This window comes from Hemitrygon akajei, unplaced genomic scaffold (assembly GCF_048418815.1).
Source record: "Hemitrygon akajei unplaced genomic scaffold, sHemAka1.3 Scf000045, whole genome shotgun sequence".
Classification (NCBI taxonomy): domain Eukaryota; kingdom Metazoa; phylum Chordata; class Chondrichthyes; order Myliobatiformes; family Dasyatidae; genus Hemitrygon; species Hemitrygon akajei.
The window spans coordinates 5,969,108-6,113,286 of NW_027331931.1; the positions used below are offsets into that span (position 1 = coordinate 5,969,108).

Consider the following 144,179-nt stretch of genomic DNA (forward strand, 5'->3'; position numbering starts at 1 on the left):
CATTTATTAGCACTCGGTTCACAGCCGACTGTATCTCGGCAGTTTCAATGCTCATCAGGATTATTCCCTGGACCACGTCTTGAATGACGGATCAACATGAAGTACTAGCCAGTTCTCCCGGAGTTTGCTTGTGGCTAGACCGGACACAAGTATATTGGTCAAGGCCCCAGCAATCTCTTCACTTGCCTCTCTCTGTAACTTGGGGTATATCCCATCAGGGCCTGGAGACCGATACGCCTTAATGCACTTTAAGATACCCAACACTCTCTCCTTCTTGATTTCAAATGCCCGAGCATACTCCGCATTGATCACTCTCTCCTCCATGTCTTTCTCCTTGCGAGGCCCCTTGGGTAAGAGTGACCATAATATGGTGGAATTCTTCATTAAGATGGGGAGTGGCATAGTTAATTCAAAAACAAAGGTTATGAACTTAAAGAAGGGTAACTTTGAAGGTATGAGACGTGAATTAGCTAGGATAGACTGGCAAATGATACTTAAAGGGTTGACGGTGGATATGCAATGGCAAGCAATTAAATATCGCATGGATGAACTACAACAATTGTTCATCCCAGTTTGGCAAAAGAATAAATCAGCGAAGGTAGTGCACCCGTGGCTGACAAGGGAAATTTGGGATAGTACCAATTCCAAGGAAGAAAAATACAACTCAGCCTGAAAAAGCGGCACACCTGAGGACTGGGAGAAATTCAGAGTCCAGCAGAGGAGGACAAAGGGCTTAATTAGGAAAGGGAAAAAAAGATTGAGAGAAAGCTGGCGGGGAACATAACTGACTGTAAAATCTTTTATAGATTTGAGAAAAGAAAAAGATTGGTTAAGACAAATGTAGGTTCCTTACAGTCAGAAGCAGGTGAATTGATCATAGGGAACAAGAACATGGCAGACCAATTGAATAACTACTTTGGTTCTGTCTTCACTAAGGACATAAATAATATTCCGGAAATAGTAGGGGACCGAGGGTCTAGTGAGATGGAGGAACTGCGGGAAATACATGTTAGTAGGGAAGTGGTGTTAGGTAAATTGAAGGGATTAGAGACAGATAAAACCCCAGGGCCAGATGCTCTGCATCCCACAGTGCTTAAGGAAGTAGCCCAATAAATAGTAGATGCATTAGTGATAACTTTTTCAAAACTCTTTAGATTCTCGATTAGTTCCTGAGGATTGGAGGGTGGCTAATGTAACTCCACTTTTTTTTAAAAAAAGGAGGGAGAGGGAAACCGGGGAGTTATAGACCGGTTAGCCTGACATCGGTGGTGGGGAAAATGCAAGAGTCAATTATCAAACATGGGATAACAGAACACATTTGGAAAGCGGTAAGATCATCGGACAAAGTCAGCATGGATTTGTGAAAGGAAAATCATGTCTGACGAATCTTATAGAATTTTTTTGAGGATGTAAGTAGTAGAGTGGATAGGGGAGAACCAGTGGATGTGGTATATTTGGATTTTCAAAAGGCTTTTGACAAGGTCCCACACAGGAGATTAGTGTGCAAACTTAAACACACGGTATTGGGGGTATGGTATTGATGGGGACAGAGAATTGGCTGGCAGACAGGAAGCAAAGGGTGGGAATAAACGGGACCTCTTCAGAATGGCATGCCGTCACTAGTGGGGTACCGCAAGGCTCAGTGCTGGGACCCCAGTTGTTTACAATATATATTAGTGATTTAGACGAGGGAATTAAATGCAGCATCTCCAAGTTTGCATATGACACGAAGCTGGGCGGCAGTGTTAGCTATAAGGAGGATGCTAAGAGGATGCAAAGTGATTTGGATAGGTTAGGTGAGTGGGCAAATTCATGACAGATGCAATTTAATGTGGATACATATGAGGTTATCCACTTCGGTGACGAACAGGAAAGCAGATTATTACCTGAACGGTGCCCGATTAGGAAATGGGACGTGCAACGAGACCTGGGTATCATTGTACACCAGTCATTGAAGGTGGGCATGCAGGTACAGCAGGCGGTGAAAATGGCAAATGGTATGTTTGCATTCATAGCAAAAGGATTTGATTACAGGAGCAGGGAGGTTCTAGTGCTGTTGTACAAGCCCTTGGTGAGACCGGACCTAGAATATTGTGTGCAGTTTTGGTCCCCTAATCTGAGGAAAGACATTTTTGCCATAAAGGGAGCACAGAGAAGGTTCACCAGATTGATTCCTGTCATATGAAGAAAGACTGGATTGTCTAGGCTTATACTCAAAGGAATTTAGAAGATTGAGGGGGGAAAATATTGAAACCTATAAAATTCTAAAGGGATTGAGCAGGCTAGATGCAGGAAGATTGTTTCCGATGCTGGGGGAGTCCAGAACGAGGGGTGACAGTTTAAAGATAAAGGGAAGCCTTTTAGGGTCGAAATGAGGAAAACTTCTTCACACAGAGAGTGATGAATCTGTGGAGTTCTCTGCCACAGGAAACAGTTGAGGCCGGTTCATTGACGATACTTAAGAGGAAGTTAGATGTGGCCCTTGTGGCTAAAGGGATCAGGGGGTATGGAGAAAAATCTGGTACAGGGTTCTGAGTTGGATGATCAGCCATGATCATAGTGAATGGCGGTGCAGGCTCAAAGGGCCGAATGGCCTGCACCTATTTTCTATGTCTCTATGTTTCTAAATACTGATGTAAGTTACTCATTAAGGACATCACACACACATCATCAAGGGCTCTGTTTGATTCGACCTTCCTAAGCTTTACATACTTCTCATTTTCCTGCTTGACTAAATTCATCACTTCTCTCCACATTTCAGGTTCTCTTACGCTGCCAATCCCGTCATTTCTTCGTACAGAAACGTACCCGTCCTATACTCCGTGCAGATGGACTATTAACACCTTCCACATATCAGATGTGGACTTGCCAAAACCAGTTGTTTCCCATTAACTCTCCATAGTTCTTGCTTAGTGAATTTGTAATTTACCCTGATCCAATTCGATAGTCTCCCGCAAAGTCTACACTTTCCTTCTCTATATCTCTCTTAAATTTAAGGAGTCCTGCCCTAACCATTCACCCACCAAATGGTCGGGTATCTAGCTAGCATAATTACCCAACACCAGGTCCAGTACAGCTCCTGCTTTTTTTCGAATATCTACATACTTTTATGAAGGATGAACAGCTCTGATGGGCAGAAAGGTGCAGAGTTGCCCATTCTCCACCCCCCGCCCCCCCCCCCCACCCGGGAGAATTGCAAACTGCTACTGTTACCTCGCTGCTAATGAGAGAGAAAGCGAGACAAAGGGAAAACATACTGGGACTGGAACATTTGCTTCAGACAAGGGAGAGATAACACCGGGGGACAGAGACTTGTTGACCCACCATATTATGACTCCTGAAATACTTATGGCTCCGGAGAGGGCTGTTTACTTGGTACCATTCTGTTCATTAAAATTCCTCAGTGGACAGCCGGAGTGGGCTGGTTTGATGGACAGAGCCATTCAAAACTGATTGACACCTGAGACCCCGTGAGTGGGGATAAAAGTTAGGTCTGGGGAGACGCCCCTCAGACTAACCAGGTGACACACTAGTGAGCACTGCTTAAGTGTTGGAACCCACGAGAAGGTGTGGGGCATCGGGGACCGAACAAACGATCGATCAGTTTAACTCAGTGTTTATAGCAGGGCCAGTGGGGGCTTGTGCGTGTGTCCGCCCTTGCCTGGGTGACGAGTTCACCACAGAAGAACGGTCTAGCTAAAAGACAGAGGGGTCATAACTGAATGGCCACAACACATCGACGGATCAAGAACGAAAAGGAAGGTTTGACTGACTGTAGCTGTCACTGTTTGCTCTCTCTCTCTCTCTCTCTCTCTCTCTCTCTCTCTCTCTCTCTCTCTCTCTCTCTCTCTCTCTCTCTCTCTCTCTCTCACAACCGATTAAAACACAAGAACCAACAACTACCTCATCCCGTATGAACAGAACTGAACTTCATATTCACATATGACAATTCATTATCCCCTCGACATCGACAGAGCTTGTTTATTATTGATTATTATTATACCAACTCTTTTAGGTTTAGTATTGCTAACGTGTATTATCTATATATTTGCATTGTTGTTATTGATTTGTATATTTTACTAATCAACACTGTTTGAAAATAGTACCACCAGACTCCAACGGATTCTTCTATCTTTGCTGGTCAGTCACCCAGTTACGGGGTACGTAACAATACTGATTTAAGATATTATCCTAGTTAGCAAAAATAGTTGAAGTTAGAGAATCAGGGAGTTTTTAATAGTCAAAAGAAGACAATTAAAAAAGGAAAAAGCAGTGAAAAGGTGAAATATGAAGGCAAGTTAGCTAATAATATAAAATAAAATACCAAAATAAAGTATCATAATGAAGCACAGTAATGTATCAAATTCAATCGTGATTAATATGCATAGAATCTAACATGGTCCGGTCTCCAACGTTCCCACTAATTACTATTTTTGCCGTTGCGTGGATCAACCATTGCTCCGAGCCGGAAATTTCCACACGATCTGAAAAAAGCGCCGCATCTCAGATATGTTCTTCTCTGTAACGTGCATCATGGCTAATCCAGTTTACTACCTCATCATGAAAGACAAGACCCCGAACCTTCTCGAGCATCCTCTCATACGGAACCTTTCAAATTCATTGTTGAATTTCCTGTAGACGGCATCCACTGCCTTGCCTGCAACACCATTCCTGGTAACTACCTCGAAAAGCTCTGTGAGAGTGGTTAGACATGACCTACTACGCACTGGCCCATACTGACTACCGCTGATGTTCCTGTTTGTCCAGATACTTTCCTTCATACCCCATGACCAGCGTAGTCCTAACACCGAGGACAATTCCTCATTATGTAATTCTTGAGTTTCTTCCTAGTCAAGCTATCGATATCAAACAGCGGCCGGCGTTGATATTTATAGCCGATTGTTAAATTCTCCTGCAGTATTGTCAGCCGTATTGAGAGTAGTCTGGAAAAGGAAGGCGCTGTAGCTTTAAATAATTAATCGACTGCACTTAAATAGCATGATACGGTACACTAGATAGAGCATAGAGCAGTGCGGATTTCATTCTGTATCTGTCAGTCTCTGCTACAGTGTGAGAGTGTGGGTTTCATTCTGTATCTGTCAGTCTCTGCTACAGTGTGAGAGTGTGGGTTTGATTCTGTGTCTGTCAGTCTCTGCTACAGTGTGAGAGTATGGGTTTCATTCTGTATCTGTCAGTCTCTGTTACAGTGTGAGAGTGTGGGTTTCATTCTGTATCTGTCAGTCTCTGTTACAGTGTGAGAGTGTGGGTTTCATTCTGTATCTGTCAGTCTCTGTTACAGTGTGAGAGTGTGGGTTTCATTCTGTATCTGTCAGTCTCTGTTACAGTGTGAGAGTGTGGGTTTCATTCTGTATCTGTCAGTCTCTGTTACAGTGTGAGAGTATGGGTTTCATTCTGTATCTGTCAGTCTCTGTTACAGTGTGAGAGTGTGGGTTTCATTCTGTATCTGTCAGTCTCTGTTACAGTGTGAGAGTATGGGTTTCATTCTGTATCTGTCAGTCTCTGTTACAGTGTGAGAGTGTGGGTTTCATTCTGTATCTGTCAGTCTCTGTTACAGTGTGAGAGTGTGGGTTTCATTCTGTATCTGTCAGTCTCTGTTACAGTGTGAGAGTATGGGTTTCATTCTGTGTCTGTCAGCGTGGGTTCTGATCTGTACCTGTCTGTCTGTTTTACTTTGTGAGAGTGTGGGCTTTCAGTGTGGGTTCCGATCTGTATCTGTCTGTGTCTTTTACTATGTGAGAGACTGAGCTTCATTCTTTATTTGTCTGCTGCCGCTCAAATGTTAAGTGTGTCAATTCAGTCCTCCACCTGTGAGACTCTGATTCAGTGTGGGCGAGTGTATTTTTTTCTCCTTCTTTCCCGCTGTTCCTCAAACCCAGTAAATGTTCTTAAAATAGATTCTGCATTCCCTGAGCTATTTTTAGAACAAGAGTCTCCTGCAGTTGGTTTATGTTAAAATTATGGGATTGTCAGTGCGCTGATGAATGATGACGGTTGCATCGAGCAGGACATTCAGCGTCGTGGATTCTTATTTCAAACGGATCATTCTGTCCGACTTCATTTGCCATGATATTCGTTACTCAACCACTCCGAGACAACTGAGCAGCACGTGATTCTGTAATTTTCTGTGGTTTGGCAAAACAACTTCTTAAATGTCGAATGAAAATAATCTGATTAAATAAATTCATTAGTTTATACAAATACGTGCGAAATTATATTAATAGTTTGTTCGAAATATGACCAACCGAGGCAGAGCGTTTCATGTTCCAGCATCATTTATATGAACGCATTTCCTCTCAGCAAATCTAAGTCGCTTTCTTCCCCGTGTATCTGCTCTGTTATGTTTTTCAATTCTGTCACATATTCGTCAATGTGCATTGGACCATGAATCTACTCGAGTTATGTCCCACTCATAAATCATTCAATATTCATTTCGTGCTTCTTATTAAAAAATAACATAGAAAAGCTCCAGCACAATAGAGATCCTTCGGCGCACAAAGTTGGACCAAACATGTCCATAAATTAGAAATTTATAGGTTTATACGTAGCTCTGTTTTTCTAAGCTCCACGTACTTATCCAAAACTCGCTTAAAAAACACTATCATAACCACCTCCACCATCGTTGCCGGCAGTCTATTCCACGCATTCACCATTCTCTGAGTGAAAAAAAAACTTATGATAGCTTCAGACTTGTCTGCAATACGCCTTGCATTTTGCATTGATAAAATTGTGTCTACGTTGTTCTGTGCAGCACTGAGAAAGTTTGTGAATAGCACTGCGAGGGAAGGTCCAGTGTCAGTGGAATAATCCAAATTTCCAATTTGCAGCATTCAGATCATTGATGAACTCCTGAGAATTTGAAGTCACTGGTTACGTCACAGCTCAGCCGGGAATGTTCGGCATGTCAGAGACATGGTGGATGGAACAGTTTGCTCCTGTTATATTTAAGCTGCTATGTTTAACTGACAGTGTTAATCCTCTACATACTTTATCGCTGTGTTGCAACACGCCGTGTCATATATTTCACCCATCTGTGCCGAAGAACGAGATGAATGGAGGAGAATGGACAGCGGATGATTAATAGATCGATATTACAATATGAACACGTCGGCTGGAGATGTTGGGATCCTGGGAACAGTAGAAACAGGAACAAGCCATTTGACTCCCTACTTCTGCGCCAAACAAGATACCGCATGAGATTAAACATGACCGTTTCCCTTCATTCACATACTCATGTGCTTTGACTGAATATTTACCGTTATGGGAAGCTAAGGCTATATCTCAAAAGATGGCAATCCAGTACCATCAGCTCCCATGTTGAAGTAAATATTTGAGAAGGTAAGTGGAAACACTTATGGATTAAACAAAAAATGAAAGCTCAGTTACAGACTTCCCGGGAAGGGAGCAGGAAGGCTGGTGAGTTCGCCAAACCAGAATCAATCTGGGTGGTGAAAGGGAATCCAGATGTAAAGGTAGGGATGACAGCGAAACCAGAAAACAGTACACATATAGACATAGTCATGACTCATTAGCAGGATCAGGAATTAGCAAAGCTACAAAGAGGCGAGGAATCTGAAGTGTTTGGAAAATATCGAGGTATACAGTCACGGAATCCGATTGTAGTTAATAATGGTAAATTTTCGGTGCCAGAATGGGGGAAACCACAGGTGATGTATTGACACCATGACATTTGTGGGCATCAAGGATCAGAGAGAGCTATGGAACAGTTGAAGAATCTGTATTGGTGGCCGAAATTGCGATGAGATGTACAACATTATTCTAAGAATTGTTTGATTTGTGCCCAGTGATAACCCAGATGAATCGGCTAGAGAAGCAGTTTTAAGATACACCCCGTAGAAGGACCACGTGATAATTTGCAGGTTTATTTTGCAGCTTCTTCACCTCCATCCCCTGGAGGACTGAAATATATCCTCGGGATAGTGGATGTGGTCACCAAGTGGATAGAGGTTTCCACAACTAGACAACGAAAACCGCTGATGTTACAGCCAAGATTTTGTCCGAGAGAGTTTTTCCCCGTTGGGGATTGCCCAGGACACTGGAATCAGATCATGATCCCCGCTGCACCGCAGAGGTGACACGAAATCTAATGAAACTGTTTGGGGTGAAACGGAGGTTCCATATGCCCTATCGAGCACAATACGGCACGATTGTTGAACGGATGAAAGAACTTTAAAGACGATGTTGTCTAAAACGGCTAAACGGCTCCTGGGTCACTGTCTTACACTATGTTCTTATGATAGTCCTCGCCACAGAAGCATCCTCTCCTGCGTTTACACGTTTTAAGTTGACGATCGGGAGAAAAACTAAAGGGTTAGTATTCCTGCTTGGCTACATTTATCACAGACCGAGTATAATACATTGGAAAGGACATTTGCAAGCAGAAATTAATTGACTGCATTAAGGAAGTCCATAATGATGCCGTCCATAATATGCGACGAAAGAAACGGCAGAGCGAAGATTGTTTCGAGGTGCGAGCAAAACCGCGGGCGTTGAAAATAGGACAGAAGGTTATGATGTCATTGCATCAGCCGAGCCCCTTTACACCTTCCAGATTTGTCGACACAGAGCCAGTCCATCAGTATATCGAATCCAGACCGCTCCAAACAAGTTGGGTTAGTATCATGTTAACCAACTCAAACCCCTTGGAGATAGTCAATGTCCTCTAGTAGCTGAGTTCCAGAAAACCTATTGTCAATGGGATGCTCTGCTCCGAGATGAGATTATCCTGTTAGATTTACGTTTCAGGCAATCGACGGTGATGTGGATGATGGAGCAGTTGCCCCCTCAGTGAGTTGGGCGACTACTTCAATTTTTACCCGGAGGATCGAGACAGTTCACATCTCTGCACTCGCCCGAGCCAAAGCGGAGACACTGGAAGAGAGAAACAGAAGGGAGAACGTGTTTGTTGCGTGGTCTTTTGGAAATAAAGTGGGCGATAATTTAACTGATATGAATGGATATTAGCAGGGCTTAAATTTATCCATGGTAGGACTATTCATAATATCAGAAGGTTTGGTATCCAGGGAAAGTTGGCTGATGGATTCTGACCTGACGCCCACAGAAGACAGAGGATAGTTGTGGCTGGAGCGTTTTCTCCCTGGATTTTGGTGACAGGTGTCCTGCAGAGATCTGTTCTGAGACCGCCAGCTTTTTGTGTTTTATGAACGATTTGGATGAGGAGGTGGTAGGGTGTTTTATTGTGTTTTCAAGGATGTGGAGGTTTGTGGAATTTTGGATAGTATAGAAGGTTGTCACAGATTACAACAGGACAGTGACAGGACGCAGAGCAGCGCTGAGAAGTTACAGATGGAGTTCAACCCGGAACGTTACGGAGTGATTCACTTAGGAAGGATGAATCTGAAGGCAGAGAGGTGATACTTTCTCGAGTCAACCGAGGGTCGCACATTAGTACGAGTTCCACAATGGAAACAGAGTGGTGAGACTTTCCCCAATAAGCCGAGGGCCGCTCATCGGTACGAAAACCACAATAGGCTCGGAGCGGTGCATTGCAAGAGCAGAAGGAAGTGTGATTGACAGCTGAGCATGAAACGCATCCTGTGTTCTGCACATTCATATAGTGACGCACGAAAGGCAATATACCTGACAGTAAATCAGGAGGAAGAAAATGAAACCTTAAGGAGTACATTCAGATTGGATGGTTGTGACTAGTGGTATCCCACAAGGATCAGATCCTGGACCTCTACTTTTTGTGATTTTTATTAACGACCTGGATGTGGGGGTAGAAGGTTGGGATGGTAAGTTTGCAGACGACACAAAGGTTGGTGGTGTTGTAGATTGTGTAGAGGATTGTCGAAGATTGCAGGGAGACATTGATAGGATGCAGAAGTGGGCTCAGTAGTGGCAGATGGAGTTCAACCCGGAGAAGTGTGAGGTGGTACACTTTGGAAGGACAAACTCCAAGGCAGAGTACAAAGTAAATGGCAGGATACTCGGTAGTGTGGAAGAGCAGAGGGATCCAGAGGTACATGTCCACAGATTCCTGAAAGTTGCCTCACAGGTAGATGGGGTAGTTAAGAAAGCTTATGGGTTGTTAGCTTTCATAAGTCGAGGGATAGAATTTAAGAGACGCGATGTAATGACGCAGCTCTATAAAACTCGAGTTAGGCCACACTTCGAGTACTGTGTCCAGTGCTGGTCGCCTCAGTATAGGAAGAATGTGGAAGCATTGGAAATGGTACAGAGGAGATCTACTAGGATGATGCCTGGTTAAGAGAGTATGGATGATCATCAGAGATTAAGGGAGCTAGGGCTTTACTCTTTAGAGAGAAGGAGGATGAGAGGAGACACGATAGAGGTGTTCAAGATATTAAGAGGAATAGATAGAGTGGACGGCCAGCGCCTCTTCCCCAGAGCACCACTGCTCAGTACAAGAGGACATGGCTTTAAAGTAAGGGGAGGGAAGTTCAAGGGGGTTATTAGAGGATGGTTTTTCACTGAGAGAGTGTTTGGTGCGTGGAATGCACTGCCTGAGTCACTGGTGGAGGCAGATGCACTAGTGAAGTTTAAGAGATTACTAGACAGGTCTATGGAGGAATTTAAGGTGGGGGGTTATATGGGAGGCAGGGATTGAGGGTTGGCAGAACATTGTGGGCCGAAGGGCCTGTGATGTGCTGTACTATTCTATGTTCTATGTAATGGCAAATAATATCACAGTCTGGAAACCTGCAGATTGTTCACAGATTTCACTTGTTACATTTGTTCAAAGACAGAATGGATGGAAAAATAGTGATAGTATTGTGGCAGGTTCGAGAATATCTCTAAAGTTAAACAGACTACATCGCACGTCACGGATATGAGGTGGTCAAGTCATTCACTGAGAGAGGGCAGGTTCCTGCCAAACGGCCCATGTGTGCGTTGGAAAACATTGTTCTTCAAACTCTCCACAGCCCTCGCTAATTTCCCGAGGACACGTTCCATTTTCGTTCACAGGTCTCTGGAATATCGCTGGGGATCTTTTAAAGTGTTTGGAGGAATATGGGCAGTGTATTTTATTGTAACACATGTCAGCTGTCACTGTGATTTCCATCGCTCAAACCCCCGGAATGACTGGAACGAATGAAACCAAAGAATGAACGAATAAGAAGTGTTTTATACCCTTTAATAAAGAAGTGTTCTCCATTTCACCGACCAGAACAAACTTCTTCCCTCAATTTCAGAAGCGAATGTGCACGATCAAATATTACAAGATGAATGCCTGTTTTAAAGCAACAATGATATAAAATTATGCTACTTAAATAGCTGAAGCCGGGCATCATGGAAAATAACATGGAAATCCACATCATGTGTTCTTTTAATATAAATGGATTGCAATATCCCTTGAGGAGTCAACCTCGGGATACGGCAGCAGTGAGTAAAAATAGTTTAACGTAAGTGTTTGTGCAGTTGGTTGTCACTAATGTCCCTGACGTGATGGCCACGCTAATTGCCTCAGTGGAATTGCTCTCACCTCAATAAAAGTCTGCTAAACCGATCACCAGTCCATCTGAGCAGCTGAAACGTTCCGTACAACTGAACGCTGCTTCTGACGGAATATGAGATATCCGGCGATTTACTACATCGCGGCCGTTTTCTATCCCACACTTGTAGCGGTTGGTGACCCGGTAAGATGCCGGAGCTGGTTACTTTATGTATGGTGCCGTCGTTACTCTGCTGCGGTATTCGCACTGTTACTGAGCACAGATGCTGCCATCGGCTGAAACGTGTTTCCGGAATGGAGGATTCAGGCATCTAATAGTTTTATTTTCATTTTCGTACTTTTTTCGAAGTGTTTATTCTTTTGTCAATTACGTATATGCCGATATTGACATTGTTTCATAATTTCACCTCGCTAGGCTTTCTGAAGTGATGCTGGTCTCTGCTTTTCTAGGTCCGAGTTTCTATCAGTGCAGACACTTCGAGCTTAAAACAACGTGGCAGCTTATTTAAATGACTGTCCAGTCTATTTCCGACACGCGGGTCTGTAAATGATAAATTGTGGTTTGTATCTTTTGATTCCACTTTGTCACGGCTGCAAACAATCCCTTCAGCTCTTTCACCTCTAGTAATGGAAATGGTGTTGTTTACTGGGACGATCGTCCGTTCACCGGTACGTGAGCCATGGAACTCAGATTCTTTGCTCGAACCTGCCCAGCCGGAGTGCAGCGACACAGACTCCCGCTTTCCACTTCCAAGACCCAACCCTGCATACCATCGGTAGAATGGGGGCATACAGGGAGATGACCATATCTCTAATCTCTTTTCAAATTTCTTGCAGTTAATTTAACGGCGATGGTGATCCTCTCTCGGGGAAAATGCGGACTCTCCAAATGCATCACCCGTTACCTGGTTGGAATTGCAACAGCGGATCTGATGGTGGTTATCGTTGCTGCTTTAATGGAACAGACCAACAATATCTACATTTATTCTAGAACCCTGCTCATCACTCCTGTGTGCGCACTGACACTTGTATTTCGGGTTGTAACGTCGGACTGTTCTGTTTGGTTCACGGTCAGTTTTACCTTCGATCGCTTCATCGCAATATGTTGCCGAAAGCTGCGGGAGCGATACTGCACCGAGAGAACAGCAACGGTGGTTATGGTGACGGTGGTTATAGTGAGCTGCGGGAGATATGTCCCGTTTTACTTTGCCCTTGAACCTTACGTCATCATTGACAACACGCCGTGGCGGTGCACCACCACATATGAATACGCTACTTCACCCGTGTGGAAAGGATACGAATTACTGGACCGTATTGTAACACCATTGATACCAATTGGCTTAATCCTGGTCTTTAACGGGTTAACCGTAAGACATATCGTTGTGGCAAATAGAGTCCGCAGAAAGCTTCGGCACAGCGGCGACAATCAGAAAGATGCCGAGGTGGAAAAACGCAGAAAATCGATGATTTTGATGTTTTCTATATCAGCTAATTTCATATTATTGTGGATGCCCTATGTAGCCCGTTCTCTAAAATGGCAAGCGCAAAACTATTTTTACGAGGACAGATATTTGAGTTCCCCGGTATATATCCTCCAACAATTTGGGTTAATGTTGCAAATGCTCAGCGTGTGCACCAATACTTGTATCTATACACTGACACAGAGGAAATTCAGAGAGGAGCTGAGGAATGGAATGAAGTATGTGTTTACAGTAAATGGCCATCTGTGTAGATAACGTCCGCCTCCAATGGCAATTCAGCGGAGTTTTAAAATAAAGCCGTTTTACAATGAACAGGCTTGGCAAATATGTCATAAATTCAACCATTCATATGCCTGGTCATCCGGAAATTGGAGAATTGGCGGAAGATTGCTGACGTGATACAGTTCAGGTAGGTAGCTAAACAAACGCTCAATGCTGCTACCGTGATTGTTAGATTGGTTGAATTATGTTATAATCTATCACAGACACTCGCCTGTCTGTGAAAGGTACATGAGATTCGCTTATGTACATAGACTAATTTTACGTACTTAAATAAACGCTAGTTGCGCGAACATCTGAACATGATATGTGTCTGACAGGAAATTATAAATTGACAATGTCAATGGCCACTGAAATGTGTCAGCAGGGCAGGGATGGCTTCAGGGCTTTCCGGGTTTTAGATGTTTCAAAATGGACAGCGTCGGGTATCAGAGTGTAAAGGGAGTGCGATGGGAAACCAGGGATAGTATCGCAGCTGCAGAAAGGGAGGACAATGTGGAGCGTTCGTTTGTTGATGGACTGTGAGACGAACACAGAAACATGAAGGACGCGATCTCTCCGTTTGGATTATTCTATACAGCCGCCCACAAGTTGAACAAAAATAAAAACGGCGACTGAAACAGGGAGGTACCGATCGGGAAGCGGAACTTGGACATGTGTCATGTTATTGGCAAGGGCAACTGAAAGTTCCCTAATATTCTTTGGCACATCCCCAGGGTAAAAGGTTTGGTTATGACAGAAATCCTCAGTTGTGTGCTGGAAGGATTCATGTCACTATATGAAGACAGGCGGACTTGCGAACAGTCCATACGGTATCTAATATTAGATAACGAAACGGATCAGGTGACAGATCTCTCCGCGGGTCAGCATTTCAGAACGACAGGGAGAACTCCCGGACATCCACCCTGCACGGGGATAGGACCAGAGAGCATGGAATTATTTAATTGCGATATATCGGGCTACCTGGCAGGAACTTGGGAAGGTAAATAGGGAAATGATGTACTCAGGGAAATGCACAACACATATGTGGAGATTGTTCAGTAAAAGCTTGTCTCATTGAGGCAGGGAAAGGACGATAGCGGAAAGTAACCCTTGCTGACAAGAAATTGGAACAGCTTGTCAAGAGGAAGAAAGAAAGATACTTAAGGTTCAGGAAGAAAGGATCAGATTGGCTTAGGGCGAGTAACAATGTAGATAGAAAATGAATTTAACAATGGACTTCAAAGTTAGAAGGGGAGTAGAGATGCACTAAGATAAGTGAAGAACAGAAAGATGACTAGAGAGGGTGTGGGCAGATCAGAGGTAAAAGAGGAAAACTTGTGTCTGGAGTCCAAGGAGGCGGTGAAGCTCCTCACTGAATACATAGGTTAATGTGAACACAGCGTCAAAATGCAGAAATGCCAAACCTGCCGACGCTGAGAAAGAGGATGCGCTGGAAACTTGGAAAACATTATGATAGATGATTCCCCGGTGCCGAAAGGGATATAGTCCAGGTAATTTTGGAAGGCGAGCAAAGATATTGCTGCACTTTTGGACAGGATATTTGTGTCTTAGCTGGCCACGGAGGTAGAACTAGATGATTGGAGAGTGGAAAATGTTATTCATTTGTTGACGAAAGATGATACGGATATTTCCTGTAATTATAAGCAGGCAGTTTTACATCAGTAGTGGGTAAACTACAGGAGAGGATAATTGAAGAAGGAATTTATGTGTATTTGGAGAAACGTAGTCTGGTTAAGGAGAAACAACATGGCATGTTGTCCTTTATTAGCCCGATTGAGTTATTTGAAAAAAGTGAAAATCAATCAAATAGAGGAATTTGAACAGTCGATGTGGGTGCATTAATTATGCTCAGGCTTTTCATCAGCTCCCCAAAGTGGACTCATTCAGAAGGTCAGAAGGCATGGGATCGAGGGGAACCTGACTGCGTTGATTCAGAATTGGCTTCCTAGCCGAAAGCAGATGATGTGGTAGACAGAGTGAATTCTGGCTGGAAGACAAAGGGCAGCCGTGTTCCGCACGGAGAGTCGAAACTTCGGTACACTTTGCAACTCTATTGCGAGTCCGCAGTTACAGTGCTCCAAGAAATAGGGCTGAGGAAATAATCGATTTAATCTGATCACACAGCAACACCTGGATAATTAATGAAATTAGGACTCACGATGTAAACAAATCGCTGAGTGATTGACTGCACCTGCGCGTTTTCTAAACTGACCTGTCATTTACATATTACAGGGCAAATGCTGCAATGACTTTACAACCTGATTTCCAGTGAAGCCCTAGAACTTAAAACCAACATTTCAAAGTGTTCAGCAGCAGCTTCTGGTGCTTATTAAAAGAACCAGCCTTCCAAAATGTCAATTCCAAATTCCCAATTCAGGTACACACCAATTTATCTGAATGCCAATTTACCTCTGAAGCGTGGTTTTATCGTATCGGGTGTAGGTACGCTCATATTTCGATCGATTTAACCCTGAATCCACATGGCCGGTGTGGAATCCGTGTCTCCCTCTGAAATCAATAATAAATGAAACATACAAATCTACACAAACTGAAAACGCAGCGAAGGCAAAGCAAATATCCGGGCTCACACTTGTCTTCCTTGAAAACCATCGCAGGCAATTGGGGAATACAAAATAAAAAATTTCCAAAGCTTCCATCTTCTCATGCTATAAACATTCAAGAACAGTATCAACGTCTTTATAGATTGGTCGGTGCTGCGACACACTGAAGTTCTAACCCAGACATACAGTCAGACACCGATAGGGATCCACTGCACAGAAACAGGGTCTTCAACCCGTCAGGCCACTGAGGAATTACTTAAACTGCCTACTGCCATCGACTGAACCCGGACCGTGGCCATCCATATCCCAGTACTTATCCAATCATTTCGTAAACATTGGCATCGGAATCTCAATCACTGTTTGCGTTAGCGACACTGTCTACCCTCTGACCACCCTCTGGGTGAAGAAGTTTCCCCTCATGTTTCCATTAAACTTTTCACGTTTCACCATTCGCCCATGATTTCTAGTTGTATTCTCACCGAACATCAGTGGAGAAAGCCCGCTGGCATTTACACTCTCCATCCGCCTCATAGTGTTGTACACCTCTGTGAAATCTCCCCTCGGTCCCTACCCGCTCGGGAATAAAGTGCTTACATATGTAACCTTTCTTTTTAATTAAAAACATTCAGTCCCGGCAATAGCCGCGTAATTTTTTCTGCATTCTTTCAGCCCTTCTAGTCCATGCCGACCGGTTTTTGTTGTTACTGCCTGGTTCCAGCTACCTGCACCAGAGCCTCCATACACCTCCCATCCACGTCCTCACCCAAATTCCTCTTTAGTGTCTAAATCAAACCCACATCCTCCACTTCCTCTGGCAGCTCATTCCACACTCTCACCAACCTCTGAGTGAAGAATTCCCCTTCATGTTCCCCGAAAATAATTCACTTTCACCCTGAACGTATGTCCAATGTCAGGGTGAGAGGGAGGACGGAGCAGAGAGGGAAGAAAGTAATGGGGTGTGGGTGGTCGAGTGCGGAGTGGGAAACAAAGCGGGGAGGTTATACTTAATATCTTTCAGAAAAACTAATTGTTTCAAATTGCGGCAAACATACTCTCCATACCCTGTACATTCGCAACCAAATTATTGATCTAGATGACAAGTAGCAATGGTTGATATTCAAAGTACATGTTATTATCAGAGTACATATATGTCACTACATGAAACCCTGAGATTGTTTTTCCTACAGGAACACTTAGGAAATCTATAGAATAGTAACAGGATCAATGACAGATCAAGAGGAGCATAGAATTCAACAAACTGTGCAAATGGAAATATCATTAAATATCAATGAATAATGAGAGCAATGGGGAGTAATCCTGGGGAACCTCACTAGGCCCCCACAGCCTAAAAAGCCTCCCACCATCACTCTCTGCTTCCTACCATCAAGACAACTGTGCATCCAGTGAGCCAGCTCTCCCTGGATCCCGTGTGATCTGACTTTCCACAGCAACTTACCATGTGAACCTTATCAAAGGCCTCACTAATGCCCATATCGGCCCCGATCCTGGGACAGAGGTGTCACCGATCAGAGGGCATGGATTTAAGCAGAGGGTGAAGAGGTTTAGAGGGATCTGAGGAGGAGATTTGTCACTCAGAGGGTAGCTGAAATCTGGAGCTCAATGCTCGAGGTGGCGGTGGAGGCAGGTCCCTTCACAACATTTACGAAATGGATGGGAATTGAAACTGCCGAGATAGAGTCGGCTGTGAACCACGTGCTGATAAATGGGACCAGTGTAGACAGTGAGTGGATGGTCAGAACAGGTATGGCTGGCCAAAGGCCTGTTTCCGTCAAGTGTGACCCACACCTCTGGACATGCTAAATTAACGATAGGAATTCAAGGCATTGATTTCAAAACTCCACACCCCACTCCAACCTGAATTAAACCAGACTGCACCCCTTTGTCACCATTGCGAATATCTGTTTCTGTCAAAGTAATATACAAATTGATCACTTCTGCTAAACAACTGGCAATTGATGAAGTTCCTGTGTCTTCTTCCATTAATGTTGCCGGCTTACAGCAAAACTAACCCTCTCACCGTGTCAGAATCAGTGATTAAATCCGGCCCCAAACACTGCGATTTCATCCCAGCACATTGTAACTTGAAGCATTTCACTGAGGGTCTGATGGAGACACAACCCGTGCCCTCTGCACATGTGATCACATCTCCCCTGCTTCTGACATTTCAAATACTCTCGGAATGGTTTTCTGATTCAGTCTTAAAGTTATTGTATATTCAGCTCGTCGTCAGACCTGACAAACCGTGTCCTCCCACAGCTGGTTCCACCTGTTGTTGTGTCCTCTTTCCTCCACCTCCAGGGAAGCTGCATCTCCACACAAACTCCTCACTTGAGACGACTGTCTGTACCCGTAGCACAGGAAATCACATCTCTCTCACTCTCCTGATACCGTGTCTGACCTGCTCACCTCCGGGTATCCTCCCTCAAGAAGTCTCTTCCTCAGTCACCGTCTGTGAGATTATATAAAAATACAATTACTGTAAAACGATCTATCAGGCAGCCCCTGTACCCCTCCACCCCAGAGCATGTTTCGCTGGTTAAAACTCTCTCTCCTTACCCCTTCCCTGTTCCATTCGCCTTTGCAAACTCCAGATATGCCAGCTGATCCGAATCCACTGTGAGGACATTTATATCTCACAGGAGGATGTAGAAACCCGTGTTGTTCTCTGATACAGAGGTCACTGACACCCCACCGCCATCCCAATCTGCACCAACAGCCCATGACGTTGACAGCTCTTCCAGACACTGGGGCTTTGTAACAAACACAATGTTAACAGCAAAATTAAACAGTAATTCATTTGAAGAGAGAATTGCTGCTTCCTGAAAGGACAGTCGAACGTCCGACACATCGGAGCAGATCCTCCCCTGTTTTTCAATTGTATTCGACCCGGGTCACGGAACGTCCGATCATCCCACAACAGCAACCCTACCCACCCCCCTCCCCGACGACGGTCCCACACCGTTCCCTCCACTCACCCCACACCCACAGTCCACCGTACCCTCTACCCACACACACACAGACAGATCCCCTTCACCTGAAACTCCTCCGAGCCTGGGAACCACAACTAACTGATCCCACAGCCCGGGCTCGGGCGCAAAGCTAAACCGGGGCTGCGGGACCGGAGAGCCCGGAGCCTCCAGCCGTCCGGCAGAGCTCGTTCCCGGCACTTTTCATAGAAACATAGAAAACCTACAGCACGATACAGGCCCTTCGGCCCACAAAGTTGTGCTTCCACGCCAACCGGCCCCTGGTTTCCACAAACCCGAGATCAGACCCTTCTTCACAGACGCCTGAACAGAATAATAGCTACGGTCAGCACTGCGCCTGCGTTTAGCAGGAGGTTCTGGGCTGCACCAGCCGTGGCCGGGGGTCCCTACAGAGCGACCAGTGACCGGAGGCGGGAGGGACAACGGAGAGGTAAATCACAAACACGACAAAGTCTGCAGATGCTGGAAATCCAAAGCCCAACAAACAAAACGCTGGCGGAACTCAGCCGGCCGGGCAGCATCTATCAGAGAGGAAAATCACACTCCCACTCCACCCCCCGCATAAAACAATGCAATCAGAGGTTTATGATCATTTTCAACATCAATAGATTCCCCAGTGGGAATCGGAATGAAAATGTTTGGACACCAGGAAGTCCCGCTCGGAGCGGATAGTTCAAAGTTTAATTTATTATCAAAGCAGGTATCCGTAAACAATTCTTGAGCTTTTCTTCTCCAGAAAACCACGAAACAAAGAGAGAGCATGAAAGTCGTTCAGAGAGAAAAATCAAACTCCCACCTCAACCCCCGCATCAAAAAGGACGGCATCCCGATCATCAAACCCCCAAAACACACCCCTCCCACACAAAAGGGAATAATATCATCGACCGCCCCCCCAAAAAAACACTCCTACCCCTCCAACTGCGGAGGAGCCGCTGTCACCAGTGTTTAGGCGGCCGCATCGGGAGCAGCGGATACAAGAGGCGACCCCGGAAGATTCACAGGTGAAGTGTCGCCCCACCTGGAAGGATGTTTGGACAACGGAGTGAGTTCGGCCGTCCGGCCCTTTCACTGTGACACCCCGAACTCCACATCAAATCCGTCCAAACGAATCTGGGTGAACTTTAATGACCAATAAATATAATTCCTCTCAGCGATCAGCTGTATGAGTGATTCCCTGACTCTGAGAGGAAGGGGTATCTATGGTCCACACTGTCAGGGTGTTGAGTTTACCAGGAGACAAAGACTGCAGGGACGAGAGGTTTTCTGTTGACTAATACACTGTGTGTGGACCCCGCTGGCAATTCTGGTGTTGTGACCCGAATCGAGACTAACACCACACTGCCCACTCCACCAGCAACACGGCACAGCCGGACACATAACAGGGGACTTTACATCCCACAACACTGGATTCAGTGATGAAACCCGTGATTAATGTTGTTGTCCCACTGAAAAGTCCATTAAGGTGCTTTTCAATGCGAGCGCTCTCCCTCAGGTGACGTCACACAGCTCCACCCCACGCGCCTGACGTCACACATGGGCTCCCCACACTGGGATCTGCCCTCACGTGCGCGGTGTCGTACGTCACCCACGCGCTGCTGTTCTCGAGCTTTATCGGTTTAACGGCTGGGCTGATAATCACGTGATCAGACCCTCCCCCACCGCTGTCAACACAGGATTCGGGAGCTGCGCTATTCCCATTGGTGCGAAGCGATGTCAATCACTCGTTACAACCAGTCGCGGAGGCGGACAAGCCGAGTGGGCGTTACCCCGCTGATTCCGTCTCCCGCTCAAGCGCCGACCGCCTCCTCAGAGCGGAGAAAACCTCAAAATAAATGTCCGCTTTCTGATTTATTTCCATTCCCCTCCGAGGGAAGTTGGGGCGTTTGTGAAGCGTCTCCTGAGGCTGGAGTCTGATGTATCGCTGAGAGGTAGGAGGAGACGGCTCGGCCCGTCGGTTTGATGCCGGCTCCCCGGGGAGGGGGGATTTTATTGAAAGGGTAAAGATGGTGAGAGAGGGGGCGGACAGGATGTTTGTCCTGGCGGGGACAGGAGGGGCTCATCTGTGGAAATGTCTGAGCCCACGGTGGTGTCGAGCAGAGGGATTCACCACATTGGGGGGCAAACACGGCAGACTGTTGCCCTGCAAGCGGGGTCAATGGTCCGGGCAATGTGACAATTATTTGGGCTTGTTGAGATTGTACCTGGAATATGGTGTAAAATCCCGCTCCCCATACTAACACGGGTTATACAGACCAGAGAACAAACTGCCGGAGGAACTCAGTGGGTCGGGCAGCATCTGTGGAGGGAAACGGACCGTCAACATTTCGGGCTGAGACCCTCCCTCTGGACTGAGATTCGACGCGAGATAGTCAGATAAAAGAGGTGAGGGGTGCGAATGGGGCAAGAGCTTGGGACTGAGAGGTGGATCTAGGCGAGGGAGGAGGTGGATAGATGGAAATTGTGACAGGAGTGAGAGGTGAGTGTTTGGGGCAACACGGGGCTGCAGAAGTTGGAAATTAATTCCATGATCGAGGAAATGGGGATCGGGCAGAAACATGTGTCTGAGATGGGAGAGCTGTGAATGTGAAATAATGTGGGAAATGAGGCCGATGTGTCGGGCAGCGTGTGAGGGGCGAGGAACAGTCACCGGGTCACGTGGGAGACACTCCAACGTCACGTGATCCCGTTTTACCGCAGATCGGCGGCATCTGCGGGTTTGTCTCCGAGGCCCCGCCCCCTCCCTGATGACTTAATAAGCACTGCGCATGCTCACATTCCCGGGACGGCCAGTGATTATTTTTCTTTGTATTTGCTGAAGCGGGTCCGGAACGGTGAATTGTCGGCGGGATCCGGATCGGGAGAGGGGCCTCGCCCCCTCGGGCGGGGGGGTCGGATCATTCTCTGCGGAGCGAGACCGACAAGATCCATGCGGTGAGTTCTGAGTCCGGTCCGGAGCGATGATGGGCAGTGAGTCCCGGTAACTTCCCCGAACTCGCGGTCGCACCCCATTTCCTGGACAATACCTACCGGGGTCTGTCCGGGTTGTGAGATCTTCACTCCAAACCTGGAGATACCCACCGTGTGTTAATAAAAGTTGGTTCAGGGAGAAGGGTAAATGCCAAAGTTCCTGTTGCTCTATCTTTGTCATTTTAGTACATAGCAGTATGTACTGTTAATTCAGTGTCTGTGCATTGCTGAAGCACCATCAGTAATCGTCCTTGATCCCTTCTCCCACCCATTTCATCTGCTTAATCCCTGCCCATCTTGTTCAATCTCTGCCCACCCGACATCCCACCACCTCGATGATAAATATCGACAATCTCTCTTCTACCGTTGCCTTCATTGTGAAGTATTTTGCCTCATGGAATTATTTCTGAAATCCGTGTTTGTTACCTGAACTCCCAGAGGATTTATCTAATGCAGAATGTGGAAGGATAAAGACAGTCACCACAATTTTAGTTTCAAAGTTACCAAATGGCCGCTGTGTTAATCTTTGTCAGACGGAGACTCAGTGTTTAAAGTTGAGTCTGTTATTTCCTGTGTTGGTCATGTTTGGAGAGGCAATTTTCCTGTTGCCAGGAGCAGCCGCAGGATCTGCAGGGAGTGGTGCACATTTTTATCTCTCTGGTCACTTCCTCTCATTGAGAGTTAGTGGCCTCGGGAGCAGATGGAACAGACTGATAGTGGGGTGGGGAGGATGTTGTGAGCATTCACTGTATCGACTGTATTAACCCTGTGTTGGAATGAGGAGAAAACTAATGAATGTGGGACTTACATTTGTGCAACTTTGTTCAGGCCGTCACAAACATCTTGTGATCAGTCAATAGTTGTGCATCATTTAAAGTAAAAAGAGAAAATGCTGGAACCGTTCAGCAGATCGGGCAGCATCAGTTCTGATACTGAGTCTTCCACAGTTTCTCTTTCCACAGATCCAGTCTGATGTACCGAGTTTCCAGCATTTAATTTCAATCTGAAATGAAAAGCCTGTTATTCCTGTTAGCCCACAGGAAATGCGACGGCCAATTGTGCTGAGCAAAATCTCATTTAACTATAAGATAATGATAAAATGCTTTCAGTTTAGCTGCTGGAGACAATCTGAAACGTGATCCACGCCCAGGTTTTCCAGCCCAATATCTGGCCCAGTCAGAGGTTTATCAGGTTCCCATTCTGCCATAGATTGATGTAGGAGTGTTAGTTTTTGAACTCTGAATGACCGACACACTGCAGCATGATGCCGGCAGCAAGAGAGTCCTGGGAAAATTGGTGCTTGTACTATAATCCTGGGATGCAGACTCCGGGAATATGGAACTCTCAGTATTTGGGATTTGACCAGGACAGTACTTCTGTAGATGGGGCTGAATGTTCCTCCCCCCACAATGAATCATAAGTCTGGGGTTGTTGGACATTGGTTGTGGGGGAATCCCTGATGTGGGGACGATGTGTGAGGATTCTGGGGTCGGTAAGTGTCACGTTCAGCTGTGCGACCCTGTCACAGATTTTGACCCTGGTGAAATGGAGCTGGGGATCGAGCTGCTCAGGCTCATGAGGTGTTGAGCGAGTGTTTCTGGTCTGGTCTCGGTTGTTTGCTTCTGGAGTTCCTTTGGAGGCAGTGAGTGCTGATCTGAGGAGAGAATGAGTTCCTATACCATCCCTCACATGGAGAGGAGGTCATTAAATGTTTGCAGCAGTAGAATTGGACCCAGGGGTTCAGTGTTCAAAGCGTGTTTGGACATTTTCCCTCACTGTCATCTGTCTGTTAGGCAATTGTCCTGGACCTGTGCTCACTGGAGTTCAGAAGGACAGTGGGAGTGGTGGTTGTGCTTGTTTAAGGAAACCTAACGAATGCTGAAAAGCCTGGATACAATGGACATGGAGAGGATGTTTCCATTAGACGGAGAGTCTGGGATCTGAGAACACAGTCCCAGAATAAAGAAGCTTCTCTTTAAAATTGAGATGAGGAGAATATCAAGTAAAGGGTGACTGATCTGTGGAATTTGTTGCCACAGAGGGTGGATGAAGCTGTTATGGGGGTATATTTATGGCAGAAGTTAATATATTTGTGTTTGTTCCTAGTAGCTTCAGGGTTACAGGAGGAAGGCAGGAATATGGTGTTGGAATGAAATCAGCCATGGTTGAATGCCGAGGCAGACCAGATGTATCAAATCACCTAATTCGCTTCCTGACTGAATGATGGCTCCTTCTTATCCCATATCGTTTTGTGATGTGTGAAACAATTACAGATTTGTTCACTCAGATCATTATATTTGTCTTCAATGTTTAAATTTCAGTGAGTTTTATTTTCAGGAACATTGAGCAGTAATGTTTTGTTCTCCTTTGTGTTGTTAACGTGCTTCATTATTTTTCATGTTAAAGCTAAATCTGCGGTGAGAGATTTACTGGAAGAAAAGCCCACAACTGGAAGCAAACCACAACTGAGGTCGAGGGAAGATCAACAAGTGAACCAGCCCGAGGACTGAGAGCATCAACTGGACAGAACTCTTCTGACTCAGGGTTTCCATTGATTCAGTCAGGAGAAAGTTTGGTGAGTCTCATTTACTCAAACACTGGTCCTTTAGACATTACAAACCTACACAAAGAAAGGTAGGAAATAGTTGGGGTGAGACGGAATGTGCCCAAAAGTACCAGTTATGCCTCTGTCAGACCCAGTTACAATCAGTTCAGCTCTGGAAATGTTCTGTCAGTATCCCAGCTCTTTAAGGTCACTCACATTCCCTCAGTATTTGGTCATTTCAAGGTCTTGCGTCTTGTGAAGCAGCTTTTCGTCACTTCTGAGTGGGGAGATGGAAACAAAGTGGAGAGTTTATACTTAATATCTTTCAAAAAAAGTAATTCTTTAAACTTACCTGCTAGAAACTTGCTTGGCCTTTTCTCCTTGGAGTGATGGAGAATGAGAGGTGACCTGATAGAGGTGTGTAAAATGATGAGAGGTATTGACCATGTGGATAGCCAGAGGCTTTTTTTTCCCAGGGCTGAAATGACTGACATGAGGGGGTATAGTTTTAAGATGCTTGGCGGAAGGTAGAGGGGGGATGTCAGGGGAATTTCTCCACACAGAGTGGTGGGTCTGGAAGGCATTGCTGGCGATGGTGGTGGAGGCAGATACAATAAGGTATTTTAAAAGACTCTTAGATAGGTACATGGAGCTCAGAAAAATAGTGTTATGCAGTTGGGTAATTCTAGTCAGTTTCTAGAGCAGGTTACATGGTTGGCAGAACATTGTGAGCCAAAGGGCCTGTAATGTGCTGTTGGTTTCTATGTTCCATGTTCAAACTTACTAACTATACCCTATATATTCCCAACCAAATGATTGATATAGATGACAAGTAACAATAGGTATAACCATGGAGAACATCACGAAGCACTGGCCTGGAGCCCAATAAACAGCCCTTCCCCATTACCCTCTGCGTCCTGCCATTTAGCTGTTCCCAGACACTGGGGTTCTGCCACAAACACAACGTTCAGGAAGATTAGTCAGGAAACCAGAGGATACTGCATTGACTGACCCACCCCACACCAGATCACCCTGGAAAGTTTTCCCCAGAAGCATTTGGGGTTTTGTGACCCAGTTCGAGAAAAGGACCACGATGCCCACTCCATCAACAACATGGCAAAGCCGGACACATAGCAGGAGACTTAATTTGATACAATACAAGATTCAGTGATGAAGCCTGTTAAATTTCCTTCATTGTCCCCCTGAAATCATTAAAAACGTCAATTGAACAGCTTTTGAAAACAAGTTCTCACCCACACGTGACATCACTGTGCACCCCCACATGCCTGATGACACGTACCGGGATCTGACTTCACTCTGTACCCCTTCATGCCTGATGACACGTGTGGGTTTCCCACACAAGGATCTGACATCACGTGTGCAATTCCTTATGTCACATAGACGCTGAGACGGTTGAACTTCACCGGCTGAGTTAAAAATTACCTGACCCACCCACACACCCCACCCCATAGTCAACAGAGAAGTTACGCTCTTCCCATTGGAGTGAAGTGATGTCAATCACTGGTTACATCCAATAGCAGAGGCAGACCAGCTGAGAAGGCGTTACCCCCACTGAATTCATCTCTTGCTCCCGCTTTGAACTTCCCGTCACAGCGGAACAAATTCCAAAGTAGATGTCCAGCTTTTTGAATTTTTATACAGAGTGGTGGGTTCCTTTAATGTGCTGCCTGGTGTGATGGTAGCGGCAGATACATGGGGACTTTTAAGAGATGTTTAGATAGACAGGTGAACGTGAGGGAAAATTCTGTAGGCATTAGGGATTAGTTTAGTTGGCAATGTAATTAATTGAATAGTTTGAGCACAACATTTTGGGCCACAGGGCCTGTTCCTGTGTTGTACTGTTCTGTGTTCTGTGTCTCTTGTCAAAAGGTTTCAGGGTTATGGAGGCAAAGCAGGTGAGTGGGAACAACAGGTCAGCTGGACCCCAATGTGGGAAAAGTGAGATCACCCACTTCTGTAGGACAAATTGAAATTCTGAGTGTGATTCAATGGAGATGGACTGAGGTGCAGAGGGTAGGGAGGGAGGTCCAAGGTACATTGTATTTATTGCAAGAGTTATTGGTATAAGAATGAAAATCATTTTATCAATTATTTGGGTTTTGTGGAGATTGTACCAGGAATATGGTGTAAAATCCCGCTCCCCGTACTAGCACGGGTTATTCAGACCAAAGAACAAACTGCCGGAGGAATTCAGTGAGTCGGGCAGCATCTGTGTTTGAGAAGGGACTATCAATATTTCAGGCCGAGACCCTCCCTCTGGACTGAGAGTAGACGGGAAATAGTCAGAGAAAAGAGGTGAGGGGTGGGGATGGGGCAAAAGCTGGGGAGTGAGAGGTGGATCCAGGTGAGGGGGAGGTGGGAAGGTGGAAATAGTGACGGGGCTGAGAGGTGAGTGGTTGGGGCAACACGGGACTGCAGAAGATGGAATTTAATTCCATAGAGGATTAACAAAGAGGTTAGAGAGTATTTGTTATAGAGAGTGCAATGAAGGTTCACCAGACTGATCCCTGGAGTGGTGGGGTCATAATATGAAGAAAGATCAAATGCGATATCGCTTTCATTTAGAGAATTGAGGACTGAGAGATGAACACATTGAAATGCACAACATCATTACTGATTGAACCAGAGATCCCAGTCTCTGAAAAAGGTGGTGGACTGTCCGGGACTGAGATGAGGGGAAATGTCTCCACTCCGAAGGTGGTGAATGTTTGTAAATCCCCACCACAGAGGCGGTGAAGACTCAATGATGACCCTCACTGCATAAAGAGGCTGGGAGATGGGTGGAGACTGAAGGGATCGAGGCAATGAGATTTGGGAAGAAACGTGGCTGAGATGGGACAACTGCTATCATGTCATTGGTTGGAGGGGCTGAATGTCCTTCTCCTGCTGTTTCTCACTTGATGTTTCAGTGTTCCTGTCCAGTGAACCCAGAGGATGTGAGTAGAAATTAGTGCTTGTAAACATAGAAGTGATTTGAATGAAACCTACACAAGTCCTTTTTGGGTTTAATTCATCTGTTAGACAGTAATGGGAAACAAACCCATATTTCTGTGACCTAGGGGGTACAGGGATGGGATGGGAATGATACAGAGAGAAAAATTAAAAATGTAGCTGGTGTAAATTTGAAATGTAGAAAATGTGGCAGGTGAATCAGGCAGCGTGTGAGGAGCAAGGAACAGAGTCACTGGTTTAAATGAGAGACCCTGCACCATCACACCATCCTGTTTCCTGCTCCCTTTTTACCACAGATATGCCGTATCTGCAGGTTTCTTTCTGACGACCTGCTCCCGCTCTATGACGCAGGTGAGAGTAAGCGTCGGCACGGACTAGAAGGGCCGAGATGGCCTGTTTCATTGCTGTAATTGTTATATGGTTATGTGATCACATTGTACATGCTCTGTCCCAGGATGGGCAGTGAATTTTTGTGGATGGATACGGCGGATCATATGTGGGGCTGAGATCAGGAGAGTGACCTCGCCTCCTGGGGCGGGCAGTCGGGTGATAGATCATTCTCTGTGAGCGAGACCAATCAGATCCCATAGGTGAGAATTGAGGTAGGTCCCAAGTGTTGGGCAGTGATCCCCGTTATTTCCCTGAACCTGCTGGGTGTGTCCGGGTTGTGGGACCTTCACACCGAACCTTGTAAGATGAGCTGCCGTTCAGCCCAAGGTGCTGTGGTCCAAGGAGCCGGATGAGGTGGTGAGGCCGGGACTGAACCCATCCATTGAGGTGTATCCCGGAAACTTTACCTCCATCACTTGGCCCAGTAGCGGATCCAAGATTCACCTGGATCGATACCTGGGTTCAATAATTGTTTCCATGTATTTGGGCTCCTAAAAGAATTTCTACACTTCACTTCACTTCACTGAGAGAATATTTCTTCCGTTCAGATCAGGGAGTGAGATCCGTATATGTCACGTTCACTCATTGTAGGTGGACATTTTTCTTTCCTTGCCTCCATTCCTCTGTTACAGATTGCCGAAGTGCAGCAAATGTTTCCAGGTACATAACCCTATTAATGAAAGAAGGAAGCCTTTCCATTATTTCGGGCTTCTCAAACATTTGTACACTTCAGTGGATTCTTCACCCAGAATTTCCTGAGGAGAAGCTCAGTCTGTCTAATATTTCCACACAATTAAAGTGGGGACTCGTTTATTATTTTCATGTCCCGAGGTACAGTGAAAATCCTGTCATGCAAACATTCCAGCTGGAGAGGGTGCAGAACAGATTGCTGAAGACACTGGCTGGATTCGAAACAGAACGTCGACTGTACTCTTTTCCATAGATGCTGCCTGGCCTGCTGAGTTTCTCCAGCTTTGTGTGTGTTCCTTTATATCCCCTGTCCGGTTTTATAAAATGTGTAGGACAGTTACAGATTTCATCACTCGGATCATTATATTTATGTTCAAGATGTAAATTTCAAAGAGTTATATTTTCAAGAACATTCAACAGAAATGTTCTGTTCTTCTTTGTATTGTTAATGTGCTTCATTACCTCTCTGATCAACGTTAGATCTGCGCTGAGAGATTTGTTGGAAGAGAAACCGACAACTGGAAACAAAGAACAACTGAAGACGAGGGAACAGCAATAATTGAACGACCTGAGGACTGAGAGCACCAACTGGAGAGAACCCTTCTGGCTCAGAGTTTCCCATCATTCATTCGGCAGCAAGTTTGGTGAGTCTCATTTACTCAAACACTGGTCCTTTAGACATTACATACCTGTACGAAGGAAAGTAGGAAATACTTGGAGTGAGACTGAATGTGCCCAGAAGTACCAGTTATACATCTGACACACCCAGTTGCAATCACTCCAGGTCTTGTAATGTGCTGTCTGTAATCGCTGTTCTTTAAAGCCACTTCCATTCCCTCAGTGTTTTGTTCATTTCAAGCTCTTGCATCTTCTAAAATAGATTTAGATCACTTCTGATATTTCCTTGCCTGGCTGTGTTAGTTCACAATCATCTCAAAATGCTTTGACAATTTGCTCCCTTTATGAGATGCCGCAATTTCATCTGGCTGTTGCAAGCTGCAATGATATACTAGCCCTTCAGTATATGGTTGTGCAAGCCTTTGCTAAGAACCAACCATCTGATGTCAAATGTCCCAGCACAATACAGTATTTCATTCAGTCCCAGAGGGCAAAAAACAATCGATTATTTACATTTATATACCCTTTCATCATCAAATACTTATCTACTAATAAATTGTCAGAACCCACGACCCTGTGATTAAACAGAAATAGGTTTTACAACGAAGTTATGTTCCAATTTGACCCGGTACCAAAGGGACGGGTTATACCTGTAGTGGAGATGAACGAATCTCATGGAGCTGACGGGGTCGGTTCAAACTCAGTCGTTGCAGGACGGTAAACAAAGTGTTACGGCAGATGATGGAGCAGTTGGTATTAAGGTAGATGCAATGTTCAGAGAAACTGTGGAAGGATAGGTTGTGGACAGGGCATCATGTAGTCAGTTGGATGTGTTGAAAAGTGTTTCCTTCAATACAATATTAAGAGTAAGAGTAACTTAAACATGGAAGGCACGTGTTATCACGGTTACCCAGACTTGACTGTTGAAAGAGCAGAGCTGGCTGTTTGATGTTCCGGGATTTAGTTGTTTCGGAATGCAATTGCGAGAGGTGAAAGAGGGACAACTATCATTGCTAATCACAGTTACAGGAACGGAGGACATCATGGAGGGACCATCGACAGACTCCGTGTGGGTGAAAGTCAGAAACGGGAAGGGAGCTATCATTCCGTATGATATAGGACTCCCCCAAAGCCACTTGGTTAATGAGGAGCAGATAACTTGGAAGTTTTTGGAATGGCTGACCAAGGTCAATACTTTGACCTCAACCTTCCTGATATTGATTCCCACCTCCTTATTTCAAAATGTGTCAAAGGACAGAATGCGTTGTGAAGGATTCCTGACATAGTATGTGGATCGGACAACTGGAGGAGAAGTAATACTGTATCTAGTATGAGGCAATGATGCTGGTCATGTTGCAGACGTCACGATAGGTGACCTTTTTGAGATAGTGACCACAACACCTCAACTATTATCATGGTCATGGACAAGGATCGTAGCAGGCGATAGGAGACAGTATTTAATTATTGGATGGATAGTTGCAATGGCATTTGTAGCAACTTGGAAGCCTAAATTGGGAAAACATTTTCACAGACAAATGTACATTGGGACTGTGAACGTCGTTTCAGAAACATTTGTACTTGTCCCCCAGAGAGGGGAAGAAGGTTCAGTGAAATGAATCGTGTTTCACAAGAAATGGGAACGTTTAGACAAGTGGTAAAAGGAAGCATTATTAAGGTTTAGGAAGCAACATTTAAGCAAGGCTCTCGAAAATTATAAGGTAGCCAGCAAGAATCTTAAAAATGGACTTAGAGATCGAAGGGAACTTGAGAAGTCCTTGGCAAGTAGAATGAAGGAAAACCCCAAGGCATTCTACACATGGGTGACGAAGAAGAGGGTGAATAGATTGAGGGTAGAACTACTCAGGAGCAAAGATGGAAACGTGCCTGGAGGATGAGGTGATAGGTGAAGTCCTTAACGAATTCTTTGCTTTAGAGTTACCAAGGGGATGGACAGTGACTCTGACAATAGCATAGGAGCGTGGCAATCTTAAGAAAGAGGTGTTGTTGAAGCTTCCAATATACACTACGTTATGACAGGAAGTGAGGGAGGAGTTTAGAAGGGCATTGCCAATGATCTTTGTGCCATCTCTGGCCACAGGCGTAGTAATACAGGATGAGAAGATGGCATATGTTGTTCTGTAATTCATAAAAAGTAATATATATAATCCATGGAATTATAGACCAGTGAGTGTTACAGCGGTGCTGGGCTAACTCTTGGAACGGATACTTGGGAACAGGAATTAGAGCATTTGGAGAAACATTAACTTACTACGGGTTGCCACTTCAGCGTTTTGATGGTGAGTGGACAAAAGTGTAGCGGAGGTACCAGAGATAATTTTCCACCATCTGTGACAGCCATGCAATGACATTCGGATCAACAGAATCCGATAAAGAGGCACCATGGCATTGTGCATGGAAAGTTGTGTTCAACATGACTTAAGTTTTTTGAAGAGGAGTGTCAATGAGGGTGCGGGGATGGATGTTGTACATTAAACTACAGTAAAGCCGTTGAAAAGGTGCCACATGAAAGCTCGGTCTGGAAGATAAGTTCACATGCGGTCCAGGGAGAGAAAGTTAGATGGATTCAAGATTGCCTTGAAGGTAGTAAGCAAAGAGGGGTGGTTGAAGGTTTTTCCTTGAAAAGAGGCCGTAAGTTGGGACATTTGATATTCGTTATTTCATAGCAATGATCTGAATGCGAGTGCACAAGGCTTGACTAGTAAGTTCACTGATGACACAAAATTATTAGATGGTACCCATGGTGAAGATGATCGTAGCTTATAGGGGATCTAAATGGGTAGAGGAGTGATAAATAGATAGCAAAACCTACACGAGCAACAAAAGTTTCACACTGAGGTTGGTGATGATGTGAAGGGACCTGTCAGAGGAAGTGGATGAGGCTGCACAATTGTATAATTCCAGAAGCAGTGGCGATGTGTAGATGGCGTGAAGAGGCCAGGAGAGAAATGGGCTCAAAACAGGAAATTAGGACCATTTCTGTGGGCACTGTGGTTAACATTTTCTGATTGGGCTGTACAGTCTGTATCTGCCTCTGTAATTCTTTCCTGAGTATGCGTCAGATATCACTGGACAGACATGGAGTGGGAATTGATGGAAACAGGGAATACTTGGTCCCTAAGCCAACAGCTGTTCTCATACAGGGGTTATAGGTTCCGTCATATTTAAAAAGTAATTGTACTCTCTGACTCACTGTCTGCTTGTGTGTAATTCAGAACATCACCAGCAGGTAGAGCTTTTCTGCACCGGGACCAAAGTGTAAACAAGAAAACAACAACCAGGAATCGTCAGTCAGAATCAGAATGGCTACAGGTATGATCACTGGGATCTTTATAATTAAACTTTCGTCGCGTTTGTGCACAATAGATCAGATGAATTAACTTACACAGATGCTAACGTGCACAGAAACGTTTCATCAAACAGGGTCCTTGATTCCCTAGGTAAAGAGGTCTTAAGTAATCGATCAATCCAGCAGTTCCAGTGCAGGGACCTGACACCGGTAATGGTCGAATCACTCAGGTCACAGTGTAAAGCTTCACCTGAGTGAAAACAACAGGGAGTCCTGAATTAGGTGAATTAGAGTGAAACACAGACAGGAATGTGTTGTTTGTTATGTAAAAGTCCAGGTTTGGAGATTGTTGCAAATCAGGGCCTGTTTAGAGGTGAAAGACATCTCAAACTTTTATTTATAAAATTCAGAGCAAGATGATGGGAGCATTTCCGAGATTTCAGGGACTGTGTGATAACACAGCATTTCAGGTTTTGGTCGGGTAGCTATCAACTCCCCCCTTGGTTTTCTTGACTGCTGCACAAAGGAGATGAAGGGAGTTTCGAAATATGTTTTCTGCAAAAGAGCCAAGAACATTGCCAACGTTTATAATTGCTGAGGTTCAAAAAGGCAGCTCATTGTAGGTAAATTTGTTGTGTGTTTCGGTGTTTTAATGCCACAATGAATGTCTAGGCTGTGGACAAATGGCGATAGTGATTTTCTCCAAAGACGTTTAAGGAGCTTCTATGCTGATATAGCACAGGAAATATAAAAGCAGCTGGAGACAAACAGAATCAAAGAAGGCGACTGGGACAACGTGATGTCATTGGTGAATACGATTAAAGTGAATCCCACGACATTTCCGGAGAGGAACTAGGGTGGAGAACACACAAAATTATAAAGAACCTCAGCAGGTCAGGTAGCATTTTCAATCTGCAATCTCTCAGGCACTAATACATCCTTACTGTAGTATTGGTACCAGAACTGTACAGTCCATTCCAACTGGTCCAACCAACAGTTTATAACCTTGTCACAAGATCTCTCTGCGCTTGTATACTGCTCTGCAACTAATGATGGCAAAACTGCTAAATGTCGACTCCACACATTGTCTCCTGTAATCCAGTGGATGAACGGTGTGTGACACTGTGGACTGGACAGTGTGCACATCTAGGTAATGGTCAGTATGTGACACAGGGGACCGGAAAATTTGACACAGCAGACGGAGAGTATGTGATCTTGGGGATCTGGCAGTGTGTAATCCGGTGGTTTATCCGTGTGTTTAAAGAGCAAACACGAGGAAATCTGCAGATGCTGGAAATTCAAACAACAACACACACAAAATGCTGTTGGAGCACAGCAGGCCAAGGCAGCATCTATAAGGAGAAGCACTGTCGACGTTTCGGGCCGAGACCCTTCGTCAGGACTAACTGAAGGGAAAGATAGTAAGAGTATTGAAAGTAGTGGGGGGAGTGGGAAATGCGAAATGATAGGAGAAGACCAGAGGCTCTTTCCAGCCCTTAGCTTCATGCACTCCCTGCGGTCTTCTCCTATCATTTAACATTTTCCCCTCCCCCCCACCCAACTTTCAATACTCTTACTATCTTTCCTTTCAGTTAGTCCTGACGAAGGGTCTCGGCCAGAAACGTCGACAGTTCTTCTCCTTATAGATGTTGCCTGGTCTGCTGTGTTCCACGAGAATTTTGTGTGTGTTGTTATCCGTGTGTGACGCTGCTGACTGAACAGTCTGTAACCTAGGGAGGTTTTTGCTTGTGAAGAATAATCTCAGTGATATTTTCCGGTATCACTTGACACCATTCCATTAAGAATCCCTGGTTATCAGTGTGTTTAACTACTGCATAGCCAGTGCTCAGTACTATTGTGTCTATCCTGTTCTGTATCTGGGAGTGGATGTGTCCACTCACTGGCTTATCAGGATGGTCACCTGGCAGGAAGTGTGGTTCACATTCACCAGCAGAGTTCCACTCCAAATCCGGTCAGCCAGAGTCTCGGCTCCATTGTTTGATGGCTCTGTGTCTGTTCTCGCTGGAATTTAGAAAGATGAGGGAGGGGAGATATCATTGTACCCTTTCGAATGTTGAAAGGCTTAGACAGAATAGATGTTGAAAGATGGTTCTAGTGGTGGGGAAGTCCAGGATAAGAGGGCACAGCCTCAGAATAAAGGATCATCCTTTGAAACAGAAATTTACTTAGCCAGAGGGTGGTGAAAGTGTGGAATTTGCTACCACAAGCAGTTGTGCAGGCCGGGTCATTGAGTGTATTTATGGCAGAGACCTGTAGGTTATTGATTGGAGACGGCATCAAATGTTAGGGTAAGAAGGCCGAGAAATGGAGTTGAGGAGGGGAAAAAAAGATCAGCTATGTTTGAATGGCGGAGCAGATTCGATGGGCCAAATGTCCTAATTCTGTATCTATGACTTATGATCTTATTGTAGCCACCCATTGTGATTTCTTGTTTTGCTGAGATCTAAATCACTCTAGTATAACTTGTATTTCGTCATTTATTTCAGGTGGAATATTTAATCGGGTACGGAAAGTTTTCAAGAGGTATTCACTAGATGGTGCATCGAGTGAAGATGGTCGGCACACCGGTAACAATGCGCCAAAGCAGAGTCAGATTGAGAGTAATGTCCCAATAAAGAGAAGTCCGGCCGCAGAGGAGGAGGAGCAAAGACAGTCCAGAGGCAGTGACGTCAGAGACACCGATAAGGACACTGGAACCAGTACAAGAGAAGCGACTGCCTGTGAACTCGGAAGCTCATCAAACATGGAATTATCATGTCCCCAACAAGGAGTGGGTGAGCGAAATATGAGAGTGATGTGTTTGCAGAATGTGGCAGGGAGGAGGGTAAATGGGAGACTTTGTTGGAGCGTTAGAAAGATAGGGATTGATCAGAGGAGAGGGAAAATGTGTAGGTGTGGTACATGTGGTAGTTGGGCACCTGTGACTCTAATACAGGAAATGTACTACCTGTTTAAAGGATTTCCAGTATGTGTATCAGAGGAAATGCAGCTGCCCAGATGAAGAGAGCATTTCTGGGATATGATTTAAGTGAAATGTATTCGTCAGGATAGAGAGAACATCTGTGGGAAGCGACTCTTATTGAAAGTCCCAGCATTTATTCCCATCCTAAATTGAAATGGTTGAGTGGGTGGGGTGGGACTGGTTCATTTCGGGCAAAGCGGTCCTTCTGGTAAAGTAATTCCCAGAGCATTGCTGGGTAGGTTTTGAGGGCAGTCTTGGGGAAGGGACATACGTGTAAACATGGCCGATCCCACTGTGTTTGCTTGTGGAATGTCACTAGTCGAAGATCGCCAGCCAGGTTAAGCCTCAATACCATCTGTCTGCTATGGGGAAGACAACTATGAATCCAAAAGTCTAATTCATCATCGTGCTCAAGCATGTTAATTTTCTTTATGAGACTCCTAAGTCGGACCCAGTTAAACACCCGCCTAATATCCAGGTAGGCAATGTCCACTGTGTAATCTTTGTCACTTCCCGGAAGAACTCAATCAAGTTAGCAAGATTCTACTTCTCCCGCCCAAAGCCTTGGTGCTGAACCCCAAACCACCTCAAACATTCTGTCTTTCATACTCCCATGGGGCAGAAGGTATAAAAGGCTTAATGTCTGTACCACCAGCCTCAAGGATAGTTTTAATTCTGCATTTACAGGACGGTTGGTTGTAATCAGCTGTTATAATTGACTATTAATAATAATAAGACAATTTTATATATAAAATTATAACATCGGGCATCTCGCAACTAATAAATAACCAGAATATACTTACAGAAAAGCAAACAGAATACTGTTAGGGTATGAAGGGATTTAAGGAACCATTAATAATAGAAGATGTAATTCTATATCAAGCTCGGAGGGAAAGGAGAAATCTTTAATGCTTTTATATTGACAATCAAAAACATTTGATTCTGTTTGACTCGTAGTTAATAAAACTTCCTAATATATACACCCAATACTTGTGAAATATATACAACATCTGACGAAGCATTGGCGTACAATTGTCACATATCAGCAACCACAAAGGAACAACTACTGTTGTCAAGCGCAAAACCCACTACGGTTTTGTCTGGCTTTTGTCTGTCTAATTTGCTGAATTGGGCAAAATTCAGGAAACAAATCAGGAAAAACGTAACAAATGAATTATACCTTGATTCACCTGCTGTACAGAATGATTTGAAAATATTCGCTTTTGCGTCTGTAAAGCTAATGCGATTAATTAAAATAATGGAACGAATTTCCAAAGATATAAACATGAGCTTTAGTCTAGAACAGTGCAGAACATTGAACATTACAAATGGTGCAGTAGAGCTTGTACTGTATGGCAGAGCAACAGGAATCAATACAACACATAGATGGATATGAAACATAAGTATATTTAGGATATCAACAGGCAAAGAAAATTGATCACCATGTGAAAAAGAGAAATCATTCAACAGTATTTACTTCAGGGCTAAAGAGAATCTGCCAAACAGAGCTGAATAATAACAATATAACAAAGGCAATAAACACGTTCGCTGTACGTACATCGACGTGTTTCTTTGGCATGACATCTCAGTCTGAAACGGAACATGAAAACTTATAAATAAAAATAAGAACTGAAATAAGAAATTTAGAAAACACCATGTGGACAAGAGCGCACTTAGATTAACACAACCCAGGATATCATGAGGAAGAGGAACAAAGGACATAAAGAATTACACAACAGTCCGATAAAACTTCTCAGAATCACAAACAGGTTTAATACCACCGACAGATGTTGCATAATCTATTAACATTTATGCATATAATTATATATATATAGAGAGAGAGAGAGAGAGAGAGAGAGAGAGAGAGAGCAATATTTCCCCTTTCCTCTTGACAAAACTGCTCAAGACCCCGGAGACAGTTTGAGACATCGTTCAGTTATGGTCAGATACAAAATGTAGGAAGAGAATTAGCTGATTCAGTCCATCGATGCTGCTCCACCATTTAACCATGATTTTTAATCCAACACCATATTCCTGCCTACATCCTGTAACCTTGAAGCTACTGAACAATCACAAACATTTTAAAATCTGCTATAGATATAGGCAAAGGGCAGCCCCCACCACCCTCTGCAGCAGCAATTTCCACACAGAGCAGACATCCTTTGGCTGAAGGGATTTTTTTAAAAAATCTCAGTTTTAAAGAGTTAAGAATCGGCAACTTAACTTCCTGAATTTTGAATGGAATATCTTCACTAATAAAGGCAAGCATGTCATTTGCCTTCTTAACCACCCCGTCAATCTGTGTAGCCACTTTGAAGGAGCGATGAACTTGGGACTCTAAGATCCTTCTGCTCATCGACACAGTTAAGGGTCTTGCATTTAGGTGTATTATCTCTATATAATTGAGCTACAAATGTGCCAAGATAATCATCACGGATCTAATCTCACTGAGTTTTCTCACGTACTGTTGAATTTATGTCAAGTGCGCATTTATGGGAAAGTACAGGGACAGAGAAATACTGACTTGTGGCAGCATCACAGGCAAGTACATTCAGATAACTCACGGAACACAAATTATACAATTCTGTATCATTATCAATATAGAAATACATGTTTTATGTCATAACCATCATATAAATATATATGTTGTGCCAATAATCATAAATACAACTTTTGTGTCATTAACAATATACACAATATACACATTTATTTCAAGGGCTGACTTGGAAATGTTGATTTGGTCCCTCAGCCAAGTTGCTGACACAGTTTGGGAACAACTGGGCTCCAAGCACTCGACCCTAAAACACTCACAGGGACTTCCTTCAGGCCCAAGAAGGGTGTGGCTATTCTTTTCTTTAAACACACAGCCAACATGAACAGGAGCAGGCCATTCAGCCCGTCCAGTCTCTCCTGTCATTCTATAAGACCCAACATTGTTCCATCCTTGCCCCACAATACCACTCTATCTCATTTTACCCTGACCATTGACCCCACTTGCAGCTCAATAGTTTTTGACCCGCAAGGTGATGAATATCTCTACTCGACACCGCTGAGGGCTCAGACGTTTCCACAGACGAGCCCCTCATGTCCCTTCCCCACTGTTAATAGAATCTACTGAGCAATCACGAACATATTTCAATCTGCTATCAATATACGCAAATGGCAGTCACCACCACTCTCCTCTGCAACAATTTCCACACAGCAGCCATCCTTCGGCTGAAGAGATTTTTCTCATCTCATTTTTAAAGGGAAGCATCTTTACTCTGAGACTGTGCGCTCAGATTGCAGACTCTCCATGTCCACTGTATCCAGGCTTTTCAGCCTTCAGTAGGTCTACTTCACCTCCCCCCACCACCATCCCGTCTGAACTACATTGAGCACAGGTCCAGCCCCATCAAATCCTCCTCATAAATAAAGCCGATCTTTCCTAAGATTATTCATGTTGTTAGCAACAACTGTACTGAACACATTTCCAGGAATAAGAGGCAAATTGGTACCAGGATAAATTAGTGGGAACAGTTGTGGTTCCTTTTCAGTTCTAATATCACAGAATGAGCCATCTCCATTCCAAGGTTAAATCAGGTCCATTTCAGGACATTTAAACTATTCCAGGGTGAATGTAATAAAAAGAAACTGGAATTACCAGGAACACTCAGCAGTTAAGGAACAGCTTTGTGGAGAGGAACAAATATGATGATTCAGGTTCACACCGTTCGTCAGAATGACTTCAAATATTTTCAGTTTTTTTTACAGCTCGGAGTAGATAAATCTCCAGGACCTGACAGGGTATCCCTCAGACCTTAGAAGAGACAAGTGTTGAAATTGTAGGGGCCCTGGCAGATATATTTAAAATGTCGGTATCTAGGGGTGAGGTGCCGGAGGATTGGAGGATAGCTTATGTTGTTCCGTTGTTTAAAAAAGGCTCTAAATGTAATCCAGGAAATTATACGCCGGTAAATTTGACGTCAGTAGTAGGTAAAATATTGGAAAGGATCTACAAGTATTTGGATAGACAGGAACTTATCAGGGAGCGTGGACATGACTTTGTACGTGGTACGTGGTCCAATCTATTAGAGTTTTCCGAGGAGTTTACCAGGGAAGTGGATGAAGGGAAGGCAGTGGATTTTGTCTACATTGAGTTCAGTAAGGCCTTTGGGATGTTAGTTAGGAAGATTCAGTCTCTAGTGTTACGTACCCGTAACTGGGTTACCAAACCAGCAGAAATGGAATGATACGTTGGTCTAGTGGTACTGTAACTAAAGGTGTTTATGAGTAAACTAAGTAATACAGTATCTATCAAAAATGCAAATATACACATAAAACAGGTTAGCAATGCTAAATACAGAAGTGTAGAAATAAGAATCAAAACCAAGCTCTATAGTAGTCTAGGGGTAAATGAATAGTCTTAAGATAATGCAGTGTTCAGTTCAGTTCAGTTTGTGTTGAGGTAGTTGCTGTTGTGACGTTGGAGAGTGAGAGAGAGAGAGAGAGAGAGAGAGAGAGAGAGAGAGAGAGAGAGAGTGAGCGAGAGATGAGCAGCTGCAGCAGGCAAACCTTCTGTCGTCTTGTTCCGTTGTACTGATGTGGTCATTCGGTTATGACCCCTTCATTCTCGGCTAGACATTACTTCCGTGCTAGACTCGTCACTCTGGCATGAGTGGACATACACACAAGCTCTCACCGGTCCTGCCGTCACACTGTGAGCTTTGTGACCAATTTCCCGATTCGGTCCTCCAAGCTCCTACCTTCCTGTGGGTGCACAACACTCTTGCAGTGTCTCATGGCGTGTCTGCCTGTGTCTCAGCAGACCCGTCTTTTTTCTCCCCTGGCGGGGTATCAGCCATCCATCAACTGACCATATCCATCGAACTGGCCACTCCGTACTCTCTCAGAAGGCACCTGGCATCACTCTGCTGTGTCAGTTGGGATCCACACAAACAGGCCAAACGCCCTTGGCGTTAAAGTCAACAATTAGTGAAGAAGCCATAATACTAAATCATCCATTTTAATCCTTTTCTCACTCTCCCATCTGCAACAGGATGCCTACCCCCTCTTCATCTCTCTCTCTCGTTAGCAGCATAGTTCACATGCGGGTCAACTCTGGACCCCATCTCCAACTGGTTTTCGCATCACACATAACACTAGTTATACATGGTGAGGTAGTAAATTGGGTTAGACATTGGCTCAATGGAAGAAGCCAGAGACTGGTAGTGGAGGATTGCTACTCTGAGTGGAGGCCTGTGACTAGTGGTGTGCCACAGGGATCAGTGCTGGGTCCATTGTTATTTGTCATCTATAGATAGATAGATAGATAGATAGATACTTTATTCATCCCCATGGGGAAATTCAATTTTTTTCCAATGTCCCATACACTTGTTGTAGCAAAACTAATTACATACAATACTTAACTCAGTAAAAAAAAATATGATATGCATCTAAATCACCATCTCAAAAAGCATTAATAATAGCTTTAAAAAGTTCTTAAGTCCTGGCGTTAGAATTGTAAAGCCTAATGGCATTGGGGAGTATTGACCTCTTCATCCTGTCTGAGGAGCATTGCATCGATAGTAACCTGTCGCTGAAACTGCTTCTCTGTCTCTGGATGGTGCTATGTAGAGGATGTTCAGAGTTATCCATAATTGACCGTAGCCTACTCAGCGCCCTTCGCTCAGCTACCGATGTTAAACTCTCCAGTACTTTGCCCACGACAGAGCCCGCCTTCCTTACCAGCTTATTAAGACGTGAGGCGTCCCTCTTCTTAATGCTTCCTCCCCAACACGCCACCACAAAGAAGAGGGCGCTCTCCACAACTGACCTATAGAACATCTTCAGCATCTCACTACAGACATTGAATGACGCCAACCTTCTTAGGAAGTACATTCGACTCTGTGCCTTCCTGCACAAGGCATCTGTGTTGGCAGTCCAGTCTAGCTTCTCGTCTAACTGTACTCCCAGATACTTGTAGGTCTTAACCTGCTCCACACATTCTCCATTAATGATCACTGGCTCCATATGAGGCCTAGATCTCCTAAAGTCCACCACCATCTCCTTGGTCTTGGTGATATTGAGACGCAGGTAGTTTGAGTTGCACCATATCACAAAGTCCTGTATCAGTTTCCTATACTCCTCCTCCTGTCCATTCTTGACACACCCCACTATGGCCATGTCATCAGCGAACTTCTGCACATGGCAGGACTCTGAGTTATATTGGAAGTCTGATGTGTACAGGGTGAACAGGACCGAAGAGAGTACGGTTCCCTGCGGCGCCCCTGTGCTGCTGACCACCGTGTCAGACCTACAGTCTCCCCACCGCACATACTGAGGTCTATCTGTCAAGTAGTCCACTATCCAATCCACCATGTGAGAGTCTACTCCCATCTCCGTTAGTTTGTGCCTTAAGATCTTGGGCTGGATGGTGTTAAAGGCACTAGAGAAGTCAAGGAATGTAATCCTCACGGCACAACTGACCCTCTCTAGGTGAGAGAGTGATTTGTGCAGCAAATACGTGATATCAATATCAATGCATATCAATGATCTGGATGATTATGTGGTAAATTGGATCAGCAAATTTGCTGGCGATACCAAAATTGGTGGTGCAGTGGACAGTGTGGAAGGTTTTCATTGCTTGCAGAGGGATTTGGATCAGCTGGAACAATGGGCTAAAAAGTGGCAGATGGAGTTTAATTCAGGCAAGTGTGAATTATTGCAATTTGGAATGACAAACCAAGGTACGACATACAAGGGAAATGTTAGGACACTGAGGTATGTAGTAGAACTCAGGGATATGGGAATACAGATACAAAATTCCCTAAACGTGGCGTCATAGTTAGATAGGGTCGTAAAGAGCGCTTTTTGTACATTGGCCTTTATAAATCAAAGTATTGAATCTAAGAGTTGGAATGTTATAGATAGATAGATAGATAGATAGATAGATAGATAGATAGATAGATAGATAGATAGATAGATAGATACTTTATTCATCCCCATGGGGAAATTCAACATTTTTTCCAATGTCCCATACACTTGTTGTAGCAAAAACTCATTACATACAATACTTAACTCAGTAATAATATGATATGCATCTAAATCACTGTATAAGGCATTTGGAGTATTGTCTGCAGTTTTGATCACCAAATTACAGGAATGGTTTTTTAATAAATTTGGAAGAGTGCTGAGAAGGTTTACAAGGATATTGCCGGGACTTGAGAAACATAGTTACAGAGAAAGGTTGAATAGGTTAGGACTTTATTCCTTGGAGCGTAGAAGAATGAGGGGAGATTTGATAGAGGTGTATAAAATTATGATGGGTATAGATAGTTTGAATGCAAGCAGGTTTTTTCCACTAAGGCTAGGGGAGAAAAAAAAAACAAGAGGAAATGGGTTAGGGGTAAAGGGGGGAAAGTTTAAAGGGAACATTGTGGGGGGTGGGGCTTCTTCACACAGAGAGTTGTGTGAGTGTGGAATGAGCTGCCAGATGAAGTGGTGAATGCGGACTCACTTTTGATATTAATGAAAAACTTGGACAGGTACGTGGATGAGTTATAGAGGTTTATGTTCCAGGTGCAGGTCAATGGGACTGGGCAGAAAAATAGTTCGGCACAGTCAAGAAGGGGTAAAACGCCTGTTTCTGTGCTATAATATTCTACGGTTCTATGGTTCTAATAACCCAATGAATGTCCAGGCTGTGAACAAATGGTGAACATGATTTTCTCAAACGACGTTTAAGGAGCTTCAATGCTGATACTCTGATATAGCACAGGGAATATAAAAACAGCAGGAGACAAGCAGAAAATCAAATAAGTCGACTGGGACAATGGAATGACATTGGTGAATAGGATTAAAGTGAATCCCACGGCATTTCCGGAGAGGAACTAGGGTGGAGAACACACAAAATGTTATAGGAACTCAGTAGGTCAGGTAGCATTTATGTTGGGTAATGAGTATAGCTGAGTCAGAAAATGTTCTCATCCGATTCAATCTTTTGTAAGTAGAATATTCAATCTGCAATCTCTCAGGTACAGATACATCCTTCCTGTAGTATTGGTACCAGAACTCTACATGCCATTCCAACTGGTCCAACCAACAATTTATAACCTCGTCACAAGATCTCTCTGCCGCTGTATTCTGCTCTACAACTAATGATGGCAAAACTGCTAAATGTCGACCCACTCATTGTCTCTTGTAATCCGGTGGCTGATCTGTGTGTGACCCTGTGGACGGGACAGTCTGCACATCTAGGTAATGGTCAGTCTGTGACTCAGGGGACCGGACTGTTTGTGACTCAAAGAAATAGTCAGTTTCTGACCCAGGACACCGGACACTTTCACACAGTTGACGGAGGGTATGTGATTTAGGGGATCCAGCAGTGTGTAATTCCGTGGCTGATCTGTCTGTGACACAGGTGACTGAACAGTTTGTGACCTTGGGAGATTTTTGCTTGTGGAAAATAATCTCAGTGATCCCTCCTGGTGTCACCTGACACCATTCCATTAAGAATCCCTGGTTATCAGTGTGTTCAACTACTGCAGAGCCAGTGCTCAGTACTATTGTGTCCATCCTGCTCTGTACCTGGGAGTGGATGTGTCTGGTCACTGGCTTATCGGGATGGTCACCTGGCAGGCAGTGCGGCTCACATTCACCAGCAAGTTCCACTCCACATGGGGTCAGCCAGTGTCTCGGCTCCATTGTTTGATGGCTCTGGGTCTGTTCTCGCTGGAATTTAGAAAGATGAGGGCGGGGAGATCACACTGAACCCTTTAGAATGTTGAAAGGCTTAGACAGAATAGATGTTGAAAGATGTTTCCAGTGGTCGGGAAGTCCAGGATAAGAGGGCACAGCCTCAGGATAGAGGAACATCCATTGAGTCAGAAATTTATTCAGCCAGCGGGTGGTGAACGTGTGGAATTTGTTACCACAAGCAGTTGTGGAGGCCGGAGCACTGGGTGTATTTAAGGCAGAGACCTGTAGATTATTGATTGAACACAGCATCTAAGTTTACGGGAAGAATGCCGAGAAATGGGGTTGAAGAGGGGCAAAAAGGAACAGCCATGATTGAATGGTGGAGAAGATTCGATAGCCAAATGGCCTAATTCTGTATCTATGTCTTATGATCTTATTGTATCCACCCATTGTGAATACTTGTTTTGCTGAGCTCTAAATCACTCTAGTATAACTTGTAATTTGTCATTTATTTCAGGTGAGAAATTAAATCGGGTATGGAAAATACTCAAGAGCTTTTTACCAGGCGGCCAACCGACTGAGGATGATCGGGACACCGGAAACAATGGTCCAAAGCAGGGTCAGATGGACAGCAATGTCCCATTTGTAAGCGGTCCGGCCGCAGAAGAGGGAGAGCAAATTCAGCCCAGAGACAGTGGTGTCAGAGACACAGATCAGGACCCTGGAACCAGCACAAGTGAGGCGACTGTCTGTCATCCCAGAGACAGTGACGTCAGAGACACCGATCAGGAGCCTGGATCCAGCACAAGTGAGGCGACTGTCTGTCAGCCCAGAGACAGTGACGTCAGAGACACTGATCAGGACGTTGCAACCAGCACAAGTGAGGCGCCTGCCTGTCAGCCCAGAGACAGTGACGTCAGAGACACTGGTCAGGACCCTGGAACTGGCACAAGTGAGGCGACTGTCTGTCAGCCCAGAGACAGTGACGTCAGAGACACAGATCAGGACCCTGGAACCAGCACAAGTGAGGCGACTGTCTGTCAGCTAGGAAGCTCATCAAACATAGAATTGTCAAGTCCCCAACAAGTAGCAGGTGAGTGAAATATGAGGGTGGTGTGTTCACAGAATGTGGTACAGAGAACGGTAAATGTGAGGCTATGTTGGAGGGTTAGAAACATAGGGATTGCTGACAGCAGTGGGGAAATGTGTGGATGTGGTACATGTGGTAGTGGGGCGCCCGTTTCCCCACTACAGGAAATGTACTACCTGATTTCAAGGATTTCCAGGATGTGTATCGGAGGAAATGTAGCTTTCCAGATGAAATGCATTTCTGGGATTTGAATTAAGGGAAATATATTTGCCAGGATGCTGAGAGGATTTCTGGGAAGCGACCCTCACTGACAGTCCCAACTTTTATTCCCATCCTAAATTGAAATAGGTGAGTGAGCGGGATGGGAGTGATTCGTTTCTGACAAAGTGGTTCTTCTGGTAAAGTAATTCTAAGAGCATTGTTGGGTAGGATTTGAGACCCGTTTTGGGGAAAAGGACATATGTGTGTACATGGCCGATCCCAGTGTGGCTCCTTGTGGAACATGACTGGTCAAGGATCGCCAGCCAGGTTAAACCTCAATACCATATGTATGCTATGGGGAAGATATCGATGAATCCAAAGGCCAATTCACCACAGCTCCCAAGCATGTTAATGTTCTGTATGAGACTCCCATGTGGGACCTTGTCAAACACCTGACTAATATCCAAGTAGGCAAGATCCACTGTGTAACTTCATCCATCAGCTTTGTCACTTCCTGGAAGAACGCAATCGAGTTCGCAAGACTCTACTTTCCCCGCCCAAAGCCTCGCTGCTGAACCCTAACCCACTGCAAGCATTCTGTCCTTCATACTCCCATGTGGCAGAAGACATAAAAGGCTGACGTTATGTACCACCGGCCTCAAGGACAACTTTAATTCTGCATTTATAAGACTATTGATGGTCACCAATTTTGTTATTAATAATAATGAGACAATTTTATACATAAAATTATAACATCGTGCATCTCGCAACAATAGCCAGTCACAGAGATAACAAGAATATACTTACAGAAGGGCAGAAAGGATACTGTTAGGGTATGAAGGGATTTAAGAATTAACTGATAATAGAAGATGTAATTCTATATCAAGCCTGGAGGAAGAGCAGAAATCTTTTATGCTTTTATATTGACTATCAAAAAACATTTGAACATTTGATTCTGTCCCTGACTCGTGGTTAATAAAATATATATATACACACCTAATACTTGTGAAACATCTACAACATCTGACGAAGCATTGGCGTCAAATAATAACCTACTAATAGCCGCAAAGGAACAACAATTGTTATCAAAATAAATGTACACATTTTCCAGAACGAAACGCTGAGCCTACTACAGTCTTGACTGGCTTTAAACCCGCTCTCTAACCTACCGAATCGGAGAAAAAACAGGTATCAAATCAGGAAAAAAAAAAACAAATGAATTATTGCTTGACCCATCTGCTGTACAGAATGATTTGAAAATATTTGCTCTTGCATCTGTAAAGCGAAAACAATTAATTCAAATAATGGAACTAATTTCTAAAGATATAAACATGAGCTTTAGACTGAACAGTGCAGAACATCAAACATTACGAAAGGTGCAGTAGAGGTTGTACTCTATGGCAGAGCATCAGGATTCAACGTAGCAGACACATGAATATGAAACATATAAGTATATTTAGGTTATCAACAAGCAAAGACGATAGATCACCATGTGATAAAGAGCAATCATTCAACAGAATGTACTTCAGGGCTAAAGAAAGTCTGCCAAACAGAGCTGAATAATAACAATAAAAGAAAGGCTTTAAACACCATGCACAAAATGCTGGTGGAATGCAGGAGGCCAGGCAGCATCTATAGGGAGAAGCACTGTCGACGTTTCGGGCAGAGACCCTTCGTGAGTCCTGATGAAACACACACAAAATGCTGGTGGAACACAGCAGGCCGGGCAGCATCTATAAGGAGAAGCACTGTCGATGTTTCGGGCCGAGACCCTTTCCCTCCATAAATGCTACCAGACCTGCTGAGTAACATTTTATGTGTTATCCACCCTAGTTTCCCTCCAGAAATGCCGACGGAAATTCCAACAGAACCTTGTTGCTTCGGTGAATCGCTCTGAACAATGAATTTCATGGCCAAGGCCAGCTGCCCTCTCCCTCTGCTGGGTCCATCTTTGTGTGGTCAAGCTTTGCTGTCACCGTGTTCGGATATGGCCCAAATGAGGAGTGAGAGACACTGCAGCATGTCGATAGTTCACAGCATTTAATGCGAACAGTGTTACTGGAAAAGGAAAACAATAAGCAGCAGGCCAAATAGCGTCGTTGACTAAGACTGTCAAATGGAAATCGAAGCCCACACTGCTGCTGATAAGAACAACTAAATATAAAACTGATTCCGCTAGTCGTCAGAGTCATTTGACTTAACAGTCCAATTTCTCAGGCCGAATGCAAGCAGGCAGCGAAGCATTGCTGTGGACATATCTCCAGAAACGCTACAACGACAAGTACGGAGTTAAAAACTATCACAGTGAAATAATAATCAACAGGCTTGTGGATACTCACAAGCGCAATTGCCGTATCTACTGCGCTGCCCAATTGGTGGTTGTGACGGGTCCCTCCTCTCCAGTCGCAGCCCCTGAGGCGCCACAGACCCGTGTCCACCTGGTGGATAAGTACCATGGTGTGCACTGCCAATATCGGAGCCAAAGACTTTACATGTGGAGACTGAAACAAGAGCTTATACAGAGGTGTAGCTCAACCAAATGACACCGTGAGACGAATCATTCACAAAATGAGGACCCTCCGATTGGAGCTAATCGGGCATCTGCTTCGACAATAAAGCTGACACAGAATCCCTGAGCCTACCAGACTAAAGCAACTTAAACAGAAAACCCCAGGAAACCTCATTACAAAGATCAACTCGCTCGAGAAAAACGCAAGGAACTCTTAAACCATGAATAAACATTGTTAAGCAACAATTAACCAATTCAGAAGCTAAAGATTTCAGACCCAATGCCTCTGATGCCCTGCACAGGCCTGCGGATGTCACTACAGGACCACCCCCCACCTATATCTGGCACCTAATGGCCCAGAAAGACCTGAAAAAGCGAGATCCAGGGATGAAACAAGAGACCTATGGAACTTGAGAGGGAGGTATGGGGAACTTGAGCGGCAGGGTGTCTTAGAATCCAGAGAGACTGACAGACCTGGGACTCCCAACAGACTTAGACAGTGAACCCTGACTGAGATGAAGAAACCACGGGCGGGGCCCACAGGGAGGCTTGGGAGTCCTTGAGATGGAAAGGGCATCGAAAATCCCTAAACACATTGAAGAAGCCTTGGAAACAATTGGGAAAAAAATGAAATCTTTGGCTACATTGAGAAGAACCCTTGGGAAGCCTTGAAAACATGGAAGTTAAAACCTAGAGAATAAACCTTTTAAAATCTTGTGCACAGTGTTTTATCTTTCAAAATTTTTTTCCAGAGGGAATTAGGATATACTCCCAATTTTACAGATCAAAACAACGTGGACAGGCTTCTTTCATCGCTAAGCTAGCTGGTTCTCTTTAGATCTGTTTAATTTGCTACATGAACGTTTATATTTTCCAGGTCTGTACCATGACTTTCGTCAAGAGGTTAAAAATACTTTGATAGGGTTACTTTACTTGTGTATTTGCACACTGCAGCCAGGGATCAGTTTTTGGAGCAGGGCACTTCCATTATCTACACTACTGACTTCAATATTGATTTGTTGGATCAATTGATAAGCTTGCTTGAAGCGCTCATTTGTTATGGACCCTTGAGTCACGGAACCACAAAGTTGGGAACCTGGGTGGTTGTGACTTGAAAAGCTTGGAATGGAAACCGGCGAAACTCAATGCAGTCTGGAGAAGGTCGGTATGTAGACCCGGGACTCTTGGAATGTTGATTCAGGATATGCACTGAGAAAAAAGGCACTCTCTTATCAACCCAACAATGTGGAAATGTCACTTTGCTCGGTTCGTAACTTGGCAAGATCCTTCTGTCATGATGGAGACAGAAACATGAGTTCATATATTGTTGCCTCGACGAATCACTCTGACCAATGAGCCTCATGGCCAAGGTCAGCTGCCCTCTCTCTGCTGGGTCCAGCTTTGTGTGGTTGAGACTCGCTGTCACCGTGTTCGGATATGGCCGAAGTGCAGAGTGACAGATACTGACGCAGGTCGATTGTTCACAGACTTTAATGCGAACAGTGTTACATGGAAAAAGAAAACAATAAACACTAGGCCAAACAGGGCCATTGTGTAAGACTCTCAAAAAAAAAATGATGCCTACACTGCGGCTGAAAAAAAAAAACAAATAAATAGAAAACGTATACCGCTAGTCTTCAGAATCGGTTGACTCGACAGTCCAATTTCTCAGTCTGAATGCAAGCAGGCAGCAAAGCATTTTTGTGCTCAAGTCTCAACAAACACTACGATGACAAGTATGGAGTTAAATACGATTACAATGAAATAATAATTATTGGCAAGTGCATATTGACAAACACAATTGCCGTATCTACTGTGCTGCCGAACTCGTGGTTGTGACATTTTTATGTTCATCAGTGTCAACACAGCCACATTAAATCCTCTGTTTTTGAATACTGTAAAAAAAAACATGAACATATAGAACATTGAAACCTACATCACATTGCAGGTCCTTCCGCCCACAATGTTGTGTTGACAATATAACCTTCTCTAGAATTTGACTAGAATTGCCCTACAGCATAACCCTCTAATTTTCTCGGCTCCATGTACCTATCTATGTGTTCCTGAAAGGACCCTATCGTGTCCGCCTCAACCACCGTTGGTGGTAGTGCATTCCCTGCTCTCACCAGTATCTGTGACATCCCCCATACTTCCTACCTACAAGCACCTTAAAATATGACCCCTCGTGTTAGCCATTTCAGCCCTTGGGAGAAAAAAAAAACTTCTGTCTATCCACACGCTCAAAGTTTCTCATGATCTTATGCACCTCTATCAGGTCACCTCATCCTCCGTGGCTGCAAGAAGAAAAGGCCAAGTTCACTTAATCTATTCTCATAAGACATGTTCTGCAATGAAGTCAACATCCTTGTAAATCTGCTCTGCACTCTCTCTACAGTATCCACACCCTTCCTGTAGTGAGGTGACCAGAAATGAACGCAGTACTCCAAGTGCGATCTAACTGATGCCATATATAGCTTTGACATTGTTTCACAGGTCTTTAACTCAATCCCACAGTTCATGACGGCGATCACACCATATGCGTTCTTCACAACACTGTTAATCTGCGCAGAAGCTTTGAGTGTCTTGTGGATAGAAACTTCAAGATCTCTCTGATCCTCCACACTGCCAATAGTCTTACCATTAATATTATATTCTGTCTTCAAATGTGCTCTTCCGAAACGAACAACTTCACACTTATCTGGGTTTGAACTCCATATGCCACTTTTCAGCCCAGTTCTGCATCCTATCGGTGTCCTGCTGTAACCTTTGATAACCCTCCAGACTATCCACAACACACCCAACTTTTGTGTCATCGGCAAGCTTACTGTCCCACCTTTCTACTTCTTCATCCAGGTCATTTGTAGAAATCAGAAGGAGGAGGGGTCCTAGAACATATCCTTGCAGAATACCACTGGTCACCATCCTCCCTGCAGTATTTCAACCATCTACAACTACCTCCAACAACTTGCTCACTGGTCTATAATTTACTGGATTATCTCTACTCCCTTTTCCTAAACAAGGGAACAACATTTGCGACCTTCCAATCTTCTGATACTTCTCAACACAGAATTGATAATCGACAGATCATCGCCAGAGGCTCAGCAATCTTCCCACAGTAGCCGGGGGGCATATCACATCCAGTCCCGGTAATTTTTCTAATTAATGTTTTTCAGAAGTTCCAGCACATCCTCTTTCTTAATGTCTGTACACTCAAGCATTTCAGTCCACTGCAAGTCATTCCCACAATTGCCAAGGTCCTTTTCACTTGTGAATACTGAAGCAAAGTATTCATTAAGTACCTCAGAATATTTAAAATGATTGGCAGATTGAGAAACATCTGTTAAGAACGTAGCGGTGAATTCTAACCAAGCCAAGTTGCCGTTGCTGGTGACCCCACAGATTTGTTATACTTGCATGACGTCCCCTCAGCTCCAATAATGATTGTTACAAAAGTCGGTGTTATGTATTCGATCCTTTATTAGCAATCAGCAAACATACAATCTTGAAGTGATGAATCAGCACTGTACCCAAGCGTAATTTCGGCGTATTTGAATGGATAATAATAAGAAAATATAACATCCGTCATTTCCCGGCTGTGTACTGTACTGGACAAAGCACAAATATGTAACTGATTCCCTTCGCATTTACCACACCGCACCGATGGGACCATAAAAAGCATCATAAATACACAACATCGAAGATGTTTGGAAGTGTTTGGCTCAGCTTAAATACAGAACGGTGTTCCCCTTTACGTCTTGATTAATTTCTGATCTTCCTGTTTAGTTGCTTTGTTACAGAACAGCAAATTCTGTTCACAGCTGTCCTGAAAATGGTTCAATGAGTGGGCAGGGGAGGAGTTCTAGTGAGTTCGACATCAGGAAAGGACATGGTTATGCTGGCGAAGTATTTTAATTTATAATACTCTGCTGACAGCGTCTGGGTTTTATTCAATATCGGCAATTAACAAAATATTTGTGGAAACTGGGCAGAGAGATGAGAAAGAGTTAATATTTCTAGGGGTACAATTACTGCCTGCTTCCTGCTCCTCTTACAGTTTCTGACGCGCATTAAAACAGCGAGTTACTCCAGAACACAAGCAAGTAACGCAACATCCATGGAGATGAATGAACAGTTGACGTTTCGCATCAGGAACACGAGGAATAGAAAGTAATAAGGCAATATCTAGAATTTCTGTCCCCTCATTTCCAATCCGATGAAGGGCCTTGGCCCGAAACGTTGAATGTTTATTCCACTCCATTGATGTTGCCTGACCTGCTGAGCACCTCCAGCATTTTGTGAGAAATCCCAGAGATTTGCTGACGAAGGGGTTGACCAGGCAGGCAGACAGTAACCCAGAGCAAAGCGGTGGTGATGGGCAGTACCAGGAGAGTGATGGTGATGGGTTAATATATTCTCAGGAATAAGCAGAGTCCTTTCCAAGCAGGGAGGTATACTCTTGGGGAACTATAACCCCTCCCACAATCTACCACCACTCCCCCCGGCCCGTTCCTCTTCCCTTCCCATATATATAACTTTAGATTCCAGAGGGTAAGTTCCTGCCCAATACGGGGCCAGTAATTTATTTAAATGTCCCCATTTTCCTTCACAGGTCCAAGCTCAGCGATCACAGAGCTCCTGGCAAGCTGGAATGATTTCCAACTGCTGCGGTTGACGGACTTCTACCGGGACAGGCTGGAGCAGGCGATGGAAGGAGCGGTGCACGGAGTGAGCCTGGCGTTAAAGGCCAAGAATCAGTTCAGTGGAGAGAAACATCGGGTAAGTGGGAGGGAGAATGGGTTTGAATTTTCACACATCACAGGACTGATGGGTGTCGGAACTCTGACTCATCGGATATTGAATTAGGTGAAAGAACAACTGGGAAATAATTAGTGTGCACACAATCACAAATATGTGAATCTAAACCAGTGATAGAAAGGGGTGAAAAGACCCCGCGGACTGGTGGGTGGCTGCTCAATGTTCAGAGTGAGTTGAGCAGGTAACAGTTGTGTGGGCTTACAGTATTAAATGGAAATATGACTGGAGGTTTCGGTTTGAAAAGAACATGCAGCGTGACGGCAGGATGTCAGTGAGAACCGGGGCATCATCAGTGGGTGCCACAGGAGCTCGAGTGTGTTCTGTTCTGCGTGGAGATAATTGTGTTACAATCTGTAACTGCAAACAGTGTGAATCAGGGAATATTGCTATGTTGTAATGTGTAATCACTGAATAAACCTACACTGGAAAAGGCAAAGGAAAGGCATCAGGTGTCAGCCGGTAATCCGCTGTCATGTTGGACACTGGTGGACTGAGGAGATGAATCACATCAACTTTTCTGCAACTTCTCCAAGACTGCTCACTCTGTTATAAAAACCCTCCTGACTTCTTTCTTCATCTGTGATCGTTATTTTCTGATTTCTGTTTTACATGGTCAAATCCAGTGAGGAATTATTTATGGATTTGGAGCCACGTCAATGAAGCGGTCACAGACCAGCCAGGATCTCATTGACTGGTGGACCAGGTTCACGGTGAATGTCCCTCCGTGTGCTCTGCACTCAGAATGTACAGTCCATGTCCAGACAGGATCAGCACCCGTCCGGGTGACTGCTCAGTGTGATCCCGTTACAGAGCACATCATTTACTTCTCATTCTCTGTGTGAATCCGTCAGTCCCCAATATGTTCACCGTTACTCTTCACAGAAAATCTCTGATCTCGCTGATAAGGGAGAGCGGGCGGACAGTTCTAAACTCCTCCTGAGCCTGGTGATGGAGAAAGGCTCCCGCGCCCGGAGGGTAATGTGGGAAACCTTTGTGAAAATGCGGATTGATGTCCCAAAGTTTGATAAAATGCTGAAAGAAATACAGGAACATGGTGAGATAAAATCAGAGATTGATTTAATTTTGGAATCAAACATTACATCCTTATAATTTGAGGAATTGAAACGTGTCAACTTATTTTAAATCTGAACAGGTTGTGTTCCGGTCCATCAACCCGTTCCGGAGATCGCCAGTAAGCTGAAAGGTAAGTGAAGAAACCGCTGTTTCCACCAAATGTTGATGTTGTGTAGGGCCATGTTGTTGTTGAACCACGGGGATTTGAGCAGGTAAATGTTCCACCGTGACACAGCGCACAGTGAGACACATGGAAAAATGTTTGCTGGAGGGAGAGTTTTCACATGACATTATGCGGAACAACGCAGAGAGTTGGTGAGTTTGCTGAAAGGGATCACTCCTCTCTGGGTCCTTCAACCACACATCCCTCTACCAGGGTCAGAATGGAGAAGAGGGCAACCTGAGGAGCGAAACTATGGGAAATGTCTTACTCATTATATCCCGAAAACCACCCAAACCCGGAATAGCTCTCATCCTAAGTCACATTTCTAAACTCCCTCAGTTCCTACAGGTTATCATTTTTTTAGAATCGGGAGTCCATTGAAGTTCTCGTCACAGAATAACAATGACAGCATCCATTTAATGCGAAAAGCAGATACCTCTACAACTAGTCTGTTTAATACCAGAGCAGCATATGAACCCCACTCTGTTCACATCTGCAACCCCTTAGTGCAAACACTGCTACAGTTATTCAGTTCAATTTCCTACTCAATAATCATGGGAATTCCATCAAGATACAGTGTTACTGAAGGTGAGATCGGAGACAAAATCCTCAGCTCAGTCCACAGAAGCTAAAATTCATGTGTGCCTGTGTTGTGTGATGGACACTGTGGAAGTGTGAGAGATGGGAATTAGGACAAAGAAACCGAGGGTTCTGAGCTTACGGCAAAAAGGTAGAAAGGACTGAAAATACCTATAAATAATATTGCTATTAATTCAATTGTGACCGTCTTGATAAGAAACTCACTACATCCATAAGCACATTGTGTCGGAGAAAATGGAGCTCGAGGCTGTGCATGGGCTCACGAGATTGTAAGGTTTCATCATCGCAGATTGAGTTGGATCACTCAACTGCAGATTTAATGGAGGAGAGAGTGCAGAGAAGACAGACATCGTAAAAAATTCTTAATCTTACCGTAGTCCATGCTTTAACAGATAACTAGAAGCCCTTGAACAGAAATATAAGGAATCTTGGCCAACACCCTTAATCAGCCTGTCTCATTTCCAAGAACAAATTCCAAAAGATGTTAATTTTCAAAAGATACCAGAGAAAGTTTTCAAACTGCTCACGTTTCTGTTACCTGAGTTAATGCTTTTCCAGTCCAGATTCTGACAATAATTTCCATCCGTTTCTCTGCACTAAGTATTTGGGAATTCTCGGCAATTTCCCTGGAAACTTGTTCTTCTCTGTTCTTCATTCTGTTTGCTGAGGGAACTGTCACGGCAGTGAAATTCCCACATCTATTTCTGAATACGAAACAGATTCTCTCCCTGATTATTGAAGAGTATTATTTCTACCATTGTCATCTTCTCTAAACAGTTCAAAAATCAAAGTTTTCCTACCCTCCCTGTTTCACCCGAATACATTGATTGGGTCAGGTCACAGATCTTTCAGTGGGTGAGTATCTCGGGGACAGTGACACCACTCCCTGGCCTTTAGCATTATCATGGAAAGGGATAGAATCAGAGAGGACAGCAACAGTTTTAATTGGGGGAGGGCAAATTATGTGGCTATAAGGCTAGAACTTGGGGGTGTGAATTGGGATGATGTTTTTGCAGGGATGTGTACTATGGACATGTGGTCGATGTTGAAGGATCTCTTACAGGACGTCAGGGTTAAATTTGTCCCGATGAGGAAGATAAAGAATGGTAGGGCGTAGGAACCACGGGTGACAAGTGAAGTGGGAAATCTAGTCAGATGGAAGAAGGCAGTATACATGAGGTTTAGGAAGTAAGGATCAGATGGGTCTATTGAAGAATATAGGGTAGCAAGAAAGGAGCTTAAGAAGGGGCTGAGAAGAGCAAGAAGGAGGCATGAGAAGATCTTGGCGAATAGGATAAAGGAAACCCCCAAGGCATTTTTTAATTATGTGAAGAACAAAAGGATGACAGGCGTCAAGGTAGGACCGATTAGAGATAAAGGTGGGAAGATGTACCTGGAGGCTGTGGAAGTGAGCGAGGTCCTCAATGAATACTTCTGTTCGGTATTCACCAATGAGAGTGAACTTGGTGACGGTGAGGACAAAATGAGTGAGGTTGATGTTCGGGAGCATGATGACATTAAGGGAGAGGAGGTTTGGAGTTGTTATAATACATTAGGACGGATTAATCCCTAGGGCCTGACGGAATATTCGCCAGGCTGTTCCACGAGGCAAGGGAAGTGATTGCTGAGCCTCTAGCTAGGATCATTATGTCCTCATTGTCCCCGGGGATGGTACCGGAGGATTAGAGGGAGGCCAATGTTGTCCCCCTTGTTCAAAAAAGTTAGTAGGGATAGTCCGGGTAATTATGTACCAGTGAGCCTTACGTCTGTCGTGGGAAAGTTGTTGGAAATTATTCTTAGAGATAGGATCTGTGGGCATTTAGAGAATCATAGTCTGATCAGGGACAGACAGTATGGCTTTGTGAAGGGTAGATCGTGACTAACAAGCCTGATTGAGTTCTTTGTGGAGGTGATGAGGCATATAGATTAGGGCAGTGCAGTGAATGTAATGTACATGGATTTTAGTTAGGTATTTGACAAGTTTTCACACGGTAGGCTTATTCAGAAAGTCAGAAGGCATGGGATCCAGGGAAGTTTGGCCAGGTGGATTCATAATTATCTTGCCTGCAGAAGGGAGAGGGTCGTGATGGAGGGAGTACATTCAGATTGGAGTGTTGTGTCTAATGGTGTCCCACAAGGATCTGTTCTGTGACCTCTACTTTTCGTGATTTTTATTAACGACCTGGATGTGGGGGTAGAAGGGTGGGTTGACAAGTTTGCAGAAGACACAAAAGTTGGTGGAGTTGTAGATAGTGTAGATGATTGTCGAATATTGCAGAGAGACATTGATAGGATGCAGAAGTGGGCTGAGAAGTGGCAGATGGAGTTCAACCCGGAGAAGTGTGAGGTGGTAACTTTTGAAGGACAAACTCCAAGGCAGAGTACAAAGTAAATGGCAGGATACTTGGTAGTGTGGAGGTGCAGAGGGATCTGGGGGTACATGCCCGCAGATCCCTGAAAGTTGCCTCACAGGTAGATAGGGTAGTTAAAAAAGCTTATGGGGTGTTAGCTTTCATAAGTCGAGGGATAGGGTTTAAGAGACGCGATGTAATGATGCAGCTCTATAAAACTCTGGTTAGGCCACACTTGGAGTACTGTGTCCAGTTCTGGCCGCCTCACTATAGGAAGAATGTGGAAGCATTGGAAAGGGTGCAGAGGAGATTTGCCAGGATGCTGTCTGGTTTAGAGAGTATGGATTATGATCAGAGATTAAGGGATCTAGGTTTTTACAATTTGGAGTGACGGAGGATGAGAGTAGGCATGACAGAGGTGTACAAGATATTAAGAGGAATAGATAGAGTGGATAGCCAGTGCCTCTTCCCCAGGGCACCACTGCTCAGTACAAAAGGACATGACTTAAAGGTAAAAAGAGGGAAACTCTAGGGGGATATTAGAGGAAGATTTTTCACTCAGAGAATGGTTGGTGCGTGGAATGCACTGCCTGAGTCAGTGGTGGAGGCAGATACACTATGAAGTTTAGGAGACTACTAGAGAGGTATATGGAGTAATTTAAGGTGGGGATTATATGGGAGGCAGGTTTTGAGGGTCGGCACAATATTGTGGGCCGTAGGGCCTCTAATATGCTGTACTATTCAATGTTCTATGTTAGGTTGAGACCCCACACACCCCTGATAGGTCCCTGCACACAATAAATCCCCACACACCTCTGACAGTGTCCTGACACACGGTGAGTCCCTACGCATCCTTGACAAGTTCCGGACACACTGTGAGACTTTCTGCGAAGGCTGAGGAAAGTCCATGACCCACCCCCCATCCTCATCGCATTCTACAGGGGTTGTATTGAGAGCATCCTGAGCAGCTGCATCACTGTCTCGTTTGGCAATTGCACCGTCTCGGATCGCAAGACACTGCAGCGGATAGTGAGGTCAGCTGCGAAGATCATCGGGGTCTCTCTTCCCGCCATCACGGACATTTACACTACACGCTGCATCCGCAAAGCAAACAGCGTTATGAAGGACTCCATGCACCTATCATACAACCTCTTCTCCCTCCTGCCGTCTGGGGAAAGGCTCCGAAGCATTCGGGCTCTCACGACCAGACTATGTAACAGTTTCTTTCCCCAAGCCATCAGACTCCTCAATACCCAGAGCCTGGACTGACAACTTGCCCTATTGTCCTGTTTATTATTTATTGTAATGCCTGCACTGTTTTTTGTGCACTTTACGCAGTTCTGTGTAGGTCTGTAGTCCAGTGTAGCTTTCTCTGTGTTGTTTTTTTTTACGTAGTTCAGTCTAGTTTTTTGTACTGTGTCGTGTAAACACCATGGTCCTGAAAAACGTTGTCTCATTTTTACTATGCACTGTTCCAGCAGTTATGATCAAAATGAGAATAAAAGTGACTTGACTTGACTTGACAGGATGTGAGACCTGACACACCCCTGGCAGGGTCCCCACACATTGTGAGACCCAACATACCCCTAATAGTTTCCTACACACAGCAAGAGCATACTTACCCCTGACACGGTGCTGAAACACGGTGAGACCCTACATATCAACACTGGGGTGAAAAGTTTCTTCCTCAGGAAAAAATGACATCTGTGACAGTAGTGGGAGTGTGTCTGGTCCGGGACAGTCGGGGGTCAGTAAACTACCAGGGAAATACTCACCTTCACAGCACAATTAATGAGGAAATGTGATGACCTTGTGTTTCTCTAGACCAGGCCTCTCTGTCCAGTCAGCGTTCTGTTAATTGAATTTACTTACTGTACGAACATCCATTGATGAATCCAATCAATGCAATAGCTCTGAACTAACTATTGTGTGCTTAAATACTGAGTTCTGAGTTGAGGCATCTAACAGTTTGTCCACTGTCTGTTCCCATGGAAGATGTTCAACAGAAACACAAGGAGACTCTGCGGGCACAAACTGAAACACTGAGAGTGAACACGATCCTGATGAGGGAGAAGGTAAAGGTTTTCCAGCTGGTTGATCGATACGCTGAGCTCACGGTCATTTCTACTGTTCGAGATCGGAGACTGGTGGAACATGAGCTGCTGGCAAGAGGCAGAGACCATGAAGAATTGAGAGAGAAACATCTCCGCAGAGAGCTGGAAAAAATCCGGTCTGATCAGTTATTCCAGAGCAGCTTTTCCCGGAGTAAATCCAAATCTGGGAGTTCGGCAGCAGTGGCCGGAGTCCCGGGGATCGGGAAAACAACAATGGTACAAAAGATCGTTTATGACTGGGCAATGGGGAAAATATACCAACAGTTCCAGTTTGTCTTCAGTTTCAAATTCCGTGATTTAAACTCCACTAACTGCAGAATAAACCTGAGGGAACTGATTCTGGATCAGTATCCTTACTTTGGGAAAATCCTGAGAGAGGTCTGGAAGATCTCAGAAGGGTTGCTGTTTATATTCGATGGTTTGGATGAATTCAAACACAGAATCGATTTTGCTGACAGTCAGAGAGATACAGAACCCAAGCACAAGTGCTCAGATCCCGAGTGGTGGTGTGAAGTGTCCGACATTGTGTACAGTTTAATCCAGGGCAAGCTGCTCCCAGGGTGTTCAGTGCTGGTGACCACCCGTCCCGCTGTGTTACATTTATTGGAAAAGGCAAAGATCGGTGTCTGGGCTGAAATCCTGGGATTTGTTGGTGAGGAACGGAAGGAATATTTCATCAGACATTTTGAAGATCAGAAGGTGGCAGCAGCTGTTTTCAAACACGTGAAGGAGAACGAGATCTTGTACACCATGAGCTACAACCCCTCCTATTGCTGGATCCTCGCTCTGGCACTGGGCCCCTTCTTCACACAAAGAATCAGGGACACGCAGCGAGTTCCCAAGACCATCACCCAACTGTTCTCCTACTATATTTACAACATCCTGAAAAACCACGGCCGTGAGATTGAGAACCCCCGTGATGTGTTACTCAAGGTTGGTCAGATGGCCTTCAGAGGAGTGTCCGAGAGGAAGATTGTGTTTACAGATGGAGATTTGATCAACTACAATCTGCAGCCTTCCCAGTTCCTGTCCGGGTTCCTGATGGAACTTTTGGAGAGAGAGGATTGTGCCCGGAGCGTGGTGTACACATTCCCACACCTCACCATCCAAGAGTTTGTAGCTGCAGTCGCACAATTCCTGAATCCACATCCCGGGGATATCTTGAAATTCCTCACTGCAGCCCACAACACGACAAATGGGCGATTTGAGGTATTTCTCCGTTTTGTCGCTGGTCTCTCCAACCCAATGACAGCTCGGGGCCTGGAGGAGCTTCTGGGTCCATTTCCTCATGAAACAACCTGCCAGGTGATTGACTGGGTGAAGGAGGAGGTTAAACGCCAGATTAAAAACATATGGAGTGAAGCTGATAAAAGGAGCTTCCTGAACACATTGCACTACCTGTTTGAGTCTCAAAATAGTGGACTGGCTCAGGCCGCACTGGGATCTGTGGAAACATTTTCATTCAGTGAAATGACACTGACCCCGATTGATTGCGCGGTCCTGTCACATTCCATCGGACTCTGTGATACAATAAAACAACTCGACTTGGCTGCCTGCCACATTCAGTGTGAAGGAATCCAGCGGCTGGGACCCGGGCTGCACAAGTGCCGGGAGCTGAGGTAACTTGATTTATTTCACACTCTAAAATGTGGAACAGTTCCATTGTGTTGCTTCAATGTAAAGGGATTTTGGTTAAACTGCAGTACATCAGATTGAGCAGAATTGTGACAAATGCCCAGGGGATCGGTCAGTAATTCTCCAAGGACGGGAGGGTTCTGTGGTTCCTTGTGAAGGGATATTGGAGACTTCATCAGATCAGTGAACAACGGCCATTGGTTTACTGGTAGTAAATCACAGGAATGGCCGTGTTTCTCGCTGCCTGTGACACGTCCATTGACAATGTTCCTTCTCACTGTTACTGACACCCAGACCGACACTGACTGCAGCAGGTGGGTCAGAGATTCACACCCCCTTCCCGGTGAGGGACAAGAGACCGTCAGCAGACTGTCCCAGTGAGAAGGAAAGAAATACCATTGTGAGATTGTCCTCCCTGCCCTTCCCCGTGTGTGACTATCACCATCAGTCCACCTGTATGACTGTGCTCACTACCAGATACCCAGACCCCATGGGTGCATCTCCTCTCCCGATTGTGGGCCTCAGTTCAGACCCACCCCTCCCGTACAATCTATTTCTGGATCATCTCATCTTATTGGATTATCTTTTCCCATCGGTATACTGCTGGGGGACTTCTCGTCCCCATTCCCCTTCGTCCTGTGAGACCTCTCTTCCCCACCCCCTTACTCCTGTGGGATCTCTCTTCCCCATCCTCTTCCCCTGCAGTTTCTGTCTTCCCATCACTTTTCCTCAGGTAGGGTCTCTTTCACCGTCTCCCATCGACATTTCCTCAGTCATAAATCTTCCTCACTGTGGGACTTTCTCCCATCCTTCATCCCTGCCCCTCCCAACCCTCTCACATCAGGAACACTTTTCTAACCATCGGGGTATGGGACAGAACATGTGGAGTTTACAGGGTCACACCGACAGGCTTAATTACTGGGATTCGGTGAATACCCTGGAGATGGGCAGCGTGGGACATTGACAGTGATGGAAACTCCGATCAGTGATTTACTGAAGGGTTTAATGTTTCTTGAAACACCTGAGTAAGAGAAATTCCCATAGACCCACGGTTTGAATCACTTTGTTCATCAATTTGTCTACTTGTCTTTAGACTGAGTACTAATAAACTGGGAGATTCAGGAGTGAAATTGGTGTCTGCGGCTCTGAGGAACCCGGAGTGTAAAATACAGAAACTGTGGTAAGTAACAGACTGTGGGAGATTGTGTTTACAGTCACTGGGTGTCTGACACTGAACATTAATATGATCAGTAATTGTGTTACCGATAAACACTGGGGATTTGTACTGTCTCCTGTCTCTCTGTGTCCTTCACCCTCACTTTCTTTCATCTCCAGGCTGTTCAATGTCGGTCTCACAGATTCTGGTGCCAAGGGTCTCGTCTCCTCTCTTAGTACAAACAGATCACTGACGGGGCTGGACCTGGCTTCAAACTGGCTCACAGACCGATCTGTCCCCGCTCTCCGCAGCCTCATACTGACTCTCCCGAGTCTGGAGTGGATCGGGTGAGTGTTTGTGTTAATGTTCAATGTGATAAAATATCAGCGGATCCGCGGGTTTTCTGGTGATATTTGTCTGTGAGTGTTGTTGAAACATTAACCCCGGTCCCCTGTTACTGACACTGTTGTGTAATCTGTTTATTTCATCTTTATTCTCCCATCTGTTTCAGGCTGGTGGACAATCGGTTCAGTGGGACCGGGAGGAAAGAACTGAGATCTCTGCAGGAACCCAGACACGGACTGAGAATATCCGTGTGAACATCTGAATGTGTGAACATCCCCGCCCGCGGGATGGGGACATTTGGCCGATTCCCCGCCCTCCCCTTTAACTCCCGCCCTTACCTTTCATGGCTGCACGCCGGGGGTGATTCCCAACGGTTTTAACGGAACTGGCTCCAGTCTTGAGATCGGTGACATCGGATGCGGTCCGCAGTGACGTATTTCCGCCTGTTCTCCAGCGGCGCAGCTTCCGCCGGATATGCGGTTTCGAGACTTCCCCCACGTGAGACCCCGGGGAACTGGGACCTCTGAAGGGAGTCAGACCCGGACTGAGAGTGGATCGTGTGAACATCTGAATGTGTGAACATCCCGCCCGCGGGATGGGGACATTTGGCCGATTCCCCGCCCTCCCCTTTAACTCCCGCCCTTACCTTTAATAGCCGCGCTCCGAGTGTGATTCCCAACGGTTTTAACGGAACCAGCTCAGGTCTCGCGCTGTGTGTCGCTCGGCGCGATCCCGCAGTGACGTGTTTCCGCCTGTTGTCCGGTGGGTCAGCTTTCGCGGGATGTGCGGGTTCGAGACTTCCACGTGACTCCCCGGAGAATTACGCAGACAGGAAGAGCCCGGGGTCCGGGGCTCAGTCTGGGACACCGGTGTCCCGGGGTGGGATTATCCCAGGAGAGAATCCTTTTGCTCCCTTTGCTGAGGACGGTGCATTCGGCAGTCTGGCCGATATAATGATGTTAAATGGACAAATCCCTCGGCAGTGACCCTGGATCTGGAGTGATCCCGGACACGGCCCTGAAGTGTGATTTTATAATCATCGGTTCCCCGATGCAGAGTGACGGTGAGAAACGGGACTGATTATTCAACCGGTCACTCGTTGTCGCCGGTCAGTTAATTGTGTGTGACTGTGAGTGAGTCGGGAGCAGCTTATTTATTCCCGCACGTCAGCAGCTCACACATTGTTTAATTTACATTTGTCATGATGAAATCAATAAACCGCTGTAACTTCCTGTCCTGGTGCCGGACTCGAGTTTTATTTGAGGTTTCTGCTGCCCCCCGCACCCTGTGCACTGCAACAGTGGGTCGGAGCTCCTCACACTGACACAGTAGCGTCTCAGCTCCAGGCTGAGGGAGGTCGGACTGGCAGAGTCTGGGTGCCAAGTATTTCATCTCCACCCAACCCCCTTCCTGGCTAACTGACCCCCTCCTGACCCCGCAGACCGTTAAAATAGACTGTAATATCATCCGTGATTCAACCGAGGACCGGTGCAGCGAGGAATACCGGCTTTAAGTACGGGATGAATCTCCCTCCACACCGCCCCATCACACACTCCTGGTGTCAAACACAGAGTGAATCTCCCTCCACACCGTCTCACCACACACTCCCGGAGTCAGACACAGGAAAAATACGTCTCTGTAGTCGTGTGAGATATATCAAATGAGTTCTCGATTTTAAACAGATTACAGAGGAGACTCTCATTGTGTTCACCTTGGAACTGCAGCACTGTAAACAAATCAACTGGTCTATCTTTATGTTATCCAGTTAACTCTTTGGAAAAACTTCAGATGATTTGATATACACACACACACACACACACACACACACACACACACACACACACACACACACACACACACACACACACACACACACACACACACACACACACACACACACACACACACACACACACACACACACAGTCGTTTCCCAATCACCCGAAGCCCACGCGAGCTCTACGATCGCTTCCCCACCTCGCTTATTTATGACTTGACGCACAAGAACAGCTGTGACTACGATCAGCAGATCCCCCGTTGCCATGGCCACCAGGTAGCATGGCACTCCTTCCAGTTCATTTCCAACGGGCCTGTGAACCTGGAAACTGGCGGGGAGGCCTGAATTCCGTGTTTGACAGAACTCACGGCTGCACGTAGGAAATTTGACGGGAACGCCGATGGGATTATTAGTTACACAGAAAGTCGAGGGTCGAGTGGATGTTGACGACTTTGTAAAACTGACGATGCCCTTTCTCCTGGTGGAGACGGTGGATATGATCGGACTGACGGAACTTCGGCACGCCTTCCAAAAGATGGCGGGGGGAGGGGATATGGGGGAGTGATGAGAGAGGTTTATTGCTTCTGTGTCCGCATGCCGGGTGAGTCATTGCGCCCGGTTCCCGGTGTCCACATAGCACACCGGAAGTTATACAGGGCACGGTTTCCGGTCTCCATATCCAAACTGGGAATTTTGCCAGGCACGGTTCCCGATCTCTGTCTCCACACCGAGAGTTTTACCGCGTACGGTGTCGGGTTTCTGTATCGACACCGAGAATATTACCACACACGTTTCCTGGTGTCTGTATCCTCTCTCTCCACGGCACTTGGAGTAATGACGCACAGAATCCGGAAATGAGGATGTCGGATCGGTCTCTATTGTTGGCGATATTTTTATTATTCATGATTAACAGTCTGCGCAATCGAGTGGAGGGTGGTCGAGAGTGTCTGTGCTGCGAGGGGCTCCTGATTGAAAATAGTGAATAGGGAGGGAACGATATAGGTAAAAAACGGGATGAGGTCCTACAAAGTGAATTGAGGGAGTTAGGAGATAAACTAAAATGTCGGGCCACAGAGGTAATAATCTCTGGATTACTACCAGTGCCACGTGGTAGTCAGAGTAGAAATAGGAGGATATTTCAGATGAATACGTGGTTTGAAAAATGGTGCAAGGGGGAGGGATTCAAATTTTTGGGACATTGGAACCAGTTCCGGGGGAGGTGGGACCGGTATAAACAGGACGGTCTGTACCTGGGCTGGACTGGAACCAATGTCCTAGGGGGAGCGTTTGCTACTGCATGTTCAGGAGGATTTAAACTAATGTGGCAGTAGGATGGGAACAAGTGCAGAGAGACAGAGGGGTGTAAAATGAGGGTCGAAGCTAAAAGTAGTAAGGTGAAACGTTAAAGTGGCAGGCAGGCAAATCCAGAGCAAAAATCAAAAGGGGCCACTTTTCAACGTAATTGTATAAGGGCTAAGAGTGTTGTAAAAACAAGCCTGAAGGCTTTGTGCGTCGTTGCGAGGAGCATTCATAACAAGATGGATGAAATTAATGTGCAGATAGTTATTAATGAATATGATTTACTTGGGATCACAGAGACATGGCTCCAGGGTTACCAAGGTTGGGAGCTCAACATCCAGGGATATTCAATATTCAGGAGGGATAGACAGGAAAGAAAAGGATGTGGGATAGCGTTGCTGGTTAGAGAAGAGATTAACGCAATAGAAAGGAAGGGCGTTAGCCTAGAGGATGTGGAATCAATATGGGTGCAGCTGCATAACACTAAGGAGCATAAAACGCTGGTGAGAATAGTGTACAGGCCACCTAACAGTAGTAGTGACGTTGGGGATGACATTAAACAGGAAATTAGAAATGCGTACAATAAAGGAACAATAGTCATAATGGGTGACTTCAATCTACATATAGATTGGGTGAACCAAATTGGTAAGCGTGCTGAGGAAGAGGATTTCTTGGAATGTATGCGGGATGGTTCTCTGAACCAATATGTCGAGGAACCAACTAGAGAGCAGGACATTCTAGATTGGGTATTGAACAATGAGGAAGGGTTAGTTAGCAATCTTGTCGTGCGAGGCCCCTTGGGTGAGAGTGGCCATAATATGGTGGAATTCTTCATTAAGATGAAGAGTGACATAGTTAATTCAGAAGCAAAGGTTCTGAACTTAATGAAGGGTAACTTTGAAAGTATGAGACGCGAATTAGCTAAGCCAGACTGGCAAATGATACTTAAAGAGTTGACGGTGGATGTGCAATGGCAAGCATTTAAAGGTCGCATGGATGAACTACAACTACAAAAGAATAAACCAGGGAAGGTAGTGCACCCGTGGCTGACAAGGGAAATTAGTGATAGTATCAAGCCCAAAGAAGAAACATATAAATTAGGCAGAAAAAGCGTCACACCTGAGGACTGGGAGGAATTCAGAGTCCAGCAGAGGAGGACAAAGGGCTTAATTAGGAAAGGGAAAAAAGATTATGAGAGAAAGTTGGCAGGGAACATAAAAACTGACTGTAAAAGCTTTTATAGATATGTTAAAAGAAAAAGATTGGTCAAGACAGATGTAGGTCCCTTACAGTCAGAAACAGGTGAATTGATCATAGGGAACAAGGACATGGCAGACCAATTGAACAACGACTTTGGTTCTGTCTTCACTAAGGAGGACATAAATAGATAGATAGATAGATAGATAGATAGATAGATAGATACTTTATTCATCCCCATGGGGAAATTCAACATTTTTTCCAATGTCCCATACACTTGTTGTAGCAAAAACTAATTACATACAGTACTTAACTCAGTAATAATATGATATGCATCTAAATCACTAACTCAAAAGCATTAATAATAGCTTTAAAAAAAAAAGTTCTTAAGTCCTGGCAGTTGAATTGTAGAGCCTAATGGCATTGGGGAGTATTGACCTCTTCATCCTGTCTGAGGAGCATTGCATCGATAGTAACCTGAAATAGTAGGGGACCGAGGGTCTAGTGAGATGGAGGAACTGAGGGAAATACTTATTAGTAGGGAAGTGGTGTTAAGTAAATTGAAGGGATTAAAGGCAGATAAATCCCCAGGGCAAGATGGTCTTCATCCCAGAGTGCTTAAGGATGTAGCCCAAGAAATAGTGGATGCATTAGTGATAATTTTTCAAAACTCCTTAGATTCTGGATTAGTTCCTGAGGTTTGGAGGGTGGCTAATGTAACCCCACTTTCTAAAAAAAGGAGGGAGAGAAAAACCGGGGAATTATAGACCGGTTAGTCTGACATCGGTGATGCGGAAAATGCTAGAGTAGGTTATCAAAGATGTGTTAACAGCACATTTGGAAAGAGGTGAAATCATCGGACAATGTCAGCGTGGATTTGTGAAAGGAAAATCATGTCTGACGAATCTTATAGAATTTTCTGACGATTTAACTAGTAGAGTGGATAGGGGAGAGCCAGTGGATGTGGTATATTTAGATTTTCAAAAGGCTTTTGACAAGATCCCACACAGGAGATTAGTGTGCAAACTTAAAGCACACGATATTGAGGGTATGGTTTTGATGTGGATAGAGAATTGGTTGGCAAACAGGAATCAAAGAGTGGAATTAAACGGGACCTTTTCATATTGGCAGGCAGTGACTAGTGGGGTACTGCAAGGCTCAGTGCTGGGACCCCAGTTGTTTACAATATATATTAATGATTTAGACGAGGGAGTTAAATGCAGCATCTCCAAGTTTGCGGATGACACGAAGCTGGGCGGCGGTGTTAGCTGTGAGGAGGATGCTAAGAGGATGCAGGGTGACTTGGATAGGTTAGGTGAGTGGGCAAATTCATGGCAGATGCAATTTAATTTGGAAAAATGTGAGGTTATCCACTTTGGTTGCAAGAACAGGAAAACAGATTATTATTTGAATGGTGACCGATTAAGAAAAGGGGAGGTCACCTCCACCAAGGGGAGGTCATTGAAGGTGGGCATGCAAGTACAGCAAGCGGTGAAAAAGGTAAATGGTATGTTGGCATTCATAGCAAAAGGATTTGAGTACAGGAGCAGGGAGGTTCTATTGCAGTTGTACAAGGACTTGGTGAGACCGCACCTGGAGTATTGTGTGCAGTTTTGGTCCCCTACTCTGAGGCAAGGCATTCTTGCCATAGAGGGAGTACAAAGAAGGTTCACCAGATTGATTCCTGGGATGGCAGGACTTTCATATGAAGAAAGACTGGATCGACTAGGCTTATACTCACTGGAATTTAGAAGATTGAGGAGGGATCTTATTGAAACGTATAAAATTCTGAAGGGATTGAACAGGCTAGATGCAGGAAGATTGTTTCTGATGTTGGGGAAGTCCAGAACGAGGGGTCACAGTTTAAGGATAAAGGGGAAGGCTTTTAGGACCAAGATGAGGAAAAACTACTTTACACAGAAAGTGGTGAATCTGTGGAATTTTCTGCCGCAGTAAACAGTTGAGGCCGGTTCATTGGCTATATTTAAGAGGAAGTTTGTTATGGCCCTTGTGGCTAAAGGGATCAGGGGGTATGGAGAGAAAGCAGGTCCAGGGTTCTGAGTTGGATGATCAGGCATGATCAGACAGAATGGCGGTGCAGGCTCGAAGGGCCGAATAGCCTACTCCTGTACCTATTTTCTACGTTTCTATGTTTCTATGACAGAAGGATTTGGAATGGTCACTAGGGATGGAGTGAAAGGTTGACTGAAAATGGTCTCCAGGGGGAAAGTGATGGGCTGAGTGTCAATGGGCGCCAGGGAGGGGGCGATGGGCGGAATTAAGATGGTCGCGGTCACCTTGTTCCTCAGGGCCGGCAGGGAGGGAGTGATACACTGACAAGAGAGTGGGAGAGACAGGCAGATTTAAAATGACCGACAGGGTGGGGATTGTGCACTGACTGAAAATTATCACCAGCGAGGGAGTTATGTGATGATTGAAACTAGGATTCAGACTTAAAACCAGAAATTAAAATTATCACCAGGGAGAGGGTGACGCACCGACATAACATTGTCACCAGGGAGGCCGTGACTCACGAATTGAAAATAGCCACTAGGGAGGGACGGATGCACTGAGAGAAAATGGACGCCAGGAGCGGAGTAACACACTGTGAAAATGGAAGCCAGGGCAAGTCAGAGGGAGTGGCGGCCCGACCTGAAATAGCCCCTGATTCCTTTGTTACAATGGCCGACAGGGAGAGAGTGATGGACAGAATTCAAATGGCCAACAGGAGGGAGAGACGCACCGGGTAAAATGGCCGAAATGGAGGAGTGGCACATTGAGAAGAGAGCGGGTAATGGGTCGATGTAAAAGGATCTATTGGGAGAGAGCAGCTTCGCTTAAAATGACTGACGGGGCAGTTTAGGGTTTGTGATACCTTGTTTAACGTGAGCGCAGGGAAGGGAGGGGGTGAGACGGCGAATGAAAACATCCGTCAACATTCTTCATGTTGTTGAGGAAACAGGATAGATGTATTGACTGAAGGAGACCCCGTTTGGCCGGGTTGAAACGGGACCGAGGAGGAAGCGACGTCTTGGATAAAATTAACGGCAGAGAAGGAGTGAAGGAAACGTCGAATTGAATTAATCCCACCCTGCAAAACCTCATTTCAGGGAGGTAGCACCATCAGTTTCCGGGAGACTCCCGGAACTCCCGGGAGAGGCGGGATGTCTGCAATAGATTAGCTCCTAGCAGCTAGCCAGCGAGTTTAAATAAAGTTTGCACTGCTAATGAACGAATGACACCTGTTAAACTCACCTCAACAGTGATTTAACTCCCCATGGGCAATAGAAAAGTCACTGTTGCAAACAGTACAGCGAGCAACTGTCATTATTTTTGACCTCTATTAGGCAGGGGTACACGTTAGTGTAGTCTGGGGTGAAATACGTTTTATATTTTCCTTTTTTGGAATACTCTGCTATGGCGCTCTCTCTCTCTCTCTCTCTCTCTCTCTCTCTCTCTCTCTCTCTCTCTCTCTCTCTCTCTCTCTCTCTCACTCTCACTCTCTCTCTCTCTCTCTCTCTCTCTCTCTCTCTCTCTCTCTCTCTCTCTCTCTCTATATATATATCTATCTATCTCTCTTTCTCGCTCGCTCGTTCTCAAAGAATTGATTTCCGGGATATTGTATATAATTTCCGAGCGTCAGGGAGCCGCTATCAATATGCGGGAGACTCCCGGAACTTCCGGGAGAGGTGGGATGTCCGACGCTTCACTTGAAATGGCCGCTGGGGAGGGAGTGACTGCTTTGGTAGAAGTGAGTACAAGAGAGGGAGGGACGCGCTGATTGAAAATGAGCGAATCCCTGATCAAGTGATAAGGTTAGTAGGGGAGTGACTCACCGGATAATAGAGAGAGAGAGAGAGAGAGAGAGAGAGAGAGAGAGAGAGGGCGATGAGGTGAGGCGAAGATTGGAATCGGAAAATGGCAGCCAACCGGCATAAGATGCAAAGAATCGAGGTGGTGGGGAGGAGAGCGAGGGGAGGGAGGGAAGGGGTTTGCGATTGATGGGATGGGAAGGAGTGTGATAAGATTGTGAGTGTGAGGGACTGACACACTTCGTGGTAGGGTATGTGAGAGAGATGGTCACAGTGTCACAAAATGGCTGGCGGCAGAAGGTTAAATGGAGAATTCGGAGAGCGAGGAGGGAGGGCAAGGAGTGGAGGGATGACGAGTTGAGATTGAATATACTGGGAGGGAAGTGAGTGGCAGGTGAGGAAACGGAAAACAGCAGAATTAGAGTTAATTCTGATGTTCTGGAGTGTTTCTCTCGCTACTTGTATCCACAGCCACCCGCCCAGTCCCCGCATTTCAGTCATGGGCGGAAGACGCTGACACTATTAATCCCATTGCTCTCGTAGCAGGCAGTGTTCCATATTCCTGACAAATATGTGAGACTCGCATCAGCGGTAATTCACCCCGGTGGACGCTCTGCAGAACTCGGGAACTGTCAGGGACGGTCCAATCAGGTCCCGCCCGTTTTATTTTCTTTCTCTCCGTTACATCTCATTCTTTGTTCTGGTGATGCCCTCTGTGCTTTTCTCCGGGTTTGTTCAGTCAGGATGGATCAACTCCCTTTTCTACACCCTCTCGGCTGTTTCTCATTCTTCCTTTTAGTGACATTCCCGGTGTTTACTCCCAACCTCTCTCAGGATGCCCTCGATCGCACCAGAAACTTCCCGGTTGTTTCTTCCCCAACACCTGTACACCGGTTTAGATTGGTGACTTTCACCATGAGGGAAACATGATCGGACTGGGAAACATATAACGGGGTCAATATGGTTTTTTTTTCAACTCCGTCTCCATCTCCGGACTGCTCTCTCTTTGTCCCCGCATATCTCCGTCTTTCTCTCTGTTCACATCCCGTGGCCCCGTGACAGTCTGTTTCCTTACTTCACCATCTGATCTCTGCTTCTCCCCGACCACACGTCCGTTCCCCTACAGAACATAATAAGTCTCATCCCAGTATGTTGGCAAATGTATGTATATTGATAATAATTGTATGTAAAAATTTGGAGAAGGGGTTATAAATCTTACAAATTTGTCCCATAGCCTGAACCTCGGACAGGGCCCACGGCCGGATTACCGCGGTGGCGCAAATCTTTTGTTTTGGATATTGTGTAACAGGATCTGTTCTGATTCGCTTCCCGTTTCCTGGTTAAATACGCAAATTATATTCATGTCCCGTTTAATTTTTAGTCCCTTCTGCCAGTGGACAAGCGACCCTGAAAATGGGCTCATCTATCCTTGGATAGTTCTTTGTCTTGCGGTTTATCCCCCTTCTGCTCGTCGGCTTCGTTTGCCTGGGCGTTATAAGGCGGGTCGGGGTGTTTGATTCTGTCGTACGGCTTCTGCTAACATTAAAACGTCGTCCAGATCTGAATCCGGGGCGGGATCGGGCTCTCTCAGACTCTCTAGGTGAGGATATAAGTCTTGAGACACCTTACGGTTCTTCTGTTCGGACGTCTTCTGCAGAGTCGGTCTATTTATTGGTTTCGGAGATTGATGTCGCTTAGCTACCTCCAGCCTTTTTTCAAGTCGTCAAGTCAAGGTTACTGTCATTTAACGAAACAACGTTTCGTTTCCCCGACCCAGGGCACACACAACACACAGATACTTAGGAAAGCAAGGACAACATGCTCCGTTGACCAGGTTCGAAATAACAAAGTAAATTGCATAAATCAAAACACTTTATTAAATCTCACGTAGTGTCTCCGTCTGCTCTACCAGTACCTTGTTTAAAATATTTAATTTTCTTTATCTCCAAAGCCTCCCATAGGGCCACCGTCCTTGTGTCCAACCACACAAGTCTCTAGTAAAAGGAATCACATGTCTAGTATATCCACTTTCCAACCAGACCTCGTCAGCGGGGAGACTGGCGGCACCAGCGGATCTCCCCGGGATTCCTTTACTCGTTCAATCTGTTGGTGCTACTTTCTCGTTTTTTTTCTTCACCTTTACAGAGAAAATTCTCCCGGCATTTCCGTCATCAACTTTACTATCATTACTTACCATCTTCCTTCCATCGTTTAACCCGTTACGGGGTACGTAACAAGAAGAACATGAATAGTTTTTTTTTCTTTCAAGAAAGTGCATTTATACGGGGTGTTGGTGTGGCCACATCTGGAGAAACGGGGACAGTTCTAATCCCCTGACTGGGAAGCAGATCCGCTGGGTCAGTCTGAAAGGGATTCAGAATTCCCTCGATGAAAGGATTGTCCTGTTATGAGTTTCCAGTTGAACTATGTCCAGGTTCAGCGGAGTTTAGAAAAGTGAATCGTCAGCTTCCTCGATGGTAAAATGTATTCAGAGTCTCTGACAGTGGAGAGGTTCAGAAGGTTCTACCATTAGGAGAAACTGGAATATGTGGATGGAGTTACAAGATCATTTAAAGTCGATATCAGGACCGTTTGGCAGAGGATGGAGAATGTTTGCAGTTCAGTACTCCTGACCGGTATGGCAGCTAGGTAACTGGTTTATAATTTCCTTTCTGCTGCCTTCCTCCTTTCCTAAAGAGACGAGTAACGTTTGCAATTTTCTAGTCCTCTGGCATCATGACAGATTTCAATGATTTCTGAAAGATCGTTTCTATTGCACCACAATTTCTGACGCTATCTCTTTCAGAACCCTAGGGTGCAGTTCTTCTGATCCGTGTGACTTATGTAACTTTCTGTCTTTCAGCTCTTTGGGAACCTTTTCTCTTTTAACAGTAACTGCACACATTTATCTTCCTTCACACACTACAACATCAGGCATACAGCTAGTGTCTGCCACAATGAACACTGATGCAAAATACTGATTTAATTGATCAGCCATCTCTTTGTCTCCTTTATTATTTCTCCTGCCTCATTTTCTAGCGGTCATATATCCATTCTCATTTCTCTTTTATTTTTAACATACTTGAAAAATATTTTACAATCAACTTTGATATTATTTGCTACCTTGCTTTCATATTTTATCTTTTCCCTTTTAATCATCGTTTTAGTTGCTCTCTGTAGGTTTAAACAAAACTTCCCAATCCTCTATCTTCCCACTAATTTTAGCTTTGTTGTTTGCCCTTTCTTTGATTTTACCATAGCTTTGACTTCCCTTGTCAGCCCCGGTTGTACTATTTTACAATGTGGGTATTTATTCAAATTTGGGATATAAATGTCCTGCACATTCCTCATTTTCCCTGAAAGGGACGACGTTGCTGTTCTGCTGACCTCCCTGCATGTAGCTCCTTCCAATTGACTGTACTTTGACCAACTACTCTCTCGTACCACTGTGATTTCCCTTACTCCAGTGAAATACTGCTACTTCAGACTTCACTTTCTAGTTATGAAATTTCAAGTAGAACACAGTCATATTGTGATCAGTGGTTCCTAACCATTCTATTACCTTAAGCTCCCAAGTCGACCCCGGTTCATTGCGTAACACCCAATCCAGTATAACTAAACACCTAGAAGGCTCAACGATAAACTGCTCCGAAACGCTATCTTTCAGGCATTCAACAAACTCACTTTCTTGAGATCCATTACCAAACTGATCTTCCTAATCGACCTGCATGTTAAAATCGTCCATGACTACCATATGATTTCCTGTTGACTCGCCTTTTCTGTTTCCTGTTGAAACCTATTGTCCAGCTCCCAGCCGCTGTTGGGAGGCTGTATAAAACTGGCAACAACATTCTTTTCCCCTTGCATTTACTTGACTCAACCCACAAGGATGCAAGATCTTCCGATACTCAATCACATCTTTCTATTGATTGGATGGCATTCTTTTCCAGTAGAGCCACATCATCCCCTCTAACTAACTTTCTATCCCTCCGATATAACATGTAAACTTGGACATTCAGTTCCCAACTACTAACATTTTTCCCCCTCTTTTCTGTCTCCCTCTTTTCCTTCGCTACATCGACGACTGCATTGGCGCTGCCTCCTGCACGCGTGCTGAGCTCGTTGACTTCTTTAACTTTGCCTCCAACTTTCACCCTACCCTCAAATTTACCTGGTCCATTTCCGACACCTCCTTCCCCTTTCTTGATCTTTCTGTCTCCATCTCTGGAGACGGCTTATCTACCGATATCTACTATAAGCCTACAGACTCTCACAGCGACCTGGACTATTCCTCTTCCCACCCTGTCTCTTGCAAAAATGCCATCCTCCTCTCACAATTCCTCCGTCTCCGCCGCATCTGCTCTCAGGATGAGGCTTTTCATTCCAGGACGAAGGAAAATGTCTTCCTTTTTTAAACAAAGGTGCTTCCCTTCTTCCACCATCAACTCTGCTCTCAAACGCATCTCTCCCATTTCCCGCACATCTGCCCTCACCCCATTCGCCAGCCACCCCACTCGGGATAGGGTTCCCCTTGTCATGACCTCCCACCCCACCAGCCTCTAGGTCCAACGTATAATTCTCCGTAACTTCCGCCACCACCAACGGGATCCCACTACCAAGCACATCTTTCCCTCCCCCCTCTTTTTGCTTTCCGCAGGGATCGCTCCCTACGCGACTCCATTGTCCACTCGTCCCCCCCATCCCTTCCCACCGATCTCCATCCTGGCACTTATCCTTGGAAGCGGAACAAGTGCTACACCTGCCCTTACCCTTCCCCACTCACCACCATTCAGGGCCCCAGACAGTCCTTCCAGGTGAGGCGACACTTCAACTGTGAGTCGGCTGGTGTGGTGTATTGCGTCCGGTGCTCCCGGTGTAGCCTTTTATATATTGGTGAGACCCGACGCCGACTGGGAGACCTTTTCGCTGAACACCTACGCTCTGTCCACCAGAGAAAGCAGGATCTCCCAGTGGCCACACATTTTAATTCCAAGTCCCATTCCCATTCTGATATGTCTATCCATGGCCTGCTCTACTGTCAAGATGAAGCCACACTCAGGTTGCATGGAGGAACAACACCTTTATATACCGGCTGGGTAGCCGCCAACCTAATGGCATGAACATTGACTTCTCTAACTTCCGTTAATGTTCATCCTTCCCTTCTTACCCCATCCCTGATATATTTAGTATTTTCCCCCCTTACTTTCCTTTCGCTCTTTCTGCCCATCACCCAACCTGTTCTCCATCTCCCTCTGGTGCTCCCCTCCCCCATTCTTTCTCCCTAGGCCTCCCGTCCAATGATGCTTTCCCTTCTCTAGCTCTGTATCTCTTTTGCCAATCACCTTTCCGGCTCTGAGCTTCAGCCCAACCACTCCAGTCTTCTCCTATCATTTTGCATTTCCCACTCCTTCCACTACTTTCAAATCTCTTACAATCTCTCCTTTCAGTTAGTCCTGACGAAGGGTCTCGGCCCGAAACGTCGACAGTGCTTCTCTTTATAGTTGCTGCCTGGCCTGTTGTGTTCCACCAGCATTTTGTGTGTGTTGCTTGAATTTCCAGCATCTGCAGATTTCCTCGTGTTTAGAAAGATCTCTCAGCCGCATTTCAGTGATAGCCGCAGCATCATGCCTGGATATCTGTAGTATTGCCACAATATCATCCACCTTATTTCTTATACGACGAGAATTTAGATACAACACCTTGAGTACCGTACTTGCTGTCCTTTCTAACCCTCCATACCTAATGATTTGAGACTCAACCTTTTGGCTGCAAATAAGTCCCATCACCTGCCTTCCCTTCCTGACAACGTGACTGCATGCTATCTTTACTTTTTACCATCTGTCCTTTCCTGAGTCCCTTCACTCCGGTTCCCAACCTTCCCACCAGCTGTAAGAAATCTGCCCGCGAGAATATTGCCCCCCCCCCCCCCCCGGGTTCAGGTACACATCCAGAAGTTACGACCTGGGAGGCCTGCTTCTCAGCTTTCCACCCAGCTCTCTCAATTCTCTTTTCAGGACATCATTGCTTTTCCTCCCTATGTCATTGATATCAATATGCACCAAGAAATCTGGCTGCTTCACCTCCCACCCCCCGCCCACCCCTACCAAAATGTTGTGGACGAGATTTTATCCGTCCCAACCCTGGCACCTGGGAGGCAACATACATTTCGAGTGTTCAGTTTACGTCCACAGTGTCTCCTGTCTGTTCCCCTCACTATCGATTCCCCTATCGCTACCGTTCTTTCTTCGCTCTCTTCCCCTTCCCCGCCACCGCCCCATGTTCTGTCCCTGTAACCAGTTTGCCGCGGCATTCATCCGGGAGGTCATCCCCGACAAATGTACCCAAAGCCATATACTTTTCTCGTGGGAATGGCCACGGTGTTTTCTGTTCTAACTGCCTATTCCCATTTCTCCAGACGGGCACCCAACTAATCGCTTCCTGCAACTTCGGGGTGACTACATCCCTGTAACTCGCTCTCCCGTACAAGCTGAAGGTCATCCCGTTTCCGATCCAGATCCCTAACACGGTCTTCATGGAGCTGCAGCCGAATGCATTTCATGGACACCCTGGGAAATGTTCTCCAACATACGGCACGAAGAGCATGCCACAGCCAGTGAGAGAGGGAAAAATGATAAAATGATAAAACTGAAACCTTAGCGGACGCTTTATACAGAGCCGAAGGCTCCTTTGAGACAACGCCTGTCGCTTCTACCCTCGCCCACTAGCCTAAATGTGTGCAATGGCCGCTCAGCTGATGGCCGTCATTGCGCATGGGGTTTTAGCTTATCGGTGGTCGTTTTGTGACAATTTATTAATAAATGCACTTCCAATCGTACTTTACACCTATTTGATTGTTTAAGTCTATTTTGTGATCTGCTAGAAATGTTTCTTGCTCTGAGATAATCTAATATGCAAGTAGGTATGTCAGCAGATTTGGGGTCGCATACGGATTACGTCGTGCGCACGGATTGATGGGAATGCCGCCGAGTAAGTGAGCACAGGGATTTTAGGGGTGCGTGCGTGTTTGGGGTGCACACAGTTTTGATGATGTCCGCTGGTTTAGGTGTCTGTCGGCGCATACGGGTGCGCATGGACTTGTGGGTGCCGGTCGATTTCGAGCAGTTAAAATCTCAAAGTCGTTTCATTTATTTGGATTTTAATAATAAGTGATCTTTAAACATCGAATTTTGTTCTAGCTATTTCTTTCAGGAGAAGGCTGCTATTTTGTGAACTTTTTAAAAATGATTCTTTTGGGAAAATCAGATGTGCATACCTGGGTTTCAGTCGGGTTGACGGTGTACACGGTCTTCGGGTGCTCACAGATTTCGGGATGTGGTGTATTTGGGGTCGTGACGGATTTGTGGGTGTTGGTGGATTTGCAGTAATGGCAAATACCAAGGTCGTTTCTTTAACAAACACTATAATAAATAATACACTTTAACGTTCCATTTCGATTGTTTGCTGTTGTTAATGTGGATTAAGTTATCTTGTGAAAAGTTTGAAATGATTCTCGCTCTGGGATAAACATTTGTACTTCTTGGGCCGCCTTCGAATTTGGAGCTGCGCTGAGATTTGGAGATATACGCGGCAGGTTTGGGTACACGCGGATTTGGTGATGTCGGTGGATCGTGGTGTGTGATGAATCTCAAGGTCGCATCGTTTATAGATACATTCACAATAAATGTACATAGAGCACAACTTTGTTCTAGATTTTGAACGTGGAGGCAGCTATTTTGTGAACTGCTTGAAAAGACTTTTGCTTTTGGATAATCTAATGTGCAAGTGAAGCTGTCATCGGGTTTGACATACATATGGATTTGGGTGTGCGCTCTTACTTAGTGATGAGCGCAGCTTTATGAATCTGTTGTCGAATATGGAGGTGCACACGGATTTTGGGTTTCACCAAATTTCGGTGTATCGGCCGATTTGCAGTTCCAGGAGGATTTGGAATGCGTGCGGATTCTTATCGTGGAAACAGTCATTTTCTGTGGTGTTTGAAATGAGTCCTGCTCTAAGTAATCTATTATTAATAGTGGTGTGTCAGCCTGTTAGGAGTGCGCACTATTCGGGAAGTGCGCAGGTTCAGGGCGGCGTCGGCAAATATGGGGTTGCACATCCGTTTAAGGATGCGAACAGATTCAGTGATGCAGCCGCCAGTATGAAGGTGCACACCTGTGGTGTCTACGGATTTGGAGTTGTGCCGTATCTCCAGGTTGTTTCATTTACAGATGTCTCCAACCTCAGCAATGGGACGCTCGGCTTGCGGTTCATCACGCTCGCCTACAATATCCTCCCCATGGAAAGCATGGAAAGCACGCTGCCCCCTGTAGAATCCGTAACCCCGTATCGTAATTACTTTACCAGACAACGTTTCAAACACGGGCTTAGACACACAACCCACTGGAACAATGCTCAGAGTAATCATATAAGCCTCGAACCAAATCAATCCTGGAGGAGCCGCAGAATCAAAGCACGCGGTTTCCTTGGCTGCGCAGGTCTGGGGAAGACACTCTCGGTTCCCGCCAAACGCTTGTGATTGAGACAGCTTTCCCGCCCTAAACCCCGGTTTGTCTGGATACTGTATATTGATACCCTGTTAGAAATTATTGACACGTAATTACAAACTGTACCCGGCATCAGGACTGGAGACAGATTTCGATGTTGGGTGAAGGGGAGGAAGAACCACATGTGGATGCGTGAAACCGGGATGGGGGCAGTGGTGAGGTAACGAGCTGGGAGGTTAATGGGTGGAAAAGAGGAATCTAATAGGAGAGAACAGACGGCCTTAGAAGAAAGAAAAGGTGGAGGAGGACCAGGGGGTAGTTAGTGGCAGGGGCAGATAAGGTTAGAGAGGGCAATGGGAATGGGGAATATTGCAGTAGGGGAACATTGCAAGAGCTTCGAAAAATCGATATTCATCCCATCTGGTTGAAGGCGACACAGGCTGAATATAAGCTGTTGCTCCACAAAAAAAAATGAATGTGCCCTCACTCCGACAGTAGAGGAGGCGATGGACAGGCAAGTCAGAATGGGAATGGGAAGTGGAATTTAAGTGGGTGGCTACTGGAAGGTCCCGCTTTTCCTGATGGACGGAACGTCTGTGCTCGGTGAAGCAAGTTCCCAATCAACGTCCAGTATCACAGATATACAAGAGGCCACTCCGGAGCAGCAGGTACAATTAATGACCCAACAGACCCAGAGTTAAAGCGTCGCCTCACCTAGGAGGACAGTATGAGGACATGAATATTAGTGACGGAGAATGTGTAGGGGAGGGTGTATCAATTGTTCAGATTGCAGGATAAGTGCCAGGAAGGAGATCAGTGACGATAGACGCGTAGGAAGAGATCCCTGGAAAGCGCAGACTGGGAGTAGGGGAAGGGAAGATGTGCCTGTTGTTGGGATCACCTTAGTAATTGCGGAATTACGGAGAATTATGTGCTGGACGCGGTGTCTGGTGAGATGGCAGGTCCCGATCATTAGTGAGGTGGCAGAAGGTTGGTGTGCGGAGAGACTTGTGCGAAATGAAAGAAATGACTTTGAGGAGAGTGTTGATGGTGCAGGAAGGGAAACACCCTTCTTTGAAGAAGAAAAACATCTTTTTTGTTCTGAAATGAGCCGCCTCAGGCTGAGAACGTAAGCGGCGGAGGTGAGAGGAATTGAGAGAAGGGAATGACATTTTGACCAGTAACAGGATGGGAAGAAATATATTCCAGGTAGCTGTGTGAGTGGATGGGTCTATGATGTCCGACAGTAGATAAGCAGGCTCAGAAGACAGAGAAAGAGAGATTGAGAAGGGTAGTGAGCTGTTGGAAATGGATTAGGTAAAACAATTGGCGATTGGAGGTTGTTGATGAAGTCAACGAGCAGCTTGCAGGAAGCGGCAGCAATGCTGTCGTCAGTGTCCCGCGGGAGATTTCGGACAGTGACACAAAAAGCCAGGAACGGCTGGGATCCATGCGAGTGCCCATGGCTACAAGGGTCTTCAAAGTGGTGGTGGGGGGGGTGTGGGCGGGGGATCTGAATATTTTTCTATGCTCTGTACTTGTTATCCGTTCAGCAACAATTGCCAGTTCAGAACATTTATTCGAATCTAATCTGAGTTGGGTCTGGATAAACACTGTCCTTATTGCCACAGATATTTGCGATACATGTTTAGTTGACGGACGTGTCCATATTCAGGTATTATCATTACGTTTGACATTGACAGGATAATCAGCTTAATTCATGTGAGAAAATGTCACCACTAGTAGAACTATTTATGTGTCGGGAAAAGAACCGGTCACATCAGATCCCTCCAAGTATAAACACGATACCATGTGATACTTAAAAATAAAACAGCGAGCTTTTTCTGTGAACATTTTGGGCTATTCCCGATATTATTGAGATCAGAATAACAACAAATAATGTTCCTATCTCCCTCTGTCCGTGTGGGCACTCAATGGGGCCCTTGTTCAAAAATATCTCTCCTCCAAACTCGATAATATGTAGCCCATAACAACTTTCAGGACAATTCTGTCCGCGGCAACAGGGATTGTAAATGACATCATTGATGACAATGGGTTTTTGACGATTGTAGCTGGATGGAATATCAGCATTTTATTTCTTGCAAGTCAGCGGACACTGGAAATGCATTTTTTCGCCAGTGTGATCTCCGTTGTCCAGGAATAACCAGTACCTGCTGGAAATAATGTCTGCAGTACGGTTACAGGAATAAGGGAGACTTGTGCGGACCGCTGGTAGTCAATGGAGTCGCGCAGAGGGCGATCAGCAGAAACCGGAAATGGGGGAGGGAAAGTCGTGCCTGGTGGTAGAGTGGCTATGGAGATGGTGGAAGTTACGGTAAAATATCTTGCATGTGCAGGCTCGTGGCGTGTTACCTGAGGACAAGGAGACCCAATCCTTTTTTATTATTCTGGGTGGGATGGAGTGATGGTACCTGGGGGAAATGCGTCAGAGAATGGTGATAGCAGCATCGATCGTGGCGGAAGGGAATCTCCATTGACTGTAAAATGTCTGGAGATGAAATTCTCATCAATGGAAATGATAGAATGGAATAGCACTTTGGCGAGTGTCCGTTTGGCAGAAAGTATCGTCAAGATAACTGTTGGAGACAGTAGCATGGGTTTGTAAAATATGTCGGTAGATAATCTCTCCATTGAGTTGGGAACAGAGAGATCGAGAGACAAGATTGGTATCAGAACGGGTACAATCTGATCTGAGGGCGGTGTGGCAAGTTGTAGGCCGGGTACATGAGACTGACGAGCTCAGCGTGGCTGCAGGAAGAGGCACCAATTCAGTGGTCGATGGACTCGCAGCAGCAATTCAGCCGCCACTGTCGGGAATGAACAGGTTGTTTCGGGAACACGGATGCCCTCGCAGGAATATGGCCTTGCAGCTGGACCAACGAATCGGGAGGACGGAGGAATGTACGGTGGAACCATGGGGCGAAATGCACTACAATCAGTAGAGCAGAGAAGGGAAATGAGCCAGCGAATTCGGGACCAACATTGCAGCTGCATAAGGGGCTTGTCTATGCAATTTCCTCTTGTGAGGTGTGACAGGAATAAGGATATCGCCCGGACAAGAGGGACAGAAAGTGCCCGCAATATATAGTGGTATCTGGACGGGCGACGCCGCTAAGTCACGATTTTTTTTTCGGAACAATGAGGGCAAGCGGAGATTTTACCACACTCTTTAGCTGCTCCCTGAACTTGGCCTGTGTAACGGCGTAAAGGGCCGTGTTTGTACAACAGCTCAGAAGCTGCAGAATGATGCCCAGCTCTCGAAGGGAATCTGGCGGAAGCAAACGTATGGGGAGATAATACAGCCGATCCCATGTGGAGAACACACTGAAAGGTGCCCACAGCAGGATGAAATTACCCGAGACCATCAGCAATAAAACGAGGGATTTCCTGCGTTTCTCCATCTCCGGGTCTCTGGCACTCTGTCCGTTACCGGGAACTCTGAGTCTCCTGCGGGCTCTGCTGGTGACTAAGACGTGCCTGACAGTGATTCCATTCGTAACCAGAACCAGCACAAATGGGAGTACAGGGGTGAGGAAGGAATAAAATAGGTCAATTAGATACATTAAAGTGAAATATTGATATCTCTGTTGACAAAGGAATGGACCAATTATCCATGTGTATTCCTCTGACAGTCGAAAATACCAGTAAATATTCTTTAAATTGCTGATCACAGTCACTTTCCCCAAAACCACGGCCGCAATTTTTCGCGTGCAATATTTTGTTTTCAACTTTTGGCAACAAATGGCGACAAACCGATCCAAGGTGAACGTGACGGTGAACCAGACGGAACAGTCGGTTGCGGTGTAAATCAGAGCAGCGTGGATATTACACCCCTTGGGCATTGAGCGGATGAAGACGACGGGCTGCATGTACGTAAGTGGAATCTTGCTCAATATCAGGTCCAGGATAAGAACCAGAAGATCCGCCGCTGCCATGGCAACCAGATAGCAAGTGACAACTCTGGAGAGGCCGCACTTTCCCCGAGACAGGATGAATATGGTCACCATGTTCACTGCGAAGGAGAATAAACAATCAGGGCAAATACAACAGGAAGAGCTCTCTTAAAACGAGTGTAATGTGTGTCAATGATTGAAATGAGTGTACCTGACGGAATAATGTAATCGTAGCGATTACCAGTTGAATAAAATTGAACCGGTTTGCAAAATAGTGTAATCTTAGCGCAATTTGTTCGATCGAATATCAGCAACGAAACGGAAAGCGAAGAACACAGATAACGATGGCCGATGGTTGTAAAATTCCGTACATGCTGAGGGAAAAAGATCCGAATGATGCTCCGCGGAATCTCCGTGAAATAATTATCCTTGACACCCACCATCTCTGGCTGAGGCACAGATTCCCGTCCCTGATCCTTAGCCAGGGCGGCTGAATTTGCAGATGTAGTCCAAAACCTTATTTTTGCACGTCACTTACTGTTTGCCAACATTGAGGGAGTATTACCTTGAAATCGTACCACGAGTCTCACCAGCTCCTCCTTGTACTTCTGCCTTTACAATCCTATGCCAGTCAGTAATGTCTCGAAAATGCCTTATTTTTTCAGCAACAGTGAAACTGATTTGTCACCAGAACAAAACGTCATGGTCAGCATTTGAAGAACTTACAGTGGTCTATCATGTTTTCAGGAAAAAAATCATGTTTTCAGAAATATGTTCCTTAGGCTTTACACACGGTCAAATGCAGCTGGCGTGAAAATATATATTAAAGATCATTGCATTTTACAATTTTTGGGTCCCAATCGGAAAATGCATTTTATGAACACAGTGGGCAGGAGGGTGGCCAGAGCCAGAAGATGCAACCGGTGATTATATTCCAGAGACAATGCTTCCTTTGCTTCAGTGGCACCTCGGTCAGCAGATGAAAGTTGGAAAGGAACTAACGAATTTATTAACTTTCTAATCCGACCGATGTTGTTGGAGATGATCAGAGAGAAACGGAGGAGGGGTCGTCACACTAACGTCATTCTTTCTGCTGGACGGCAGATAATTAGATGATTTATCCAACACAATTCTGCGGCAGCCTCACGCTGCCAACTGAAATGATAGCAAAAGAAATGTGGATACAGAGCTGGCGAACGCAAAATGCGCGGAAGCGGAGCCATTAAGATAAATGTTCACAGTTTAGAGAACGTAATGCCACTGCTGAACGACAGCCAATGTGGAAACGTGAAGAACGAAAGACGTTTTCTGAGGAACTCCCGCAAGCCTACAGGGCGAGATAGGAGCCAAAATGCGAATGACACTTCGATAATGTGGTCGGCACGGCCGAAGGTCTTGACAGTGGAGGGACCTGGTTAAGTTCACGGAAATCCTGGACTACAGATGACCGATCAGACCGATTAACCACGGAAAGACTAGGGGTTGGAACCCAGTTTATTTGCAATTGTCTCTCAAGTGAGGAGGAAAAAAATCTTGATTCATAGCAGATATTCTCGCGGCGAGGAGAAAGTGAACGGAAAGCGGAGATCCATTTTAATATGCAATGGTTCAATGTCTCGGTGGTAGGCTGCTGTGCTGTGCGACTGTCAGTAAGTTCACTCGTCAGAAATGTTACCATTACACCCGGAGCATTAACTGATACAGCCTGACCACGCCACAGGACCATAAGCTACTCAATCAGGATTGATGTGTTTCCCTTCCAAAACTGTCTTCCTGCCTTCTCTACATAAACGTTAATGTCTCAGTTAACAACCGCTTAAATTACGCGAATACGGGCACGGGGCCATCAAACGCGCCTGATACGTGAGATCGTTTAATCACTGGATCATTCTCGTAAACCGGCTCTGGATCATCACCACTGCCACCACGTACTCTCTTGAACAGAGATCGTCAGGACAGAAAACCACCAATGTGCATAGGAAAAAGGTTTGTTTAAATAACAGATTGCAGTGCGACAGCATCAATAATTATTGTAATGAGAGGTACACGTGATAAGAACAATGCGGTGACGTAACAAAGAGATTCACCAGGAAGAGCAATAATGGCGAGGACGGGGAAGAAAACCACCTGAATGGCGAGGAGAACATGTGTAACTCGAAAATCTACCGATACCCTGGAACTTGTAGAAATATATGGAAACATCCAGAATACACTTCTCCCATTTCCCGTTAAATTGCAGGCTGCGCTTCCCGGATTCCGATCCATGACAGAACGAGCCAATCCGTCCTCACTCTCCCTGACACTGCAGCTTCCCTTATCTGTCCATGGCAGGGGAAGCTGCTCTCACTGAAACTGGGAGAACCGAGTGAACGGGGCTCTTATTAAGAAGGGAGAAAATAATCTCCGGTGACGTCAGCAGCCTACCATGAAAAGACTTCCGTAAAGCTACAGGAAGAGTTAACCCTTGGTCTACCAGGTGGCAGAGGAAGAAGTGTGTAGATAAGTGTTGCTGTGTCCACGTATCTTGAAATTAATAAAATTAATTTTAAAAATATCTTACTGCACCTGTATAACACGGTTTGAAGAGGAAATAAGTCCAAAATGAGCAAGTATATGAATTTTCTTTAAAACCCGCCGGTTAGCAAAGCAGTAAATTAGTCAAAAATCACATTTGATCCATCTTGGCCGGTGTAAGATGAATGGAAGAAAACGGCGGTTCTGAAACAGAGCGGCATTAGCGTGGAAAGTAGAGGTTTTCTGAGACAGAAAGGGACCGTCAGCCATTTGTGCAAATGTGCTCTCATGTTCGACAGGAGTAGCAGGTGGGCAAGAAAGATAGACAAGGGGAGGAAGGGAAGAGTGAGAGTGAAAGAAACAGAGAGAGAGAGAGAGAGAGAGAGAGAGAGAGAGAGAGAGAGAGAGAGAGACAGGCAGACAGACAGACAGACAGACAGACAGACAGACAGACAGCAGACAGAGATACAACGATAATAGTGATGGAGGTAACTGTCGGCAACTGGGATCCCTCCAGCGCAATGCGGATCAGATCACTGAGTGGTCAATAAGTATTCTTTGCGACGGTGTTTCTGTGGTTTCACAAGAGGCTGATTATTATTTTTCATGTCATCCTTATATACTAGTAGATTACCAATCTTCAACATGGGCACTGTATCTCACTTTCCTGTAAAATCCTGCTGCTGTTGAACCAGAAATTAGCAAGAAAAGTCAAGTCGTTTCCTTACGGTCCATAAGCCTCCCCACACCACATACAAAGCCCAGGCCGCAGACACACAGAGATTTCCACTGTATGGCCGATGATCATAAGCCTCCCCACACCACATACAAAGCCCAAGCCGCAGACAGACAGAGATTTCCACTGTATGGCCGATGATCATAAGCCTCCCCACACCACATACAAAGCCCAAGCCGCAGACAGACAGAGATTTCCACTGTATGGCCGATGATCATAAACCTCCCCACACCGCATACAAAGCCCAGGCCGCAGACAAACAGAGATTTCCACTGTATGGCCGATGATCATAAGCCTCCCCACACCACATACAAAGCCCAGGCCGCAGACAGACAGAGATTTCCACTGTATGGCCGATGATCATAAGCCTCCCCACACCGCATACAAAGCCCAGGCCGCAGACAGACAGAGATTTCCACTGTATGGCCGATGATCATAAGCCTCCCCACACCGCATACAAAGCCCAGGCCGCAGACAGACAGAGATTTCCACTGTATGGCCGATGATCATTAAGTCTCCCCACACCGCATACAAAGCCCAGGCCGCAGACAGACAGAGATTTCCACTGTATGGCCGATGATCATTAAGTCTCCCCACACCGCATACAAAGCCCAGGCCGCAGACAGACAGAGATTTCCACCGTATGGCCGATGATGCGGTTCCGCTGTCTGCAATGTGTCGGAGTGATAGGATGCGCTTTAATCCAGGCAGAATCAGCATTTTTCTATAAAGTGACTTTGTATTTGTTGGCAAGCAAACGTGTCGCTGTAACTTTGTACAATTTACCCTCGATTGAAGATTACACAGAAATAAACATCCAACAGTGTTCTAAATCTGTTATTCGGATTATTTTATTATTATTTTTCCCTCTTTCTTCGGTTCCTTGGAATGTTTCCTCTCACTTGAGCAGTGTCCGCAATCCTATGATATTTCAACAAAGTCTATGGAAACTAGAATTGTTTTCATTTTCCACAGACATGGTATATTTGTAAGCCAGCAAAGGCTGAACTAAAACTTCTCTTCCTGACTGTTATTTATCTCTGTTGCGTTTGCAATGAATTCCCTTAGAATTCAGCTTAGAGATCTAGAAGCAGCGGAACGGGCTCGTTTATTCGAATTGTCGATAGCAATAAATTTGAAAAAGAATGTGTTTCAAGCTGAGAAAATTTTGATTAAAAGTATATATGTTCTATTAAACATATTTCTTTGCCACAAAAAAAAGTCAGGCAAGCACAGTCGTGTAACGTTCAATAAACCATTGCAGAGTAAGTGCCGAAGAAATATATCATTGCATGCTCCTGTAGGCACCCTTACGTCCAGCCACTGAATACAAACGGCAGATGGTTATGTAACTTCAGGTTCTTTATATGCTAATCAACTGAACAGCAATCACATTTAGATTTGACGTATTAATCCCAAATTTCTTCGGTGTGTGTGCAAAGAATCCCTTTAGTCCTACTGATGTGTAACCCTGTGTGATAAGAACATGGAATAGTACAGCACATTACAGGCCCTTCGTTGTGCCGACCCTCAAACCCTGCATCCCATATAATCCCCCCCCCCCACCTTAGATTCCTCCATATACCTGTCTAGTAGTCTCTTAAACTTCACTAGTGTATCTGTCTCCACCACTAGCTCAGGCAGTGCATTACACGCACCAACCACTCTGAGTAAAAAAAAAACTTTCTATAATATCCCCCTTGAACTTCCCTCTCCTTACCTTAAAGCCATGTCCTCTTGTATTGAGCAGTGGTGCCCTGGGGAAGAGGCGCTGGCTGTCCACTCTGCCTATTCCTCTTAATATCTTGTACACCTCTATCATGTCTCCTCTCATCCTCCTTCTCTCCAAAGAGGAAAGCCTTGGCTCCCTTAATCTCTGATCATAATCCATACTCTCTAAACCAGGCAGCATCCTGGTAAATCTCCTCTGTACCCTTTCCAATGCTTCCACATCTTTCCTATAGTGAGGCGACCAGAACTGGACACAATACTCCACGTGTGGCCTAACCAGAGTTTTATAGAGCTGCATCATTACATCGCCACTCTTAAACCCTATCCCTCGACTTATGAAAGCTAACAACCCATAAGCTTTCTTAAATACCCTACCTACCTGTGAAGCAACTTTCAGGGATCTATGGACATGTACCCAGATCCCTCTGCTCCTCCACACTTACAATAATCCTGCTATTTACTTTGTACTCTGCCTTGGAGTTTTTCCTTCCAAAGTGTAACACCTGACACTTCTCCGGGTTGAACTCCATCTGCCACTTCTTAGCCCACTTCTGCATCCTATCAATGTCTCTCTGTAATCTTCAACAATCCTCTACACGACCAACCTGTGTGTCGTCTGCAAACTTGCCAACCCACCAGCCTGCGCTTTCTCGGGTCCATTCGGTATGCTACCCCTGCCCAATATAATGATAAAAATTAAACACAATAAAGGTTTTTCCGCAACGACTTCAGTGTTTACTGATATTCTTGCGAAAAAAATCAGCATATGATCATGATGTTTAGGGTACAGGAAATTCCATCAATGATGTAAATGCTGAGGTGTTGATTGTTGAGTTTGTTTCTCGCTGAACAAACAGCTTTTATATTTGCCGGCGTGTGAGCGGCCATTGATATTATGAATATTGTTACACCTGTCGTTCGTAACCTGTGACAATGCAATACTCCGCCAGATGTAATGTAGTAAATGCTGATTATGATTTATCCACTGCATATGTTTATGGTAGACAGGCAGAGTGTTAAACATCGTCTGCGTGGAAGCTAAAGTTGAAATGAGTATCGTCTCTCCACTAAACTGCATTACTGCGATCTTAAATCACTTCGCCTCGTCGCTCGTTCTGTAAAAAAAAACTATCATTTGATGTGCATTTGATATAATTTCCAATCTAGTGCGCAGTGGATACCTATACTGCATAAAAACCAGACCAGATGCAATTTGACGAATTCCAATCTTTTAGCATTATGATAACGCTATATGAACTGCACCCTTAAGGGAAAATCCAGTGCACGGTGTAGGCGATGATCCTGCTTTAGAGATTAGCGGTGAAGCTGCAGGACAGTAGCAGCTGGAATCATTCTCTACCTATGCTGCTAGTTCCGCTGTCATTTTGAGCAGTATTGTCATTGCGGTCCACGCAGTTAAAAACGAAACGAGTAACGTACAGAAAACTGGATTGCACTCTGCTGATCACTTTCATCTGGCGAATCGAAAATCAGCTGGCTGCAAGGTTCACAACAGCAGTGAATAAATCGCCAATTGAATTCTATGCATAGAGGAGGAATTTCAATTATCGGTGTCTTTGGAATGGAGTTCAGCGAGTGACCAGGAATCGCAGTTACATCATCACTGTGGTCAGATTTAAGACTCCAGACAAAACAACATGATTAACATGGTCAACGATGGGCGTGAAATAGTAATGACGTTTATCCACGAGGCCAGTAGTGAGATCATCATCTCAGTTCAGTCGGCCGAGGTTGAATCGCAGTGACAGTGATGTAATTCAAGCAATGATAACTTCAGTGTGAGCAGCGACCTGTTTGAAAGTGTAGAGCATTCTACTTATTGAAAGCAAGAGCCCGTGATCATTCCGACGGTACATCATTACACTCTGCTTCCTGCAACACACACACAATGCTGCTGGAACGCGCAGGTCGGGCAGCATCTACAGTCGACGTTTCGGGCCGAGACCCTTCGTCAGGACGAAGTGAAAGGAAAGATAGTAAGGGATTTGAAAGTAGGAGCGGGAGGGGGATATCCAAAATGATAGAAGACAGGAGGTGGAGGAGCTGGAAAGTTGTTTGGGAAAAGGGAGAGGGAAAGGATCATGGGACGGGAGGACTAGGGAGAAAGAAAGGAGGAGGGAGCACCAGAGGGAGATGGACAACAGGCAAGGCCCGGAACGTCGACTGTACTTCTTCCTATAGATGCTGCCTGGCCTGCTGCGTTCCACCGGCATTTTGTGTGTGTTGCTTGAATTTCCAGCATCTGCAGATTTCCTCGTGTTCGACTCTGCTTCCTGTCCGCTGATCTGTAGTTCCATTCCAGAGAGTGGCTGTTCATGAGGTCCCAGAGATGAGTCTGATTGTGATCGGCGAAGATTTCGGGCAGATTGATCAAGACCGTGTTTCACATCCGTCCCCTTTTCCAGAGAACTCTGTCTTGAATGTTCACTCCTATTGGAGCAAACATTTCTAATTATTGCAAAATCATTATCAATAATGTGTGTTATTTCATTATATACAAACATGCATGTTTCTGCATGTGCTGAACTAAGGGTTAGCTACATCTATTTCTGACAGTAATTAATCTGATATGTGATGTGAAATAATTACCTTTCTTTTTGTGCATAGCCTAGTTGAAACGACATTTATTTGCAGTATTCACAATATGTTAAACGTGTTAAATGTATCTTTAGACGCAGAGAATATATGTTAACAATTATATTTACTACATCATTGACACCTTTGGACATCAGAAAAAAATACATCTGAAGAAAGCTGTAAGTGAAGTAAACACGATATTTTTATTTTTCCCGGTGTGTTCCATTATCCGCACCACTGAAAACAAGCTGCACCGTTTTCATACTTTAGGTTCTTTATCCGCTTCTCCGCTGGAAAATGCCCAGATTTTTTTTTCTGCAGATGGACCAAATAAAAGAGTTGTAAAGATCTCCTTTCCTCCGCTAGACTGCAGGTCACATTTGAGTAAACATGGTTAGCAAACCTGCTTAGCCCACTTCCACCCTCCACCCCACCGATCAGGGGTACATGCAGTTATGTGAGTTGGTGGAAGATGGTCGTATGAGCAGCTGGTGTCTATCACAGGACCCGGATATGCGACCATCCACTAACGTCGGACAGATAATCTTTGAAGTGTGCTGATTGTTGCTGGGGTAATCGAACACAGGTACGATTTATTGCTGTTTTAGTCAAATGACATTGACGACTAGAATGAGATCGTGTTGCAGTTTCTGGAGGAGATTCTGGAGAGGGAACGATCTTTACCAAAGGGACGAGTTACTCTTGAATCAGAGGAGCCTAATGTGCTGGCGGGCAGGTAGGCTGGAATTTCCTGGGGGGGGGGGGGGGGAGTTTAAACAAAATTGCCTTCAGTCGGATAAGATGGAGCGTAAAAGGCGAGAAAAATAGGAATGGGTGAATACTGGACTGAAGGCGTTCTATTTGAATGCACGTAGTGTACTGGACATGGTTGAAGAACTTCTCGCAGAGTTTCATATGGGAATACGAGTATAGGATGTTGTATGAATCACTGAATTGTTGCTTATAACTGGGAGAATGTCAATGATATACATTGCAGTAAAAGGCTAGCCAAGAATGTAGAAGGGGCAGTGTTGCTCTGTTGGTTAAATGTGAAATTAAATCACTTAAAATAGGTGATATGGGGTTGCAAGGTGTTGAATCATTGTGGATAGAACAAAGAACTGTGAGGATAAACACCATTATGTGAGTTATATTTACAGACAACCCAAACCAGAATACGGATTTGGTCTACAAAATATAACATGAGATAGAAAACGCCTGCCGAAAGGGCAGTATGATAATCGTCCTGAGGGTTTAAAATATTGCGCAAGACTGGGAAAATCATGTTGATCCTGGACTCCAAGGGACAGAGTTTCGGGAATGCCTGCGCGGTGGCTTTTCAGAGCAGCTCGAGGTTGAGCCCACCGGGAGATATTGTGTAATGATCCGGAATTGATCAGAGGACTTTGGTGAAAATGATCACGATATGATCAAACTCACCCTCAAAACTGAAAAAAAAGGATGCATCAAAATTACAGTGGAGTAGAGGGAATTACAGAGCCATTAGAGAGGAGTTCGCCAGAATCGATTGGAAAAGAACACAGGCAGGCATGACAGCAGAACAACACTGGCTGTAGTTTCCGAAAGGAATTTCGAAAGCACACGATATTACTAAATTGGAGATGTGTTATAAAGGAAGATCATACAACCGTGGCACAGAACACTATTCAACGCCAACATCATAGGCATAGAGAAGGCATACAATACAATAAATATTAGCGGGAAGTTAAATGATTGGGAAATTTTATATGCCAGCAGAAGGCAAAATAAAACTCATTGAAAAGTTAAAGAAGGAATGCTACATAATGCTAGCCAATATGGTTAAAGAAGATACCAAAAGTTTTTTTTGTTCAGCTACACAAAGTGAACGAGCGAGGCGAAAGTGGAAAGCGATGACCGAGAGGTAGTAATGGGGGAGAATATAATGGTGGACTCACTGAATAAGCATTTTGCATCAATTTTCAAGTTGAGTGAAGTCACTTTTAACTGACATTTCCACCATAACTGCTGCTACTGTACATTGTAAAAAGGAGACAACGCTTTTTCAGGACCATGGTGTTAGATGACACAGTACAAAAACCAGACTGAACTACGTTAAAAAAAAAAAACTACACGAGACTACGGACCTACCCAGGACTGCAAAAAGTGCACAAAACAGTGCAGGCATTACAATAAATGATAAATAAGAAGTAGGGCAGTAAGGTGTCAGTCCAGGCTCGGGGTATTGAGGAGTCTAATAGCTTGGGGGAAGAAACTGTTACATAGTCTGGTCGTGAGAGCCCGAATGCTTCGGTGCCTTTTCCCAGATGGCAGGAGGGAGAAGAGATTGTATGAGGGGTACATGGGGTCCTTCATAATGCTGTTTGCTTTGCGGATGCAGCGTGTAGTGTAAATGTCCGTAATGGCGGGAAGAGAGACCCCGATGACCTTCTCAGCTGACCTCACTATCCGCTGCAGGGTCTTGCGATCCGAGATGATGCAATTTCCGAACCAGGCACTGATGCAACTGCTCAGTATATTCAATACAACCTCTGTAGAATCTGATGAGGTTGGTGGGTGGGAGATGGACTTTCCTCAGCCTTCGCACAAAGTAGAGACGCTGCTGGGCGTTCTTTGCTATGGAGCTGATGTTGAGGGACCAGCTGGGATTCTCCACCCCGTGAACACCCAGAAATTTGGTGCTCATAACGATGTATACTGAGGAGTCGTCGATGTTCAGCGTGGAGTGGTCGCTCTGTGTCCTCCTGAAGCCAACAACCATCTCTTTTGTTTTGTTCACATTCAGAGATAGGTTGTTGGCTCTGCACCAGTCCGTTAGCCGCTGCACCCCCTCTCTGTAAGCTGACTCGTCGTTCATGCTGATGAGACCCACCACGGTCGTGTCAGCGGCGAACTTGATTATGTAATTCGAGCTGTGTGTTGCAGCACAGTCGTGGGTCAGGAGAGTGAACAGCAGTGGACTGAGCACAGCCCTGGCGGGGGGCATGCTCAGTCTGATGGTTTTGGGGATGCTGCTCCCGTTCAGGACTGACTGAGGTCACCCATTCAGGAATTCTAGGATTCTGTTGCAGAGGGAGGTGTCTGAGGAATTGAATGAATGTCGGATTTTTTAATGTATTCGTAGATAAAGGTTGGGAGGCTGCTATTTATATCAATGAGAGGAGACTTTATCCGCTTGTTTACATAAATGAGTTGAGCGGTTGCTATTCATACGTAACATGACGAGACATCTTGACAGCAATGTGGACAATATGTTTGCTGTTGTAAGGGAAACTCAAACAGGTGAAGATAGACGAGATTATTTTTACGAGGCGGAATAGTGTGTCTTTGGAATTCTCTTCCTCAAAGGAAAAAAAAAGAAAAAGCAGGAGTTTTTTTTTAATGTTTAATTCCGCAGAACACAGTCAGTTTCTTGACAATCAATGGAGTGACGTGTTGCAGGCTGTGCAGGCTTGGACCGCTGAAATCAGAGTTCAGTTGAGGTCAGAGAATCAGAGAATGGTGGAACAGAACAGAGGCCGAATGCCCTGCTACTAATCCAATATGCCAGCAGCAGCCTCCGCCAAATAAGAGTCCCAATGAAATTAATGTTCAGAGTTTTTCCATCCGTCACTGATAAAAAAAACGTTTGATGTAGGTGTAAATCAAATGCGATGTCAGGCAAATTGTCAATACTCACAGCATCCTTTCCTCCCACTATCATTCTGTTACATTTGCTCCTGAGGCCACTGTCCCTACCCTGACAGGCGGTGACCACAAAGCGATAAAAAAAATGTGCAACTCTTTTTGCAGCTCTGGTGGGCTGTTACCCTGGAAACGGAGGAAGAAGCTCACCAAAAATAACAGAAAAGTGAATTAACAAACTTAACATCGTATGCTGTGAGTTTCATTATGACAAAGGTTAACACTGCAGCCATTTTGGAATGAAGAATCTAAAACTGTAAAGTCTGCCTTTAACGTTCTGTATTCAATTAATTCGCTTGTAATCTGGCTAACAAAAATGATCAATAGTTAGCGATCAATAATATATTAACCTCTGCCAGAAATATACCCAGTGACAGCCTCAATCGCCATCTGTTGCAACAGACTCCACAGATCGACGACTCTTTGGCTGAAGAAGTTTCTCTCATCTCAGTTTTAAAGGGAAGCTTGCTTATTCCGAGGCTGTCCTCTCAGACCCCAGACTCTCCGTCTGATGGAAATATCCTCCCCATGTCCACTATATCCTGGCTGTTCAGCATTCTGTAGGTTTAAATATGATCCCGTCCTCCTCTATACTTCTGAACTCCATAGAGTACAGGCCCTGAGTCATCAAATGCTTGTCATACTGTTACGTACCCGTGACACGTGACAGTGGTACCCTTGTCACGTGACTGGGGTTGAAGCTATACTGGACTTGAGGTAATGGTCTTGTGATGGTGGAGTGACGTCATTTTCCCGCCAGTAGAGGTCATGTGACAGGTTTTTTTTACAGGGTATAAAAGGAAGACCCACCCTGTCAGATGGGGCAGTTCGTGGCGGAATTTGCCAAGCTGACTACATGTCACTGCGTGATTTAATGTGATGACGCAGTTTAGTTGAAAAATGAAGTTTTATATAATGCCTAAAGTTTAAAAGGTCATTGCCAACAGTTTCTTTGCTGGTGGAGAGTGAAGATAAGAATTTGGAAGATAAAGATCGAGGAGAATCGATTTTCGACGGTGGATTGGTTTCGACCTTATGTGATCCTCATTCGGAAGGATTTCGTTGACTGTTCTCGTGTTAATCTCCATTGGGATAGCGGGAGATTGAGGACAGAGTGTGAAAGAAGAGGTTAGTGCCATTAAACCATTACGTTTCATAAAAATTCGACGTGGGAAGAGTTCGACGCCGGGGATAGAAGGACAACGACGTGGAAGAGAATTTAAATCGCTTTAAAAAGTCTCTCCTTTTAAATGGATTGTGAGCTTTTGAACTTTCGGCATACCGCTTTAAAGAAATGTTTTTTTCCAATACCGCTTTAAGAACTGTTTGAACTGCAACGCTATTAAGAACTGTGAAGCTGCCGCACAACAGCTGTTTTCCGGTTACGCTAGTGTTTGTTTACTTTTGGAGGGGTTTGTTTTCAGTGTTTAATAAACGTGTTATTTGTTATAAAAACCCTTGCCTAACTCATATATATTTATTGTTGCCTGAATAACTAACATAAATATGGGGGCTGCGTCCGGATTGGATCGTTTGAGTTTAAATGCTTGTTAACTTTTTTTTTAATTTTATTTAATTGCATTTTTAAATGATTACAAGTGTAGAAAAAAAAGTATGTGACCCTTCCCCCCTCCCCTTAATCCCTCCCCCCTAACTTCCGTATATAAAAAAAATTAAGAAAGAAAGAAAAGAAAGAAAGAAAGAGTGCCTGGTTGTTGGAAGGTCTCCACATGCTCCATGGAGTTATTAATAACTTTAGTATATATATTTATTTCTTTCCCCAAGTAACCATTAATTTTCTCTTCAGAGCACCTATATATTTAGTCCTGTCTTTTGTAAATAAGGGCCCCAGATTTTCAAAAATGTTTCATATTTATCTCTTAAGTTATAAGTAATTTTTTCTAATGGAATACAGCCATAGATTTCTTTTTTCCAACAATCTATACTTAAATATGTATCTGATTTCCAAGTAATTACAATAGCCTTTTTGGCTACAGCCAGCGCAATTTTTATAAATTCTTTCTGATATTTATTAAGTTTGAGTTTCGGTTTTGTCCCTTCAATATCACCTAGTAAAAGTAATATTGGATTATGAGGAAGTTTTATTCCCGTAATTTGTTCCAATAAAAGTCTTAAATTTGTCCAAAAAGGTTGAATTTTAGAACAAGACCATGTAGAATGTAAAAATGTACCAGTTTCTTATTTACATCGGAAACACTGATCAGATAAACTTGGATTTAATTTATTTATTTTTTGTGGTGTAATATATAATTGATGTAAAAAGTTATATTGCACTAATCTTAACCGAACACTTATTGTATTTGTCGTACTATCAAGACATAGTCTGGACCAATTTGTTTCTTCAATTTTAATATTCAAATCACTTTCCCATTTTTGTCTTGACTTATGGACTCCTTGTTTAGTTGCCTGTTTTTGAATCAAATTATACATACAAGATATAAATTTTTTAATATTTCCTTTTTGAATTAAAATTTCTATTTCTTTAGATTTCGGCAATAACATTGTTTGACCTAGTTTTTCTCTTATATAAGCCCTTAATTGAAAGTAACAAAATAAAGTGTTATTTGATACTTTATATTTATTCTTTAATTGATCGAATGACATTAATATACCTCCTTCAAAACAATCTCCTATGTATTTAATCCCTTGTTGAAACCAATTATATAAAAGTTGATTGTCCATTGTAAAAGGAATAAGTCTATTTTGAATTAAAGATCTCTTTGCTAATAAATATTTTTTTGTCTCATCATCAACACTTATCTTATTCCATAAATCAATCAAATGTTTTAATATAGGAGATTCTTTCTTTTCCCGTATCCATTTAGATTTCCATTTATATATAAAATCTTCTGGTACGTTTTCTCCTATTTTATCTAGTTCTATTCTAATCCATGCCGGTTTATCTTTCTCAAAAAAAGATGCAATAAATCTAAGTTGATTTGCTTTATAATAATTCTTGAAATTTGGAAATTGTAACCCTCCTAGATCAAATTTCCATGTCAATTTTTCCAACGATATTCTTGACATCTTACCTTTCCAGAGAAACTTCCTCACATATTTGTTTATCTCTTGAAAAAACTTCTGGGGTAATTGTATTGGTAATGATTGAAATAAATATTGTAATCTAGGGAATATATTCATTTTTATAGTATTTACTCTACCTACTAATGTTATTGGTAATGCCATCCATTTATCAAGATCCTCCTGAATTTTTTTCAAAAGTGGTAAATAGTTTAATTTATATAAGTTTTTTGTGTCATTGTCAATTCTTATACCTAAATATTTTATACCATTTGCCGGCCATCTAAATTGAGTTATTAATCGACATTGACTATAGTCTCCATTAGTAAGAGGTAAAATTTCGCTTTTATCCCAATTTACTTTATAACCTGATATTTTCCCATATTCTTCTAGTCTATAAGATAATTTACCTAATGAATGTAATGGATCTGTTAAATAAAGTAGAACATCATCAGCAAATAAATTAATCTTATATTCTTCCTGATTAACTCTAAAACCCTTAATATCTGGGTCCATTCTAATTAATTCAGCTAATGGCTCTATTGCCAACACAAACAAAGCAGGTGATAATGGACAACCTTGCCTAGTTGATCTTGTTAACTGAAATGGTGTCGAAATTTGACCATTTGTCACTACTTTAGCTTTGGGATTAGTATTTAAGGTTTTAATCCATCTTATAAATGGTGTTCCTAATCCACATTTTTCCAATACCTTGAATAAAAAATCCCATTCCAATCTATCAAATGCTTTTTCTGCATCTAGAGCAACTGCCACACTCATTTCCTCCCTCTTTTGCGCTAAATGGATTATACTAATTAACCGGGTTACATTATCTGCCGATTGTCTATTTTTGATAAATCCTGTTTGATCCATATGCACTAATTTTGGTAAGCATTTAGATAATCTATTAGATAAGATTTTTGCTATTATTTTATAATCAGTATTTAATAAAGAAATAGGTCTATATGATGCTGGTTTTAAAAGGTCTCTATCTTTTTTTTGGCAATACTATTAAAACAGCTGTTGAAAAAGATTCTGGAAGTCTATGCGTTCTTTCCGCTTGATGTATTAACTCCATAAAGGGAGAAATTAATAAATCTTTAAACTTTTTATAAAATTCAGGCGGAAAACCATCTTCTCCTGGGGATTTATTACTTTGAAGTGATCCTAGAGCTTCTTCAACTTCCTTCACTGTAAAAGGCATACCTAATCCCTTCTGTTCTTCCATATCTAATTTTGGAAGAGTTATTTGTGCTAAAAATCTTTCTATCTTAGCATCATCATTTTTTGATTCTGATTTATACAACTCAGAATAAAAGTTCTTAAAAGCCTCATTAATTTCTAGAGGCTTATAAGTAACCTTATTCACTTTTGTTCGGATTGCATTTATTGTTTTGGAAACCTGATCTGTTTTTAACTGCCATGCAAGGACCTTATGTGATCTTTCACCTAGTTCATAATATCTCTGTTTAGTTCTCATAATTGCTTTTTCTGTTCGGTATGTCTGGAGTGAATTATATTTTAACTTCTTATTGATAAGTTGTCTTCGTTTTTCTTCTGTCATATTTCTTTGAGATTCTTTTTCTAATTTTATAATCTCTTTTTCCAATTGATCTATTTCTATCATATATTCCTTCTTAATTTTAGAAGTATAACTTATTATCTGACCTCTCAAATATGCCTTCATTGTTTCCCACAGTATGAATTTATCATCAACTGAATGTAAATTTGTATCTAAAAAGAACTGAATCTGTTTTTTCATAAAATCACAAAAATCCTGTCGTTTTAGTAAAATTGAGTTAAATCTCCATCTATAAATTGATTCCTCTTTATCTATCATAATCATTGTCATTATTAAAGGAGAGTGATCAGACAATATTCTTGCTTTATATTCCACATTTTTCACTCTATCTTGAATATTCGTTGATAATAAGAAAAAATCTATCCTTGAATATGTTTTATGTCTATTTGAATAAAATGAATAATCTCTTTCTTTTGGATTGATTCTTCTCCATATATCAATCAAATTTAGATCTTTCATCAATGATAGAGTTAGTTTTACTACTTTTGATTTTGTAGTAGCCTTTATTGATCTATCTAAAACTGGATCTAGACAAAAATTAAAATCTCCACCTATTAATATTTTATCATGTGCGTTAGCCAAATTCAAAAAGACCTCCTGTATAAATTTTACATCGTTTTCATTTGGTGCATAAATATTCATAAGTGTCCATAGTTCTGAAAAAATTTGACAATGTATAATTAAATATCTTCCTGCCGAGTCCATTAATACATTTTGTATTTTAATTGGTAAGTTTAACTCCTCTCGCCTTTGAATTAAATGAAGCTGCAATAACATTTCCAACCCAGTCTCTTTTTAATTTCTGGTGTTCTATGTCCGTTAAATGAGTTTCTTGTAAGAAAGCTATGTCTATTTTCAATTTTTTAATATATGTTAAAATTCTTTTTCTTTTTACTGGTCCATTAAGCCCATTAACATTAAAACTTAAAAAATTCAATAAGTTAGTCATTATTTTTAATTATGTTACTCCAATCTATAATAATACCTAATCTTTCAACTCTCATGGTGTCTTGGGAAATCCTTTTAGAAGTCTCCATGTTGCTATGTGTGTCCCCACCAATCATCCAGGCAAAAAAGTAAAAGAAAAATAGAGTATAAGGAAAAAAACAAAATACCCCCCTACTAATGTTGTGAAAGAAAAAAAACACAACATTACCCCCCTCTGTTGTACGGGTCATGGCAATCGCCATGATTACACACGTGGATCCCGTAGTAACCGATTCAAAGCTCCCCATCCCCCCCGCAACGTAAAAAGTGTATATATAAGAAAAGGAAAAAAAAACATATTCTTCTCAATTAACATTTCTAAAATTTTTCTTTTCTCCCTTGTATCGTCCTTAAATGTCCATCAATTCCATTCGCTGTCTCTGTCTTCGTCTTTAACCATTACATTTATAAGTCTCTACGTTTAATTAGCGAATAGATGGAAGTTTTAGTGCGAACACCTCCGCGTCTCGATAATCGGAAAAAAAAAATTTTCCCTCTTCCAGAAAAACTATTAGTGTTGCTGGGTGGCGCATTAAAAATTTATAACCTTTTTCCCATAAGACTTTTTTTGCTGAATTAAATTCTTTCTTTCTCTTCAAAAGGTTATAACTTATATCAGGATAAAAAAGAACTGGTTTCTCTGCTATCATCAATGGACCCTTTCTTCTTTTGGCACCTTGGGCAGCCGCCCTCAAAATCTTTTCTTTATCCTGGTATCTTAAACATCTTATCAAAATTGATCGCGGATTTTGTTCATCTTGAGATCTTGGTCTTAAAGCTCTGTGCGCCCTTTCAATCTCAATTGAAATTTCTTCCCCCATTTCCAATTTTTCAGGAATCCATTTTTGAAAAATTTTTATTGGGTCTTCTCCTTCAATACCTTCTTTAAGTCCAACAATTTTAATATTGTTGCGTCTACTAAAATTTTCAAGTTTATCAATTTTTTCCACGAGTTGTTTTCTTTCTGATGTCCAGGCAATATTATCTACTTCCATTTCCTTCATTCTTCCATCCATGTCTTCCATTTTCATTTCCAAATCTGTAATTTTCTTTTCCATTTTTTCTTGTTTCTTTGTCATATTATCAAACATAGCCTCCATACTCATTATTTTTTCTTTCATTACTTTTTGGTTACTTTTAATTACTTTTAATGCATTTAATTTATGCATTATTTGCCTCAAAGTCTTTTGTATATTTTCAAAGGAATTCTCATCTCCGTCTTCACCTGATTTTTCCAGAGAGTCTGATTCTCTCTCAGAGTCGCTGTCACTTTCAGTTGAAGTCGCTGTTGGGATTTGTAGTTTTTGTTGTTCTCGGTTGCGCATGCTCGCTCCTTTACGCTTGCGCAGTTCTCGTTGATCTTTTCCTTTCGAAATGGCCGATGTTGCTGCAGTTTCCTGTTCCATTTCGCCAGTAGCGTGTTGTACCTGAGTCCGCGGTTCTTCGGTAGAAGTAGGCCTTGATTCTTTTCGAACTTGAGCTGTCTTCGCGGTAGTATTTTTCTTCGTCCTCTGTCTATGAGGCATAGCTTAAAACAATCCAGAGTAATTTATAAGTAACCTTATGAAAGCATTGGCTAATTTTTCTTCATTTAAGCATTGATTTATTGATTTTTTACGGGAGGGCTGGGTTCCAGCGTCTCGATCCTACGTCATCACGTGACGTCCCCCGATTGTTAACTTTTGAATCGGTGTTTTGGTAACGGGGAATACTCGATTTGTTTGTTTGATTGGCTTGTGAGTGGTATTCGGCAACGATGAATATTGATGAGTTTCTGGATTCGCCAGCCGCGGATTTGTTAGCGTAGGCGAAAAAAACTGAAGTATCTGAGATAGCTCGTAGATTGCAATTTAAAGATATTTTGAAGACTACATCAAACGCTGTAATACAGAGAAATATCGCATCACACTTTGTGGCTTCGGGTGATTTTGATGAATCGATTTTTGAATCGTTTCCAATAAGTAATCTGGAGATGCAGTTGCAAATCGAACAAATGGTGTTAGAGAGGTGTAAATTGGAAGCTGAACAGAAGCAGAGAGATTTTGAATATGTAATGTCGAAATTAAGGTCTGGGAATCAGTCTTCTGATTCTAAAAAACAGTTTGTTGCTAGTCAAGAAATTAAATTGGTCCCTCCATTTAGTGAAACAGAAGTGGAAAGATATTTTCAACATTTTGAAACTATTGCTCGGATGTCAGACTGGCCGAAAGATAAATGGTCAGTGTTGTTACAGAGTGTAATTAAAGACAAAGCACAGCAAGTTTACACAGCTTTAACTGCTGCGTAAGCATTAGATTATGATATTGTGAAAACAAATAATCTCAAAGCATATGAATTAGTCCCAGAAGCATATAGGGAAAGATTCAGGAGTTTGAAAAAGTCTGTGGAAAAGACTTATGTGGAATTTGCCTATGATAAAGCTATGTGTTTTGAGAGATGGGTTTCTTCTAAAAATGTAAATGAGGACTGTGATACATTGAAAGAGCTGATTTTGATGAAGGAATTTAAAAGAAGCATTCTTGTTGAAGTAAGGACCTACTTAAATTAGAGGGATACTGATAAATTGCAGGACTGTGCTAGATTAGCTGATAAGTATGTTTTAATCCATAAGAATAAATTTCCTCAGGGTAGAATTTTTAAGAGGAAGAATAATATGGAGACTCAAGGTAAATCAGAAATTAAATCAGAGGTTAATGAGAGAGGTAAGGAGGAAGGAAAACCTGTGAAGGTAAGACAGTTTGGCCTTATTTGTAACTATTGTAGGAAGCCTGGCCATGTAATAGCTAACTGTTTCAAATTGAAAAAGAAAGAGAAGGAAGCAGTTCCAGATGCTTGTGTGCAACATACTGAAGCACCTGTAAAGTTACAGGGTTTGGTAAACACAAATGAGGATTTGTTAGAGTCTGACCAAGTTGGAAAGGGATATGATCACTTTATAACTGAAGGGTTTGTATCCTTGAAAGAAGGATCTACTCTGGTGCCAATAAAAATCCTTAGGGATACTGGAGCTTCTCAATCACTGATGTTAGATAGTGTGTTGAAGTTTAATGAAAAGAGTGATACTGGTGAGGTAAATTACATAAGAGGTGTTGGAAGTGATTTTATGCCTGTACATTTACATAAAGTAAATTTAAAATCAGGGTTAGTTACAGGATTTGTTAAAGTAGGATTACAGCATAGCTTACCTGTGAAGGGTATTTCTTTATTGTTAGGTAATGACATGGCAGGTGGACAAGTTTTTCCTGAAGTATATTTGACAATGGAGTCAGAGGAACCAGAGATGAATTCTAACACAGATTCTTCCTGTGTTGTGACTAGAGCTATGGCTAAAAAAATTGATGTGCAAAATGAGGTTGTTACTCATGACTGTTCAACTCAGGATTCGAGTTTTGAGGATGTGTCAGAAACTTTCTTACCTTCGTTGTTTGAACAAGATTCTGGGAGTAAGTCTGACTATGAAGATTTATCTCTGTCTCGGAAGGAGATGATAGCAGATGATAGTAATTTTATGTCTGGGTTGTTTTAACAGATAGTTTGTAAATTGGGAGCTAAGCAAATCATTTCGTCTGCATACCATCCAGAATCGCAAGGTGCCTTGGAGAGGTTTCATTCTACCCTCAAGAATATGATTAGGACATATTGTGTAGAAAATGAAAGTGACAGGATGAGAGTATAAACTTACTTTTATTTGCAGTAAGGGAATCGGTACAGGAATCTTTAGGTTTTAGTCCATTTGAACTTGTGTTTGGGCATAGAGTTAGAGGACCTTTAGCTTTATTGAAAGAACAGTGGATTAGTAAGGAAGTACACACTAATTTGTTGGACTATGTTTTGAAATTTAAGGACGGGTTACATACAGCATGCAGCTTAGCCAAGGAAAATTTAAAGTTGGCTCAGGAGAAAATGAAAACTTGGTATGATAAAGAAGCTAGATTTAGGATGTTTAAGCCTGGAGATAAGGTGTTGGTTCTTTTCCCAGTGCAGACAAATCCTTTACAAGCTAGATTTCATGGTCCTTAGGAAATTGTGTCTAGAATCAATGATGTGGATACGTAATAAAAACTTCAGATCGTAGAAGTTCAACACAACTTTGCCATATAAATATGATTAAACCATATTTTGAGAAACAATCTGATACTGTGACTGTTGTGGTTAGTGAGAATGAGTTTGATTTAACTGGGAACATGATAGATGATTCATCTGACTTTCATTCTAAATCTAACATTGTTTCTGTTAGGTTACCTAATTCAACCATTCTGGAAAATATGGATGAGAAATTAGCACATTTACGGCTAGAGCAGAAACAACAGATGAAGGAATTAATTTTTAAATATAAGGATTTGTTTCCAGATGTTCCGAGAAGGACTACTATAGCTTCATATGATGTAGATGTTGGAGATGCCAAACCTATTAAACAACATCCATATAGGATGAACATGGAAAAATGTGAACTTGCTGAGAAAGAAATTGAATACATGTTAGAGAATGATATTATTAGACATTCTAACTCGAATTGGAGTTCGCCATGTGCTATGGTGCCAAAACCTGATGGTAGTATTAGGTTTTCTACGGACTATAGGAAGGTGAATGCTGTAACGAAAACAGATGCATATCCAATTCCTAGAGTAGATGATTGTGTCGATAAAGTTGGAAAAGCAAAGTTCCTTATAAAGATTGATTTATTGAAAGGGTATTGGTGTGTTCCATTAACGGACAGAGGTAGAGAGATTTCTGCATTTGTAACTCCATCTGGGTTATATGAGTATAATGTTCTTCCATTTGGGATGAAGAATGCCCCAGGTACTTTCCAGAGGATGAATAATTCTGTGATTCAGGGATTGAAAGATACTGATGCATATATTGATGATTTAGTGACAGGAAATGATACTTGGGAAGCACACATTATTGCGGTGGAGAAATTGTTTGAAAGGCTTTCAAAAGCTAACTTAACTATTAATTTAGCTAAGAGTGAATTTGGACATGCCACTGTGACTTACCTTGGTTATGTTGTGGGTCAAGGTAAGGTAGCTCCTGTTCAGGCAAAGGTTCAGGCAATTTCAGAGATTCCCACTCCAACGGGGAAAAAAACTCTCAGAAGATTTTTGGAAATGGTAGGATATTATCGAAAATTTTGTAAGAATTTTGCTAATGTTGCCCTTCCATTAACTAACCTTTTGCAGAAGAATGTGAGGTTTGTGTGGACAGTGCTTTGTCAAGAAGCATTTGAAGAATTGAAAACAATGATATGTCAACAACCTGTGCTTAAGGCACCTGACTTTGAAAAACCTTTTTCATTAGCTGTCGATACTAGTGATGAGGCTGCGGGAGCAGTATTGATGCAAAGGAATGCGGGTGATGAGGTTGATCATCCAGTAGCTTACTTTTCTAAGAAATTTAATAAGCATCAAATAAACTATTCGACAATAGAGAAAGAATTGTTATCTCTTGTTTTAGCTTTAGAACATTTTGAGGTTTATGTTGGTACAACTCAAAAACCACTTATTGTTTATACTGATCATAATCCGTTGGTTTTTCTGAGTAAGATGAAAAACAAAAACAGAAGATTATTAAATTGGAGTTTGATGTTACAAGAGTACAATATTGTGATAACTCATGTTAAAGGTAAAGATAATGTGGTTGCTGATTGTCTATCTCGATGTTGAATGTACAATGTAATTTTTTTTATGGAGTGTTTTTTTATTGTAACACTCCTACTGTATTGTGAGCTGTAAGATGTTATATGATGGTATTGTATATTGTGTGTTATATAATTTATACATTTGTTTTTCTTGTAAGTAATTGTTAAATTTTTTGTTCTTGTCAGACCAAAAATGTTTTTTTTTGGAGGGAAGTGTTACGTACTCGTGAGGTGACAGTTGTACCCTTGTCACGTGACTGGGGTTGAAGTTATACCGGACTTGAGGTAATGGTCTTGTGATGGTGGAGTGACGTCATTTTCCCGTCAGTAGAGGTCATGTGACAGGTTTTTTTTACAGGTTATAAAAGGAATACCCACCCTGTGGCTGGATTTGCCGAGCTGTCTTCATGCCACTGCGTGATTTAATGTGATGACGCAGTTTAGTTGGAAAATGAAGTTTTATCTAATGCCTAAAGTTTAAAAGGTCATTGCCAGCAGTTTCTTTACAATGCTGCTAGTGGAGAGTGAAATTTAGAATTTGGAAGTTAAAGATCGAGGAGAATCGAATTTCGACGGTGGATTAGGTTCGACCTTGTGTGATCCTCATTCGGAAAGATTTCGTTGACTATTCTCGTGTTAATCTCTGCGGAAAGAAGCAGGAGGTTGAGAATAGTATGGAAGGAAGGTCAGTGCCTTTAAACCGTTACATTTCATAAAATTCTTCGTGGGAAAGTTCGACGCCGGGGATCGAAGGACAACGACGTGGAAGAGAATTTAAATCGCCTTAAAAAGTCTCTCCTTTTAAATGGACTTAGCATTTTGAACTTTTGGCAATACCGCTTTAAGAACTGTTTTTGCTGCATCGTTTTAAGAACTGTGAAGCTGCCGCACAGCAGCTGTTTTCCGGTTACGTTAGTGTTTGTTTACTTTTGGGGGTTTGTTTTCAGTGTTTAATAAACGTGTTATTTGTTATAAAAACCCTTGCCTAACTCACATATATTCATTGTTGCCTGAATACGTAACAGGATGAATAAAGTATTTATCTATCTATCTATCTATCTATCTATCTATCTATCTATCTATCTATCTATCTATCTATCTATCTATCTATCTATCTATCTATCTATCTATCTATCTATCTATCTACTAAAGGCCGCTACTCTTTGCCCAATATTCCGAGATTGATAATTATATATTCATCATTATCTAAGAAACCCCAATGTGTTATTTCTATTGATGCAGAAAAGGCATTTGATAGAGTTGAGTGGGCATATCTGTTTAAGGTATTAGAAAAAATTGTTTTGGTATTAATTTAATAGATGGATTCAAATGATCCATAAGAATCCTACTGCTACTGCTATTACGGATAATCTTAGGTCCTATTTATTTCACTTTCACGAGGTACTAGACAGGGATATCCATTAAGCCCTTTATTAATTAATCTTGTAGTGGAGCCTTTGGCCATAATACTTCGTGAAGCTAAAAATATTCATGGTATCTCTATAAATGGGACTACACATAAGATTTCTCTTTACGCAGATGATCTTTTGGTTTATATTTAGAACCCTGAAGAATCCATTCCTAATCTTATGGACATAATAAATGATTTTGGACAATTTTCAGGATATAAACTTGACTTAAATAAAAGTGCATTGTTTACACTAAATGCTTCTATGTCCATATATAACGATATTCAATTTAGAATTGTTGATTCTTTTAAATATTTAGGTATTATAATTACTAAAAAATATAATGATCTTTATAAAGTTAATGCAGTTCCATTAATTTAAATTATGAATCAATTATTTTCTGGATGGAAACCACTCACACTTTCTTTGACAGGTCGTATCCATGCCGTGAAAGTGGTGATTTTAACCAGAGATATAAATTTTTCAAAATATACCTATCTTTTTAAATTAAAAAAATTAGATCAAATTGAATGTATTATTTCGTCCTTTATTTGGAATAATAAAAGGCCAATAATTAATAAGCACCGTTTACAAAAATCTAAAAAAGATGGTGGACTTGCACTTCCTAATTTAAGACTGTATTATTGGGTTGTTAATGCTCGACAATTATGTTTTTGCACGACAAGAGCCAAAAACCAGTTTGGATTTATTTGGAATTAAAAGCTATCAAACAATTTCATTTAACCTCACTATTCGGATCTCCATTACCTTTACATCTCTCTAAAATTCCAAATTTAATCTCTACCCAGTTATTGAACAGTCCTTACGGATTTGGTTTCAGTTTCGCAATTTTTAAAAATTTTAAGCAATTTAAATTGTCCAGCTCTCTATATCGATTTTTAAATTAAAGCAATAGCTGGTCCCATTTTTCTATTATGGAGAAATAAGGGGTCTGTTTTTTTGCAGAATTATTTTGTGATGGTCGATTGATGACTTTTGAAGAGTTAATTAGTAAATATCCTCTCTCAAACACATTTTTGCAATATTTTCAGTTTAGACATTTTTTACACTACTTATCTAAGCTTCCATATTTGCACGAAGCTGATTTGCTCAATACTATTTTGAATATGAATCCTTTAGTAAGAGGTTCTATTGGTTGAATTTATAATTTATTTTTACTACAAAAGATAACCTCTCACTAAAGATTAAACAAGATTGAGAAAGAGAATTTAATATGACTTTTGTTAACGAAGATTGGTTGCGAGTTCTGAAAATTGTCAGTTCTCCTTTGATATGTGCCAATCACTGTTTAGTTCAACTTAAAATTGTTCACTGTTATTATGTAACAAAGGAGAGACTATCTAAAATTTTTCCTAACATAGACAACTACTGCAATATGTGTAAAACTGAATTAGCCACTTTGTCTCAAATGTTCTGGTCATGTCCTTCATTAAAATCCTTTTGGAAATCTTAATTTTCTACAATTTCTAAAGCTCTGAAAATTAATTTACAACCTAATACATTAAATGCTCTATCTAGAATAGTTCTGCATCATATTCAGGGTATTTCATCTTCAGACCAACATGTAATTGCATTTGTTACATTGTTGGCAGAAGGGCTATTTTATTAAAATGGAAAGCCCCCTCTGTCCCTACATTAATTCAATGGTTTTCTCAAGTAATGTTATGTCTCAGATTGGAAAACCTCAGAAGTAGAACTTTTGATCCTCAATTTGATTTTGATAGAGGATGGGGCTCTTTTGCCAAATATTATCATTTAATTTGAATTATTTTATATGGTTTCCTTCCAATTTCATTTAAAATAAACATGAATTGGCGGTTGATGATTAATTGTTTATGTATATGGACGATGGTAATTCTTATTGCTTGGGGAGGTGATTCCTAATGTTTTATTTTTCTTTTTTTCTTTTTCTTTCTCTTGTAGTTAGCGGGGTTCTCTTTTTTCCTTCTTTTCTATATATAATTTTTTAATTATCATATATTATCCTTTTTTGATAAGTTATTTTCTTCAGCTTTATTAATTGTATATATTGTTGATGTATCATGTTATAGCTGTCGAAGATTATGTATCAATAAAAAGATTTTAAAAATGAAAATGAATATATTTCATTACAGTAATTAATTTCCTGGTTTATTGATTTGTTTCAGCCTGTTTCTTTGCTGTAAAGCACAAAACAAAACAGGTGAGCTCTACCTGCAGTCTGTTTCTGAGCCACCTGGAACCTCCCGTACACACCAAACACTCCGGCGCCCTGTTACCGAGCTTAATTACTCCTCCCACCTCTGATTCCATCTTGCATTAATCACCCACACACAGTGTCTTCCTGTTCAAAGTGCGCATCTGCTCTCCTTTTCACCCTCCAGGGGTCCCATGGTTTATCCTGGTTTTACTGTCAAATTACACATCCACCACCCCATGTTACCACAGTCCATCACCTCTCAACGCCTGGACATCTGACGTCACTCCCATCTTCCAATCAGCCGCGTTTAACTGGATACCTCTGTCACGTGTCAGCTCCCATCGCACCCTCCACGCTCTACTCTTTATATAAATATCTCCCTCTCTATCATTCAGAAGATGACAGGCGATGACAGTGGAGAATTCATTGATACATTTTCTAACACCATTTCGACTCTGCCCATAGCAACTGCCCATCAAAGCCTCGCAGCTGGATCACTTACCCCACACTTGATCTTGCACCAGCCGACTTTGTAAACTATCTCACTGCCCTGGTGGTGTTCAGTATCGCTGCAGGGTCTCGGCACGACCCGTGACGGCTCATTGCCCACCACAGGTTTTGCATGACCGCCGCTATCTCAACATTTATTGTGTCCATAATTTCCACACTCTCTTTCCTGTCATTTCCAGTAATACATTTTGTACGTGACCTGCTGTAGTCTTAATTTCGCAGGTGCATGTTCTGTTTCCTCAATAATAGACCGCTGCAAATTCCCCAAGCTAGAGGTCAAAATTTCCTCGCCACATTTCTCCGTTTCTGCTTCTTCCACTTTCGTGAAAAAGCTAAGTCTCCTTCACCGGGCTCTGTAGTAACTTCGGTAAAACGTAAGGAATTGGAGAAGAGGACAACCGAAGGTTCAACACACTCCATTGTCAGACCTTGTGAAACCTCCTGTTGCAGATGGTCAGATCCAAGTGTCAAGCTTATAAACATATGTCAATTTCATTTAGACTCTGCTTTCTCACGGCACGTGTTCCCCCATAAAGTTCCGCCTTCCCCACAAGTACAAAACAATATGCGCCAACCTCCTCAGCCTTCTTCCTCAATTTACTTCTGTGCGCTCTTTTGCAAAGAGCTGAATTTTAACCCTTGACAAACCTTTCTAAAAATTCACAATTGCAAAGCAGGCTTTTGTTGAAGGCAGCACAGATTATATAGATTGGGAGCATTTAGAACTTCAGCTGCAGGGAGAATTTGTTTTTTCAGTGTAATGTCTCTCAAACTGGAAGACAGAAACTCTCTAAGTAAACAGGTTCTGGTTCACGCCTCCAATTCCTATCACAGGTGCCTAAAATATCGCAGTTACGTCATTATTTATCACCAAGGCAGTCGTGCCCGTATATTCCTGCCGCCCACCGACTGTGAGTCTGAGGTTGCAGTCAGATCGGCCGAGAGCTCCTGAAGTCGGGGAGCCGGCCCTATATGGCGATTAGCCGACCTGAGTTCATGGTTGAAATGTCAGTGGGTTAACTTCAACAGTTCGTCCGATATTCTTTCTGGATTAAAATAAGTGACTAAATAAATTGACACTCGTAAAAACGTGTTTTTGTGATCAGTTTACAAAGGAGTATTTGTGAGCTGCAGTGAGGATTTGTCAATAGTGACGTCACCATCGTCGAACACGTGGGAACTTGACGGGTTTTGGTTGGACAAGAGCACAGATGTACAGCCTCTGATTGCACTGCAGACAGGGTTCACGGCCCTCAAAATAGGGAGCCAATCAGAAAGAAGGAATAAGTTATTTACACTGGCTGTTACTAATCTGTTTTTTTTCTTTCAATTCCCGACCAGGAGATAGAGGCCTTGAAATTCTGAACATATTTAGGAGAGAGAGTATGAAAAAAATTCTGGACACTGAGGGGACGAGTTAGAACGTTACATCAACGCTTCTGGCTAATCAGCCGCGAGGTTCCTGAGTGATGTTTTAGTCACTGTCCGTTGGGGGGCGGATGATCATCTGATGTTTCTATTTAATATGATCTGATAATGGCCAATGAACATGCTGGCCCGCGACCTGCGACCAGCTACACTATGGTGGCGCACTGCAGTGGAGTAGGCTTTAAAATACTTTCTGATACAAAACATACAATCCAGGACATAGTCAATTGGTCAGACAGCATCCATGGAGGCGCAAAGGAATTTCAACTCTAGCTCGAAGCCATTTTACCTGAGCGTCCATGACATATCCATTCACCAGCCGCTCACACTGCATGAGAATAACAGCGTTGAAGAGACACGTTTTCAACAACAAAGGATGCACCTTCTGCAATCCCACCAGACATCCGCGCGTTTATTCAATCACCGACCGAGTGTTGCATTTTGTCAATATCTCAGACACCTCAAACACGTCATCCTGGTTTTAATGTTCTACTCACGGTCATGGTCTGGGCCTGAATTTTGTAATTCTCTGTGAATTTGCCACCACAAAGTGTTATCATTCTTCCCAAGACTCCTTGTTTACGTTCCATTGTTGTTTATTTTTCCAAACAGGACCGCTAACTCTTTATTGTACAATGCCTGGAATTCCCTTCTGCTGTCCATGTTCGTGCACCAACCCCACCGCCCCCCCGCCACCTCCCACCCTTTCCAAATGCTCTTGTGCCTCTGTGACCGCGGTTTGTGGCGGAAGGCGGAGGAATCGTTCCTGGCAACTGCTGGATGTATAAACTGGCATCAAGTTCTCTATTGCGGTCCAGAATAATCCCAAAACAGGTGTCAGGGGGTAAAAGGGCAGATAAAAATCTGGTTGTTCGACAAGACGAAACTCACATCATATAACACAGTATTTAGTGAGCGAATAGTTGTACCTTGCTAATACGAAGGCCCGGGACGGGTCGGATGAAATCATTAGAATTATTGTCACGTGACCGTTTCAGCCGCTGCTCCAGGCTCCAGGACAAGAGAAAATCGAGGCGAGTCTGAAGGTTGAGAGTCACACACTGCAATGTTTCACATTCTCACGAAGTACGACTTTAGAAACGGAAACGCCTATAATGTGGGCAATGAGATTATTGAGATCATATCGCACAGCAACGTTGAGAGGGCAAAGGTTGGTGGAAGCATGAGGCTGCCTATCATGGGATGTAGGAGTCCGGGTTGCGGTGAGAGAACTAAGCCGCTGCGATAAAAATATGAGCCACACCCTTCAGTGATGTCTCGGAGTGAAGATGTGACACTCTAGAGACGTGTGACGGAGACATGGATAATGGTTGGAAAGAAAAGGTAGAAGTTCTGAACACTGGCTTCTTCCACGATAATTGTCCTTCTCATGTGTGAATTCCCGGCCAACCGTCCTCTTCTATTCACCAGTGACGTCATCTGAGGAAACAATACACAATTCATGTTGGCTATCTTAGCAACCGGAGGGGAGTAATGTTGATGAGACCAAATACGGGCGGTATTTCCTTATTCGGCGTCAGACATCGTGTCAATGAGAATTTGCAGACAATTTATGTGTTTCGCAAGGCCACAGGCCCACGACAATTATTCCTCGGAATAGCATTTACTTGCTGCGCGTCGCCGCCTGACACCAGTCCCACAGTGTTACATGTCTTTCGTCTGTTAATCACTGGGCAATCCTTAATCCTTAAGAAAGATACAAATCCTACTGAATGCTCATCATCTAGGCCTATTTCGTTATTAAATCTGGAAGCAAAATATTCTTTCTAAGATAATGCCTAACCATTTGGAAGTTCTATTCTGAAATTATTTCTATTGCTCAAACAGGTTTTGTTAAAGGCCGTTACTCTTTGTCCAATGTTCCGAGATTGATTAACATTATATATTCATCATTATCTAAGAAACCCCAACGAGTTATTCCTATTGATGCAGAAAAGGCATTTGATAGAGTTGAGTGGGCATATCTGTTTAAGGTATTAGAAAAATTTGTTCTGGTAATAATCCTAATAGATGGATTCAAATGATCTATAAGAATCCTACTGCTACTGTTATTAAGAATAATCTTAGGTCCTTTTCTTTGCACTTTCACGAGGTACTAGACAGGGATATCCATTAAGCCCTTTATTAATTAATCTTGTAGTGGAGCCTTTGGCCATAATATTTAGTGAAGCTAAAATATTCATGGTATCTCTATAACTGCGACTATACATAAGATTTCTCTTTATGCAGATGATCTTTTGGTTTTTCTTTAGAACCCTGAAGAATCTATTCCTAATCATTTGCACACAATAAATGATTTTGGGCAATTTTCAGGATATAAACTTGATTTAAAAAAAAGTGAATTGTTTACACTAAATGCTTCTGTTTCCATATACAACGACATTCAATTTAGAATTGTTAATTCTTTTAAATATTATGTATTATAATTACTAAAAAATTTAAAGATCTTTATAAAGTTAATGTAGTTCCACTAATAGACTTTATGAAACAATTATTTTCTGGATGGAAACCAATTACACTTTCTTTGATATGTCGTATCCATGCCGTGATAGTGATGATTTTAACCAGACATTAATTTTTTTTTTCTAAATATACCTATCTTTTTTAATGAAACAAATTAGATCAAATTGACTGTATGATTTCGTCCTTTATTTGGAATAATAAGAGACCAAGAATTAATAAGAATCATTTACAAAAATCTAAAAAAGATGGTGAACTTGCACTTCCTAATTTAATACTGTATTATTGGGCTGTTAGTACTCGACAATTATGTTTTAGCTATATTTGCACCACAAGAGCCAAAGACCAGCTCGGATTGATTTGGAATTAAAAGCTATCAAACAACTTCATTTAACCTCATTATTAGGAGCTCCATTACCTTTACATCTCTCTAAAATTCCAAATTTAATCTCTACCCTGTTATTAAACAGTCCTTACGGATTTGGTTTCAGTTTCGCAATTTTTTAAAATTTTAAACAATTTAAATTGTCTAGCTCTCTATATCGAAATGTTTTATTTAAACCTTCTATATGTGATCCCATTTTTTCTATTATGGAGAAAAAAGGAGTCTGCTGTTTTGTAGATTTATTTTGCGATGGTCGATTGATGACTTTTGATTAGTTATTTAGTAAATATTCTCTCTCTCATACACACTTTTTGCAATATTTTCAGGTTAGACATTTTTTACAATAATAATTATCTGAGCTTCTATATTTGCACGAATCTGATTTGCTGGATACTGTTTTGAATATGAATCCTTTAGTAAGAGATTCTATTGGTAGAATTTATAATTTATTTTTTCTACAAAAGATAACCTTGTTTAAAGATTAAACAAAATTGAAAGAGGGAAGTTAATATGACTTTTGTTAACGAAGATTCGTGGCGAGTTCGGAAAATGGTCAATTCTTGTTTTTATATGTGCCAATCACTGTTTAATTCGATTTAAAAATTTTCACCGTTATTATTTAACAAAGCAGAGACTATCTAAAATATTTCCTAACATAGACAATTACTGCGATAGATGTAAAACTGAATTAGCCACTTTGTCTCAAATGTTCTGGTCATGTCCTTCATTAAAATCCTTTTGGAAATCTTTATTTTCTACAATTTCTAAAGCTCTGAAAATTAATGTACAACCTAATACATTAACTGCCCTATCTGGAATAGTTCCGCGTCATATTCAGGGTATTTCATCTTCAGACCAACATGTAATTGCATTTGTTACATCGTTGGCAATAAGGGCTATTTTATTAAAATGGAAAGACACCTCTGTCTCAAGAAACGTCTGAATAAGCTGGTAAGGAAGGCGGGCTCTGTCGTGGGCAAAGTACTGGAGAGTTTAACATCGGTAGCTGAGCGAAGGGCGCTGAGTAGGCTACGGTCAATTATGGAAAACTCTGAACATCCTCTACATAGCACCATCCAGAGACAGAGAAGAAGTTTCAGCGACAGGTTACTATCGATGCAATGCTCCTCAGACAGGATGAAGAGGTCAATACTCCCCAATGCCATTAGGCTTTACAATTCAACCGCCAGGACTTAAGAACTTTTTAAAAGCTATTATTAATGCTTTTTGAGATAGTGATTTAGATGCATATCAGATTTTTTACTGAGTTAAGTATTGTATGTAATTAGTTTTGCTACAACAAGTGTATGGGACATTGGAAAAAAAAAGTTGAATTTCCCCATGGGGATGAATAAAGTATCTATCTATCTAACTAACTATCTATCTATCTATCTATCTATCTATCTATCTATCTATCTATCTATCTATCTATCTATCTATCTATCTATCTATCTATCTATCTATCTATCTATCTATCTATCTATCTATCTATCTATCTATGTCTCAGTTTGGAAAAAAATCAGAAGTTGAACTTTTGATTCTAGATTAGAATTTGAGAGTGGATGGGGCTCTTTTGCCAAATATTATCATTTAATTTGAATTATTTTATATGGTTTCCTTCCGATTTCATTTAAATTAAACATGAATTGGCGGTTGATGATTCTTTTTTTATATATATATGGACGATGGCAAGTCGTATTGCTCCGGGAGTTGACTCCTAATTTTTTTTTTTTAAATATTCTTTTTCCTTCTTTTCTTTCTATAATTTTATCATTATCATATATTATCCTTTTTTGATAAGTTATTTTCTTCAGCTTTATTAATTGTATATATTGTTGATGTATCATGTTATAGCTGTCGAAGATTATGTATCAATAAAAAGATTTTAAAAATGAAAATGAATATATTTCATTACCGTAATTAATTTCCTGGTTTATTGATTTGTTTCAGCCTGTTTCTTTGCTGCAAATCACAAAACAAAACAGGTGAGCTCTACCTGCAGTCTGTTTCTGAGCCACCTGGAAACTCCTGTACACACCAAACACTCCGGCGCCCTGTTACTGAGCTTAATTACTCCTCCTACCTCTGACTCCATCTTGCATTACTCACCCACACACAGTGTCTTCCTGTTCAAAGTGCGCATCTGCTCTCCTTTTCACCCTCCAGGGGTCCCATGGTTTATCCTGGTTTTACTGTCAAATTACACATCCACCACACCATGTTGCCACTGTCCATCACCTCTCAACCCCTGCCGTGGTCTCCACGTTCACAAATCTGACGTCACTCCCATCTTCCAAACAGCCGTGCTTAACTGGATACCTCTGTAATGTGTCAGCTCACATCTCACCCTCCACGCTCTACTCTTTATATAAATATCTCCCTCTTTATCATTCAGAAGATGACAGGCGATGACAGTGGAGAATTCTTTGATACATTTTCTAACACCATTTCGACTCTCTGCCCATAGCAACTGCCCATCAAAGCCTCGCAGCTGGATCACTTATCCCACACTGGATCTTGCACTAGCCGACTTTGTAAACTATCTCACTGCCCTGGTGGTGTTCAGTATCGCTGCAGGGTCTCGACACGACCCGTGACGGCTCATTGCCCTTCTCAGATATTGCATGACCGCCGATATCTCAACATTTATTGTGTCCATAATTTCCATACTCTCTCTCCTGTCCTTTTCAGAAATACATTCCGTACGTGACCTGCAGCAGACTTAATTTCGCAGGTGCATGTTCTGTTTCCTCAATAATAGACCGCTGCAAATTCCCCAAGCTAGAGGTCAAACTTACCTCGTCTCATTTCTCCGTTTCTGCTTCTTCCGCTTTCGTGAAAAAGCGAAGTCTCCTTCACCGCGCTCTGTAGTAACTTCGGTAAAACGTAAGGAATTGGAGAAGAGGACAACCGAAGGTTCAACACACTCCATTGTCAGACCTTGTGAAACCTCCTGTTGCAGATGGTCAGATCCAAGTGTCAAGCTTATAAACATATGTCAATTTCATTTAGACTCTGCTTTCTCACGGCACGTGTTCCCCCACAAAGTTCCGCCTTCCCCACAAGTACAAAACAATATGCGCCAATCTCCTCAGCCTTCTTCCTCAATTTACTTCTGTGCGCTCTTTTGCAAAGAGCTGAATGTTAACTCTTGGCAAACTTTTCTAAACATTCACAATTGCAAAGCAGGCTTTTGTTGAAGGCAGCACAGATTATATAGATTGGGAGCATTTAGAACTTCAGCTGCAGGGAGAATTTGTTTTTTCAGTGTAATGTCTCTCAAACTGGAAGACAGAAACTCTCTAAGTAAACAGGTTCTGGCTCACGCCTCGAATTCCTATCACGGGTGCCTAAAATATCGCAGTTACGTCATTATTTATCACCAAGGCAGTCGTGCCCGTATATTCCTGCCGCCCACCGACTGTGAGTCTGAGGTTGCAGTCAGATCGGCCGAGAGCTCCTGAAGTCGGGGAGCCGGCCCTATATGGCGATTAGCCGACCTGAGTTCATGGTTGAAATGTCAGTGGGTTAACTTCAACAGTTCGTCCGATATTCTTTCTGGATTAAAATAAGTGACTAAATAAATTGACACTCGTAAAAACGTGTTTTTGCGATCAGTTTACAAAGGAGTATCTGTGAGCTGCAGTGAGGATTTGTCAAAGTGACGTCACCATCGTGAACCACGTGGGAACTTGCGGGAACTTGGTTGGACAAGAGCACAGATGTACAGCCTCTGATTGCACTGCAGACAGGGTTCACGACCCTCAAAATAGGGAGCCAATCAGAAAGAAGGAATAAGTTCTTTACAATGGCTGTTACTAATCTGTTTCTTTCTTTCAATTCCGGACCAGGAGATAGAGCCTTGAAATTCTGAACATATTTAGGAGAAATGGTATGAAAAAAATTCTGGACACTGAGGGGATGAGTTAGAACGTTACATCAACGCTTCTGGCCGATCAGCCGCGAGGTTCCTGAGTGATGTTTTAGTCACCGTCCGGTGGGGTCGGATGGTCATCTGATGTTTCTATTTAATATGATCTGATAATGGCCAATGAACATGCTGGCCCGCGACCTGCGACTAGCTACACTATGGTGGCGCACTGCAGTGGAGTAGGCTTTAAAATACTTTCTGATACAAAACATACAATCCAGGACATAGTCAATTGGTCAGACAGCATCCATGGAGGCGCAAAGGAATTTCAATTCTAACTCGAAGCCATTTTACCTGAGCGCTCATGACACATCAATGCACCAGCCGCTCATACTGCATGAGAATAACAGCGTTGAAGAGACACGTTTTCAACAACAAAGGATGCACCTTCTGCAATCCCACCAGACATCCGCGCATTTATTCAATCACCGACCGAGTGTTGCATTTTGTCAATATCTCAGACACCTCAAACACGTCATCCTGGTATTAATGTTCTACTCACGGTCATGGTCTGGGCCCGAATTTTGTAATTCTCTGTGAATTTGCCACCACAAAGTGTTATCATTCTTCCCAAGACTCCTTGTTTACGTTCCATTGTTGTTTATTTTTCCAAACAGGACCGCTAACTCTTTATTGTACAATGCCTGGAATTCCCTTCTGCTGTCCATGTTCGTGCACCAACCCCACCGCCCCCCCCCCGCCACCTCCCACCCTTTCCAAATGCTCTTGTGCCTCTGTGACCGCGGTTTGTGGCGGAAGGCGGAGGAGTCGTTCCTGGCAACTGCTGGATGTATAAACTGGCATCAAGTTCTCTATTGCGGTCCAGAATAATCCCAAAACAAGTGTCAGGGGGTAAAAGGGCAGATAAAAATCTGGTTGTTCGACAAGACGAAACTCACATCATATAACACAGTATTTAGTGAGCGAATAGTTGTACCTTGCTAATACGAAGGCCCGGGACGGGTCGGATGAAATCATTGGAATTATTGTCACGTGACAGTTTCAGCCGCTGCTCCAGGCTCCCGGACAAGAGAAAATCGAGGCGAGTCTGAAGGTTGAGAGTCACACACTGTTATGTTTCAGATTCTCACGAAGTACGACTTTAGAAACGGAAACGCCTATAATGTGGGCAATGAGATTATTGAGATCATATCGCACAGCAACGTTGAGAGGGCAAAGGTTGGTGGAAGCATGAGGCTGCCTATCATGGGATGTAGGAGTCCGGGTTGCGGTGAGAGAACTAAGTCGCTACGATAAAAATATGAGCCACACCCTTCAGCGATGTCTCGGAGTGAAGATGTGACACTCTAGAGACGTGTGACGGAGACATGGATAATGGTTGGAAAGAAAAGGTAGAAGTTCTGAACACTGGCTTCTTCCACGATAATTGTCCTTCTCATGTGTGAATTCCCGGCCAACCGTCCTCTTCTATTCACCAGTGACGTCATCTGAGGAAACAATACACAATTCATGTTGGCTATCTTAGCAACCGGAGGGGAGTAATGTTGATGAGACCAAATACGGGCGGTATTTCCTTATTCGGCGTCAGACATCGTGTCAATGAGAATTTGCAGACAATTTATGTGTTTCGCAAGGCCACAGGCCCACGACAATTATTCCTCGGAATAGCATTTACTTGCTGCGCGTCGCCGCCTGACACCAGTCCCACAGTGTTACATGTCTTTCGTCTGTTAATCACTGGGCAATCCTTAATCCTTAAGAAAGATACAAATCCGACTGAATGCTCATCATCTAGGCCTATTTCGTTATTAAATCTGGAAGCAAAATATTCTTTCTAAGATAATGCCTAACCATTTGGAAGTTCTATTCTGAAATTATTTCTATTGCTCAAACAGGTTTTGTTAAAGGCCGTTACTCTTTGTCCAATGTTCCGAGATTGATTAACATTATATATTCATTATTATCTAAGAAACCCCAACGAGTTATTCCTATTGATGCAGAAAAGGCATTTGATAGAGTTGAGTGGGCATATCTGTTTAAGGTATTAGAAAAATTTGTTCTGGTAATAATCCTAATAGATGGATTCAAATGATCTATAAGAATCCTACTGCTACTGTTATTAAGAATAATCTTAGGTCCTTTTCTTTGCACTTTCACGAGGTACTAGACAGGGATATCCATTAAGCCCTTTATTAATTAATCTTGTAGTGGAGCCTTTGGCCATAATATTTAGTGAAGCTAAAATATTCATGGTATCTCTATAACTGCGACAATACATAAGATTTCTCTTTACGCAGATGATCTTTTGGTTTTTATTTAGAACCCTGAAGAATCTATTCCTAATCATCTGCACACAATAAATGATTTTGGGCAATTTTCAGGATATAAACTTGACTTTAAAAAAAGTGAATAGTTTACAATAAATGCTTCTGTTTCCATTAATAACGATATTCAATTTAGAATTGTTAATTCTTTTAAATATTATGTATTATAATTACTAAAAATATATAGATCTTTATAAAGTTAATGTAGTTCCACTAATAGACTTTATGAAACAATTATTTTCTGGATGGAAACCACTTACACTTTCTTTGATAGGTCGTATCCATGCCGTGAAAGTGATGATTTTAACCAGACGTTAAAAAAATTTTCTAAATATACCTATCTTTTTTAATGAAACAAATTAGATCAAATTGACTGTATCATTTCGTCCTTTATTTGGAATAATAAAAGACCAAGAATTAATAAGAATCATTTACAGAAATCTAAAAAAGATTGCTGACTTGCACTTCCTAATTTAATACTGTATTATTGGGCTGTTAATGCTCGACAATTATGTTTTTGCTATATTTGCACCACAAGAGCCGAAGACCAGCTCGGATTGATTTGGAATTAAAAGCTATCAAACAACTTCATTTAACCTAATTATTAGGAGCATCATTACCTTTACATCTCTCTAAAATTCCAAATTTAAATCTCTACCCTGTTATTAAACAGTCCTTACGGATTTGGTTTCAGTTTCGCAATTTTTAAAAATTTTAAACAATTTAAATTGTCTAGCTCTCTATATCGATTTTTTTTATTTAAACCTTCAATAACTGGTCCCATTTTTCTATTATGGAGAAATAAGGGGTCTGTTTTTTTGCAGATTTATTTTGTGATGGTCGATGGATGACTTTTGAAGAGTTAATTAGTAAATATCCTCTTTCTCACACACATTTTTGCAATATTTTCAGTTTAGACATTTTTTACAATAATACTTATCTGCTTCCATATTTGAACGAATCTGATTTGCTCAATACTCTTTTGAATATGAATCCTTAAGGAAGAGGTTCTATTGGTAGAATTTATAATTTAATTTTACTTGGAAAGATAACCTCTCACTAAAGGTTAAACAAGATTGAGAAAGAGAATTTAATATGACTTTTGTTAACGAAGATTGGTTGCGAGTTCTGAAAATTGTCAATTCTTCTTTGATATGTGCCAATCACTGTTTAGTTCAATTTAAAATTGTTCACTGTTATTATTTAACAAAGGAGAGACTATCTAAAATATTTCCTAACAAAGACAATTACTGCGATAAGTGTAAAACTGAATTAGCCACTTTGTCTCAAATGTTCTGGTCATGTCCTTCATTAAAATCCTTTTGGAAATCTTAATTTTCTACAATTTCTAAAGCTCTGAAAATCAATTTACAACCTAATACATTAACTGCTCTATCTGGAATAGTTCCGCATCATATTCAGGGTATTTTATCAGGTATATTATCCTTTTTTTCATAAGATTTTTTTTCTTCAGCTTTATTAATTGTTGAAGTTCTGTATCATCTTATCACTGTCGAAGATTATGTATGAATAAAAAGATTTTAAATATGAAAATGAATATATTTCATTACTGAAATTAATTTCCTGATTTATTGATTTGTTTCAGCCTTTTACTTTGCTACAAATCACAAAACCAAACAGGTGAGCTCTACCTGCAGTCTGTTTCTGAGCCACCAGAAATCTCTTTTACACACCAAACATTCCCTCGCCCTGTTACCCTCCCCCCTCTGACTCCGTCTTGTATTACACACACACACACACACACACACACACACACACACACACACACACACACACACACACACACACACACACACACACACACCCACCCACAGTGTCTTCTCGCTCAAAGTGCGCACCTGCTCTCCTTTTCGCTCTCCAGGGGTCCTCTGGTTTATCCTGATTTTACTATCAAATTACATATCCACCACCCCTTGTTACCACTGTCCATCACCTCTCAACCCCTGCCGTGGTCTCCATGTTTACACATCTGACGTCACTCCCATCTTCCAATCAGCCGCGTTTAACTGGATACCTCTGTCACGTGTCAGCTCCCAGCGCACCCTCCACGCTCGACTCTTTATATAAATATCTCCCTCTCTATCATTCAGAAGATGACAGGCGATGACAGTGGAGAATTCATTGATACATTTTCTGACACCATTTCGACTCTCTGCCCATAGCAACTGCCCATCAAAGCCTCGCAGCTGGATCACTTATCCCACACTAGATCTTGCACCAGCCGACTTTGTAAACTATCTCACGGCCCTGGTGGTGTTCAGTATCGCTGCAGGGTCTCGACACAACCCGTGACGGCTCATTGCCCTTCTCAAATATTGCATGAGCGCTGATTTCTCAACATTTATTGTGTCCATAATTTCCACACTCTCTCTCCTGTCCTTTCCAGTAATACATTTTGTACGTGACCTGCTGTAGTCTTAATTTCTCAGGTGCATGTTCTGTTTCCTCAATAATAGACCGCTGCAAATTCCCCAAGCTAGAGGTCAAACTTACCTCGCCTCATTTCTCCGTTTCTCCTTCTTCCGCTTTCGTGAAAAAGCGAAGTCTCCTTCACCGCGCTCTGTAGTAACTTCGGTAAAACATAAGGAATTGGAGAAGAGGACAACCAAAGGTTCAACACACTCCATTGTCAGACCTTGTGAAACCTCCTGTTGCAGATGGTCAGATCCAAGAGTCGTCATTATAAACATATGTCAATTTCATTTAGACTCTGCTTTCTCTCCGCACCTGCTCCCCCACAAAGTTCCGCCTTCCCCACAAGTACAAAACAATACGCGCCAACCTCCTCAGCTATTTGCTTCTTCCTCAATTTACTTCTGTGCGCCCTTTTGCAAATAACCGAATTTTAACCCTTGACATTCTTTTCTAAATATTCACAATTGCAAAGCTGGCTTTTCTTTGCTGAAGATACAAATACTGGAGGTGTAATGGACACTGAAGAAGGTTTTCAAAGCTTGCAGAGGGATCTGGACCAGCTGGAAAATGGGCTGATAAATGGCAGACGTAGTGTAATACAGACAAGTGTGAGGTATTGTACTTTGGAAGGAAAAACCAAGGTAGAACATACAAGGTAAATGGTAGGGCATTGAGGAGTGCAGTAGAACACAGGGATCTAGGAATACACGTACAAAATTCCCTAAAAGTGGCGTCACAGGTGCATAGGGTAGTAAAGACAGCTTTTGGAACATTGGCCTTTATAATTCAAAGTATTGAGTATAAGAGTTGGAATGTTATGGTGAGGTTGTATGAGATATTGGTGAGGCCGAATTTAGAGTACTTTGTGCAGTTTTGGTCACAGAATTACAGGAAAGGTATTAATAAGGTTGAAAGAGTGCAGAGAAGGTTTACGAGGATGTTGCCGGCACTTGAGAAACTGAGTTACAGAGAAAGGTTGAATAGGTTAGGACTTTATTTCCTGGAGTGTAGGAGAATAAGGGAAGATTTGATAGAGGTGTATAAAATTATGACGGATACAGATAGAGTGAATGCAAGCAGGCTTTTTCCATTGAGGTTAGGGGAGTAAAAGACCAGAGGACATGGGTTAAGTGTGAAGTGGTAAATACGGGCTCACTTTAACTTTTAAGAAAAACTTGGACAAGTACATGGATGAAAGATGTATGGAGGGATATTGTCCAGGTGCAGGTCAGTGGGAGTAGGCAGACAAATGGTTTGGCCATTTTCTATGCTGTAATGTTCTATGGTTCAATGGTTGAAGGCAAGCAGAGTTTATATAGATTGGGAATCTTTAGAACATTAGCTTCAGTGTGGTCTCTCTCAAACTGGAACAAAGAAACTCTCTAAGTAAACAGGTTCTGGTTCACGACTCCAATTCCCATCACCGATGCCTAAAATATAGCAGTTTTCATCGAGGCAGTTGTACACATACATTCCTGACGCCCACCAACTGTAAGTCTGGGGTTGCAGTCAGACCGGCCGAGATCTCCTGAAGTAGGGGAGTTGGCTCTATACGGCGATGGGCCGACCTGAGTTCATGTTTGAGCTGTCAGCGGGTTAAATTTAACAGTTCGTCCGATATTCAGTCCGGATTAAAATAAGTGACTAAATAAATTGAAACTCGTAAAAACATGCTTTTGTGATTAGTTTACATAGGAGCATTTGTGAGCTGCAATGAGGAATTGCCAACACTGACGGACGTGACACTCTCCGTGGTGCTCCAGTAGACGCTGCTGTGGCTGTTTGACTAGTTTGGAGAGCAGAGGACTGAGTGCACAGTCCGGATAGCGGAGGATGAGAGGTGAGTTAATAGAGGTGTACAAGATATTGAGAGGTACTGATCCTGTGGATAGTCAGAGGCTTTTCCCCCAGGGCTAAAATAGCTAGCACGAGAGGACATATTTTAAGGTGCTTGGAAGTAGGTACACAGGAGTTGTCAGCAGTAATCTTTTTTTTTACGCAGAGAGCGGTAGGTGCGTGGAATGGGCTGCCGGCCGCGGAGGTGGAAGCGGAAACGATAGGATCTTTTAATTCCAAGATGGCTACATGGAGCTGAGAAATAGTCTCTAGTCCTCTAGTGGGTGAAACCCAGGTAACTCTAAGCAAGTGACATGTTCGGCACAGCCTTTTAGGCCGCAGGGCCTGTATTTTGCTTTAGGTTTTCTATGTTTATCCAACCCTGGGGGTAGTGGCAGGGACGGATTAAGCTAGAGCAGGTCCTGTAGCATATGTTATAAAGGGGCCCTAAATTCCCATTTGCTATACAGCCAGATAATACGACAAATGTCTGACACTTCAGCAATAGTATTACTTACATGCAAGTATCCATTTTAAATGTCAAAAGTAACAAAAGTACAATTTAAAAGTTCGATTTTCTATAATCAGCGTGAGCAAATTTGTTGGTGATACTGGAAATGTCTATTTCACGCAGAAGTTCATGTTCAATGCACATTAGAGTGAGATTGTTCAATCTGTTTTGACCCAGGGTGCACCTTAGTTCATTTTTAATGATTTTCTGTTTTGAAAATGAGCGTTCTCCACCGCAGTTGGTAACCATGAGTGACAAATAGATGCGCAACTAGACCCCGGCCGGTATTGCAGCCTTTACCCGGAGTGCAGCTCCCAATCTCCGGCCTCTCCCCAGACCGCTCCGGGCGCACACTGACACTCCTCAACCAATGAGAGCATGCTTCTCCCAGCAGTCCTCGCTGATTTGCTCAGAGTGTGTCTGAAGTTGGGCCGCTACCGGGAGCTGGAGCTGTCAGTCTCATTTTGCTCTCAGAATCAAAGGAAGTTCCCCAAAACACTTCCCCCATTTCGTGGACGTACATATATGTAAGTCACGTGAGCTCTTTCCCCGCTCCCATTTTATCGCAGATCTGCCATGTTTCCGAGGCTCCGCCCCCATCTCTGATGACATGAATTACAGTCCTGACTTCCCTTCAGTTCTGTGTTGAAGCGGGTCGGCGGATCGTCTGCAGGATCCGGATTAGGCGACGACCATCACCCCAGAGTCGGGAGTCCGTGGGAGGGTTCACTGTCCGGGCGTGAAAACAAGTTCTCATCGGTGAGTACTGAGGCTGGTCCCGAGTGTGGACGCCTGATGTAAGGTAATGCATCCAGTTAACTTCCCCGATCTGGCGGCCTCTCTGCGCTTGCTGGACAGAACCTGCAGTGGTCGGTCTGTGTTGTGGGACCTTCACAACATACCGACTGAGATGAGCCGCCGCTCGGTCCCTCTTGCCCTGGTCCTAGGAGCGTGATGGGGTGATGATACCGAGACTGCACTCATCCATTGAGGTTTATCCCGGGAACTTTACCTTCCTCACCCAGCCCCGTATCGGGTCCAAACTTCACCGGGATCGATAGCCGGTATCTACAATTGTTTTACATCATTCCAGGGCACGGAAAGCGGCCCTTCCACCTGTTGTGATCTTGCAGACAGAGAAGGTTAAACCGGGTAGTCGCACCTTCGGGACACTGCTCCATCTGTCTGAGTAGATCCATCTTTCACCCGTTCAGACAAGGCAGTGAGATCCAGATCTCTCACGGCCTCTCGTTTTGGGTGGCCATCGTTGTATTTTTTGTTTTCTCTCCTTCAGTTCTCTGACTCTCTCTCTCTCTCTCTCTCTCTCTCTCTCTCTCTCTCTCTCTCTCTCTCTCTCTCTCTCTCTCTCTCTCTCTCTCTCTCTCTCTCTCTCTCTCTCTCTCTCTCTCTCTCTCTCTCTCTCTCTCTCTCTCTCTCTCTCTCTCTCTCTGTAAAAATTAAAAATGAGCTGAGCAATAACATGGATAGGAAGAAGGACGAAGTCCTGCAAAGACAGTTTAGGGAGTTAGGTGAAAAGTTGAAGGACAGGTTGTAATCTCAGGATTTCTACTAGTGCCACGTGCTAGTGAGGCTAGAAATAGGGAGATAATGCAGCTAAATACTTGGCTATGGATTTGGTGTAGGAGGGACGGCTTCATGTTTCTGGACAATTGGGCCTTGTTCCAGGGAAGATGGGACCTGTTCTGACGGGACGGGTTGCACCTAAACTGGAAGCGGACTAATATCCTTGCAGGAAGGTTGGTTAGGGCTGTTCCGAGGGGTTTAAACTAGATTTGCACGGGGAGGGGATCCAGAGTGTTAGAGCAGATTGTGAGGTTGAGAAGGATAAAAGTCATGCGAGAACTGCAAGTATAGTGCATAGTATAGTAAAGCCAGATCTACATATAAAAAAAGCTTCGAGGAAAGATAAGCGGAATGAAGGGTGTAAAGGTAGAAGGGCTAAAGTGTGTGTACTTCAATGCAAGAAGCATCAGGAACAAAGGTGATGAACTGAGAGCTTGGATACATACATGGAATTATGATGTAATGGTCAGTACAGAGACTTGACTGGCACCAGGGCAGGAATGGATTCTCAATATTCCTGGATTTCAGTGTTTTAAAAGGGATACAGAGGGCGGAAAAAGGGGAGGAGGGTAGCATTACTGGTCAGGGATACTATTAGAGCTACAGAAATTGTGGGTAATGTAGCAGAATCCTATTTTGAGCCAGCACGGGTAGGTCAGGAACAGGAAGGGAGCAATCACTCTATTTCGAGTATTCTATAGTCCCCCTGGTAGCAGCAGAGATACAGAGGAGCAGATTGGGTGGCAGATATTGGAAAGGTGCAAAAATAAAAGGGTTGTCATCATGGGTGACTTTTCCTTCCCTAATATTGATCGGCACCATATTAGTTCAATGGTTTAATTGGGACAGAGTTTGTTAAGTGTGCCCAGGACGGATTCCTGCCACAGGATGTTGACAGGCCGACTAGGGAGAATGCAATACTGGATCTAGTATTAGGTAACGAACCGGGTCAATCACAGATCTCTCAGTGGGTGAGCATCTGGGGGACAGTGACTGCCGCTCCCTGACCTTCAGCATTATCATAGAAAAGGATGGAATCAGCGAGGACAGGAATTTTTTTTAATTCGGGAGGAGCAAATTATGAGGCTATAAGGCTAGAACTTGCGAGTGTGAATTGGGATGATGTTTTTGCAGGGAAATGTACTATGGACATGTGGTCGATGTTTAGGGATCTTTTGTGGATGTTAGGGATAAATTTGTCCCAGTGAGGAAGGTAAACAATGGTAAGGTGAAGGAACCATGGGTGACAAGTGAGGTGGAAAATCTAGTCAGATGGAAGAAGGCATCATATATGAGGTTCAGGAAGCAAGGATCAGATGGGTCTATTGAATATAGGGTAGCAAGAAAGGAGCTGAAGAAGCCGCTGAGAGGAGCAAGAAGGGGGTATGAGAAGGCCTTGGCGAGTAGGGTAAAGGAAAACCTCAAGGCATTCTTCAATTATGTGAAGAACAAAAGGATGACAGGAGGGAAGGTAGGACAGATTAGAGATAAAGATGGGAAGATGTGCCTGGAGGCTGAGGAAGTGAACGAGGTCCTCAGTGAATACTTCTATTCGGTATTCATCAATGAGAGGGAACTTGAAGACGGTGAGGACAATATGAGTGAAGTTGAAGTTCTGGAGCATGTTGATATTAAGAGAGAGGAGGTGTTGGAGTTGTTAAAATACGTTAGGATGAATAAGTCCCCGGGGCCTGATGGAATATTCCCCAGGCTGCTCCACGAGGCGAAGGAAGAGATTGCTGAGCCTCTGGCTAGGATCTTTATGTCCTCGTTGTCCACGGGAATGGTACCGGTGGATTGGAGAGAGGTGAATGTTGTCCCCTTGTTCAAAAAAGGTATTACGGATAGTCCGGGTAATTATAGACCAGTGAGCCTTACGTTTGTGGTGGGAAAGCTCTTGGACAAGATTCTTAGAGATAGGATCTATGGGCATTTAGAGAATCATGGTCTGATCAGGGACAGTCAGCATGGCTTTGTGAAGGGCAGATCGTGTCTAACAAGCCTGAAAGAGTTTTCTTTCAGGATATGACCAGGCATATTGATGAGGAGAGTTCAGTGGATGCGATCTACATGGATTTTAGTAAGGCATTTGACAACGTACCACATGGTAGGCTTATTCAGAAAGTCAGAAGGCATTGGATCCAGGGAAAGGATTCAGAATTGGCTTGCCTGCAGAAAGCAGAGGGTCGGTCGAGAGAGTACATTCGGATTGGAGGGTTGTGACTTGTGGTGTCCCACAAGGATCTGTTCTGGGACCTCGACCTTTCGTGATTTTTATTAACGACCTAGATGTAGGGGTAGAAGGGTGAGTTGGCAAATTTCCAGACGACACAAAAGTTGATGGTGTTGTGGATAGTGTAGAGGATTGTCGAAGATTGCAGAGAGACATTGATAGGATGCAGAAGTGGGCTGAGAAGTGGCAGATGGAGTTCAACCCGGAGAAGTGTGAGGTGGTACACTTTGGAAGGACAAACTCCAAGGCAGAGTACAAAGATGTCATGTCCACAGATCCCTGAAAGATGCCTCACAGGTAGAGGGGGTAGTTAAGAAAGCTTATGGAGGGTTAGCTTTCATAAGTGGAGGGACAGAGTTTAAGAGTCGTGAGGTAATGATGCAGCCCGATAAAACTCTGGTTAGGCCACACTTGGAGTATTGTGTCCAGTTCAGGTCGCCTCACCATAGGAAGGATGTGGAAATATTGGAAAGGGTACAGAGCAGATTTTCTAGGATGCTGCCTGGTTTAGAGAGTATGCATTATGATCAGAGATTAAGGGAGCTAGGCCTTTACTCTCTGGAGAGAAGGAGGATGACAGGAGACATGATAGAGTTATACAAAATATTAAGAGGAATAGATAGAGTGAACAGCCAGCGTCTCTTCCTCAGGCCACCACTGCTCATGCAAGAGGACATGGCTTTAAGGTAATGGGAGGAAAATTCAAGGTGGATATTAGAGGAAGGTCTTTTACTCAGAGTGGTTGGTGCGTGGAATGCACTGCCTGATTCAGTGGTGGAGGGAGAAACACTAGTGAAGTTTACGAGTCGGTTCGACAGGTATATGAAGGAATTTAAGGTGATTGGTTATATGGGAGGCAGGGCTTAAGGGTCGGCACAACATTGTGGGCCGAATAGCCTGTACTGTGCTGTATTGTTCCATGTTCTATGTTCTATTACCGAACCTTTCCCACACAAATGAGAAAATTTAGCTCTCTTCTGGTCGGCTGGCACATCATCTGTAGCTATGACCATTCTATATGTCTCTGCCAGCATTCACGCAGTTTCAACACTAGCGTCCCAAATGCTTCCAGGGAATATGTTGTCAGGCCCTGGAGATTTATCCATCTATACTCACTTCAAGAGAGCAAGCACATGTTCCGTAAACTGGATACAATCCATGACCTGACGAACGTTTCTTCATTTCTATCGTCTCTATTTCTGTCTCCCAAGTACATGCACACCCAGATAAATCAGTGAAGATCTCCCCCATTTTTTTTCGCTCCATGCGCACATGAGCACGCTGATCTTCAGAAGTTAGTTTGTCCAGTTAATGTGGCAGTCGGGAAACAACAGGTTTTCTCACATATATATACTGCCACCAAATAGTTTGTTACTCGTGGAAATGTGCTCATTACAGTAGTTGTTTATAATAATGATTTCTGGAATGAAAAGCTTAATGTATGTGAAGCATTTGCTGTCCCTGGGCCTGTTCTCAAATGGATGATGGGGCAAGCTAGCAGAGGGAAACTCATTGAAACGTAGCAAATACTGATGACTCCATAGAGTGGACGGATAAAGATGTTTTCATCAGGAGAGGTGTCGTGGAACAGAGAAAAAAACCTCACAAACCACTGAGATGTATCTAGAAGCCTTCTCCTCCACCATTCTATTCTGTAGTAGGGTCAGAATGTTGCCTGTATTGTCAACTGTACTTTTACGTTATTCAAAGCTACAAAAATTTGTCAGAATGTTTAATTGCTTAACTAACCAAAGAAGGAAACTTCATGAATATCACCACAATGTGTTGTGTAATGTATTTTGTCAATAACAGATAACCGACTTTTGAAGCAGACTGACCGTATTTAATGACCAGCCTCAGCACTGCTGCAAGTGTTGTGGAGAAGGAGCTAACAGCAGATTTATTGGACACTGGTATTTTATTTTCAACATTACAACATTGCTGAGTGTTCAGTATTCATTGTGGTCATAAGGAAACTCAAAACATGTGAGGTTCAGACTGTTACTTCCTTTTTCATTTACTTCTGGTGGGCCTCTTGCTCAGTTAGTAGGGTTCAAGGAGAACTTCAAGGAGGGTTGAACATTTTATCGCTCTGTAATCACTGTGGAGACACAGTAGCCTCAGAAACAGGTGTGGATTCCAGGATGCTTTGAGCATTTACTGTATGGAATATATGATGCCTGTGTTGGAATGAAGAGATGAGTAATGAATGTTGGGATTGCATTTGTGGAAATCATTTTAGGCTGTCACAAACATCTTGCAATCAGTCAATATTTATGCATCGATAGAAAAGGCAAATATGCTTCCTCCACTCAACAATAAAATAATCAACAAGTGTTTTCAGTTTACCTGCTGAAATGTATCCGCGTCCGCGCTGTGACCCAAGGCCCGGAATTCAACCCCGATCCCCGTCTAGACAAAGCTTCCACTGGTTACTATTCCGTTATGGGTTGGTTCAGGAGTTTTAGTTTGTGAACTGGGAATAGCTGAGACACCGAATTACGTCAGCGGCAGCAAAGAGTCCTGGGCCAAGGTTATAATCCTGGAATGGGGAATCCAGGAATATAGTATTTGTAGTGTTTGGCGTTCGTCTGAGCTTATTGATACTACAGATGGCACTGGACGTTCCTCTTTCCCCAATAAAGCAAACGTTTCGGACAGATGGGCATGGGTCGCGGGGAATTTACGTCAGACGTGCGACGATCTGCAAATCTCTTGGCATGGATTGGGACCCCGTCAGATCGGGTCCAGGTTTTGACCCATATAAAATGGACCTGTCGATCAAGCTGCCCGGGCGTATTAAGTGATGAGTTAGTATTAATGTTCTGTGCTCAGCTGTTTAGTTCTGGAGTTCCTTTGGAAGCAAAGAAGAGGACGAGTTACCTCTCCTTCCCTCGCAGTGAGACGCTGTGAGTTAATGGGCTGCTCCGTGTTTGCAGCAGTAAGCATGGACCGGGGTTTAGTGTTCAATCCGTGTTTGGAAAGCCCCTCTCCTGTCTCTCAGCTAGTGGGAGTCAAACAGAAACTCCAGAAGGAGAAGCTAAAGACAGAGGAATCGAGATTACGGAAGTAACAGCATTACAGTGGTGTACAGGGAAATACCGAGGCAGGAGAGGGAAATTGGCCAGAATTGATTGGAAACGATCACTCGCAGGGATGGTAACAGAGCAGCAATTTGTGGGAAGCTGGAGGATTGGTCAGGTTGTAAAAACAAACAGAAAACAAAAGGCAACAATAAGTCATTAAGAAGGTAAAGGTGAACTACCAAAGAAAACGAAGCTATAATATTAAAGATGTTACTGAACGTTTCTTCAGATACATAAAGTGTAAAAGAGAAGCACGACGGGATATCGGAACGCTGGAAAACGACACTGGAGAGGTAGTAAATGGGAACAAGGAATGGCGGCCGAACTGAATAAGTATTTTTCACCAGCCTTCATGGAGGAAGTATATTGGAAGTTCCAGGTGTCGGGGGCATTAAATGTGCGATGTTAACATAACTAGAGAGAGGTTTCTTGGGAAACTCAAAGGTCTGAATTTAGATATGTCACCTGGACTAGATGGCGTGTACCCCAGAATGTTAAAAGTGGTGGCTGAAGAGATCGTGAGACATCAATAAAGTTCTTTCAAGAATCACTAGCTTCTGTAATGGTTCTAGGAGACTGGAAAATTGCAAATGTTACTTCACTCTTCAAGAAAGGAATGGGAACGAAGAGAACCCATCTGTCCGTTTGTCTGACCTCAGTGTTTAGGAAGGTATAGGAACCGGTGATTAAGGATGTCGTCTCAGGGTATTTGGAGACCCGTCATAAAATAGGCCGCAGTGGACATGATTCCTCAAGGGAAAATCATGCCTGACAAATCTGATTGAGTTCTTTGAAGAAATAATAAGCCTGATAGACAAAGGAGAATCGGTTGATGCTGTGTATTTGGATTTTCAGAAAGTCTTTGTTACGCTGCCACACATAAGGTTACTTAACAAGCTACGAGATCATAGTATTACAAGAAAGATTCTGACATGGATAAAGCAGTTGTTGATTGGAAAGGGGCAAAGCCTGGGAAGAAAATAATCATTTTCTGGATTGCTCCCAGTGACTAGTGATACTCCACCGGTGTCTGTTTTGGGACCGATTCTTTGACGTCATATGTTAATGATCTGGACAATGGAATCGATGGCTTGTTGCAATGTTTGCAGATAGTATGAACATAGGGGGAGGGGCATGAGGTTTCGAGGAATTAGAAAGGCTACAGAAGGACATTGACAGATTAGGAAAATGGGCAAAGGAATGGAATACAGTTTGGAGAAGTGTATAGTCGTGCACTTCGGTAGACGAAATGAAAGTCTTAAGTTATTTTCTAAATACAAAAGAAAACTGTGGTGCCAATGGACTTGGGGATCCTTGTGCAGGATTCCCTAAAGGTTAATTTGCAGGTTGAGTCTGTGATGAGGAAGGCAAATGCGATGTTCGCATTCATCCCAAGAGGAATAGAATATAAAAGCAAGGATGTAATGTTGAAACTTTATGAAGCACTTGGAGTGTTCTGAGCAGATTCGGGGCTCTTAACTTCGAAAGGAATGTGCTGAAACTGTAGAGGGTTCAAAGGTTGTTCACGGAAATGATTCGCCGATTGAATGGCTTGTCATATGAACAGAGCTTTAGGGCTCTGCGCCTGTATTCACTGCAATTCAGGAAAATGAGGAGTGACCTTACTGAAACCTATCGAATGGTGAAAAGACTTGATAGAGTGGATGTGGAGATAATGGTTCCTCTGGTGGGATCGTCTTCAAGCAAATGATCCTACATCAGAATAGAGGGGTGCCCTATTAGAAAGTGGTGAGCAGGAATTTATTTTGCGAGTGAATATGGCCAAATCATACAAAAACTTACAGAAGGTTCAGAGAGCTAGGTAATGTTAGTCATCGAGAAGATTAGAGGACTAACAGGAAGGAACTTAGAAGAGCCAGGTGTGGCCATTCGAGGGCCTTGACGGGCAGGATTAAGGAAAGAGCCAGGGTTCCCCCTATGTTCTACAAGCATGTGAAGAACAAGAGGATAACACTTGAGAGAATAGGACCGATCAAGTGTGACAGTGGAAATGCGTGTATGGAACCGGACGAGATAGCAGAGGTAGTTAATGAATACTTTTCTTCAGTATTCACCGCGTATAAGGATCTTGGCGATTGCAGGGGTGATCGCACTGGTCTGAAAAGCTTGAGAATGTAGTTATTAAGAAAGGGGATGTGCTGGAGCTTTTACAAAGTATCAAGATGGATAAGTCACCGGGACCGGACTGGATGTACCCCAGGCTCCTGTGGGAAGCGAGGGAGGAGATTGCTGAGCCTCTGGCAATGATCTTTGCATCATCAATGAGGACGGGAGAGGTTCCGGAGGATTGTAGGGTTGCAGATGTTGTTCCCTTTTCAGGGATAGCTCGGGAAATTATAAGCTAGTGAGTCTGACTTCAGTGGTTGGCATGTTGATGGAGAAGATCCTGAGAGGCAGTATTTATGAACATTTGGAGAGGTAAAATATGATTAGGAATAGTCAGCATGGGTTTGTCAAAAGCAGGTTGTGCCTTACGCGCCTGATTGAATTTTTTTGAGGATGTGACTAAACATATTGACTAAAATAGAGCCGCAGATGTAGTATGTATGGATTTTAGCAAAACATTTGATAAGGTACCCATGCAAAGCGTAATGAGAAAGTAAGATGGCATGGGATCCAAGGGGACATTGCTTTGTGGATCCAGAACTGGCTTGCCCACAGCAGGCAAAGAGTGGTTGTAGACGGGTCATATTCTACATGGAGGCCGGTGACAGTGGTGTGCCTCAGGGATCTGTTCTGGGACACCTACTCTTTTGTGATTTTTATAAATGACCTTGGTGAGGAATTAGAGGGAAAGATTAGCAAATGTCCTGATGACACAAAGGTTGGGTGTGTTATGGATAGTGTGGAGGGATGTCAGAGGTTACAACGGGATTTGGATAGGATGCAAAACCGGGCTGAGAACTGGCAGATGGAGTTCAACCCAGCTAAGTGCGAGGTGTTTCATTTTAGTAGGTCAAATATGATGGCAGAATTTAGCATTAATAGTAAGACTCTTGGCAGTGTGCTAGATCAGCGGGATCTTGGGATCCGAGTCCATAGGACACTCAAAGCTGCTACGCAGGTAGACTTTGTGGTTCAGAAGGCATGCGGTGTATTGGCCTTCATTAATCGTGGAATTGAATTTAGGATCCGACAGCTAATGTTACAGCTATATAGGACCCTGGTCCGACCCACATGGAGTACTGTGCTAAATTCTGATCGCGTCACTATGGGAAGTACGTGGAAACCACAGAAAGGGTGTAGAGGAGATTTGCAAGGATGATGCTTGGATTGGGGAGCATGCCTTATAAGAATAGCTTGAGTGAACTCGGCCTTTTCTCCTTGGAGCGATGGAGGACGAGAGGTGCCCTGATAGACGTGTACAAGATAAAGAGAGGCCTTGATCGTGTGGATAGTCAAAGGCTTTTCCCCAGGGCTAAAACGGCTAGAACGAGAGAACATAGTTTTAAGGTGCTTGGAAGTGGGTACAGAAGAGATGTCAGGGGTAAGTTTTTTGCACAAAGTGGTGAGTGCGTGGGATGGGCTGCCGGCAGCGGTGGTGGACGCGGAAACGATACGGTTATTTAAGAGACTCCTGCAGGGGGGCATGGAGCTTAGGAAAATTGAGGACTTTTGGTAAAGCCTGGGTCGTTCGAAGGTACATGTTGGGCACAGCTTCGTGGGCCGAAGGGCCTGTATTGTGCTGTAACTTTTCTATTTTTCTATGTTTCTATGTGTTGCCTCATCAGGACTTCATAAATTCTCAACAGCACATCCTTCCTTTTATATTACAGTCCTCTTTAATTGATTGCAAAGATCGCATTTGCCTTCTTCACCGCCGACTCGGCCTGTAAATGAACCTGCAGGAAAACTACACAAGCACTCCCACGTCTCTTTGCACCTTTTTTTAAAATTACTTTCGGCCCAGCTTGTCCATTATCATTTCAGAGACATTGCAGGGCAGGTAGACATGTGGTACAAGTTATATTGTGAGGTTAAAGTCCTCCTTATCTTGCTGGCCACCGTTCATTTTGCTTATAACAACAGAATGGAAACCGTCCTTAAGCCTGGTTGCAGTGTTTTCCATTTTGTTAAACTCCTACCCAAGTGGGATGTCAGACTGTCCCGGGTTGTGAGGTTATGCTGTGCCTGCTTTACCAATCACACAGGAATTGCAGGCACAGTCCATGGTGGGCAGATTGGTTTCTATGATGTCCTCAGCTGTCCACAGCTCTCTGCAGTTCCTTGCACTTACAAGTAAAACAAGAGCCGTATGAACGCGTGAAGAATCCTGTTGGGATGCTCTCTATGGTAGGTTGATGAAATTTACTGAGGGATAGAGGTCACAATTCAAAGTTCCCGTTGTTTGTTCTATCTCTATCGTTCCATTCGATTTTAATTTAGTATCTGTGCATTCCTGGAGGACCATCTGTGATTGTCATTGATCCTTTCTCCCACATGTTTCCATCAGCTTACCCCATTGTTCAAAATCTGTCCAGCTTGTATCTCTTCAAGTTAATGATACATATCAACCATCTTGTCCAACCTCTGTCCAATCTATTTCCCTCCACATCAATGAAATATATCAAACATCTTTTTCAACCTCTGTCCAGTCTGTATCCTACCACCTCAATATCAGCGACAGCTCTGTGCATTTTATTTGTCTCTGACAGTGTTCGAGCAGTTTCTGCACTGGCCTCCCACAAGCTCCAAGGGAACAACTTGTCAGGCCCGGGGGATTTGTCCATTCTAATTCAGCAAGCACCTGTTCTGTAATCCGCATACAATCTATAGCAAGACTAGCTTTTCCCGATTTCTATAGTCTCTGTATCTGTCTCCCAGTTAAATACAGGCAAACAAAAATCATTGAAGATCTACCCCATCCCTTTCGGTTCCTTGACTAGATAGCACAATGTTTTTTTTTGACAATTAATTGGGCACTTCGAAACAGTACATGAGGCTCAATAAATTATTCCCCTGGCAAACTGTCTGTATCCGAGGGAATGTGTTCATTACAGTTGTTGTTTACAAAGTTCACAAGAGTGATTCTAGATTGAAAAGGTTTTATGTATGAGGAGTATTTGGTGTTTCTGGGCCTGATCTCAATGGAGGGGTGATGACTCTGCGAACAGGAACCTCAATGAAATCCTGAGGTCCGGATAGAGCGGATAGGGACAAGATGTATTCAACAGTAGCGGAGTCTAGTAACTGATGTTATAATCTCAATATATTCAGTTGTTTCTGCAGACCTTCCCTTCCATCATTCTGTCCAGTAGCAGGATCTGAATTGAACATGAATCAATGCCTGGAGTTGATCATAGATATAAGCTTTTGGCAGCCACAAGAACATGATGGAATTTTAGCCACTTAATTGAACAAAGAAGTACGATATCTTTTGTAAATAACCCATAGTTGCCATTTGAAGCAGATAGGCCGCATGCAACAACGTGTTTTGATTTTGGAACAGCTTCTGCACTGCTGGAAGTTCTGTAGAGATGGAAATACCAACAGATTTAATGGATACACCTCGGGACAGGGTTCAAACAGCAACTGGAATTTTAGCTTCCCCATTACAAAATGGCTGAGAGGCCAGTATTCAACTGTGTCATAATGAAACTCAGGTCGAGTTCCTTATTTCCTATTTTCCCTTAGCTCTGCTCAGCCACTTCCTCCATCACCAGGGTAACAGCCCACCAGAGCTGCAAGGAGTATTGAACATTTTTATGGCTCTCTGGTCACTGCCCTTCAGCGGAGAGACAGTGACTTCAGGAGGCAGTGTGGATGCGAGGATGCCTTCAGCATTCACCGTATGGAAAATATGATGTTTCTATTGGAATAAAGAGATAACGAATGAATGTTGGGATTGCATTTATGCAAATCTCCTCTGGATGCCACATACATCTTGCAGTCAGTCAATATGTGTGCATCAAAAAGGCAAAATCCTGCACTGAGTTTCCAGTGATTTATTTTCAATTTTATATTAAAAAGCATTTTCTTACTGTTTCACTACGGGATATCTTACTATCTTTCCTTTCAGTTAGTCCTGACGAAGGGTCTCGGCCCGAAACGTCGACAGCTCTTCTCCCTTTAGATGCTGCCCGGCCTGCTGTGTTCCACCAGCATTTTGTGGGTGTTGTTTGAATTTCCAGCATCTGCAGATTTCCTTGTGTTTGCATTTTAATTCTGATTCCCATTCAGAGATCTCGATCAATGGCCTCCTCTTGTGCCAAGATGAGACCGCCCTCAGGGTGGAGGAGCAACACCTTATATTCCATCTGGGTACCCTCCAACCTGATTGTATGAATATTGAATTCTCCTTCCAGTAAACAAATCCCCCCCACACCAAAAAACTTCTCTATTCCCTACGCTGAACTTTCATTTCTGCTCACCAGCCTGTTATTGCTCCCAGGTCCCCTCCTTCCCTTTCTCCTATTGACAACTCTCCGATTCTTTCATCTTCAGCCCTTGACCACCTATCACCTTCCAGCTCGCCTCTTACCCCTCCCTTACCTTTTTATTCAGATATCTTCACCCTCCCGCATCAGTAATGAAGAAGGCTCTTTGCCCAAAATGACGATCGGTCTACTCTTTTCCACAGATACTGCCTGTTGTGCTGAATTCCTTCAGCATTTTGCGTGTATTGCTTTGGATTTCCAGCGTTTGCAAGCTTTCTTGTGTTTAAGTGTGGTAATTACCGTAACAATTATTTGGGTTTTGTTGAGATTGTACCTGGAATATGGTGTAAAATCCCGATCTCCATACTAACACGGGTTATACAGACCAAAGAACAAACTGCCGGAGGAACCATGGACGTCCAGTGTAGTTTCTCCTTTGGCTCCTCCCACTTTCGCCAAACCAAGGGTGTAGCCATGGGCACCCGCATGGGTCCCAGTTATGCCTGCCTTTTTGTTGGCTTTGTGGAACAGTCCATGTTCCAAGCCTATACGGGTCTCCGTGTCCCTCTTTTCCTTCGCTATTTCGACGACTGCATTGGGTCTGCCTCCTGCACGCATGCTGAGCTCGTTGACTTCATTAACTTTGCCTCCAACTTTCACCCTGCCCTTAAATTTACCTGTTCCATTTCCGACACCTCACTCCTCTTTCTTGATCTTTCTGTCTCCATCTCTGGAGACGGCTTATCTGCTGATATCTGCTATAGGCCTACAGACTCTCACAGCTACCTGGACTGTTCCTCTTCCCACCCTGTCTCTTGCAAAAATGCTATCTCCTTCTCACAATTCTTCCGTCTCCGCCGCAACTGCTCTCAGGGTGAGGCTTTTCATTCCAGGACGAAGGAGATGTCTTCGCTTTTTAAACAAAAAGGCTTCCTTTCTTCCACCATCAACTCTGCTCTCAAACGCATCTCTCTCATTTTCCGCACATCAGCCCTCACCCCATCTCCCTCCTGGCATTTATCCTTATAAACGGAACAAGTGCTACACCTGCCCTTACACTTCCTTCCTCACCACCATTCAGGGCCCCAGACAGTCCTTCCAGGTGAGGCGACACTTCACCTGTGAGTCGGCTGGTGTGGTATACTGCGTCCGGTCCTCCCGGTGTGGCCTTTTCTATATTGGTGAGACCCGACGCAGGCTGGGAGACCATTTCGCTGAACACCTGCGCTCGGTCTGCCAGAGAAAGCAGGATCTCCCAGTGGCCACACATTTCAATTCCACGTCCCATTCCCATTCTGATATGTCTATCCATGGCCTCCTCTACTGTCCAAATGAATCCAAACTCAGGATGGAGGAACAACACCTTATATACCGGCTGGGTAGCCTCCAATCTGATGGCGTGAGCATTGACTTCTCTAACTTTCGTTAATGCCCCTCCTCCCCTTCTTACCCCAATCCCTGACATATTTAGTTGTTTGCCTGTTCTCCATCTCCCTCTGGTGTCCCCCCCCCCCTTTCTTTCTCCCTAGGCCTCCCGAAACCATGATCCTTTCCCTTCTCCAGCTCTGTATCACTTTCACCAATCACCTTTCTAGCTCTTAGCTTCATCCCACCTCCTCCGGTCTTCTCCTATCATTTCGCATTTCCCCCTCCCCCCACTACTTTCAACTCTGTTACCATCTTTCCTTTCGGTTAGTCCTGACGAAGGGTCTCGGCCCGAAACGTGGACAGTGCTTCTCCTTATAGATGCCACCTGGCCTGTTGTGCTCCACCAGCATTTTGTGTGTGCTGTTTGAGTTTCCAGCATCTGCAGATTTCCTCGTGTTTCCGCAACATGAAAGCCAGGACATCAACAGGATCCGGGACAGCTTCTTCCACCAGGCTATGAGAATGATTAATTCATGCTGACAAAATCGTATTTTATGTTCTATTGTTGAACATACTATTTATTATAAAGTACTATAAATTGCACATTGCATATTTAGACGGAAACGTAAAGATATTTACTCAGGTATATGAAGGATGTAAGTGTAACTATCTTGGTCAACCATTGTCCAGCCTGTATCCCACCACCTCAAAGATATATATACCATCTTGGTCAACATCTGTCCAGCCTGTATCCCATCAACGATTATATATCAATAATCTCTCTTCTACCGTTGTCTTCATTATGATGTATTTTTGCCTCACTGAGTTGATACTGAAATTGGTGTTTGTTACCTGGAACTACCAGAGGGTTTATTGAATACAGCACAAAGTAAGTTAAAGACAGCCATTGCGATTTTAGCTTCAAAGGTAAAATGTCTGCTGTATTAATCGTTGTCGGAAGGAGGGTTGGAAGCAGAGAATACAGATTGATAGTGGGGTGGGATGGATGTTGTGAGCATTGACTGCATTATCCCTGTATTGGATTGAAGAGAAAACTAATGAATATTGGTATTACATTTGTGCTAATTTGTTCTGACCGTCACAAATATCGTGTAATCAGTTAATAGTTGTGCATCATTTAAAGTAAAAAGAGAAAATGATGGAAATCTTCAGCAGATCGGGCAGCGTCTTGGACAGTCCCGGTTCAGATACTGGGTCTTCCACAGTTTCTCTTTCCACACATCCAATCTGATGTACCGAGTTTCCAACACATGACTTTCAATTTTACATTTAAAATGTTTTATTCGTATTAGCCTGCAGGAAATGTGATGGGCAATTGTGCTGGGCAAGATCTCATTTAACAATAGCATAATAATAAAATGTGTTCAGTTTAGCTGGTGGAGACAATGTGTAACATTATACCCGCCTGCTGTTGCCCCGCGCCCAGGTTTTCCAGCCCGATCTCTGGCCCAGTCAGAGGTTCATCAGGTTCCCGTTCTGACACAGGTTGATGTCGGAGTGTTGGTGTTTGAAGTCTGAATGGCCGAGACACTGCAGCATATTACTGGCAACAAGGAGTCCTGGGCGAGTTGCTGCTTGAGCTGTAACCCTAGGAAACACTGGGCCTATGTAGCTGTCAGTATCGGGGATTTGACCCAGGACAATACTTCCACAGATGGGGGCTGGATGTTCCTCCTTTCACAATGAATCAAAAGCCTCGGGGTGCTGGGCATTGGCTATGGGGAAATTTCTGATTACACCACGCAGTGTGAGATGCGGGGACGATGTGTGAGGATTCGGGGGTCGGTGAGTGGCAGATTCAGCTGTGTGACCCTGTGAGGTTAGGTCCTGAGATATCACAGTTTTAGATCCAAGTACAATGGACCCGGGGTTCAAGCTTCCCAGGTTTATGAGGTGTTGAGCCAGTATTTCTGTTCTGGGCTCAGATGTTTGTTTCGGGAGTTTCTTTGGAAGAAATGACTGCTATACCGAGGAGAGGATGAGTTACTATCCCATCCCTCACAGTGAGAGGCTGTGAGTAAACGGGCTGTACCGTGTTTGCAACAGTAGAAATAGACCCTGAGGTTGGTGTTCAAACTGTGTTTGGAAATCCCCCCTCATTGTCTCCTGTCTGTCAATCGTTGGAAATGAAGCTGATGTGTTCAGTACAACTGTGGCTCACGTGGTTCACAAGAGTAATCTCAGGAACGAGAGGGTTTCTTTACGAGGGTGATTGATAAGTCTGTGGCTTGTGGTGGAAGGAGATGAGTTATTAACTTCAAACTTTATGTATAATCACTCAAAGAGATGATCTGAATGTGCATGTAACGAGAGTTGTATAACTCGTCTCCTTCTACCTTAGGCCATGAACTTATCAATCACTCTTACTGTCGACCAACTCTGGAGGTCCAAGTTGTCGAATTCTGCAAAGAAGGGATCCGTTTGCTCTAATAAAGAACTAATAAATTGTTTGGGGTGGGGTGGCATTTACAGTTCAGGGTGGCAATCTGTTACTATTTGTGCATTAAAATGAAGAGGGAGTAAATACTACAGTTGCAGGAAATTTAAAGTAAGGAGGGGAAAATGCTGGAGACGCTCAGCAGATCGGCAGCATCTTGGACAGTCTCAGTTCTGGAACTGGGTCTTCCACCATTTGCCCTTTCAGAGACGTAGTCTGATGTACTGAGCTCCCAGCATTTTCTACTTTATAATTTTACATTTTGTTCCTGCTACACTGCAGGAAACATGGCAGCCCGCTCTGCTGTGCAAGATCCCACACAGCGATGACATAGAGATCAAATGTGCTCGGTTTAGCTGCTGGGGTCAGGCTGAAGTGTATCCGCATCCTCTATACAGACCGGGGAACCAGCCTGAGCACCGGCCCCGGCAGAGGGTCATTAGGTTCCAATTCCACCTTAGTTTGTGAATCGAAAATGGCAGGAACTCCACGGCAAATTGCCGGCACCAAGGCGTCTTTGTATGGGTGATAATATTGGGCTGGTGACTCTGATGATATGGAATTGGCAGTATGCGGGCTACAGCCCAGGTTGGTAATTCTGCAGCTGTGATCGGAATTTTCTCAGTCTGCAGTGGAGCTGAAATCCCGGGCGGTTGGGCATTGGTTATGGGGAAACCATAGTCAACACTGTCCAATAGGATATCATATATGTCAAGTATTTTGAAGATTATTTAAGAATGAACTAGGGCGTTAGGTGAAGTTGGGCAGTGACGTTGTTCATCTGAACTTTGGTAAAGTCTGTAACAAGACCCTGCATGGCAGCTGATCGGGGAGGTTCGGTCACGTGGGATTCACAGGGGGCTGGCGAGGTGGATTCACACCGGGCTAGAGAACAAGAAGGAGAGGGGGATGAATGTAGATGGTTCTAACGAATGGAGGCCTGTGACGAGTGGGATGTGAGTGGGATCTACAGTGTTGAGATCTCTGTAATTTACTATTCATGCCATTGATTTGTATATGAATGTACATGGCTACACAGAGTATTACGTACCGTTGTGTTCACCCGACTGTAGTAAATATATTATCAAGCTGGAGAGGGTGCAGAAGAGATTGCTGAAGATGTTGCCTGGACTAGAGGGCCGAGTCATAGGAAGCATTTGGCTGAGCTGGATCTTTAGTCCAGATGAGAATGAGGGTGACATTGTAGGAGTTCATGAAATCAAGATGGGATATAAATAATGAAGTTGGTCGTGGCATTTTCCCCAGGATTCAAGATACAACAATGTTTGATGTCATTCTAGTACACAAGTGTAAAAGAGAACAAAATAATTCATACTCTGGATCCAAAGCAAGACAGAAAAAGAAAATAATGATAGAGACCACAATAATAAACAAAACGCAATACATAATGTATGATAGTTTAAAACGATTGATTGTCTGTCCATAAAGTGACGTTAATCACAGGAGTGTCTGGACATATGAGACTGACATTGATACTTCTTCTGCATGTGCCTTGCACGTTACACGCTTGGGCGATCATGGCTCTGCACATCCACCGATCCCTCACAGTGTCAATGACATCTCGCACACTTAGATCTGTTAGTTCTTCCACAGTCTCCATATATTTTATTCTTTGTCTTCCTCTTCCGCGTTTCCCAGGCATAGGGCCTTGCAATGTAAGGCATTCTATTTCTCCCTTTCCGATGACATGGTCCAGGAATTTAAGTTTCCTCTCATTTAGTGTTCTCATTAAAGATCTTTTTGCATGTGCACGTTGGAGTACCGTCTCATTAGTTACCCTATCTCTGTATGATATTTTCAGCATTCTTCTAAAAAAAAACACATTTCTGTTGCTTCTAAGTTTTTTTGGAGTTCAGGTGTTACAGTCCATGTTTCGGAAACATACGGCAAGATTGACCAGATGTAACACTTTAGTAGCCTAAGCCTTGTTGTCATAGAAATGTGTCTGTTGGTAAAAATGGTTTTCATTTTTTGGAAACACGAGTGAACCTGCAGATGCTGGAAATAAATAAAAACACAAAATGCTGGCAGAACTCAGCAGACCAGACAGCATCTATGGGAGGAGGTAGAATGATGAAGGGTTTTGGCCCGAAACGTCGTCACTACCTCCTTCCATAGATGTTGTCTGGCCTGCTGAGTTCTGCCAGCATTTTGTGTTTTTATTCATTTCTTGGACGTTGGTTTTTGCAATGGCAACTCTTCTTTTTATTTCTACTTTACTTCTAGCATCTTGTGATATAAAGCTACCAAGGTAATTAAAGCCGATCTTTTGTTCAATCTCTTGGTTACCGATGGACAATTGGCAGTTGGGAATATCCTGCCCTTTTTATATTTCCATATATGTGGGTTTTTTTACCGTTGATGGTTAAACCAAAATCTGCACTTGTTTGTACACTTTGTCTAGGAGGATTTGTAAGTCTTCTGCAGCACTTGCTTTTAGGGGGGTATCGTCTGCATATCTTATATTGTTGATGCAAACACCTCCAATGTTTATCCCATCTAGGTCTTCTATTTCTCTGAGAATCATTTCAGTATAGATATTAAATAATTCCGGTGAGGCAATGCATGTCTAACTCCCCTTTGAATTTTAG

General features: G+C 43.4%; 1 protein-coding gene across 2 annotated transcripts; it reads left to right on the forward strand.

The window, feature by feature from the left end:
• Positions 1-21,597: 21,597 nt before the first annotated feature.
• On the forward strand, positions 21,598-63,245 carry LOC140720636 (NACHT, LRR and PYD domains-containing protein 3-like). 2 transcript variants are annotated; one of them, XR_012097235.1, is made up of 14 exons: positions 21,598-21,739; positions 24,182-24,350; positions 28,854-29,017; positions 32,225-32,321; positions 34,806-35,093; positions 44,478-45,053; positions 52,370-52,536; positions 53,458-53,629; positions 53,729-53,779; positions 58,759-60,496; positions 61,606-61,692; positions 61,848-62,015; positions 62,180-62,351; positions 62,660-62,672. XR_012097235.1 is itself a non-coding variant. In XM_073035470.1 (13 exons), the coding sequence occupies exons 4-13, from the start codon at positions 32,312-32,314 to the stop codon at positions 62,265-62,267; spliced, it is 3,345 nt and encodes a 1,114-aa protein (XP_072891571.1). In that variant the 5' UTR covers positions 21,598-21,739; positions 24,182-24,350; positions 28,854-29,017; positions 32,225-32,311; the 3' UTR covers positions 62,268-63,245. The 2 variants fall into 2 exon arrangements, 1 of the variants encoding a protein (XP_072891571.1); XM_073035470.1 differs by having other exon boundaries at positions 62,180-63,245.
• Positions 63,246-144,179: the final 80,934 nt, after the last annotated feature.

Bases quoted from the DNA above. Each gene is read 5' to 3' on its own strand.
- LOC140720636 (XM_073035470.1), top strand. The intron at 53,630-53,728 runs GTGAGATAAAAT...AAATCTGAACAG, and splicing joins GAAAGAAATACAGGAACATG to GTTGTGTTCCGGTCCATCAA. The intron at 60,497-61,605 runs GTAACTTGATTT...ACTTGTCTTTAG, and splicing joins CACAAGTGCCGGGAGCTGAG to ACTGAGTACTAATAAACTGG.